Raw genomic sequence first — 144,179 nt, 5'->3', positions numbered from 1 at the left:
AAGTGAGAGTGCCGAGTTTATCTTGCCTGCTTCTGAAAAAAGAACTATGCAAGGTAAAACAAGAAACAACTTCCTTTCCCAACCCCCAACCCCAACACTACAACAAAATTGGAAAGTCAAGGAGATGCCTTGCAAAAAAGGGTGTCATATTACACTGATATAGTATTTTCTCAGACTTAAATTATTCTGTTAAATACTGATTTTCTGTGTTTTATAAAAAGATCTCTATCAATTTATTGAAGCCTTTCGGGGTTATATAAGAATCTTCTACCTTGAAAGATTAAAGCAGAGACCTTCTAAATCAGTGAGCAAGAACAACCTCCTGCCACCTACAGAAAATCTTGCTGCCAAGGTAAGAAATGACAGACCTATAATATTTATGCCAAAGATAGCATTTCTTGGGCCCCAAATGATATATCTGGAGACCCTATATTTACTGACTTTGTTTTTATTGCTAAACTATCTTTTATTACAAATAAAGTTCACTTTAGTTCCCCTTTGGATGGAGAAAAACCATTTAAGAAAGCTCTATGCTATCCCTTTTCCTACAGTTATTTCAGTTGCAGGGTTTGGAAGTTAATTTTTCTGTAGGTTCAGGAGAAATTTATCAAGAGCCTTTCTACATTTTTTTCTGACCACTATATAAAACATCATAGAAATTCAACTGCTTCTGATGTAGTCGTCTTGGGCCTCTGGATTCCAGTTGGCATTTTGGTGGATGAGGTAGAGGCATTTTTGATTTAGGTCACAAAATTTCAAACAACGTGCACTCTATAGGGAGTAACATGTCCTATGATTTGCTTTTATCAACTAATGTTGTTTTCCCCCCCACATGTGGTATCTGTTTGATGTATATTGAAATGATTGTTATAGAATCTTAGGGGAGACTTTGGCTAGGTTTTGGCCTTTGACAACCTTTTGTCAATGAAATAGGGTCTAGGAGACTGGATAAAGGCTTTCCCCTAACAGAATTACCTTGGAAGTAGAAAATAGGGAGAAATGCCCCAGGAAGCTGAGTATTCATGATGGACAGAAAGGAGACCAGACACCCGGAGTAGGTGGGGCCTTGATTAGTGGAATACCCTGTTTGATAGGGAGGGAATCCCTTAGCAGTTCTTAGGATTTCATTATCTCTTTCTCTGCTGAGTTATTTTTGACAATAGAGTCTGTAACCTTGAAATATATTCTCTTTGTTGACTGAAAAGCTTTACTATATTTTTTCCACCTTAGAGTCAAAATAATTTTGCATTAAAAAACCATGAGCTTGATGACATATAGCCAGTCATTTTAAAACCAAAAATGCTGACTGAATTTGGACTTACATTTTTTTTTCCCTTTGAAAGATGTTGCAAAACTAAAATGAAAAAAAAAAAAAGCATGTTTGTTATTTGGTTTCTGTTCATAGACACAAACTTTCAGAGTATAACTTTTTGTTTACATATATATATATATATATATACACACACACACACACACACGTATGTGTAAAGGGATGAATCCAGCTATTCCTTGTAATATTCAGCTTGTGATAGAAACCCTCTTCTTTACTTAAAAAGCCAAAATCATTTCTCACAGAAGTTTTGTTATTAATTTGTGCTGAGGTAATAATCTTTCTTTAAAAAAATAGAGTGAGTCAAAAGAGATAAATTTGACATTTTAGAAAGGTAAGATCTTGATTTAACTGCAGATGAGGACTTTGGTTACTGAGGGACATCGTTTTCTCTTTTAATTAATTCCTTTTCCTGACATTTCTCCCATCATGAGGCAAATTTGTTTGTGGTGCTTAACCTTTAAGTATGATATCAGTTTTCACTGAAGTCATGCAGTGACCAAAAGTAAATGTAAGACAAGAATAGTTGTTTTTTTTTTTTTTTTTAAGGCAAAAATGCCTCAAACTAAGTTTGCAGTGATATTTGTATCTTAAATGAGTCTCTGTATTAGACATAAATTTTGCTAGTCTAGACTGGGAATCAGGTGGCCCATTCCAATAAACCTCAAATAATCTCAAGTGGGTAGTAATCTTCTGTCTTCATATATGTATGATAGAATCATTTTGCTATACAATAGAAATAAACACAATGAGGTAAATCAGCTGTATTTCAGTTTTTAAAAGTGTGTCCAAATGCCTATAGAAAAATAAGGGATATAAAAAATGATAAGATTAAAGAAGATTATTACCTACTGGCCTGTTGGCCATCTGTATGACATACTTACTATACATTTGTTGAAGAAGCATCCAAGTAAACCAGAGTTGTGTGTTATTGAATGTGAAAAAAGTGAAAGTGAAAGTTGCTCAGTCGTGTCTGACTCTTTGTGACCCCATGGACTATGCAGTCTATGGAATTCTCCAGGCGAGAATACTGGCGTGAGTAGCCTATCCCTTTTTCAGCAGATCTTCCTGACCCAGGAACCTAACTAGGGTCTCCTGCATTACCAACTGAGCTATCAAGGAAGCCATCAGGGAATTCAGTTGAGCATATAAGTTGATAGATCCTTCTACCTTCTATTTCTTATATGTTTTCAGACTAACTCAATATATGAAAAGAAAGAAGAAGAAGCCTCCTAAGCTAGTGCCCTGCCTTCTGATGTACTCCTTTTTTAGCTTGAGTGAAAAACAGAGTTAGGCAGAGTCGGCACTAAATCTTATGTCACTAACTAGCTGTGTTACTCTGACTGAAGTCCGTAACTTCTTGGAAAGTAGGGAGGGGAACATAATTTGTTCCTCATCTATGAAAATGGGAAGTACACCTTTATTATGTAGATTTAAAGAGGAAGCTCATTTACAGATTGGATGATTATTCTTATTTTTTGTTGGCCATTAGCCAGAAGTTATATGCACATGCATATATGGCATTCAGAATTGAAATCAAATGATAGCAAAACTCCCCTACAGATGTTCCTAAAAGAAAAGGGCAGATTTTCTCTTTCTAGTGTAGTTTAGAACCAATTCTACTTGAAGGCAGAAGAGTGAGCTGGAACAATCTCTTATCCTTTATAGTCTTATTAATCTGCCTATTTCATTTGCTTCCTTTTGGCACAAATAGTAACTCCCTCAACATGTTGAATTTAAGGGGAAAAGCCCACCACGCTGGTGCCGAATGTTAGTTAAGTGCTGATTAAGTGAGTTCTGAATGTACGTATGGCTTGACAAAAATTATTTATTCAGTCAGGGAAGAAACTAATTCACACAGCAGTGCCCTAATTGGCATCAGAGAGGCATTTCCATAATGCCCTTAGGAAAAGCAGGAAGTTGATTAAATAGAAAAAAATGCACATGGAAATAGGAGAACAAAATGTGCATAGAAGAATAAAAATGCAGTTGTTAAATAATCGCCCTCGTGATATTTTTTGCCAGAGAAGTTACCTTTGATTTAATGCAGGAGAGAGCACCTGGGAAAATTTCAAATTGGAGTCCCTCCCAGTCCTCCCCTCCTTATACTAAGAATCCATGGCCCAGAATTCAAATACTAAATCTAAGAGAGGCAGGTAAAAAGAACAGTGGAAAACAGATGGCAGCAGTTACAACTAGCAAATTCCCAGTTGGTGGCTCTCACATTTAGAAGCGGGCATCTGTTCTTCTTCCCCACTGCAAAGTGGTTTTAACTTAGAGGTGTTAAAAATATCTAAGTTGCTGTTTTATTCATTTTTGCTATTTACTGACTTTAATGACTTACAGTATATCCAATGAAAAGTACAATGTTTACCCAAGCGGCAAGAGACTCAAAACAGAAATATGGGATGCTGTTAAAAAACCTTGTGGTCTACCAAACGGTATGTATGGTTTTATAGGTGTACCTTGCTTTGTGAAATAGGGGGTGCCTTCACCTTTGTGTAAATTGAAATACGCTTTAAAATACACCCGGAGCACTTGCTAGTCAAAGATTCCTAAGCAAGTCTCAACCTCTCTGGGCCTCAGTTTCCTTCTCCACAAATAAGGAAGAACAATGCCCACTTTGTTATTCTGTTGTGCAGGTTTGTTGTGAATAGTAGAGACAGTGTCAGTAAACTGTGTTCAAAGACTTAAATCTTGTAGATAATAAATGATAATGCATTTTATTATTTATGAGAATTCCCATTTTGAGATACATATCCATCCATAAAAAATTGAAAATGTCAGGTGTGCCTATATTCATGAGTAAGAACACCTCAAAAATGAGAGAAAAGAGGTATTCTTTCTAATTATGAATAAAATGTCAATAGCCTCTCATTTTTATGTTATTGTAAAGATGGCTTTCCCATAACTATTTATAATAGTTCCAGGAAGAGAGTCCTATTGAACTGAATATCATTAATATAGTACCTGACATTGAGTAGATGATCAATAGGTATTTATTGACCACTGGCTAACTCATATTTCATTTTCTTTCCTTTCTTGCTTTAAAAATAATTTTATTCATTGTAGAAAATTTAGAAACATAAAAACATAAAGAAGAAATTAAAAAAAGTCAAAATCCTTAGACATAATTTTTAAAACTGTGTGTCTTATGTCACCACATTGACAAAGCACTGTTAATAAGATTAATTTATTAATGTTTTTCCTTTCTCTTAAAACTTATATTGAGTAATGAATCTATGTACAAAGAGAGGGTTTGTAATCACTGATTCTAATCTCACAAATTCTGTTCTAATCTCACACTCTGAACATTCTTTTTTCAGTGAGGTAATATTAATAATAATCACCTACATTTACTGAACTATTGTTATGTACCAGGTGATGTATATTTAAAGCTCAGAACAGCCCTGGATATGTGACACTGGTATGTGTAACTGAGGAAATCACAGCATTCAGTATTAAGGAACATGCCCAAGAGCTCGTGGTAGAGTTAGGGTTAAGGTAAAAATGAGATCAGATTCTATAAGGTGCACTGAATTATTCTGCTTCTCTTTTTTGTCTAGAAAATGAATTTTTTAATGTCATAATTTTATTTTTTAAACTAAGTGTAGTTGATTTTCAATGTTATATTAGTTTCAGGTTTTACGGCATAGTAATTCATTATAGATTATACTCTATTGAAAATTATTATAAAGTATCGGTTATGTTCCCTGTACTAAACATTACGTCTTTGTTTGCTTATTTATTTTATACCTAGTAGTTTTTAATTCCCTGGTGGCTCAGACAGTGTCTGTCTACTATGCGGGAGATCCAGATTCGATCCCTGAGTCGGGAAGATGCCCTGGAGAAGGCAATGGCAACCCACTCCAGTACTCTTGCCTGGAAAATCCCATGGATGGAGGAGTATGGTGGGCTACAGTCCATGGGGTCGCAAAGAGCTGGACACAGCTGAGCGACTCACTTTTTTTACTTTTTATTCTCTTTTGTGTAGTGGTAGGAGCCCAGATTTTGGAATCAGATATGCTGGGGAGGGGTACGCTTATTCCCCATATGCATGTGTCCTCTCACATGGAGAGAGTCTTACTTCTGATCACTTTCTGTCTCATGATTCTCTTTCTCTGCGTGATAAAGAGATTGACATCTGTTTGTAAGGAGGTTTAAGCTGGTCATCATGGCCTTAGACTGTTCTTCTTGATTCTTTGGGATCTACCAAATGGAAAGAACATGCTTTCTCAGCTGTTCCTTGAAAGTGCAGGTTCTATCTCTGTGAGTGAGTACAACCAATAATTTTTTTATAGACAGGGGAAGTAAATTCAATTCAGGGATGATTAAGACAGCCTGTTTCTTTGTATCTGAGTTACCTTCTATTTTAGTTCTTTGTCAGGAATCCATGGTTCTGACTGATGTTTATCTCTGAATTTGCTACACACTTAGGCATAGAAGGAAGGATTAAAAAAAAAAAACACATTTATTTATTTCACTGTGTTGGGTCTTAGTTGCCACACGCTGGATCTTTCATTGCAATGCTGGACTCTCTCGCTGCCGGGGGGTGTGTTCAGTCATTCAGTTGTGTCCGACTCTTTGCAACCCCATGGACTGTAGCACACCAGGCTTCCCTGTCCTTTACCATCTCCTGGAACTTGCTCAAACTCATGTCCATTGAGTTGGTGATGCCATCCAATCATCTTGCCTCTATCATCCCCTTCTCCTACTGCCTTCAATATTTCCCAGCATCAGGGTCTTTTCCAGTGAGTTGGCTCTTTGCATCAGGTGGTCAAAGTATTGGAGCTTCAGCTTCAGCATCAGTCCTTCCAATGAATATTCTGGGTTGATTTCCTTTAGGTGCATGGGGGAGAGAGGTGGGGCTTAATTGCTCCTCAGCATGTGGGATCTCAGGTAGCACTAGTGATAAAGAATCCACCTCCAGTGCAAGACTTGTAAGGGACGTGGGTTTGATCCCTGGGTCAGGAAGATCCCCTGAAGAGGGGCATGGCAGCCCACTCCAGCATTCTTGCCTGGAGAATCCCTGGACAGAGGGCTATAGTCCACAGGACTGCAAAGAGTCGCACATGACTAAAGCAACTTAGCACATGTGTATGCATGTGGGATCTTTGTTCCCCCACCAGGAATTGAACTCATGTCCCCTGCATTTTAAGGTGGATTCTTAATGACTGGACCTCTGGGAAATTCCCAAGGATTATATATTGACCTTGCAAAACTCCTAGACTCAGATACTTTTCTAATCATCAATGTCTTGGTTTATGTGAAACCTTGGGCAGGTGATTTTGGGCTCCAAAATCACTGCAGATGGTGACTGCAACCATGAAATTCAAAGACGCTTGCTCTGTGGAAGAAAAGCTATGACAAACCTAGACAGTATATTAAAAAGCAGAGACATTACTTTGCCAACAAAGGTCCATCTACTCAAAGCTATGGTTTTTCCAGTAGTCATGTATGGGTGTGAGAGTTGAACCATAAAGAAGGCTGAGCACCAAAGAATTGATGCTTTTGAGCTGTGGTGTTGGAGAAGACTTTTGAGAATCCCGTGGACAACAAGGAGATCAAATCAGTCAATCCTAAAGGAAATCAACCCTAAATATTCTGGAAGGACTGGATGGACTTCCAGCTGGAAGTACTGGTGCTGAAGCTCCAATACTTTGGCCACCTGATGCAGAGAACTGACTCATTAGAAAAGGCCTTGATGCTGGGAAAGATTGATGGCAGAGAAGGGGATGACAGAGGATGAGATGGTTGTGTGGCATCACCGACTCAATGGACATGAGTTTGAGCAAGCTCTGGCAGATGGTGAAGGACAGGGCAGCCTGGCGTGCTGCAGTCCACGGGGTCGCAAAGAATTGGACACGACTGAGCGATGGAAGAACAACAATCGGCCAGTTACTTCACCACTCCATGCCTCAGAAACTTCAGTTGTAATTCAGGACATAACTTTTCCTCCCTCATTTTTTTTTTCTAGTCTTAAATGAGTTAACATGTGTAAAAGTGCTGAGAAAAAAGTTTTTTGAAAAGTAAGGAGGGAAAATCAAGATGCAGAAGTTTGGTTTTAGTTCAGTGGGCTAAAATTTAGAAAGGAGAGGTGTTTTGGGATACATGGAGTACTTATCATTCCAATCACCCCATGACCCAGTCCCTGGACCTAGAACTGAACATAGCTTATGTTACTTTATCTCATCCTCACAAAACACTGTAATACAGAAAATGTTTTCGCCATTTTATGATGTGGACACTGAGGCTTAGAGAGGTTATACAACTTATGAAGGGTCACCCAGGTGGCAAGAAGAAAGACTGGCATTCCCTACCAAGTCTGAAGTCCATGTTCCTTCCAGGAAACAGCTCTGATGATTGTAGTGGGACCTGAGGTGGTGAGTATAGAGTCAGATACTGAGATGTCCTGTGAGTATGGGCCATTGTGAAGGAGATCACTGAATGACACAGAAGGATGACTTGAACCAAGAAATAGAGCCCTCATACAGATTGCAGGAGTAAAGGTTTACAAATTGGCATGAGGATGCTATGGTTTCTTAAAGAGAAATGATTTTTTATCTATCACTTTTCCCTGTTTATAGTTCAGGTTTTAAAATACTGGTTTCTTAATACAGAATCATACAGCTTGTGGTCATGTTCTCACCCTTCAGAATTTCAGTACTGGGTTTTTTTTTTTTTTTTCCACTAAAGTTCCTACTTCATCCAACTAGAGGTCATCTCTTTCTGTACCACCATCCCCATTAATCCCCTCTATGTCTGTCCTCTTTCATTCTCAACCTTGAAAGCAACGTGGTTACCACCCAAGGAATAGTAATATGTAGAAAGAAATACACATGACTTAGGGGAAATATTGGTAGTGCATCTGCTCTAAGAGCCACAGAGAGGCTGCATAAAAGGTAAGGGATTTGAAGGGAAAAAAACAAAAATCTGTCCCATTAGGGAATTAGACCAAAAGACATTTTTTAGAACAAAGTGTGTTTGGCTTATGGTTGTCTTTTAAGGAAAAGGGCATTTTCTCGAGGGACAAACTTGACTTTAGTCATCATTTGAAACAGGTACAGATGGTTTTATAAAGTTAATAGAAACTGAAAGCAACATTTGTTGAGTACACTGTGCTGGGTGTTTTGACCCACATTATCTCAGTTCATCTTCACGATTATTCTGAAAGGTGGAAATGATTATCTTTGCATTTACGAAAAGGAAACTGGGGCTCAAAGTGAACGAGTATTTTGCCCAGGCTCACCCCTGCAGTAATTGCAGGTGCTCGTACTCGTGTCCTCTGTTTTTACGGCCCCTGCTCGTTTCACTCTTTCTTGCATAAGCTATTAAATATGAATGAGGGAGTCTTCACTAGAAGACATTTTCCTCAAAGCAAGTCTAGGAATCCCTTCTCTGCTTGTAAGTAGACACATTAGTATGATCTCCATGTCCATCTATAAATTTTCTATAGTGTGATCAATTCTGAAACTGGCAAGGACAAACTGGCAAATAGCTGCTCTTTACAGAAAGTCTGGAATCGGAAAGAGAATGGCTGTGCTGTGCACCATGAATTTTTCAAGAGAAATGTTGCAGGGGATGGAAGTCTTGATAGATATGAATATTTTTTTGGGGGAAAAGATCCATATGAGAAAATCTTCAAACTTGGCAAAGACTAAAGATGCAGAGTTTCTAGGATCAAAGTGTATTCACAATGTGAAGAACTATCCCCTGACCATCAGACTGGAAGAGGAAGGCTTCTTTTAAATCTTTTTTCTTTGTATTATTATTTTTTTTCTGAGGGGAATTTCCTTTTTCATTTTCTTTTGCTGACTAACTCTTCCCTTTAATCATTTTTATCTCTTGACTCATAGCAATTTCCCCCCTTTTCAATAATAATAAAGACAAATCTTTTTTGAGTTTTCATGTCAGGACATTGTTTTTCTCCTGAACTGTGCAGAGGTCAAGCAACAGAAAGTCGAATTGAGACTAGTACCAACACTTGAGCAGAAGCAGAAGTGTTTCATCTCTTTTCTTTCTGTGCATTCTAGAGTCACAGAGAATAAAATGTCTTTGGCAACAGGAAAGCAATGTGAATCCATCAAAGATCATTTATAATCTGTATAAACTAGAGAGAAGAAACAGACTTTGGGAAGTTCCTCAGAATCCAGGGAAGTTGGATAAAGGGAACCAGAGGTAGTTATTTCTAAATGAAGCTTAAGGTTTTTACTAAAGGACTTTAGTGCTAAAAATTTTTACAAGCTTCATTGACATGTCCTAATTTCTAGGATAAATGCCTAAATAAGGGAGTAGGGATCACTGTACAGAGCTCTTTGTCTTGGAGTCTAAGGTGGTTGTGCACAGTTGATGCCAATGTTCACTTCTGAGATGTTCTTTTCAAAAAAGCTTCAATTTATCAAAAATAAAGTCGTCATTATTATCTCATTATAACATGGGCCCTGGATATGAAAAAAATTGATTACCTGATCTTTAGTTCCTTACTCTGTTCTATCTGTCTCTAATTTTGTTGCTTGGGGATTATTGGACTATCAACACTCTTCCTGAATAATCAATCTGGTTAATTTAGCCTATAAACCACTTTCCCCCTTGTGTCTGGTGTAGCATATTGTTTAGTAATGTGCCCAGTAAAGCATAAAAAGTAACTCCCAGAAATGGAAAAAGAAGCAGCACTCAGATTTTGAACTCTAGCATCTTGCACATTTTATCTGTCTTCTGGACTATGTGCTAACCGACTTTTTATTTATTTTGTTTTTATCCATATGACTAACCTTACCTCATTCTGCTCAGCAGCTGAACAGAATGCACAGTGTTATATTCTGAAGCGCCTACTCATTCTTTATTGCTTTTATGACAAAGCTGTCCCTCCACATGTCTGCTCTGCCCTCTGACCCAAGGCACTTGCATCAAGTAAACATGCCAGATGGTGGAGAAAAGTGATGGGTCAAAGAACAACCCTCGAAGGTCAGAAGTCACCAAATCCTTCTTCAGAAAGCAAACTTAAAAGCAACAATTTCACCAAGTGCTGGGAGTGCTTTCTAGTGGAAACAGAGGTGGGGAGGGTAGACCTTAGTTACATATTTTAATTTCAGTGTCTAGTGGTTTTAGGTACAGTGTATATTTGGCTAATTTGAAACTAAGCAATTTATGAGAAATAATAAGACAAGTGGCATAGATGGATCAATCTTACACTCAGCAGAGAGCTGCAAGGTGAATAGTTTGTGTGTGGATGAGCATTCTCAGCTCTGGCCAGAAAATTACAGAAACAGTTTAGATTCCTTTTCCATTTTGGGGGTTATTGTTGAAAGTTGAGGGCAAGGAAATGCCATTATCTAAATACTCTGAACCCCTAAAAAGGCTCTATTAACCCCCTTGAAGTATTCGGATGAGACATTCCTTTTCCTTTCTTTGTTTGGTGTGGTGGTGTGTGAGTGCAGGTGGATGAGTATTTGTGGAGTTACTGTAAATACCTTAAGCACAAGGGATGTGGAGAGCTGTTTTATATTAATGTTTTCAAAAGCAGTTTAACAAAATGCTTATTAGCTATTTGATAGGACTGGCTATTTTAGAAAGAACATTAGAGTAGTAATTACTCTTTGCAAATACGCTATTAATAGCAATAGATAGGCACTCTAAATTCTGTTGTAGATGATGATGGTATAACGTAGAGTGAAATGTATTAGATGTATACATAGAGTCCTAAAATATTTTTAAAAATAATTTAAAGCAAACAATCTCTGTGTTTTTTCTATTAAGAGCACTGAAATACACTCCTGGCCTTAAAATTCTTTCTGGGCTAAGTATTGTCATGTATGACTTTCAGGATGGAGTGTGTCTTTCAGTTGCTAAGACGTAGTGACTTTTTCCTTTGTGATAAAATGAATTCTCTAGCTAGCTTTCAAGTATAAAATAGCGATTTTAATTGGTATTCCAAACATAGAGGTTATTTCTAAGGCTTAATTTGTGTCTAAGCTATAATATATCATCCATGAAAAGAATGATACTAATACTCTTCAATTATTATCAAATTAACACTTATTAATATCAGTGTAATATTAATAACCACCAATTATTGAGTGGCTACTATGGGCTAGAAACTTGATGAGGCACTTTAATCCAGTCTAATTTAATTTTTCTAGCAAAAGCAATAGCAACTAATATTTATTAGTGTCTACAAATTACCAATTGCTGAGTTTACTGCTTTGTGTATGTTTTCTCATTAAATCCTCAAAACAACTCTACAGCGTAGGCATTTTTATAAATAAGAAAATTGAAGTTTAGATATTAAATAACTTGCAAGGTCATACACCTGGTAAGTGGAATACTAGATTGGAACCCAGGGTGTCCTAACGCCAAGGCATGAGTTCTAAATAATGTTCCCAGATATTATTATTCTCCCAGCTATATTAGTAAGACCACTGAAATTCAGAGATATTGCATCTGACCAAAGTCACACTGCTATCAAGAGGCAGACTGTTGTTCAGTCACTAAGTCATGTCCAATTCTGTGTCCCAGTAGACTGTAGCCTGCCAGGCTCCTCTGTCCTCCACTATCTCCTGGTGCTTAGTCGCTCAGTCATGTCCGACTCTTTGTGATCCCATGGACTCTAGCCCACCAGGCTTCTCTGTCCATGGGGTTTCTCCAGGAAAGAATACGGGCATGGGTTGTCATGCCCTCCTCCAGGGGATCTTCCCAACTCAGGAATTGAACCCAGATCTCCTGCATTGCAGGCAGATTCTTTACCATCTGAGCCACCAGGGAAGCCCACTCTCTATCTCCTGGAGTTTGCTCAAATTCATGTCCAAGCAAGAGGCAGAGGGGACATGCAAACTTAGGGTTTTCTGACTTACAGGACCACACTAGATATGGTGGAAGCTCTCTCAGTAGATCTACTTTCAAACACCCTAATGCAGTAATCGATATCCTTCATCACTTCTGTAAACTGTGCAGACTGGTACTGACTTCATTTTCAGGACTCATGACTAGTGGGCTACTTTCTAGTATACTTACATATTTCTGCTCCTGATAGTTTAGTTGTGTGTTTACAGTTGTATAGTTTCTAAACCTGTTTATGCCAGTTGACCATGTTATATAGTTATTTTAATGACTACGTAAATCAATGAAAATGAATGTGGAAATAGAATTATTATTTCTATGAAAACTAAAGTGGATGGAAAGACTTAATAAGGCAAGTTGAAAACAATTTTTTTTTTTACCTAAATTAGGTGTGAATGATTCCATTATAAAGAATTGGGGAAAAATAATAAAGTATTGGATAAAATTTTTACTAACAGTTGCTTTGCAATTGTGCTTAAATTTTCACTTTCACTTTAAATAAATTCTAGGCTTTCAAAGAAAAAGCTTTGTTCTAAATCAAAAGATTGACCATTGAGTGGATATTTATACATGTCAGAGTAAAATAAAATATTTAATATGCACTTATCATTTTATGATTACATAATAATGCCCAATAAGAGCATTTCTTATCTATTATTATCCTTTTTACAGCTGAGAAACTGAGGTGCAGGGTCAATAACCTAGATCCTATCATCTGGTATAACGGCAGAGCTAAGACAAAGTTGCAAAGGCAGACATAGGATATAACTCTATGGTTCTCCATGGCCTATGCTTTGCCCTTTACTGTCTTGCTAAGATGATAAATTTGAGGGTTACGAAACATATGCCAGGAAACCCTATGGAAAGTTATTGGACTAAGGCTGACCTTGAAAGGTCCCCACTATATTCCCTGCTCTCAGAAAGAACTTCCCTTTTCTCAGATAGATATTAACCTGTTTGATTTTTCAAAAACTCCAGGGAAAAATGTTTCATTGTATCACGTAGTGATTATCATTGTTATAAGAATTTTATTTTCCTTAGAGACTCTACCAATATACACTACTTCTAAGATATAGAGCTTTTAAGCAGTAGGAAAGAACGGAAATAACTTATAATGACATGACAGTATTACTGAAGATGTAAGTCCCAGAACTTCTCTACTTCATAATGTCTTCCTCCAACTACTTACTTGACACTTTCTGAATTATTCATAAGTGAAAAAAAAAGATGCTGTTTTAGACTTGATTATTAAAATCATTTGAAAAATAATTCATTAAACTAGTATCTATTTGTTGAATTAGTAGAAATATCAGCTTTCCTGGAAGATTTACTAGAGAGTAATCTATGACCACATTTTCTGGAGAATTGAGGCAGGGTTATGATGAACAGGGGGGTCATTGCTGTATATACTCCCTTGCCTCAGGATTTGCCAGTATAATGGCCAGGTTCTTTGTATTATTTGCTATGACTGCATAAAAAATCACCTCATAACCTAGTGGCTTGCGGTAGTAATATAACACTTATTTACTATTTCCCATGGTTTCTGTTGGTCAAGGTTTCTGTGGCTTACCTGGGAGATTTTAGCTAAGGGATTTTCAATGAGGTTCCAGTCAGATGTTGAATGGGGCTACAAGCATTTGAGGGGTGGACTCAGTTTGGAGGATCCACTTACAAGTTAACTCCCTCACATGATTGGCCATTTGGTGCTGGTTGTGGGTTGGAGGCCCCAGTTCCTCTGTACATGAGCCTCTCTGTGAGACTTCTTGAGTCTGCTCATGGCATTGTGGCTGCTTTCTGTCAGAATGATGATCCAAGAAACCAAAAGGTAGAAGCTGAAATACCTTGGCCTGTCCATACTCTGTTGGGGTCACACAGGGTTGTAAAGGGCAAGGATCATAAGGGGCAATTTTAGAGGCTGATTAACACGTTCTCTAGAAAAAATCCTTCTAGAATGATGGCAGTAATCAAAATCTGCTATTGTTGTAATGAAGGCTTTCTCTCTTTCAGAATGTAAGTTCCTTTGCTGCCTATATTCTGCCATTTCTTTTCTTTTTTTTTAGTGTATAGATTTTAAGAAGTCTTTTCTTTTTGACCCTTGTCTATCCCTTCACCCTTGGTCTGAATTTGGAGGCTGTATTGTTACTGCAGAACAAACCATACCAAACCTAGTGGTTTAAAATAACAAACATTAAAAAAAAACTTTTTATTTTGTTTTGAGGTATAGCTGATTAACAAACAATGTTGTGATAGTTTCAGGTGAATGGCGAAGGAATTCAGCCATACATACACATGTATACATTCTGCCCCAAATTCTTCTCCCCTCCAGGCGCTATATAACATTGAGCAGAGTTCTATGTGCCATATGGTAGGTCCTTGTTAATTATCCATTTTAAATATAGCAGTGTGTTGTACCCATCCATCCTAAACTCCCTAACTATCCTTTCCTCCCAATCTTCCCCCAGACTCTTGGCAACCGGAAGTTTGTTCTCTAAGACTGTGAGTCTCTTTCTGTTTTGCAAGTAAGCTCATTTGTATCATTTTTTTTTTTTTTTAGATTCCACATATAAGGGATATCAGAATATTTCTCCTTCTCTGTCTGACTTACTTTACTCAGTATGACAATCTCTAGGTCTATCTATGTTGCTGCACATGGCATTGTTTCATTCTTTTTAATGGCTGGTTAATATTCCATCATATATATGTATCACAACTTCTTTATTCATTCCTCTGTTGATGGACATTTAGATTGCTTTCATGTCTGAGCTCAGAGAAGGCAATGATACCCCACTCCAGTACTCTTGCCTGGAAAATCTCATGGATGGAGGAGCCTGGTAGACTGCAGTCCATGGGGTCGCTGAGAGTCCAACGACTGAACGACTTCCCTTTCACTTTTCTCTTTCATGCATTGGAGAAGGAAATGGCAACCCACTCCAATGTTCTTGCCTGGAGAATCCCAGGGATGGGGGAGCCCTGTGGGCTTCCATCCATGGGGTTGCACAGAGTCGAACACAACTGAAGTGACTTAGCAGCAGCAGCAGCAGCAGTATGTCTTAACTATTGTAAACAGTGCTGCAATGAACACTGGGGTGCATGTATCCTTTTGGATCGTGTTTTTCTCTAGATATATGCCCAGGAGTGGGATTGTAGGGTCATGTGGTAGCTCTATTTTTAGTTTTTTAAGGAACCTCCATACTGTTCTCCCTCAAGGTGTGGCAGCGGTGGGATGTGGCCTAGCTGGTAAAGAATCTTCCTGCAGTGCAGGAGACCTGGGTTCGATCCCTAGGTTGGGAAGATTCCCTGGAGAAGGGAACAGCTACCCACTTCAGTATTCTGCCTCAGAGAATTCCATGGACTATATAGTCCGTGGGGTCACAAAGAGTCAGACACGACTGAGTGTCTTTAACTTCACTACACTTCATACTGTTCTCCATAATAGCTGTACCAGTTTATATTTCCACCAACAGTGTAGGAGGGTTCTCTTCCTTCCACAGCCTCTCCAGCATTTATTGTTTGTGGATTTTTTGATGATAACCATTCTGGTTGGTGTGAGGTGATATCTCATTGTAGTTTTGATTTGTATTTCTCTAATAATTAGCAATGTTGGACATCTTTACACGTGCCTCTTGACCCTCTTTATGTTTTCTTTGGAGAAAGGTCTGTTGAGATCTTCTGCCCATTCAGGCTGCAGGACTGTGGTTTTCTTGAGTCTAGTGTCTGCTCTCTGAATGATGAGACTGGTCTAGGGGGTAGTGCAAGCTGCCTGGAGGGCCAGGGTTGGTGCCTGCCTATTGGTGGGTGGAACTGAGTCTTGGTCTTCTGATGGGCAGCACCATGTCTAGGAGCATGTCTAGAGGTGTCAGTGGAAGACTCTAGGCAGCCTGTCTGTTGATGGTGGCTGGGCGGGCTATGTTCCCACCTAGTTAGTTATTTGGCTCAAGACTTCCCATCACTGACACTTATAAACTGTTGGATAGGGCCATGTTTTGGCAGTCATGAGTGGAAAGCGGGTCCCAAGATGGCAGCCACCAGCAGGAGAGTTCATGCTGTAGAATGTTCCCCAATATCAGTCTCTATGATCTTAGTTTTCTGAATGTTGAGTTTTAAGATCATGGAAACTGCTAGCAGTCATGTTTGGGAACATTCTACAGCATAAACACTCCTGCTGATAGCTGCCATCTTGAGACTCTCCTTCTACTCATGAGTGCCAAAACCTAGCTCTACCCAATACCTATTAAAACTCTACATTCAGTAAACTAAGATCATGGCATCTGTTCCCATCACTTCAGAGCAAGTAGATGGGAAAAAGATGGAAACAGTAACAGTCTTTACTTTCTTGGAATCCAAAATCACTGTGGATGGTGACTACAGCCATGAAATTCAAAGACCCTTGCTTCTTGGAAGAAAAGCTATGACAAACCTAGACAGTGTATTAAGCAGAGACATCATATTGTCGACAAAGGTCTGTATTGTCAAGGCTATGGTTTTTCCAGTAGTCATGTATAGATGTGAGAGTTGGACCCTAAGCAGGGCTGAACATTGAAGAATTTATACTTTTTAACTGTGGTGCTAGAGAAGACTCTCGAGAATCCCTTGGGCAGCAAGATCAAACCAATCAATCCTAAAGAAATCAACCTTGAATATTCATTGACTGTACTGATGATGAAGTTGAAGCCTCAATACTTTGGCCACATGATGAGAAGAGCCAACTCATTGGAAAAGACCCTGATGCTGGGCAAGATTGAGGGCAGGAGGAGAAGGGGCAACAGAGGATGAGATGGTTGGATGACATCACTGATTCAATGGACATGAACTTGGGCAAACTCTGGGAGATGATGAGGGACAGTGAGGCCTGGCATGCTGCAGTCCATGGGTTGCAAATAGTCAGAGACAACTGAGCTACTGAACAACAACAATCTGTTGTTGGTTACATCATTTGCAAATATTTTCTCCCAGTCTGTGGATTTTCTTTTTGTTTTGTTCATTGTTTCCTTTGCTGTGCAAAAGCTTTTGAGTTTAAATAGGTCTCATTTGTTTTTATTTGCATTATAATAAATGGGAGACTGCTTGAAAAAGATATTGCTGCAATTTATGTCAAAATGTGTTCTGCCTATGTTTTCCTCTAGGAATTTTATAGTGTCCAGTCTCACATTTAGGTCCTTAATACATTTTGAGCTTATTTTTGTGTATGGTGTTAAAGAAGGATCAAATTTCCTTTTTTTTTAATGTGTAGCTATCCAGTTTTCTCAGGACTATTTGTTGAAGAGACTGTCTTTCCAACATTGTGTAGTTTTGCCTCCTTTGTCATAAATTAATTGGCCATAAGTGCATGGGTTATTTCTGGGTTTTCTATCCTGTTCCATTGATTATATTTTTATTTTTGTGCCAGTACCATACTGTTTTAATGACTGTAGCTTTGTAGTAAAGTTTGAAGTCAGGAAACCTGATTCCTAAAGCTTTGTTTTGCTTTCTCAAGACTGCTTGGCTATTCAGGGTCTTTTATGTTTTAATAAGAATTTTTATATTTTTTGTTTGTTCTAAATGACATTGGTAATTTGATAGGGATTGTGTCGAATCTGTAATATACCTTGGGTAATACAGTAATTTTGACAACATTGATTCTTTCAGTCCACGAACATGATATATCTTTCCATCTATTTGTGTCTTCTATTTCTTTCATCAGCATCTTATAGTTTTCAGACTACAGGTCTTTTTCTCCTTAGGTGGGTTTATTCCTCAGTAGCTTATTCTTTTTGATGCAATAGTAAATGGAATTATTTCTTGAATTTCTCTTTCTGATCTTTTGTTTTTAGTGTTTAGAAATGCAACAGGTTTCTGTATATTAATTTTGTAACCTACAACTTTACCAAATTCACTGATGAGTTCTAGTAGTTTTCTGGTAGTAGCATCTTCAGGATCTTCTATATATAGTATCATGTCATTTACAAATAATGACAGTTTAACTTCTTTTTCAATTTGGATTCCCTTTACTTCTTTTTCTTCTCTGACTGCTGTAGCTAAGATCTCCAAAACTATGTTGGATAAAAGTGGTGAGACTGGACTTCCTTGTCTTGTTCCTGATCTTAGAGGAAATGAATTCAGCTTTTCACCATTGAGTATGATGTTAGCTGTAAGTTTGTCATATGTGGCCTTTATAATGTTGAGGTATGTTTGCCCTATGCCCACATTCTGGAGAATTTTTATCACAAATGTGTGCTAAATTTTGTCAAAAGCCTTTTTTGCATCTGAGATGCTCATGTGTAAAATGATAACCATTTGTTTGCTTATTATCTTGTGGATCAGCAGTTTGGGCTGGGCTAGGTTGGGTAGTACTATTTTTTTGTTGTTGTTGCTATTGATTTTATTTTTGTCTTGCCTGGGGTCACTAATCCAAATCATCTGACAGCTCAAATGGGGCTGAATGGTCTAAGGACCTTACCTGTCTAGTGTTTGGCCAGTTGTCACGTCCTTGATTTGTTCCTATGTGGCTTCTCCAGTAGACTAGCTTGGGGTCATTCACACAGAGGTTTCAAAGTTGAAAGAACAGCTAGGAGAGGTATGAGTATGACGTATGAGTATGAAAGTGAAAGTGAAAGCCACTCAGTTATGTCTGACTCTTTGCGACACCATGGACTATACAGTCCATGGAATTCTCTAGGCCAGAATACTAGAGTGGGTACCTTTTCCCTTCTCCAGGGGATCTTCCCAACCTAGGGATTGAACCCAGGTCTCCTGCATTGCAGGTGGATTCTTACAAGCTGAGCCACAAGGGAAGCCCAAAGTGAATGTCACTCAGTCCTGTCCAACTTTTTGTGACCCCATGGACTTCTCCCGGCCAGAATACTGGAGTGGGTAGCTTTTTCTCTTCTCCAGTAGATCTTTGCAACCCAAGAATTGAACCAGGGTCCCCTGCATTGCAGGCAGATTCTTTACCAACTGAGCTATCAGGGAAGCACATTGAATTCTCTGCTTGTAGTATTGTTTGCAAATATTCCAAGGGATAAAGAAAGTCTGGGTAAATCCAGATTAAAGTGGTTGAGAAATTGATGTTACTTCCAATGGGAGAATTGGCAAAGACATATTGTAAAGGGGAGTGATACAGGATGAGAATTATTATGACCATTTGTGCAATCTGCCAAAGTAGCTTTCCTTTGTCCTTTGATATAGTCTTTCCTCATCTGTATCACCCTCTAAGCTATAAGCTCCCTGAGGCAAGGACCTTGACAGGCTTATATTTTTATGTATCTCTAGCACTTTTTTCATTGTTACATAATTATTCATTGAACTGAATTGAATATAAAGCACTTTCAGGGAAAAGAGATCATGGAAAGGGCAAGTAAAGAATCAAATTGAAAGACTCATGCTCTATTGACAGTTTTGACTAGATTAGTTATTTAAACAACTGCTCAATCCAGGCAAATAAAACCATTTGATTTTTAAAAGCTAGGTTATTAATTGTCTGAGCTGACTAGCCGTTCGGTCAATAAGTTGGAAAGAATTGTGGATGTATCAGATCAGATCAGTCGCTCAGTCATGTCCGACTCTTTGTGACCCCATGAATCGCAGCACGCCAGGCCTCCCTGTCCATCACCAACTTCTGGAGTTCACTGAGACTCACGTCCATCAAGTCAGTGATGCCATCCAGCCATCTCATCCTTTGTCGTCCCCTTCTCCTCCTGCCCCCAATCCCTCCCAGCATCAGAGTCTTTTCCAATGAGTCAACTCTTCGTATGAGGTGGCCAAAGTACTGGAGTTTCAGCTTTAGCATCATTCCTTCCAAAGAAATCCCAGGGCTGATCTCCTTCAGAATGGACTGGTTGGATCTCCTTGTGGATGTATAGCTGAAATAAAATTATAGTATGCCAGTCGATGTCAGTTTGACAATACTTTCCTATTGCTGGTTCATATTAGACAACTTTTCAAAGATTACTGTTAATGTGTTCCAAAAGTGGTTAAAAGCTTCATTTTACCAGTGAATTAATAGTTATTAAATTAACAAGTATTGGACAATGGAGATGGGAGCCCCTAGAGAAGTGAATGTTTTCTTCCACAAAACCCTGAAGCTGTGTCTGAGGTCTAAAGAACAAATTCCCACCCAGCAGAGCTATCCAGTGATTGAATGAAAGCATTTGGAAGTTGCATAGTCACTTATTTGGGAGGAATCTGATAAAAAACCAAAGCACAGAGAGGTTAAGTAATTTGCCCAAGATCGTACTAGTAAGTCGCAGACCTGGAATATGAGCCCAGCTCTCTGGATTCCTTAGTCTATGCTCAAGAGACAATATGTGAAAAGTACTAGACTGGATACAACAGCTCAAACCCTGAGTCTTTGGAGTGGGAGCACTGACACCAAGACCCTAGCCTACCAGAGAACTAACCCTAGGGAGTATTAAATAGTGAGAAATCACACAAAGGAAACCACTTGAATACAAGACCCAGCATCACCCAACCACCAGTAGCACCCTGTGCAGGATGCCTCATCTAAACAACAAACAAAACAAACATACAAACCCAATCATCAACAGACAGGACTACCACCTCACTCAGCCTTGCCCATCAGAGGAAAAACAAACAAACAAAAAAACAAAAACTCAGCATAAATATGATCCTATACAAAGCTTACACAAACCACTGGACCAACCTTAGGAGGGCAGAAGCCAAAAAGAAGAAAGATTTCAACCTCCTTCAAGAAAAGAATTCAACTTTCCTTGAAGCCTGGGAAAAGGAGACCTCAAACACAATAACTTAAAAAAAAATAATGAAAAGGCAGAGAAATACTGCACAAATGAAGGAACACACTAGAAACACAGAAGTCCAAATAAATGAAGAGGAAATAGGCAAACTACCTGAAAAAAGAATTCAGAATAATGATAGTAAAGATGATCAAAAATCTTGAAAAAAAATGGAGAAAATGCAAGAATCAATTAACAAAGACCTAGAAGAATTGAAGAATAAATATACAGAGACAAACAACACAATTACAGAAATTAAAAGTACTCTAGAAGGAATCAATAGCAGAATATTTGAAGCAGAAGAATGAATAGTGAGCTGGAAGATAAAATGGTGGAAGTAACTTCTGAAGAGCAGAATAAAGTAAAAAGAATGAAACGAGCTGAGGACAGTCTCAGAGACCTCTGGGACCATATGAGATGCACCAACATTTGAATTATAGGGGTCTCAGAAGAAGAAGAGAAAAAGAAAGGGTCTGAGAAAATTTTTGAAGAGATTATAGTTGAAAATTTCCCTAACATGGAAAAGGAAATAGTCAGTCAAGTCCAAGAGGCACAAAGAGTCCCATACAGGATAAACTCAAGGAGAAACACACCAAGACACATACTAATCAAACTAACAAAGACTAAAACACAAAGAAAGACTATTAAAAGCAGCAAGGGGAAGCAACAAGTTACATACAAGGGAAACCCCATAGGCTTAACAGCTGATAGTTCAGCAGAAACTCTGCAGGCCAGAAGAGAATGGCAGGATATATTTAAAGTACTGAAAGGGAAAAGTCTACAACCTAAGATTATTGTACCCAGCAAGGATCTTATTCAAAATTGATGGAGAAATAAAAAGCTTTTCAGACAAGCAAAAGTTAAGAGAATTCAGTACCTCCAAACCAGCTTTACAACAAATGTTAAAGGGACTTATATAGTCAAGAAATAAAAGAGAAGAAAAAGATCTGCAAAATCAACCCCAAACAATTAAGAAAATGGCAATAGGTACATGCATATCAATAATTACTTTAAATGTAAATGGATTAAATACTCCAACCAAAAGACACATACTGGCTGAATGGATCCAAAAAGAAGATCCATATATATGCTATCTACAAGAAACCCACTTCAGACCTCAAGTGACACATATAGACTGAAAGTGAGAGGATCAAAAAGTATATTTCATGCAAATGGGAAGCAAAAGAAAGCTGGAGTAACAATCCTCATATCAGACAAAATAGACCTTAAAATAAAGATTACAAGAGATAAGGAAGGACATTACATAGTGATTAAGGGATCAATCCAAGGGGAAGACATAACAATTGTAAATATCTATGCACTCAACATAGACATATGTCTCAATACAGGAGACAAACACTAACAGATATAAAAAGAGAAATTGACAGTAACACAATAATAGGAGGAGACTTTAACACCCAACTCACACCAAAGGACAGATCACCAAAACAGAAAATTAAGGAGGCACAAGTCTTAAGTGATACATTAGATGAGATTGATATCTTCAGGATATTCCATTCAAATGCAGAAGAATATACCTCTTTCTCAAGTGCAGATGGAACATTCACCAGGATAGAACACATCTTGGGTCACAAATCAAACCTCAGTAAATTTAAGAAAATTGAAATCATTTCAAGCATCTTCTCCAACCACAATGCTATGAGACCAGATATCAACTACAAGAAGAAAAGTGTAAGAAACACAGACACATGGAGATTAAACAACATGTTTCTAAATAACCAACAGGTTACTGAAGAAATCAAAAGGGAAATAAAAAAATTTCTAGAAACAAATGACAATGAAAACATGACAACTCAAAACCTATGGGATGCAGCCAAAACAGTTCTAAGAGGGAAGTTTATAGCAATACAACCCTACCTCAAGAAACAAGAAAAACATTGAATAGACAACCTAACTTTACACCTGAAACAACTGGAAAAAGAAGAATAACAACAAAAAAGTCCCCAAAATTAGTAGAAGGAAAGAAATCATAAAGATATAAGCAGAAATAAATGAAAAAGAAATGAAAGAAACAATAGTAAAGATTAATAAAACTAAAAGCTGGCTGTTTGAGAAGATAAACAAAATTAACAAATCTTTAGCCAGACTCATCAAGAAAAAAAGAGAGAAGAATCAAGTCAACAAAATTAGAAATGAAAAAGATGAGATTGCAACAGACAATGCAGAAATGCAAAGGATAATAAGAGATTATTATGAACAACTATACGGCAATAACAGAGAAGGCAATGGCACTCCACTCCAGTACTCTTGCCTCGAAAATCCCATGGACGGAGGAGCCTGGTAGGCTGCAGTCCATGCTAAGGGTCAGACACGACTGAGTGACATCACTTTCACTTTTCACTTTCATGCATTGGAGAAGGAAATGGCAACCCACTCCAGTGTTCTTGCCTGGAGAATCCCAGGGACGAGGGAACCTGGTGGGCTGCCATCTATGGGGTCGCACAGAGTCGGACACGACTGAAGTGACTTAGCATATGGCAATAAAATAGATAAATTGGAAGAAAATGGACAGATTCTTAGAAAAGTTCAATCTTCTAAGACTGAACCAGGAAGAAATAGAAATTATGAACAACCCAATTATAAGCACTGAAATTGAGGCTGTGATAAAAAATCTCCCAAAAAACAAAAGCCCAGGACCAGATGGCTTCATAGGAGAATTCTATCAAACATTTAGAGAAGAGCTAATGTCTATCCTAAAATTCTTCCAAAAAATTGCAGAAGAAGAAACACTTCCAAACTCATTGTATGAGGCCACCATCACCCCGATACCAAAACCAGACAAAAACAACACAAAAAAAGAAAAGTACAGGCCAGTATCACTGTTCATCACTGATGAACATAGATGCAAAAATCCTCAGCAAAATTTTAGCAAACAGAATTCAGCAACATATCAAAAAGCTCATATACCATGGTCAAGCTGGGTTCATTCCAGGGATGCAAGAATTCTTCAATATATGCAAAACAATCAATGTGATACACCATATTAACAAATTGAAAGATAAAAACCATATGATCATTTCAATAGATGCAGAAAAAGCCTTTGACAAAATTCAGCACACATTTATGATTAAAACTATTCAAAAAAGGGGCATAGAAGGAACCTACCTCAACATAGTAAAGACCATATAGGAGAAGCCTACAGCAAACATTATTCTCAATGGTGAAAAACTGAAAGCATTCCCCCTAAGATCAGGAACAAGACAAGGGTGTCCACTTTCACCACTGTTATTTAACATAGTTCTGGAAGTCCTAGCTACAGCAGTCGGAAAAGAAAAAGAAATAAAGGAATGCAGATCAGAAAAGAAGAAATAAAGCTCTCACTGTTTGCAGATGACATGATACTGTACATAGAAAGATAGAATCAGAAAATTACTAGAGCTAATCAGTGAATTTAAAAATGTTTCAGGATACAAAATCAATACACAGAAATCACTTGCATTTCTATATACTAACAATGAAAAATCAGAAAGAGAAATTAAGGGATCAATCCCATTCACCATTGCAACAAAAAAATTAAATATCTAGGAATATACTTACCTGAAGAGACAAAAGAACCGTACACAGAAAATTATGACACTAATGAAAGAAATCTAAGATGACATAAACAGATGAAAAGATATTCCATGTTCCTGGGTAGGAAGAATGAATATTGTGAAAATGTCTATACTACCAAATGCAATGTACAGATTTAATGTGATCCCTATCAAATTACCAATAGCATTTTTCACAGAACTAGAACAAAAAAATTCCACAATTCATATGGAAACACAAAAGATCTCGAATAGCCAAAGCAGTCTTAAGAAAGAAGAATGGAACTGGAGGAATCAACCTTCTCGATCTCAGATTATACTACAAAGCTACAGTCATCAAGACAGTATGGTACTGCCACAAAAACAGAATGGAACAAGATAGAAAACCCAGAAATAAACCCATGCACCTATGGGTACCTTATTTTTGACAAAGGAGGCAAGAATATACAATGGGGCAAAGACAGTCTCTTCAATAAATGGTGCTGGGAAAACTGGACAGCTACATGTAAAAGAGTGAAGTTAGAATACTTCCTAACACCATACACAAAGATAAATCCAAAATGGATTAAAGACCTAAATGTAAGACCAGAAACTATAAAACTTTTAGAGGAAAAGATGGGCAGAACACTTGATGACATAAATCAAAGCAAGATCCTCTATGACCTACCTCCTAGAGTAATGGAAATAAAAACAAAAGTAAACAAATGGGACCTGATTAAACTTAAAAGCTTTTGCCTAGCAAAGGAAACTATAAGCAAGGTGAAAAGACAACCCTCAGAATGGGAGAAGATAATAGCAAATGAAACAACTGACAAAGGATTAATTTCCAAAATATACAAGCAGCTGGTACAACTCAATACCAGAATACCAATACCAATCAAAAAGTAGGAAAAAGACCTAAACAGACATTTCTCCAAAGAAGACATACAGATGGCTAACAAACACATGAAAAGATGCTCAACATCACTCATTATTAGAGAAATGCAAATCAAAGCTACAATAAGACATCACCTCACACCGGTCAGAATGGCCCTCATCTAAAAGTCTACAAACAATAAATGCTGGAGTGTCTACAAACAATAAATGTGGTGAAGAGGAAATGCTCTTGCACTGGTGGACAGGTAAACTGATACAGCCACTATGGAAGACGGTATGGAGATTCCTTAAAAAACTAGGAATAAAACCACCATATGACCTAGCAATCCCACTCCTAGGCATATACCCTGAGGAAACCAAAATTGAAAGAGACGCATGCATCCCATTGTTCACTGCAGTGCTATTTACAATAGCTAGAACATGGAAGCAACCTAGATGTCCATTGACAGATGAATGGATAAAGAAGTTGTGGTACATATATACAATGGAATATTACTTAGCCGTAAAAAGGAATGTATTTGAGTCAGTTCTAATGAAGTGGATGAACTTGGAACCTATTATACAGAGTGAAGTGAGTCAGAAAGAGAAAGATAAATGCTGTATTCTAACGCATGTATACGGAATCTAGAAAAATGGCATTGAATAATTTATTTACAGGGCAGCAATGGAGAAAGAGATGTAGAGAATGGACTTATGGACATAGGAAGAGGGGAGGAGAGGGTGAGATGTATGGAAAGAGTAACATGGAAACTTACATTATCATATGTAAAACAGATAGCCTAATGGGAATTTGCTATATGGCTCAGGAAACTGAAATAGGGGCTCTGTATCAACCTAGAGGGGTGGGATGGGGAGGGAGCTGGGAGTTTCAAAAGGAAGGGGATATATGTTTACCTATGGCTGATTCATGTTGAGGTTTGACAGAAAACAGCAAAATTCTGTAAAGCAATTATCCTTCAATAAAAAATAAATAAATAAATAACAAGTATTAATTTATATCTGATTAATGAGAAAAATAAAAGCAAATTGACATGTATATACTGTAGCTTATTAAGTAGATAAACTTTCATAGCATGAGGTCCATGGAAAGAAAGAGTGAAAGGGACCCTATGATGAAAGTTGAAAGACTGAGAACTGGGTTAAGTGCCTTAAAATACAGGGAAGCCAGTATAGTTTTAAAAAGTAGGTCTCATAAAAATCGTGTGAATTAAGAGAGTAATGATAGAAATTAATATATTACTTATCTATTGCTCTGTACAAAAAATTACCCCAAAATATAGTGGCTTGAACCAGCAGTAATTGTTTTCTCTCTTGAATCAGGAATTTAGATAGGGCATAATGGGATGAGTTATCTCTGTTTAGTAATATCTGGGGCCTCAGTTGGAAGAATTGAGAGTAGGGGCTAGAGTAATTTGTCAAAGGGTAATACCTATACAGGTGGCCTGATCTTTCCTCACAAAAGGTAGTTGGATTCCAAGGATAAAGACAAAATAAGAGATCAAAGTAGAATCAGAAACGTGAGAGAGAGAGCGCTATATTGCTGTTGATGACCTAGCTTTGAAGTCATGCATTATCTCTTCTGCTACCTCTATTGTGCTGGTACTCATAAAGTACAGCCCAGTGTCTCTAGGTGGGGAAATAGGATCAGTCTCTTAATAGGGAGTGACAAAGTGCTTGAAGCACATGTGGAACCAGAAATATTGCTGTGGTCAATTTTGGAAAATGTCATCTGCCACCATGGAGTGTAAGAAGACTTGTTAGATTTTTAAAATTATATACTCATATGGAATTTCTTGACTTGTGGCCTGAGTCATGAATATGATTAATAGTGTTAAACAGAACCCAGAATATTGACTCTAGGGGGAATGCATTAATTAGAATATTTTTCAAAGAATTCAGGAAACATGAGCAATAACTTTCTTGTCACTTTGGTGGTATATTTTTATTACAAATGACAAAAACTGAACTCAGATTGTATTCATCAATAATAGGGAATTTATTGATTTATGTAGCTGAAAAATTTGGGGAGATAATGCCTATTATAACTGGATAAAGGTCTCAAATGGTGCTATCAGGAATCAGTGTCTCACCATCTTTCAGCTTTGTTTTTCCATTTTTATTTCTCAGGCAGACTTTCCTCAAGTCTTAGAAAAAGAAGTCAGCAGTAATTCTAGGCTTATATTCTTTCAGCTTAGCAACTCTTTTTGAAATAGAGTGTCTCTTTCTCAGTGGTCTCAGCCATAGTTCAGAGTACTGAGACTCAGTGGGCTGGACTCAGAAAAAAAGACTATGAGTCACCTCTGGGTGGTTATGGTTCATGTTAGGAAGGCGTGGATCACATCCGTAAGGCTAGAGGTTGTGGTTGTGTGTGTGTCTGTGCTAAGTCACTTCCATTGTGTCTGGTTCTTTGCTATCCTATGGACTATAGCCCGCCAGGCTCCTTGTCAATGTGATTCTCCAGGCAAGGGTCCTGGGGTTGGTTACCATTTCCTCCTCCAGGGGATCATCCCAACCCAGGAATTGAACCTGTGTCTCCTGGTGCTTCTGCATTGCAGATGGATTCTTTAACCTCTGAGCCACCAGGGAAGACTCAGAGGTTGTGGTTGGCCACACCCACATTTTATGAATTAAGAGCCATAGTCCACCTTGAACTGACCTTTAACAGGAATAGGAGGAATATGGTACTGATACAGACACTGTGTGCCTGTGGAGAAAATATTTTCCAGCAATGACAAAGTGGATGACTTTGGAGGTCATCAAGAAAAGAATGAAATACCTAAGCACTGAGACTGCAAAGAAGAAATCAAGAGCTGGAGCTGCTAATTGAGTTAATGAGTTAAGTACCAGTCTGACTTTATTCTTATATATTTATTTGACATGTAGTTATTGAATGGGCTTCCCTCATGGCTCAGCTGGTGAAGAATCTACCTGAAATGCAGGAGACCTGGGTTCAATCCCTTTGTTGAAAAGATCCCCTGGAGAAGGGAAAGGCTACCTACTCCAGTATTCTGGCCTGGAGAATTCCATGGACTATACAGTCCATGGGGCCGTAAAGTGTCGGACATGACTGAGTGACTTTCACTTTCTATTGGATATGTAATGTATGCCAGGCATGGAATTTTATATTATTTAGCTAGTAGTGCAGCTTGAGTCTAAGTAAAAATTAGACTTGCCTATGTACGCCTGGCAGATACTTGGGGTGAGGCTGGTAGAAAACTATTGTGTGAAGACCTCAGAGCCTTTAGTAAAGTTTCATGCTGAGAGGAGGTGAGAATGAAGGAAAGTGAAAACCTGTACAGTTGGAGGAGAAAAGAAGGGTAGCATAGTGCCTCCCATTCAGATCAGTTCCCTAAGACCACTGTCCTTGAATTACACATGTGCTTAGTTGCTCAATCATGTCCAACTCTTTGTGACCCCATGGACTGTGGCCCACCAGGCTCCTCTGTCTGTGGAATTTCCTAGGCAAGAATACTTGAGTTGGTTGCCATTTCCTTCTCAAGAAGATCTTCCTGACCCAGGAAGATCGAATCTGAGGCTCTTGCACCTTCTTTACCACTGTGCCACCTGGGAAGACTTGACTTATGTATGAACCCCAAAGAAAGCAGTGGGATTGACTGGAGGTCAATACTGAAGTTGCTGTAAGTAGCATCTGTAGCACTGTGTACAACTTCATCCAGAAGAAAGAAACCCAAGGAAAGAGCAATATTCTCCTACTTTGCAGCTGAATAGCTGATTAGCTTCCGTATCTTGAGTATTACAGTGTCTTGGATGTGGCAGGAAATATTTCCTAACGATAATTCCAGCAGGCATAAATTCAGACTAGTGAGAGTGTATTTATTTATGAGCTTATACTTGATATTCTCTGGCTACTTCTAAGAATATCTGGGAATACTTTTTAGAGAAGGAAAGTGAAGGTCAGAATCATACAAATACACATTTTTCCAACTAAGAAGGCATTTGCATTATATATAGTTTAGTGTAATGAAATACTAGGAGTACAAAGTAAGAATAAATTGTAGTAAGAAGCATTAGTAAGTCAATAGTTTTCAGTACTATTAGGATGTACTATTTGTTTTTCTTTAATACAAGAAGTTGTGAGTAGATTAGAATGAAAAAGATTACACTTTAAAAAGTATAAATTTTAGACCAATGTATGAAAACCTAGAGTAATATTCAGGGGCATGTTGGAAAAAGCCACCATGGTTTCTCAAATGTACTGATTACATAATGTATAATTTTTAAAAAATGACCATAATTATCTAATGGTTCTTCTAGGATGTTATGTCAGAAATGTTTGACCTTGTCTAAGATCCTACACAGAAAATGGTGAAATAACAGATCAGATCAGATCAGTCACTCAGTCGTGTCCGACTCTTTGCGACCCCATGAATCGCAGCACACCAGGCCTCCCTGTCCATCACCAACTCCCAGAGTTCACTCAGACTCACGTCCATCGAGTCAGTGATGCCATCCAGCCATCTCATCCTCTGTCGTCCCCTTCTCCTCCTGTCCCCAATCCCTCCCAGCATCAGAGTCTTTTCCAATGAGTCAACTCTTCACATGAGGTGGCCAAAGTACTGGAGTTTCAGCTTTAGCATCATTCCTTCCAAAGAAATTCCAGGGCTGATGTCCTTTAGAATGGACTGGTTGGATCTCCTTGCAGTCCAAGGGACTCTCAAGAGTCTTCTCCAACACCACAGTTCAAAAGCATCAATTCTTAGGTGCTCAGCCTTCTTCACAGTCCAACTCTCACATCCATACATGACCACAGGAAAAATCATAGCCTTGACTAGACGAACCTTTGTTGGCAAAGTAATGTCTCTGCTTTTCAATATGCTATCTAGGTGGTCATAACTTTCTTTCCAAGGAGTAAGTGTCTTTTAATTTCATGGCTGCAGTCACCATCTGTAGTGATTTTGGAGCCTAGGAAAATAGTCTGACACTGTTTCCACTGTTTCCCCATCTATTTTCCATGAAGTGGTGGGACCAGATGCCATGATCTTCGTTTTCTGAATGTTGAGCTTTAAGCCAACTTTTTCAGTCTCCACTTTCACTTTCATCAAGAGGCTTTTTAGTTTCTCTTCACTTTCTGCCATAAGGGTGGTGTCATCTGCATATCTGAGGTTATTGATATTTCTCCCAGCAATCTTGATTCCAGCTTGTGTTTCTTCCAGTCCAGCGTTTCTCATGCATATAAGTTAAATAAACAGAGTGATAATATACAGCCTTGACGAACTCCTTTTCCTATTTGGAACCAGTCTGTTGTCTCATGTCCAGTTCTAACTGTTGTTTCCTGACCTGCATACAAATTTCTCAAGAGGCAGATCAGGTGGTCTGGTATTCCCATCTCTTTCAGAATTTTCCACAGTTTATTGTGATCCACACAGTCAAAGGCTTTGGCATAGTCAATAAAGCAGAAATAGATGTTTTTCTGGAACTCTCTTGCTTTTTCCATGATCCAGTGGATGTTGGCAATTTGATCTCTGGTTCCTCTGCCTTTTCTAAAACCAGCTTGACATCAGGAAGTTCACGGTTCACATATTGCTGAAGCCTGGCTTGGAGAATTTTGAGCATTACATTACTAGCGTGTGAGATGAGTGCAATTGTGCAGTAGTTTGAACATTCTTTGACATTGCCTTTCTTTGGGATTGGAATGAAAACTGACCTTTTCCAGTCCTGTGACGACTGCTGAGTTTTCCAAATTTGCTGGCATATTGAGTGTAGCACTTTCACAGCATCATCTTTCAGGATTTGGAACAGCTCAACTGGAATTCCATCACCTCCACTAGCTTTGTTCGTAGTGATGCTTTCTAAGGCCCACTTGACTTCATATTCCAGGATGTCTGGCTCTAGGTCAGTGATCACACCATCGTGATTATCTGGGTCGTGAAGATCTTTTTTGTACAGTTCTGTGTATTCTTGCCATCTCTTCTTAATATCTTCTGCTTCTGTTAGGTTCATACCATTTCTGTCCTTTATCGAGCTCATCTTTGCATGAAATGTTCCTTTGGTATCTCTGATTTTCTTGAAGAGATCCCTAGTCTTTCCCATTCTGTTGTTTTCCTCTATTTCTTTGCATTGATCGCTGAGGAAGGCTTTCTTATCTCTTCTTGCTATTCTTTGGAACTCTGCATTCAGATGTTTATATCTTTCCTTTTCTCCTTTGCTTTTTGCTTCTCTTCTTTTCACAGCTATTTGTAAGGCCTCCCCAGATGGCCATTTTGCTCTTTAACATTTCTTTTCTATGGGAATGGTCTTGATCCCTGTCTCTTGTATAATGTCATGAACCTCATTCCATAGTTCATCAGGCACTCTATCTATCAGATCTAGGCCCTTAAATCTATTTCTCACTTCCACTGTATAATCATAAGGGATTTGATTTAGGTCATACCTGAATGGTCTAGTGATTTTCCCTACTTTCTTCAATTTCAGTCTGAATTTGGCAATAAGGAGTTCATGGTCTGAGCCACAGTCTCCTGGTCTTGTTTTTGCCGACTGTATAGAGCTTCTCCATCTTTGGCTGCAAAGAATATAATCAATCTGATTTTGGTGTTGACCATCTGGTGATGTCCATGTATAGAGTCTTCTCTTGTGTTGTTGGAAGAGGGTGTTTGTTATGACCAGTGCATTTTCTTGGCAAAACTCTATTAGTCTTTGCCCTGCTTCATTCCGTATTCCAAGGCCAAATTTGCCTGTTACTCCAGGTGTTTCTTGACTTCCTACTTCTGCATTCCAGTCCCCTATAATGAAAAGGACATCTTTTTTGGGTGTTAGTTCCAAAAGGTCTTGTAGGTCTTCACAGAACCTTGTCTAAGAGCCTACACAGAAAATGGTGAAATATACTTCTCTTTAAACTGCTCTATTCTCAAATACATTAAGGAAACTTAGGGAGCTTAATTAGCCCTGTGATAGACCAGAAGAGAGATGGAGTAAGACATGAGATTTAGAATAGTGGGCTCTAATAAAATTATGTCTAAAGTATGCAGGTTAGAAAAAGAAAACAAGTTCAGAGATGAAAACATTTGAATTTTACTTTGAAAGATGAGTTGAAATTCACTGGATTTCAGGGATAGTGGGAAGAGACCATTCAAGGTAGAGGAAACAGTAGTGCACACACACAAAATAACCCCGTGTTTGGGAAGAATGAGCAGTTTTGTTCTGGAGCACAAGGTATTGGAGGTAGACAGAGATTAGTGGATAGAGAATCTTTCACATTTTGCTTATGAGTTTAACGTTTATCATGTGAGACACTAGGAGCTATGAAAAGATTTAAACAAAAGAGTGATTTACTTTGTCTCAGAAAGATTACTTTGGCATCATTTTGGAGGACTGGAGAGGGTCAAGATGAGGGAGAAGAAGCTAGTTAAATCTTTCATTCATAAGCCATACTAGACATGTCTGATACTCCATGGCAAATTGTCTTGGTAGGTGGTGGCTGAATGTTTACCAGGCAGCAGTCCTTTCTATTTGGGGTTTGCTCTGGGCCTACTTCAGATTTCATGAAGCTAATGAATATGAAAAAGGTATTAATAGTCTACTGTATTTTAATATAGCATGACTTTTATTTGGGTATGCAGAGAAGATACATGGAATAATTGCCTATCTGATTAACTTTTGAAAAGGTTAAATAAAAGGGTTCTGATAGGCTGCCTTTGACAGAATTTATATAAATATCTGGGTTTTTAAGGTTGTTTTATTATATAATTAGGGCTATATTTTTTTTTTTTTTTTTTTTTTTATTTATTTATTTTTTCTTCCAATTTTATTTTATTTTTAAACTTTACATAATTGTATTAGTTTTGCCAAATAAGGGCTATATTTTAAATGTCACAGTGTGATTCAAATGTAAACATTTACTCAACGGATTTTTGGAATATGTGCCTATTATATGGGAAAGCATCTGTCCCTATAGCCTTTCTACATCTGGATCAATTAAGTTTCCCAACTGACAGCTTAGTCTAGCTTCAGGTTCTAGAGGTAATCCTGCTCCTGTTCTGGAAAAATGAAGATGCTTCAGACAGATAACTTGGGAGGACCTGAGGTCTTTGGATAGACCTTTCACTGGTCTGATTTTCTTACTTTATTAATTAGGATCCCAAGACTGTGCTTCCCAGGTGGTGCTAGTGGTAAAGAACCTGCCTGTCCATTCAGGAGACATAAGAGATGCGAGTTCGACCCCTGGTGGGTTATGGTCCACAGGGTCACAAAGAGTCAGACACAACTAAAGAGACTTAGCATGCCCACATGCACAGACTGTAGCCACCAGGCTCCTCTGTCTGTGGGATTTTCCAGGCAAGAATACTGGAGTGAGTTGCCATGTCCTCCTCCAGAGGATCTTCCCTACCCAGGATCAAACCTCCGTCTTTTACCTCTCCTGCATTGCAGGCAGATTCTTTACTGCTGAGCTACCAGAAGCCCAGGCTATAGTCTATAGGGTCACAAAGCGTTGGATATGACTGAAGCAATTTAGCATACACGCACATCCCAAGACTAAGCCATAGCTTGTATCCCAGATTCAGTAACATGTTTAAATCCCTGTCCTTTCTCTTAATCCCTGCTTTGATAATTCATTTAATTCATTAATAATTAATTGATTAATTATTCATTGAATAACTCATTTAATATTCCAATTTCTTGACTGTGACCTTTTACCACCTAGGACTCAACCTCTCTCTGACCATGCTACCTGCTATGGGGCCTCTTGGACAATCAGACTAGCTCTATAACAGCTCTCTCCAGGTGCGACCCTTCTCTGTATTCTCTTCCCTAGGACGTTCACTCCCATTCCATACAGATAACTGGATCTTATAACTGGTTCTCAGATAGCTGGTTCTCAGCTTCTTTTGACTTGTTCTGTCCATTTGCAGACTATTCTCTGGTTCCAAATGTAAACAAACAGCAATATTTTCTATTTACTCTAGGAGAGTGACTTTCAAACAGCTTCTCCCAGAATCTGTGGAGATATTTTAAGAATTCCATGTTTAAATTTGATACAATTTTACTTCAAAATATTTTGATTATTAAATATGCCCACCCCAACTCTTAGTCCTTGGGTCCTCAAAATAAAGTTTAAAACCATGGATACAGGGAAATTTTTAATTGGCTATTTAGCTTAGAAATGAGGCACCCATTCTTAAGATATTTAGCAGTACTGAGGCTTTTTCACACATCTTAAATTGATTGAAGTGTTTACAAGTTACAGAAAAGGCTATCTATCTTTCTGGTTATTTATCTTTGTAATACCAAAAGGTATTTGTAACAGGAGAGTGATGAGTGGTCAACTTATCTTTGCCACTAGCTATCTGAGTGATCTTGGTCGAGTTCTTTAGGTCTCCTAGCGTTGGTCTCATCTGGAAGTTCCTTAGGAGGTAGAGCAAGGATCAGAAGATACTGATATCCTAGTAAATACTTTATTATCTCATTTCATGGTAGGGTTGACACTATCTTATGATGTATAACACATAGAGATTCCTATGATGATTATTATTAGAATGAAGATAGTAGAGTCAGATTGTCCTTGTTGGTATTAGTTTTCAATAACTAACTAAATCAATAAAACCTAAACTGTTGAGCCAATCATGGGAAAAGAACATCATAAAATGAGTAATGATTGGTCAAAAATAGTGTACAGCCCTGTCCTGGATGTCTCTTGTATGGATGGATACAGGACTCTTGATTGCATGTGATGAAAAACAAAAACAAAAAATATTTAAATTTGCTTTAGGGAAAAAAGTCAATGGAAGACAAAATGAAAAGCCTAAGGTATGGATCTGTGAGACCTCTGTGGAATGGCTAGATGAAGGAGTCAGATTATGTTTCTATAATCTCTGGCTATCTCTCTCTCTTCCAGTCCCTCTCTGGACCAGGGCTTTTCATTTTCTGCTTTGCTTTTTGCTCTGGTTGCTTCATTTCTAGCCAGGTTTTCTTCCTATGATGATGTGGTAGGTTCAGTGTAATGTATATGTAACAATTCTGACAAAAGTCCCAGATGTCATCCTTGTTCTCTTATTGCTATAGATACATGGACCTAGGCTACATGTCCGTTCCTCAGGACCACTTGTTAGGTCTGCCCCAACCAAACCTCAAAGGCTGAGGATAGGATGAGGGCTGGTTTCCCAAAAGGAGGAGTTAGCTTCTTTCACCAGAAATTGGAATGCTGGAAGATGTCATTGCTGTCACTTCTAAGTGCATGATCTTGGATAAGTTCTTAAATTTCTGAACCTTAGATTCATCACCCCTTATTGATAGAAATAGTTCCTCCAGAGGTTTAGGTTGATAATTAAATAACTTTAGGTATTAATAAGCTTCTCTGAGTAGTTGGCATAAAGTCCCCTTAGTACATCTAATTCTTTCTCTGTTTTCAGTAGCATGGAAATAAGACTTGTGAGTAAGCCAAGTGTAAAACAAGAATTACTCTGAAATTTCTACCACAATTTCCCTTTCCTTTTGATCTTACACATTTATAAATGGAAAGCATCATCTATGTAACATTTTCTACAGGTCTGCACTGTGTTAGGCAGTAGACATATCCTGTGCCCAAGAGGATAACTTCTTATGTTCTTCTGGGGCCTCGTGACCCTCAGGTAGCTCCAGTTACCTACCCAGTGAAAGCTGTCAGAGCCTAACAGCCCATGTCAAAAACGTCATCAGAGGCAGAAATGCCTGAAAAGCTCAATATGTCACCTCCTAGAGAATACTGGTCACCCTAGGCATAGAAGTTGAGAACTGTGGGACTGTCAATCAATGTGCTGATTGGTAATTAGCTACTCTCCTGTTTTGTCCTGTTAATGTGAGGACAAAAGCTGTGATGATATTGACACAAGCTGAAGAACATGCAGCAATTTGAATGTGTTGTTTGCTAGAATAAAGCTGTGGTTATGTAGCTTTAGAAGTGCTAAAAGTAATTAGTTACAACTGATCTTGACTATCAAAGAAATGCATGGGAGGGAGATTCTGGGGTATCCTTTTAGTTCCCGATTGATTTTTGCCGTAGGTTATTTTTTGTAATTTTTCTAATAACAAATACTGTGTGACAATAGCCTTCCTTCTAGCATGATTGTGATCTTCGGTCTCTTGGTCCTGACAGAATCCATTAGTCGATGCATTACATGCCTGGGTAAAAATACAGAGCTGGTCAAGTCCCATTACCATGAGAACCTCTATTTAACAAAATGGTTCCCAAGTTTTTCTGTGGCATAATTAATTCAGGTAGCATAGAAAATAAAATATTTGGATAGCACAGAGTATTTGGAAATTCTCTTCGGATACCTCTTAAGTAATTGTGAAATTATTTATTGCTTATTCAACAATTAAAAGTTATCTACTGTGTCTGTTGCTTGGCATTGAGCCTTTAGCAGTGGATGAAACAAAATCCCTTCTCTGAGACATCACATTCTAGTGGATGGCAAAGATAATTGTATTAGTTTGCGAAGGCTGTCATAACAAAATACCACAGACTGGAAGCTAAACAAAGGAAATTTATTTTCTCACAGTTCTGGAGACTTGAAATCCAAGATCAAGGTGTCAACAAGTTTGGTTTCTCCTGAATACCCTCTCCTTGACTTGCATAGGGCCACCCTCTAGCTGTGTTCTCATGTGGTATTTCCTTTGTGTGTGCATTCCCCTGGTGTCTCTGTGTCTAAATTTCCTCCTCTGATAAGGACATTATGTCAGATTTGATTAGGGCCCACCCCATGGCCTTCTTGTAACTTAATCACCTCCTTAAAGTCCTTATCTCCCAAAGTGGTCACATTCTGAAGTACTGGTGTTAAGACTTCAACATATGAATGTCGTGGGGACACAGTTCAGCCCAGAACAACAATGAAAAGAAAATCAATGACTATATATTACTTAAGATATTATCCTGGTACTGTAAAGGAAAGTTAAGCAGGGTAAATGATGGGATGAGAAAGGGGTACATTGTAAACAGCATGGTCAGAGAAGTTCTCTCTGTTGAATAGCATTTGAACTGAGAAATGAAGAGAAGGAATGAGGCCCAGAAATATCTGGGGAAGGGGTGAGAGAGTGTTTTAGGCAAAGGAGATGGTCCTTCATGTAGAAGGAGAAGTACCAAGAGGCAATGTGGCTGGAATGGAGAGTGTAAAGGGCCCAGAGATCAGAGGTAACAAGCCCATCATGGAAGGTCTCAGAGGCCTACTCAGAAAGTGTGGCCATCTTCTGGCAACAGTACATTACTAAAACCTACAGTAAAGACTGTGTGATCTGTGTTGGTAGGCTTGTGTAGGGTGTTGTGGACAGCCCTGGCTACGTAATTTGTGGGCCCAATGCAGAATGAAAATGTAGGACACCTTGTTCAGATGGCAAGATGGTAACAACAGCGTATAAAACCAAGGGCAGGGCCCTTGTAGTTGTAGGACTTTGAGCAACTGTTCAGGTTATGTGCCCCAGCTGTGGAAATATACAAGAAGTAGCTGACTCAACACATTCTTTTTCAAAAGTAAAATGCACAGTTGGATGTTGTGTAGTCTTATGGAAAATGTGTTCCTGAAGTTTGGATTTGAAGTCCCTGGTAAAGTCCTGGATTCTTTGTTTTCTCTTAGCCAGGGTTTGCCAGAGAAACAGAACCGGAAGGAGATTATATATATAAATATAAAATATGTGGCTATTATATATATATATATATATATATATATATATATAATATGTGGCTAATGCAATTATGGAGGCTAAGAAGTTCCACAATCTTCTACCTGTAAACTAGAGACCCAGGAAAGCCCATGTTGTAATTTCATCAAGTCTGAAGGCCTGAGAACCAGAGGAGCTGATGGTGTAAACCCCAGACCGAGGGCAAGAGAAGAAGAAGATGATATGTCCCAGTTCAAACAGTGAGGCAGGAAAAATAAAGGGGTGAATTTCTCTTTCCTCTGCCTTTTCTTCTGTCCTCATTAGATTGGATGATTCTCACCACATTGGGTTTACAATCTGCTTTACTGATGTACCCATTCAAATGATAATCTCATTCAGAATACCATCACAGACATGCTCAGAAATAATGTTTAATCTGGGCATCCTATGGTCACTCAACACATGAAATTAACCATCACAACCAGTGATACCTAGAGTAGAATTCTCACCTATAAGAGAAGGATTATCAGTTCAGTTCAGTTCATGTCCGACTCTTTGCGATCCCATGGACTGCAGCATGGCAGGCTTCCCTGTTCATCACCAACTCCCGGAACTTGCTCAAACTCATGTCCATTGAGTCGGTTATGCCATCCAAACATCTATAATAGAAGGATTATAGACCCTGTCTTACAAGGTTTGGTTTTGGTCCAATTTAGCCAAATAATGATGGCAGTTTTTGGTAAACTGTAGGATTCCATGAAAGTATTATGATTTAGTAATATATTTAATTTGCTTCTCCTTTATGTTCTGTTTTGACATGTCCTCCTTCCTATAATTCCTGAACAAAGAAAGCATTTTGTGAACTAATGGTAATAATTTATACAGAAATAAATATTATTCACCTCTTTTTTTTTTTTTTTATGAAGAAAATCAGTCTCATTATGCAATAACGTTTTATTATGGGCAAGAAGCCCAGACGTCAGATTGAATGTTATGCTTTGTCCCATGACATGACTGAGACTGTGTATCAATGGTCTTTATTCCTCTGCAGCAATTATTTGGTAAAATGAACAAATTCTAAGTGAGCCTGTTGTTCTTGCCTCCTCTTTCCTGCTTCACTTTTTCTCCTCTAGACAGTCATTTTTCTTCCTTTCTTGTCCAATTCTCTCCCCAAAGAGCAGCTGTATTCATATGTCTCACCCTGAAAGGGCAGGCAACTGGCTGCCATCAAGGCCACTCTGTGGCCTGGTCAGTGGGGAGCCGTGAAGAGCCATCTGCTTGCCTCTGCTGCAGAAATTGAGTGTCACCTTTGCAGCAGTCCTGTTTACAGAAGGATAATAGAGTTATTCTTAACTAAGTGTATTGTTTGCCAGAGAAAGGGCATGGTTTCAAGCAGTAAATAAGGAGGAAGTGTAACCAATGCCAGTAAGATTACACACTTTGCTGCATGTTTTAGTTTTCCTATAATCAAGTAGGAGATGACAACAGGCACATGGGGAATGTACTTCTGACTGAATACAACTTCAAACAGTATGGCCCTCTACATGCAAAAATAAATGACAAGAATGCCTGATTTATTGGAAGGAAAATTGAGTTATTTTTACAGGCTGTATCAATTGTTTTAAGGCTCAGAATTTTTCTTATTTCTCTCTGTAGCATCACCCCAAGCCTATCTATTGTTCCTAAGGCTACAATTGCAGTGTGATGTGATGCAAAAATATGGGTTTAGCACCAGAGAGGCTTATGTTCAGGTCTTCACTCCTTTATTTACTAGATGAATTATATGGGCTACTCAAAACCTTGGGATGGTCTCCTTATTTATAAAATGGGCATTAAAATATTGCTGGGAAATTTTGAGTAGTCTAATGGTCTAGAAAATACTTGAATATAGTAGATGATCAATAATGTAAGTATTGAGGGCTCCCCAGATGGTAAAGAATCTGCCTGCTAATGCAGGAGATGCAGAAAACATGAATTCAATCCCTGGGTCAGGAAGATCCCCTGGAGTGGAAATGGCAACCCACTCCAGTATTCTTGCCTGGGAAATTCCATGGACAGAGAAGCCTGATGGGCTACAGTCCACAGGGTCGCAATGAGTTGGACATGACTATTTGAGCACATTGACATGCACAATATAATTATTACAATTAGCCAGTGTTAAGATAGCTGTTTTTTTTTTTTTTTTTTGTACCTGTTCATGAATACAAAAAACTCACCCCAAGAACTATATACATCTAAATAACCAGATAGTTTTTATGGTGGTTGAAAACTTGAATTAAGTTAGATATACTTTAATATAACTCAATACACATGTACTAAGTGCTAATTACAGAAAAGTCACTATGCTCAGATTTAGAGGCCCAAAGACAAACCCTGAATTCAAAAGTTGGTAGAATGATCAAGACATGCAATTTCTAATTCCTTTTCTATTGGGTAGTACACCATTTCACTCTAAAATTTTTTGTTATGATTTTCTTTTTGGATTCTAGGTCTCTCTAGTTGAGTACTCATTTTTACATATATATCACATGCTAAGTCACTTCAGTCGTGTCCGACTCTGTGCGACCCCATAGACGGCAGCCCACCAGGCTCCCCCGTCCCTGGGATTGTCCAGGTAAGAACACTGGAGTGGGCTGCCATTTCCTTCTCCAATGCATGAAAGTGAAAAGTGAAAGTGAAGTCACTCAGTTGTGTCTGACTCTTAGCGACCCCATGGAATGCAGCCTAACAGGCTCCTCAGTCCATGGGATTTTCCAAGCAAGAGTACTGGAGTGGGGTGCCATTGCCTGCTCCGAATATATCACATATTCTTACCTAAATTTGAGGTATCTCCTTCTTGATGCTTTATAGTATTTCTAAATAAAAGCAGAAGGGTTTTTAACCTTGTCTGGTGCTATATTAAAGACTCACACCAGGTATGAGTAAAAATGAGGAAAAAAACAGATTATCAGCCAAGATGGTGGAGTAGAAAGACCTCCTCTCACAAACACACCAAAATCAGAACTATCTGTAGAGCAATCATCAAAGAAAAATGCTGGAACATACTAGAAAAGATCTTTCTCACCTAAAGACATAAAGGAGGAGCCACAATGAAATGGGTGAGGGGTGCAGACTTGCAATATAATCAAGTCCCTTACTCTAGTGGCAACCCACAGACAATAATTACATTGCAGAAGTTCTCCCACAGGAGTAACCATTCTGAGCACCCTGTTGGGCTCCACAACTTAGGGGTCCTGAACTGGGAAGATGAGCTTCCAGAGCTTTGGTTTTAAAGGCCAGAGGGGCTTAATTTCAGGAGCCCCACAGGACTGGGGGAAATAGAGACTTACTTCACTCTTAAAGGGTGAACATTAAATTCATACACATCGGAATCCACGGTGAAGGCAATAACTTGATAGGAGTCTAGACCCGATCTACCTGCTGGTCTTAGAGAGTCTCCCAGAGAGGCGGTGGTGAGGGTTTATGGCTCACTCTGGGGACATAGAGTTTGGTAGCAGTCATATTTGAGAATGTTCTATAGCTTGAACACTCCAGCTGGTGGCTGCTATCTTGGGACCCTCATTCTACTCATGAGTGCCAAAAACCAGTCCTACCCAACAGCCTGTAGGTATCATTGATGGGAAGCCCCAAGCCAAACAACTACCAGGGTGGGGACATATCCCCATCCATCAGCAGACAGGCTGCCTAAAGACTTCCTGAGGCCACAGATATCTCTAGACATGCTCCTAGATATGATGCTGCCCACCAGAGGACCAAGACCCAGCTCCACTCACCAATGGGTAAGCACCGGCCCTGCCCTTCAGGAAGGTTGGACTACCCCCCAGACCAGTCTCATCATCCAGAGAGCAAATACCAGACTCAAGAAAACTACAATCCTGCAGCCTGCATACTCAACCCACTTACAGCAGGCCATACCCTACCCTGGAACCAGCTGGGCCCTGGCCCCATTCACTAGCAGGCCAACACAAGTTTCAGAATACCCCAGAGCCCATATCCAACAGTGCCAGGAGCTGATCCCCCTGTAAAAATCTGAAATGAGCTCTGAGATCCTGGGGACCTGCAGTCAGACTCCAGGAACTGGCTCTGCCAGTAGTCTGACATTAACCCCAGGACCTGGCTTCACCCACCAGTGGGCAGGCCCTGGAGTCTTCAGAACACTGACTCCACTCACCAGTGAGCAAATACAACCCTGGGGATCCCTAGGGTTCTGCAGCCAGCTGCCTCATTTCCAGTCTGTACTAAATAGCAGCCAGCAGCATCTGTACAAAGTAAGGCCTGGCAACCACCTGGGTTAGAAGCCTACCAAGCCCACCAGACCATTTATATAATACACAACATCAAAAGGACTCATGCAACTCTCTAAGGGAGAATCCCTAGAGTATATACTTGAGTGATGAGAGGCAAGTGTGTGCTGGAATACATCTTCTATAGAAGGCCACTTCTCCAAGGTAAAGAAATGTGAATAACTACCACATATATAAAAAATGATGCCTTTGAACTGTGGTACTGGAGCAGACTCTTGAGAGTCCCTTGGACTGCAAGGAGATCAAACCAGTCAATCCTAAAGGAAATCAACACTGAATATTTGTCGGAAGGACTGATGCTGAAGCTGAAGCTCCAATACTTTGGCCACCTGATGTGAAGAGTCAACTCATTGGAAAAGACTCTGATGCCAGGAGAGATTGAGGGCAGGAGGAGAGGGGGTGACAGAGCAGAGATGGTTGGATGGCATCACTGACTCAAGGGACATGAGTTTGAGCAAACTCCAGGAGATGGTGAAGGACAGAAAAGTCTGAAATGCGGTAATCCATGGGGTTGCAAAGAGTCAGACACGACTGAGTGACTGAACAACAACAACATACAAATATAAGTAGCAACTTAGACAAAATGAGGTGACAGAGGAACATGTTCCAAACAAAAGAATGAGATAAAACCTCAGAAGAAGAACTAAGTGAAGTGGACATAGGCATTGTACCCAAGAAAGAGTTTCAGAGTAATGATTGTAAAGATGATCAAAGAGCTCAGGAAACGAATGAATGAACAAAGCAAGCAGTTGTAAATTCTTAAGTTAAAAAGAGTGAGAAAACATGAAGAACAACCAAACAGAGATGAATTCAATAACTGAAATGAAAAGTACAGTAGAAGGAATCAATAGTAAACTACATGATACAGAGGAATGGATCAGTGAGCTGGAAAACAGAGTGGTGGACATCATTGCTGCTAAACAGAAAAAGAAAAGAAACGAGAACCATTTAAGAGACCTCTGGGACAATATCATGCATGCTAATGTTCGCGTTATAGTGGTGTCAGAAGAAGAGTGAGAGAAAGGGCCTGAAGAAAATGTTTGAAGATGTAATAGCTGAAAACCTCCCTAACCTGAGAAAGGGAACAGTTACCCAAGTCCAAGAAGAGCAGAGAATTCCATCCAGGATTAACCCAGGGAGGAATACATCAAGACCCAGTAATTAAAATGACAAAAATTTAAGAAAAAGAAAATTAAAACAGCAAGGGAAAAACAACAAATAGCATACAAGCCATAAGGCTATTCGTTGATTTTTCAGCAGAAACTCTGCAGGCCAGAAGGGATTGGCAGGAAATATTTAAAATGATAAAAGGGAAAAACCTACAACTAAGAATACTCTACCTAACAAGGCTCCTATTCAGATTTGATGGCGAAATCAAAAGCTTTACAGCAAAAGCTAAAAGAGTTCAGTATCATGAAACCAGCTTTACTACAAATGTTAAAGAAACTTCTCTAGGTGTAAAAGAAAAGGCCACAACTAGAAACAAGAAAACTACAAAATGGAAAAGCTCACTGGTAAAGGCAAGCATATAGTAACAGTAGAAAACCATCCACACATAAAGCTAGTAGGGAGGTTAAAAAACAAAGTAGTAAAATCATCTGTATCCACAATAAGCAGTTAAGGTATACATAAAACAATTAGATGAAAATATAATATAAAAACAGTAATCTTGATAGGAGGAGAGTACAAATACAGGGTGTTTAAAAATGCATTTGGAATTAAAGAGATCAGCAACTAAAAATAATCACATTTGTATAGACTGCTATACGAAAGCCTCACGGTAACTGCAAACCAAAAATCTATAATAAAAATGAGGATAGGACAAAGAGATGGGACTTTAACATGTGAGGAAATGAGAAGTGAGTAAAAAAAGCAGTTTGATAAAGATAAAATTGTGCAAAAGCTGGAGAAAATATATAAGGGGAAATGAAATAGAAAATAATTTAAGAGAAATGCAAGAGGAAAAGGGAATTTATATATGAATATGTGACTGTATCCTAAGATGTTTTATCTTTCTTATGGCTTGAAAGAGGTTTCTCTTTCTTGGAAATATATTGTTAATCAGTGACATTTGTATCTTACCTATATTTTATAGAACATTCGATAATCTTTGTCACTGGTCTCTACATTTATAGGATCAAACAGAAATTTTACAAGGTTCTTACTACTTTTATACATCTACTGCTTGATCTCAGTTCAGCAGTAGATGCCACTGACTAAACACACCATTCACAGAACAGTTTTCTCTCCACGGGAGCAGGATTAAAATTTTCATTTATTTACATGAGAATATCAGGGATCCCTGCTACAACAGTCAACAAATTGTGAAGTAGTTCTATTGATAAAATAGTTGCTAGTTCTTTCTAGAAACAGTGGATTCTCATTCTTGCAAATCCAAGAGCTTAGTAATGTCTGAATAGTAAACTCACCAGTAGGGCTAGAAATGATTTTTCTAAGCATAGAGGTGTCTCAGCTCCATGTCTCACCTCAATATCTAAGGTGATACTTGAAAGTGTTTACTTTAAGCATACATTCTACCATGAAGGGCAACATATAGTAGTTTTGACCACAGACGAGTTGCGCTTTGGATGTAGTTTGCTTCCTCTTTAGTTTTCTAAAGAACAAGTTAATTGAACATTTTTGGGGGGAAAGTATTCAAGAGAACTGGGCTTCCCTGGTGACTCAGATGGTAAAAAATCTGCCTGTAATGAAGAAGATTCAGGTTTGATCCCTGGGTTGGGAAGATCCCCTAGAGAAGGGAATGGCTACTCACTCCAGTATTCCTGCCTGCAGGATCCCATGAATAGAGGAGCCTGGTAGGCTACAGTCCATGGGGTTGCAAAGAGTTGGACATGTCTGAGCTGCTAAGCACCCTGCTCACAAGGGAATTATCTTACTGTTGTTGGGTGGCACTTAAATCTTTGTAAGCCTCCTATAGTTCATTCCCATTTGGCTCAAGTGATAAAGCATCTGGCTATCAATACACGAGACAGAGGAGACACGTGTTTGATCACTGGGTCAGAAGGATACCCTGGAGGAGGAAATGTATCCCACTCCAGTATTTTTGCCTGGGAAATCTCATGGACAGAGGAGCCAGGTGGGTTACAGTCCACGTGATCACAAAGAGTCAGACATGACTTAGGGACTGAGTAGGCACTTTGATTCTAGAGAGAAACCTGAGCAGTGAGTCAGAGAGGCTTCTCTTGGCAGTATTTTATCAATAAAGTGACTGCAAAATAAGTTTCTTTTCAGAGTTTTGAAATAACAGCAGCACCCCATTTTTCATGAACATATCTGACTGATTTGAAACAAAATTTAAAAATGATTTTTATGTGTCTTCAAGATATTTTTTAGAAATAATTTTTTGCTTTCATTTATTAATTAAAAGTTAGAATACCAGTAATGTTGATTTTCCATCATTATTTATGACTATTTTCCTCTGGAAAGTTCATATGATAAATAGCAAATTTCCCTTTCTTGCTCCTAGTATATGTATTTTCCTTGATATTAACCTGACCATAAACATAGCTCTGAAACTAAGCTAAATACTAAATTTTATTCCTCAGCACCAAAAACTCAACCAAGAAAATAGATCCTCAAATCAAATTTTGCTTTGCAGTACTACAAGGGATATTCAAGTCAATCTTCCAGCCTCTAATAGTTCTTTCAAACATCCTAAAGAATCATTTGACACTTGTGTGTTCATCACAATTGAAAAAAAATGATAGGGAAAAAACTCTTAAGGCAACAGGAAGCTATTGTAGCATTGTGACTAATTTGAGTCATTGTAGTAATAATATTGAAGCTGTTCAGAGAGAGGCATTTAAGGCCAAAATTAATAAAAAGTATTTTTTTAAGGCTGTTAGTCAAGGCTTTTCACCTGGACAATATCTATTGTATAAAATATATTACTAAAAATTGGTATTATCATCTTTGGTAGAACATTATTTTAAAATATCTGTTGCCATATATATTATTAAAGCAATTGGCTCCTAAGAAAAGAATAGATTTTGTTCTGCAGTCTTTTCTTAAATTGGAGTATTAACACCTTGATTAATCCCAAATCTCCATGGCATCCCTGGTTCCTTTAAAATGAGGATTCTAAAGCAATTCTCCAAATTTAAAGACACTCAAGATTCAAACTCTGAGTGGATTGTGCAGAGGTTAAAACTTGGACTTGACCTCCAGTCTTTCCTTTGCCTGTTCTACATTGTTCCACCCACTCCTAAGTCCCCCAAGAACTTAGAGAAGCTGGGGGAAGTAGCATGACTCAAAGATACAGGCAGGTCTCCTGTACAGAATCTATAGAATGGACCCACAAATCAGTGGTAAGTTTCCATTTAAAATCAATTCAGTTCTAAAAAGGAAAAGGCAAAGCTGAGAGGGGAAGAACATGTGTTAAAGTCATTTGTTTGGATTTGCAGGTCAGGTTTCTTCATTTGTCCAGATGCAGTCTTCTTACAGGTTGTTCTGCTGTGGAATTGTTTCGGCCTTCACAGAAATGCTCAGGCTCCTGACTGGGGCAGATGATCGCCTCTCTAGAAGCTCTCTCCACCTGGTAGCAGCCTGTGGCTACCACAGTGATTTTTAAAAAAATCTTGCCATCCTTATCTTTTGATTTTGTAATGCTGCTCTGGGTACTCAATCCCCAGGTTCTTGTCTCCTTGCCTGGATGCTTGCTTCCTTATTATTATCACTGATCTGTTTCCAACCATAACCTTACCTGAAACTCTGATGCAGATGTGTCCTGATTTCTAGGGTGGGTACTTGATACTTTATTTTTCTACCTGCATATAATTTTTCTGAGTACCTGGATTCTACCTTAACCAGTGATTTCCTGGAATTATTCTACTCTGAAATCTGTCCCACCCAAGCTCTAGCTTTCACTGTAGGTTACCTGTTCTTTGTTTCCTATCTTGTCTCTGAAGTCTACTTGCCTTCCAGTTTCAGGGCAAATATTTACCAAAACCTATGGAAAGCTCTTCTGGATTCCATAACAACACTGCTTCCCTCTGTATGGAGAAGCCCTGAATAAATATTTCTTTGCCTTGTAGTTGGTCCAAGGCTGATTGTCAATAAAATGATATTATATGTAAAAAAATGAAAGTACAGAAGAGTGAATGTTTGGGTTTGATGCCAAAGTCTTCTATTCTCTTTCAGCAGAGAAATACAACATTGGTTTAGATATGGTGGGTGTGAATTGCTTTGAAGCTGAAGAAAAATATATAAATCTCTGAAAAAAAATGTTTTGTAATTGAGTAGTAGTAATATTGCTGTGTAAAAACAGGTGCCAACCAAAAAGCCTAGCTTTGAAGGAAAGCTTCTTAGTTGAGTTATGAGACAGCTGGAGAGCAGCAAAATAGATATGGATCCCTAAGCCCCGCAGGAAAAAACAGCTTTAATCAGGGCCTGACACGTTGGGTGATTGTAACGAAGTCCCTCGGTATGTGTAAGCCCTGTATCAAATGGGACCAATTGACTATTGACAAGTGTTACATTAGTGCAAAAGTGGATGAAAAACTGGCTGTTGCCCTGCACAACTCCAGTAATGAGAATGAGGTTCTTGTGAAAGAAAGGGACTTGGTTTGTTTTAAAAATACATAATGTGCACTGGCCCAAGTGTTACCTCCGGTGAACTCAAATTCCTCTAGGCCCAGCCTTTAGATACTGCAGTAGCATTTAGTGCTGTCTTTCCAAGGCTCTCCCTGTGACAGGCCTTTTGGACTCCTTAAATTGATTCCATGGCTCAGAACACCAGTAGCTCATGCTGGCAGCCTGACCCAGGAGCGGGGAGCGTCATCCTGCCCTGAAAGCCCCTCAAATGGATTTTACAAGGGAGTAGTGCATTCCATGCTTCTAAGTGCAGTGAAGCATGTTTTTAGCACTTTTCACAGATCATAAATTAATTTGAAATGAACCTTTCTCCTCCCACAAACTATAATACCAGAGAAGAACAGTCATCATGGTTTTTCTGCAGCATAGGGCTTGAAGGGGGAAAAGTCATTTTCTCCTACATTTGTTGATGGAACATGTGACAGGTGCCAAATGCTAGGCTTTCCACAAATGCATAGCATGTGTGTCCAATTCAAAATAATTTGTAGTTTGGGTAGATTCTCCACACCTTCATCTCTGAACCTGAAACAGTGGAAACAGCCATGGATATTCTCATCCAAAGATGGGAGAGTTATGCAGAGTCGCAACTGATGTCTCAGGAATCCCAAAAGTCCTATCTTGACTGTTTCTGTATCGCATATATGAATGATTATCCTTGGTAATTATTCTGGAAAAGATAAGAAAGAGCAAGTAGCACATGAAGCCCTATTTTACTATTGTGTGTGGGTATTTGGTAAACAATAAAATAAAGCGATATGCTTTTTGGTAATACGTTAAGGAGGAAAACATGAAACTGTCTTTTAGAACTTAATGTTCAGAGTGCTTCGTTAACTTGTGTGGAACACCTGTTCTCTTACATACAACAAAAATTTACTAAATTGATTATACTAAAATTGGTTGATCTCATTAGTTTTCTTACCTTCTTTTGCTTTAGTATGTAGTAGAGGCCACAGGAAGCAATATTTGATTAATTGTACAATGATTGAAAGTGATTGTGGGTTACAGAGTAAACAACACTGAAGTGAAAAAGAAGGGCAAAAGAAAAGCAGAAAGATGTTCTGTTAATAGTGAGTATCTAGGAAACTCAATATCAACTCTGTTGTCAATGTTTTTTTTTTCCCCCCTGCATAGATCCTCTTCTGATTTCCAGAACGACGCATCTAACTGTCTAGAGATAACTCCTCCTATATTTCACGGGTGCCTAAATTCAATGTCCAAATGGAACTGCTCATTTTTCCTCCAAATATGTTCGTCCTTTCACGGTCCCTGTCATAGGAATGACACAATCGTTCTACAAAAGATAGACACTTAAGAGTCATCTGAAATTGTTTTGTCCATTTTCATTCTCACTTAATAGCTATAAATGGCCTATAGAGTCTTAGCTCCCACATTCCCTACTCTTTTATAGCCAAGTCAACTGCTTTAGCAGTTCTTGTTTGGGTTACTAGCTGCTCTGGCTCCCTGGCTCTACCCTCTATCTCACTTAAATTTAGCCTTTAGCCCATGGCCATTGCTTTTTAAATGCAAATGTGATTGCATCACTTCCTTGATTAAAATTCTGTGACAGCCCTTATTGCCCATAGGATAAATTTAGCACCCCAAATTTTTCATGATCTAGCTGTGCTTGCTTCTTTAATCCTATTTCCTACCACTGTTCTCTGAGGTCTTTCACTAGATGAAGAGCAATTTTTCCGTACGTATAATTCTATTTCATACTTCCACGTTGCTGGGAACACCTTTTAACCTTTAGAACCTGGTTTGGAATCTGGGAAGCCCACCCTTACTTCTTGGTTCAAATTATGTTTTTTTCTCCAGCTGTCCTAGTGTCCTGTGCATAATATTGATATTTTATCCATCTGGTTAGTTTAACTGCTGGTTTCTCTGTCTCACTTATTTATTCTGAGCTCTTTAGGGTCAGTAATAGTGCTTTATATATTTTTATATACCATATGCAGCACAGCCCTTGATATATGATAGGTATTCAACATGTATTTGTTGAATCAACATGTGGATGCAATGGTAAAAAGCAGAACTTGATCTGGTTGGTGGTTGAGGAGGTACCACTTTGGAGAGGTGATCTCTATTGTTTTGGGGGATTTGGCCATGTGTAGACATAAAAACTGAAAGAGGATTTGATCCTAATTCAGATTTGATTTGGACTTCTGTTACATATTGATCCTAAGAAAGCCAGCAGCGATTTACAATTGGAGAGTGCTATAGGGCATAGAAGTAGTAACACTTACATGAAAAACTGAAGAAAGATAAATTCCTCTCTCTCTTTCTACCTTTTCTTCCTGCTGCTGCTGTGTCACTTCAGTTGTGTCCGACTCTGTGTGACCCCATAGACGGCAGCCCACCAGGCTCCCCCGTCCCTGGGATTCTCCAGGCAAGAACCCTGGAGTGGGTTGCCATTTCCTTCTCCAATGCATGAAAGTGAAAAGTGAAAGTGAAGTTGCTCAGTCATGTCTGACCCTCAGCGACCCCATGGACTGCAGCCTAACAGGCTCCTCCGTCCATGGGATTTTCCAGGCAAGAGCACTGGAGTGGGGTGCCATTGCCTTCTCCCCCTTTTCTTCCTAGCTTCTTGCAAAAGAGATATAAAATAAATACATTAGAATATATATATTTTATTTTTAAGGTAGCTATGTGACTATAAGTGCATGTATATATATGTCTACATATATAACTAAATTTTTTAAAAAATGTGGTATAATCCTTTTTGTTGAACAGTTCTATGTTGATGTGGGTAGTGATCAGAAAAAGGAAGTTTGGGCAGGGGATGGAGAAGGGAAATCAAGTAATGGTAAAGCTAGAATATATATTTTGAGAGTGGGCCTCTGGGAGAGGAAAAAGCAGGAACAGAGCACATAGGTCTTCAGAATTTCATTCTTCTGCCCGTCAGTGGGGGGAGTGGTGGATACAAAAGTTAACGGTGTCTGGGCTGAGTGTGCCTTGGTCCCACAGGCTCGGTGTGGAGGTACCATGGACAGAGCTAAGGCTGGCTCCCTCTGGGTTAGGGAGAATACTAAGAAACTACTGTGGCTATAGGAGGAACGTTTTTTATTTTTTTAATCATACTGAACTAATTATGAACATGAGAATTACCAAAAACTTTTTTTCTACTTCAAGTAGCCTCTGTTCATACTTTGGAGCTTTAGAATGGCTGAAAATTCGGCAGTCAGCATGTTAGATATCCATTCCACTGTGAGCCCAATCTCGGTTCTTTCTCAGAGAGAATGCATTTAGGGAAGAAAATATAGCCAATGACTTCTGCAGTGGGGAGTTCGTTAAAAGCTGGCTGATACTGCTGGGAATTTGAAAGCATATATGCCTAAGTAAGGGGCTTCCCGGGCGGCTCTAGTGGTAAAGAACCCGCTTGCTAATGCAGGAGACATCAGAGATGTGGGTTCGAACCCTGGGTTGGGAAGATCCCCTGGAGGAGGGCATGATAACCCACTCCAATATTCTTGCCTGGAGAATCCCATGAACAGAAGAGCCTGGCAGACTGCATAGAGTCTATGGGGTCGCAAAGAGTCGGACATGACTGAAGCGACTTACCATGCGTGCATGCCTAAGTAAAGTGATAAGTAGGTTATGCTTTGTGGAACTTCTCACTTTGGTGTGTAAATATAAGTTGTTATATTGATTATTTTCACAATGTGGCAGTTGTGAAATAACCAGTTCCTGTGTTTCAAGCACTAGTCCAGGTACTTTAATTTACTCCTAATCACAATCAGTCATGGATTTATCATCCTGATTTTACCGTAGAAGAAGCTGGGCTTCCCAGCTAGTAAGTGTAGAGCTGGGTTCAGCCCTGAGTCCGGCTGACTAGGATCCTGTTCACATTCTTTTCTCCGCACTGCCTTCCTTGCATCACATCTTGGCTTGCAGCAGGAGAGTCAAACCTGACAGGAACGGTGAAAAGCCTGGAGTTTTCAGCCTGCTAGGCAAGCAGCAGTGCCATAGAGGGAAGTCACTGCGAGCCCTGTCATTTATTTCTGTCTACTTTAAATCTCTTATCTGTAGGGCAAAAAGCATTTACAAAGCTTTCAGAAAAATGCTTTGTGATTACCAGCACTAGGCGAGCAATGGCTTGCCTGTTTTCCACAGATAGCTTCAAAATATGTCTTTTAGGGAGAATTATCAGCTTTCTCCCACTTAGATTCATATATAAACACACAGATGAAAAAAAAATGTTTTGGAAATCCCATAGTCCTGGGTGTGAACAGACTTTCTATTCTAGGTTGCATTGAATCAGATGGAAAAAAAAAATCTTGAAAAACAAAAAATGAAGAGTAACTATTCAGTTGTAAATAGACAAATAAGAATTGTTACATCTTAGTGACAAATTCCCATTCAATGCTAATTCCTGTTAAGTCTAGGAATTCTGAGATGTAATTCTACTGGTATGAAGTATCAGGTGTTCCCTGCCAAAGCACCATATTTTTTTTGAGGGGGAGTTTGAGAAAACAATAAGGACAGGGCTATTAGTTCATTCTTCCTGAAACCATACCCAGCCCTCTTGGTAGAATCTGCTTTGGTAATATTTTTGTCTTAGAAGACAGAAAAAGGATGTTAGAATTACCATCCCCATTGGCCTGATAGTAGCTAAATTTTCATTGTTCTTTGTACTTTTTCCATGTTGACTTCAGCTTTGGGAATAATTCTTAACAAATTGTACTACTGACCTTCTATAAGCAGGCCCCTTCTGCATGATTAAAAGATTTACAATTGCATGCCCATGTGACAATTCATGAAGCCCTACACACCTTAGACCCCTTGCTCTAACATACCTTGTTGAAAGCACAGATCCAGAGATCCTTGCTGCTCTCCAGGGGGACCTTAGGAGCCTTCTGGCTTTGGAGCTCAGGTCCTGCCACCGCTGCTATACTTGTTCTCCTCCTTCTTGAGACGGGAAATTCCCAACAGAGGAAATTCTGAGAGCCCGATAAAGAGCCAGTTTTTGTGTAGTCTCATTGAAAAAAAAGAAACATAACCTTTAAGGGGTCAGAAATCTGTTATTCTGAGTCTTTTTATTTTTTTTTTTACATTCAAAGCCCACCAATTCTATTTGAGATATCTCTTCCTCTGAAGGTACACCGTCCTGGCTGAAAAGGGCTTTAATAAGCCAGACATGATAAGGTGATTGCTTTGCTCCACTTTGCTTTGCTGTTAAAACATTAAGTGTAATCTGATGTGTCAATAGAGCCACCTCAGGTACTCAGAATCATTTTAATTCCTCTTACCGTCAAAACACAGTGTCAATACTGACACGAATTGGCATTAAAAATACGTATGAAATCACCTGGAGAATAGCACTTTCTGCTGATGGGAGGGCTCTTAAGGCAGTCTCTGTCACAGACTCAACATGAACTATTTCTTGGCTCTGAATTTTACAGAGCACCTTTTTTTTCTTTCCAACCTGACCTGCTTTGCATCATCCAAACCTATTGGTGGAGGAAAGAAGGTTTCCCTTTTTATCTGACCCTATGGGAGATGTTGTATTAAATTCCCAGTGTATGCTCTGTAACAGATGTGAGGATGTCACAGAAGGGGATGACATCACTCATGGTTGGTGATTAAATACTTCCCTGGGACTCCCAAAATGCACTCAAAAGACAGTGGAAAGGAGGAGTGGTGATGAGAGAACTTTCCTTATGCTCCACCTGGGTGTATGTTGTTATCACCCTAGACAGATTTTAATTTTGGGGAAAATGAATGTATAAAATGGAAGAATAGACATATGATAACTTAGAAAAATATACACTTATATAAATATTCAGGTATTTTCAGCATGTTACATTTCATGTGCCTTATAATTTATAACATGGGATATATCATGTATGAATATATGTATGTTTATCTAATATATAAAGCACTTGTGATATGTAAGTATATTCACTTTATATCATATATGCAATGTTCTAGATCCCCAAGCAAATAGAAAAACCAGGAAAGAAATATTTTATTTTTTGGCAAGTGCCATATTCTTTGCTAAGCTGCACATATAGATTACCAAAGAGATTTTTATAAACATATTGTAATATGGGAGATGGTGATGGACAGGGAGGCCTGGCATGCTGCGATTCATGGGGTCACAAAGAGTCAGACACGACTGAACGACTGAACTGAACTGAATATATTTGGAGTGTTGAAGTGATCATCAAGCATTATTTATCCAATAATTCACTTATTAATATCTATTGACATTTGGCAAATACACAGTTTGTTTTATTTTCTTGCTTTACAAAGTTTTTGGGGGATAAATGACCTGTTGAACTAAAAAGTGAATATCCTTGAATTTCAAGCTTTGAAAGCAGTAGAATCTATTAACAGGAATGACTGGATTTTCTTTGTTGTTTTACATCTGAAAGCTGGTCATTCCTTTTCTGTTTTCCTAAGGTTAGCAGGTGTGTGTGTGTGTGTTTGGCAGAAAATCACTCAGCTGACCTTTTTCATAATCAGCTACAATAAGTGAAGTGCCTGTGTATGTGTGTGTCCTTGCACTTCTGGTGTGATGGACAGTTTACTAAAATATATGGGAAAAGTTAATCCCTCTGCCCCTGACCTTTGGCACAGGAACCTTGTGCTTTCAGGAGAAAGTGTAGTAAATGCCAAGTCCTTTGGGCAGAGGATGTTTGCATTAATGTTTTCTATGCTAGAGCCTGAGCCATAGATTTTCTGTCAGACATCCTTTCCACTGCGGGTATGGATTAGGTTGAGGTGTATGTAGAATAGAGTGCCTGATGCCATCTGACACCCCAAATATTTTAGCCCCAGCCAGTGTATAAAGGAGAAAGCTTTCCATACCCTATCACACATGTAATTGGAATGTTGTATGGGAGGTAGAACAAGTCACACAGTTTAATATGATTGTCAAAGGGTCAGTTGTCATGTTAATTATCAAGATCTGAATGATTATAATATGACACGAAGAGGAAGGAGGATGCATACCGTTCACACCGACCTTGTAAATGCAGTTAACTCTTGATCTCACCCCACTCCAGTACTCTTGCCTGGGAAATCCCATGGACAGAGGAGCCTGGTGCGCTGCAGTCCATGGGGTCACAGCAGCAGGGCTGTGATACTAGCACAACACAGGCATGCTGCTGCTAAGTCGCTTCAGTCGTGTCCGACTCTATGAGACCCCATAGACGGGAGCCCATCAGGCCCCGCCGTCCCTGGGATTCTCCAGGCAAGAACACTGGAGTGGGTTGCCATTTCCTCCTCCAATGCATGAAAGTGAAAAGTGAAAGTGAAGTCGCTCAGTCGTGTCCGACTCTTAGCGACCCCATGGACTGCAGCCTACCAGGCTCCTCCGTCCATGGAATTTTCCAGGCAAGAGTATTGGAGTGGCATGCCATTGCCTTCTCCCCAACACAGGCATACAACTCTGCATATGCCAGACTCTCTGTCTGAAATATTTTATTTTTTGGTGAGTAGTTTTTGGAGGAGTACAGGTTGCAGAGTGAAGTAGCTTTGGAAAGACTCTGCTTTAGGAGATTAAGTCGTCCAGCACAGCAACTGATTTAACAGTTTAGAAGTAATCCTTTACTCCTCTGTCTTCACGTAGCTTCCTCCAAAGACACACAAGTCCTACTGATTCTAACACTTCAGTATCATCCAAATCTACCCCTTCCTTTTTGCATTTTATTGTCTTAGGTTCCCCTTATTTCTTGCCCAGATTATTCGCTAGATTACTAGAAGCTGTGCAACTTCCAATTTTAGGTTCTGTAAAATTAAAAAGAAAGCAAATCTACCACGCCCCTCTGAACTGAATGTTGTTCTCAGATGCCCTGTGTTCTCCTGTGCCCCTTTCATCATTCTGTGTATCGTTCCCTTCGCATTTCCTGTGTTTGTGCCTCTAAATCATCCTCTAAGCCCAGGATACATATCACCTTCTCACTGTAAGCCTTTAGTAGTATGATTTAAGAGTTCTTCTTTGGGCTTCCTTCATGTCATGTGCTTGTTTTGGTTATAGTTCCTTTCCTGATTTATTTGAATTGTTTCTTGAAAATTGTCTTTATAACTCCTGCCTTCTAGAGCATAAACTCCTTGAGGGCAGGGCCCATTGTATTTTGTTTTGTGTCCCAGAGCCTGGCATAGAATAAGTGCTAAGTGAGAATTTCTTAAATAAGATAATAAAAGGACATGACTTTTAGATAATAGAATAATATATGACAGGTAATAGTCCTGCTAACAGAGAAGGCAATGGCACCCCACTCCAGTACTCTTGCTTGGAAAATCCCATGAACGGAGAGGCTGGTGGCCTGCAGTCCATGGGGTCACTAAGAGTCGGACACAACTGAGCGACTTCACTTTCACCTTTCACTTTCATGTATTGGAGAAGGAAATGGCAACCCACTCTGGTGTTCTTGCCTGGAGAATCCCAGGGATGGCTGAGCCTGGCTGGCTGCCATCTATGGGGTTGCACAGAGTTGGACATGACTGAAGCGACTTAGCAGCAGCAGCAGCAGCAGCAGCAGCAGTCCTGCTAAATGATCAGTAAGAGTATTTATGTAGGAGGCAGTTGGTGACACACATTTGTTCTCACAGATCTCTTCCCTGAACCTCTCTCACTGTTCACCTACACCAGTCTTGACATGATCACCCTCAAGTGACTAGGGATAAATAATCTAAATCCTTGCATGCTATCTCTTAATTTAATTATAATCCTTGGTTCTGAGAAAGGGAGGCCCTTCTGCCTTCCTCCTCTGGTTTCCAATTATTTCTGGGCTCTTGTCTCATCCATTATACTTCCCTTTGTAGCAAGGAAGAGTTGCTGATTGTGAGATTGGGAGTGAAGTTAAGCCAGCATAGTTCATCTCCTTGCCCTCCTTTTCCTTCTGGAGCATACCCATACCAGGGGCATGCATTCTATTCTGCTACTCTATTCCTAAAGCCTGTAGTGGTCTGATGATGCCTATGACTGGGTGGGGAAAAGTGTCTAAATCTGATGTCCAGTAATAGGAATCCCAGTTTACCAAATATGTAAATCACATTCTTCAATAATAGATTTATAAGTATAAAAGATATGTTACTGTAACAACTGTCAAACTTTTTTGTTATATTTTGTATTTGTTCCAGAACCCAGTTAGAGGATTGTTTTGGTTGGGCAAGCTCGTAACTCAACACATAGAATTTGAGAGCTAGAAGGAACCTTGCTGCTAAGTTGCTTCAGTCGTGTCCGACTCTGTGTGACCCCATAGACGGCCTCCTACCAGGCTCCTCTGTCCCTGGGATTCTCCAGGCAAGAACACTGGAGTGGGTTGCCATTTTCTTCTCCAATGCATGAAAGTGAAAAGTGAAAGTGAAGTCATTCAGTCGTGTCCAACTCTTCACGACCCCATGGACTGCAGCCCATCAGGCTCCTCCGTCCATGGGATTTTCCAGGCAAGAGTACTGGAGTGGGTTGCCATTGCCTTCTCTGAAGAAGGAACCTTGGCTCTACTTTAAATATATTAAACTTTGAAAAGTTAATCTCTGTTTCCTAAAGAAAAGTGAGTCACTCAGAGTTATGTAGAATCAGTCATCATTGTAAAAATTAATTAGACTCATGTCTGAACAATTATCATTTTGGGATGTAGGCCATGGTAGGGTAAGGAGGCCACAGCCAGGTAAGAAGAAAGATTAGTACTAGCCATAAATGACTGAATGCAGGAGTGAAGAATGAGAGTGTCTATGTGTGTGGGAAGGGTAAGATAAGAACGAACATGGGGATAAATAAGGTTGTAGAGATCAATAATCCAACCAAGAATACTTGGCAGACAGAGCTCAGAAATCCAGGGAAAGATTTTGGACAAAAGACTGTACCAATATCAAGAAGTGTAGTACTTTAGGATTAGAAGATATCATATATGTCATCGATTCTATCCACACATTCGGTATTTAAATCCTGTTCCCAATATTATCACTTTGCAATATCAGCTCCATGTAGTACCCATTTCCAAAGACAAAATCCCCACTGTGTATTAATTTATTACATCTTCACTAAGTCCATTTCACCTTTGGATATGTATAACTCTTCTGCTTTGAGTGATCTGTTTCTGTTGATCTCTTACTATGCTAACTTACAAACTTTGTTATAACTAAAGTAGGGAATTTTATGGTTGAAAGGAACATAGAATAATTTTTTCTTCCGTTATAATACATCAGTTCAGTTTAGTCACTCAGTTGTGTCCGACTCTGCGATTCCATGGACTGCAGCACGCCAGGCCTCCCTGTCCCTCACCAACTCCTGGAGTTTACCCAAACTCATGTCCATTGAGTCAGTGAGGCCATCCAACCATCTTAAGTTCTGTTGTCCTCTTCTCCTCCTGCTTTCAATCTTTCCCAGTATCAGGGTCTTGGCAAATGAGTCAGTTCTTTGCATCAGGTGGATAAAGTATTGGAGTTTCAGCTTCAGCATCAGTCCTTCCAATGAATATGCAGAACTGATTTCCTTTAGGAAGGGCTGGTTGGATCTCCTTGCAGTCCAAGCGACTCTTCAACAGTCTTCTCCAACACCACAGTTCAAAAACATCAATTCTTTGGCACTCAGCTTTCTTCATGGTCCAACTCTTACATCTATACATGACTACTGGAAAAACCATAGCTTTGACTAGACAGACCTTTGTTGGCAAAGTAATGTCCCTGCTTTTTAATATGCTGTCTAGGTTGGTCATAACTTTTCTTCCAAGGAGCAAGCATGTTTTAATTTCATAGCTGCAGTCACCATCTGCAGTGATTTTGGACCCCTCCAAAATAAAGTCTGTCACTGTTTCCATTGTTACCCCATCTGTTTGCCATGAAATGATGGGACCATATGTCATGATCTTAGTTTTCTCAATATTGAGTTTTATGCCAACTTTTTCACTATCCTCTTTCACTTTCATCAAGGGGCTCTTTAGTTCTTCTTTGCTTTCTGCCATAAGGGTGATATCATCTGCATATCTTTGGTTATTGATATTTCTCCTGGCAATCTTGATTCCAGCTTGTGCTTCTCCCAGCCTAGCGTTTCTCATGATGTACTCTGCATAGAAGTTAAATAAGCAGGGTGACAATATACAACCTTGATGTACTCCTTTCCCAATTTGGAACAAGTCTGTTGTTCCATATCCAGTTCTAACTGTTGCTTCCTTACCTGGATACAGATTTCTCAAAAGACAGGTCAGGTGGTCTGGTATTCCCATCATTTTAAGAATTTTCCATAGTTTGTTGTGATCCACACAGTCAAAGGCTTTGGCATAGTCAATAAAGCAGAAATAGATGTTTTTTCTGGAATTCTCGTGCTTTTTCTATGATCCAATGAGTGTTGGCAATTTGATTGCTGGTTCCTCTGCCTTTTCTAAATCCAGCTTGAACATCTGGCAGTTCATGGTTCATGTACTAGTGAAGCCTGGTTTGGAGGTTTTGAGCATTACTTTACTAGCACGTGAGATGAGTCCAATTATGCAGTAATTTGAGCATTCTTTGACATTGCCTTTCTTTGGGATTGGAATGAAAACTGACCTTTTCCAGTCCTGTGGCTACTGCTGAGTTTTCCAAATTTGCTGGCATATTGAGTGTAGCACTTTCACAGTATCATCTTTTAGGATTTGAAATAGCTCAACTGAAATTCTATCACCTCCACTAGCTTTGTTTGTAGTGATGCTTCCTAAGGCCCACTTGACTTTGCATTCCAGGATGTTGGGCTCTAGGTGAGAGATCACACAGTCCTGATTATCTGGGTCATGATGATCTCTTTTGTATAGTTCTTCTGTGTATTTTTGCCACCTCTTCTTAATATCTTCTGCTTCTGTTAGGTCCATATCATTTCTGTCCTTTAATGTAGCCATCCTTGCATGAAATGTTCCCTTAGTATCTCTCGTTTTCTTGAAGAGATGTCTAGTCTTTCCCATTCTGTTGTTTTCCTCTATTTTTTTGCACTGATCACTGAGGATGGCTTTCTTATCTCTCCTTGCTATTCTTTGGAACTCTGCATTCAAATGGGTATATCTTTTCTTTTCTCCTTTGCCTTTTGCTTCTCTTATTTTCACAGCTATTTGTAAGGCCTCCTCAGACAACCATTTTGCCTTTTTGCATTTCTTTTGCATGGGGATGATCTTGATCCCTGCCCCCTGTACCATGTCACGAACCTCCATCCATAGTTCTTCAGGTACTCTGTCTATCAGATATAATGCCTTGAATCTATTTGTCACTTCCAGTGTATAATCGTAAGGGATTTTTTTAGGTCATATCTAAATGGTCTAGTGATTTTCCCTACTTTCTTCAATTTCAGTCTGAATTTGGCAATAAGGAATTCATGCTCTGAGCCATAATCAGCTCCTGGTCTTGTTTTTGCTGACTGTATAGAGCTTCTCCATCTTTGGCTGCAAAGAATATAATCAGTCTGATTTTGTTATTGACCATCTGGTGATGTCCATGTGTAGAATTTTCTCTTGTGTTGTTGATGAGTGTGTTTGCTAGAGCCGGTACATTCCCTTGGCAAAATTTTGTCCTGCTTCATTCTGTATGCCAAGGCCAAATTTTCCTGTTACTCCAGGTGTTTCTTCACGTCCTACTTTTGTATTCCTGTCTCCTATAATGAAAAGGACATGTTTTTTGGATATATTATAATACATAGAAGGAGAAAAATTATCTTACATGGAGATGGCTTGGTTTTATTGTCTCATAGTAGGGGTGGCCTTAAGAGGGACTAGGTTCCAGTATCTGCCTCTTGATTAAAAAAAAAAAATATGGCTCTGTATTTAGTAGGTTAAGATCTTTGCCTATGGCAGACATTCACCAATTTGCTTGGACAATATCAGTGAACAAGTTAAGTCCTTCAGTTGCCTGGGGGTCATTCTGCAGTTAACTTTACCTGGCAGGTGCCATGATGTGTACTTTGTTTAGAGCCAACTAATCTGTTGGAACATTAAAGAGGCATTCCTGCCACAATAGGTGACTGGTAATACATGTGAGAAAGCATTTCAGACCAAAATAAAAATGTCTATCTATCTCATCACTAAAAACAAAGCTAGTGGAGGTGATAGAATTCCAGTTGAGCTATTCCAAATCCTGAAAGATGATGCTGTGAAAGTGCTGCACTCAATATGCCAGCAAATTTGGAAAACTCAGCAGTGGCCACAGGACTGGAAAAGGTCAGTTTTCATTCCAATCCCAAAGAAAGGCAATGCCAAGGAATGCTCAAACTACCACACAATTGCACTCATCTCACACGCTAGTAATGTAATGCTCAAAATTCTCCAAGCCAGGCTTCAGCAATATGTGAACTGTGAACTTCCTGATGTTCAAGCTGGTTTTAGCAAAGGCAGAGGAACCAGAGATCAAATTGCCAACATCTGCTGGATCATGGAAAAAGCAAGAGAGTTTCAGAAAACATCTATTTCTGCTTTATTGACTATGCGAAAGCCTTTGACTGTGTGAATCACAATCAACTGTGGAAAATTCTGAAAGAGATGGGAATATCAGACCACCTGATCTGCCTCTTGAGAAATCTGTATGCAGGTTAGGAAGCAACAGTTAGAACTGGACATGGAATAACAGACTGGTTCCATATAGGAAAAGGAGTCCGTCAAGGCTGTATATTGTCATCCTGCTTATTTAACTTATATGCAGAGTACATCATGAGAAACGCTGGACTGGAAGAAGCACAAGCTGGAATCAAGATTGCTGGAAGAAATATCAATAACCTCAGATATGCAGATGACACCACCCTTATGGCAGAAAGTGAAGAGAAACTAAAGAGCCTCTTGATGAAAGTGAAAGTGGAGAGTGAAAAAGTTGGCTTAAAGCTCAGAAAACGAAGATCATGGCATCTGGTCCCATCACTTCATGGGAAATAGATGGGGAAACAGATGGGGAAACAGTGTCAGACTTTATTTTTCTGGACTCCAAAATCACTGAAGATGGTGATTGCAGCCATGAAATTAAAAGACGCTTACTCCTTGGAAAGAAAGTTATGACCAACCTAGATAGCATATTGAAAAGCAGAGACATTACTTTGCCAACAAAGGTCCATCTAGTCAAGGCTATGGTTTTTCCTGTGGTCATGTATGTATGTGAGAGTTGGACTGTGAAGAAGGCTGAGCGCCAAAGAATTGATGCTTTTGAACTGTGGTGTTGGAGAAGACTCTTGAGAGTCCCTTGGACTGCAAGGAGATCCAAGCAGTCCATTCTGAAGGAGATCAGCCCTGGGATTTCTTTGGAAGGAATGATGCTGAAGCTGAAACTCCAGTACTTTGGCCACCTCATGTGAAGAGTTGACTCATTGGAAAAGACTCTGATGCTGGGAGGGATTGGGGGCAGGAGGAGAAGGGGATGACAGAGGATGAGATTGCTGGACGGCATCACTGACTCGATGGGCGTGAGTCTGAGTGAACTCTGGGAGTTGGTGATGGACAGGGAGGCCTGGCGTGCTGCGATTCATGGGGTCACAAAGAGTCGGACACCACTGAGTGACTGATCTGATCTGATCTGATCTATCTCATGGTCTTGGTGGATACTCCTGAGACTCTATCAAGCACTTGTTTAAATGCTTGGGTCAAACAGTCCAGAGCTGAGAAAAATTCTTGCAAAAACATCTAACAGATATGCTTTTTCTGTTATAATGGAACACTGGAATGACCTTTCATACCAGAGGGAATAGCTGGTTAAATGACTTGATATTTTTAATAGGAAGGACAGTAGCCATACTCTCTTCTTGTTTTTTAAAAATGTAGATTTTGTTCATCACATCCAATCTCTTTAAATGTATCTACCTCATCTACTCAAACAAATGGTGGTGGCATGCAAAATTGCAGCCATGTTTTAGCTTCTACAGCTCTGATATTCATCTCTGTTATCTCCTTGTCATAATTTATGACAGATTTCTTTTTCTTGTGCTCATCCTTTCTGTGTTACTGATCCATTTGGGGACTGTGCTGGCCTCTTTTGGACAAGTTTCTGCTTTAGCTCTCTGACTGCAAGACCATTCTGGTATTTGACCTCTCCTCTGATTCTCTGGACAAGAATCACCACTTTTAAGGCATATATCTTTTTACTGCCCTTGCTGGAGAGGGGAATTTGACAGATATGACCTGAATCTTTTACAGAATGGCAACATTCCTGGCTTGGGAATTGTTTATTTCCTACCAAATGCCTTCTTGAAAGGAATGACATATAGGGATGTTGTATAAGGATTATACTATTATCTACTTCTGTAATTTACCAGATTACTATATATACATTACTTTCATCTCCCTTAGATTATATTAAAGCATTAGGTGTCTATACACATGGATTAGTTATCTTAGCCTATTACAAAGACACCTTGAAGGAGTTATGCTTTGAGGTTATGCCCTTATTTGTGACTGAGGCCCACTATAAGAAACAGCATATTTTGGACCTCTTTTGTAAAATTGTGGGAGATTTTGTCCATTATATCACTTATTATATCATATATAAAGCTTCAGAAATTCATGCCTTTTATTAATAGAATTTAACAGAGGAAAATGTTATCTTTTTCTATGAATGTTTTCCCCTTTCTATAATGAGAAATTCACATTTCTAATAATGTAACTCAATGTATTCTCACTTATTTGCCCTGGATGCCAGAAAGCTGAGGGAAAAATGCAATAGTTAAATATAGCATTTAATATTTTAGTTAGTACAAATGCATTTTTCTTTTATCTGATTTTTCTGTCTGTATTTTATTGTTTTTTTGGTGTGTATCTGTGTTTGTATGCCAATAATTTTAAATCTATTTTTGAAAGATCAATATTACATAGACTTACAATATCTTCCCTGAACAACTGTCTTTCTTACTTGGTAAAGTTGTGGTAAAGTCTTTAGGGACCTACTTCCATAATGTCTATAGCATCCTTAAGGGATTCAATGTATCAGGCCTATTCTGAATTCTTGGATACTTACAAAACACTTGGCACGCCACTAAATGCCATAAGTTATGTTTAAACTAAACCAAACCAAAAATATCCACCTTCCTCAATTGAGGAAGTGTCTTTTATAATGAGTGGGACTTTAAGGAGAAATAATAAATTTACAGATGCTGTCAGAGGCTAAAATGTACACATTGAGCAGCCAAAGAAGATCTCAATTCTACTTCATCTGAGATCCAAAATGTGGATGGATTTGGGTACATATTTTGGAGATTTGAGGGCTATGGTGTGCTGGTAAACTGGCTTGCTCTCCCCCTTCTGCCGTGTCCTGATTTATAGTGTTTTCCAATTTCCATGGTGTAAATACTGCTTTCAACATAGCCAATTTTAAGCTATTAATGATTTAACAACTGGCTTGAAAAAAAATCCTAAATATTTAAAAATTGACAGTCATGAGCCTATTTGAGTTAAAGGCTTGCATACCACTGGATGAAGGCATTATAGCATGTGATATTATGAGCAAGGGTTCAGATTTGTGAAGTCCCGTTAAGGGACAGGAAATAATCCTGAATGGCTGCACCAGAAGTTTCATGTCTAGTGAAGATGATGACAAGATTCAAGAGATAAATTGAAGTAGAGTTTGTTCTGTGTGGATCACAACAAACTATGGAAAATTCTTTAAAAAATGGGAATACCAGGCCACTTTACCTGCCTCCTGAGAAATCCGAATGCAACAGTTAGAACCGGACATGGAACAAGAGACTGGTTCCATATTGGGGAAGGAGTACAGCAAGGCTGTATATTGTCACCTTGCTTATTTAACTTATATGCAGAGTATATCATGCAAAATTCCAGGCTGGATGAAGCACAAGCTGGAGTCAAGTATGCCAGGAGAAGTCCTAATAACCTCACACATGCAGATGGCACCACAGTTATGGCAGAGAGTGAAGAGGAACGAAAGAGCTTCTTGATGAAAATGAAAGATGAGAGTGAAAAAGCTGACTTAAAACTCAACATTCAAAAAACTAAGATTATGGCATCTGGTCCCATCACTTCATGGCAAATAGATGGGGAAACAATGGAAACAGTGACAGACTTTATTTTCTTGGGCTCCAAAATCACTGCAGATGGTGACTGCAGCCATGAAATTAAAAGATGCTTGCCCCTTGGAAGAAAAGCTATGAACAACCTAGACAGCACATTAAAAAGCAGAGACATTACTTTGCTAACAAAGATCCGTCTAGTCAAAGTTATGATTTTTCCAGTAGTCATGTATGGATGTGAGAGCTGGACCATAAAGAAAGCTGAGAACCAAAGAATTGATGCTTTTAACTGTGGTGTTGGAGGAGGCTCTTGAGAGTCCCTTGGACTATAAGGAGATCCAAACAGCCCATCCTAAAGGAAATCAGTCCTGACTACTCATTGGAAGGACTGATAGTAAAGCTGAAACTCCAATACTTTGGCCACCTCATGTGCAGAACTGACCTATTTGCGAAGATCCTGATGCTGGGAAAGATTGAAGGCGGGAGGAGAAGGGGATGACAGAAGATGAGATGGTTGGATGGCATCACCAACTCAATGAACATGAGTTTGAGCAAACTCCAGGAGTTGGTGATGGACAGGGAGGCCTGGCATACTGCAGTCCATGTGGATGCAAAGAATTGGACACGACTGAGCAACTGAACTGAACTGAAAATCACTGCAGATGGTGACTGCAGGCATAATATTAAAGATGGTTACTCCTTGGAAGAAAAGCCCTGACCAGCCTAGACAACATATTAAGAAGAAGAGACATTACTTTGCTGACAAAGGTCCGTCTAGTCAAAGCTATGGTTTTTCCAGTAGTCATGTATGGATATGAGAGTTAGACCATAAAGAAAGCTGAGTGCCAAAGAATTGATGCTTTTGAACTGTGGTGTTGGGGAAGACTCTTGAGAGTCCCTTGGACTGCGAGGAGATCAAATCATTCAATCCTAAAGGAAATCAATCCTGAATATTCATTGGAAGGACTGTTGCTGAAGCTGAAGCTCCAATGCTTTGGCTACCTGATGCAAAGAACTAGTTGGAAAAGACCTTGATGCTGGGAAAGATTGAAGGCAGGAGAAGGGGATGACAAAGAATGAGATGGTTGGGTGGCATCATTGACAATGGGCATGAGTTTGAGCAAGCTCCAGGAGTTGGTGATGGACAGGGAAGCCTGGCGTGCTGCAGTCCATGGGTTTGCAGAGAGTTGGATACTGCTGCTACTGCTACTGCTAAGTCACTTCAGTTGTGTCTTACTCTGTGTGACCCCATAGACGTTAGCCCACCAGGCTCCCCCATCCCTGGGATTCTCCAGGCAAGAACACTGGAGTGGGTTGCCATTTCCTTCTCCAATGCATAAAAGTGAAAAAGTGAAAATGAAGTCGCTCAGTCGTGTCCGACTCTTAGCTACCCCATGGACTGCAGCCTACTAGGCTCCTCCATCCATGGGATTTTCGAGGCAAGAGTACTGGAGTGGGGTGCCATTGCCTTCTCCGGAGTTGGATACTACTTAGCGAATGAATTGAACTTGGAGTTTTTGCAGTTGTACATACTGTACCCAAATATGCAAAGCTCTTGAGTTCTTTGAAATAGATATGTGATAGGATAAAATTAATATTTCAGGAGGACTGATCTGTTATTAGTTATATGTTGGATTGTTTTAGGGAAGTAGAGGGAAGCAGGGATGGTAGTTATTATCTTTACGAAATGCTGTAGGTGTGGAGTGATGAACTAGATTTAGAGAAAAAATGGCTAGTGTGAAAAAAGAAAGAATAGTGGAAGAGAGGACAGTGGGAGCAGTGGGGACAGTGCACCTCTGTTACACATAGAATCTTTTGGGTTAGTTTGAAAGCTGGGACTGTAACCATCTCAGGGCTCATTTGGTCATTTGTTTGGGGATTGATATCAGCTGTTACTGAAGGCATCACTGGGGCTGTGGTGAGAATACCTGTATATCATCTTTCCATGTGTTTGCTTGGCTTAATTAGAGTAATGGCTGGGTTCCAAAGGCAAGCATCCCCAGAGATGGCCACAGTCAACCCTTAAAAGTCATGTTTCTTTTGCTACATTCTTGTTGACTTAGTCACAATATCACATTCAGTTTCAAAAGGAAGGGAAATAAAGGTCCACTTGTTGATGTGGAAATACTAAATTTCTGAAAGACCATATGGCAGTAGCACAAAAGCATTTCCCAATAGGTGGTTGCCATTATTATTATTAAATAGGTTTAAAAGTCCTCAAGAAGCTAGTTTCCTCCAAAACCTACTTATTATTTTCAGTAAATGCTTGGTAATGGTTAAATAACAACCAGGATATAGTAGATATGTAACTCTTGTTAAGCGAATGGTACGATTAATGTGTGGTACTATTGCACGAGACTGAAGATAATAGCATTCTCTGAGAAGGGAGAACAAGGTCTTACTTGTATGATGAGCTTGTTTTTGGATTAATTAACTGGGGAAGAGTAATGTAATAAATTGCGAACTCTTATTGAAAATTTATCATGCAATAGATTCAGTAAATCATTTTTATCCATTATCTCATTTAATACTGAGATAAAAACTGAGGTTCAGAGAAGTGAGATAATTTGCCTGGGGTCACACTATTAAATAATGAAGGCTGGACTCAATCCCAGGCCTGTATTCTTAATTGTTATATTCTACTTTCTAAAAAGTGGGGATAAAATGGAATAGAAATAGAGTCTTCACTTTGACTGCAAAGAAATGTGTCTAGGAGTGGAATTGTTGATGCTGTACATGAAGTGATACTTTAAATGTGGAGGTGGACTGGGATTTAGAAAGTGATGGAGTTAGGCATGTGTCCTGAAAACTTTGAGGTCCTTTGAATTAAAAATGTAGGTCTCTTGGACTCTGTGGGAGAGGAAGAGGGTGGGATGATTTGGGAGAATGGCATTGAAATACATATAATATCATATATGGAACGAGTTGCCAGTCCAGGTTCAATGCACGATACTGGATGCTTGGGGCTGGTGCACTGGGACGACCCAGAGGGATGGTATGGGGAGGGAGGAGGGTGGAGGGTTCAGGATGGGGAACACATGTATACCTGTGGTGGATTCATTTCGATATTTGGCAAAACCAATACAATATTGTAAAGTTTAAAAATAAAATAAAATTAAAAAAAAATGTAGCTCTCAAGTTAGAATAGGAATGAGGTAAGGCCAGAAAACCTTAAAACGTGCTTGCACAAGAGTGTAACTGTTTCCATACATCTGTTTTAGCACTAACAGTATTAGATATTAACTATACGTTTATAGATCTGCTTCACTCACTAAGTTCTGAGCTCTTGGCTGTCAGTAATGCCTAACGCGGCTAAGTGGCGCCCACAACAGGGGACACTGAAGAGTAAGTAATCTGAGATTGTAACGCGGGACGGTTAGGATTGTACCTGTGAGTGGCCGGCACCCCTCTGCAGTTTAGGCAGGGTGAGGAGGGTACAGGATCAATAAGAATATTCTCTAGAAGAATGGGTTTCTCTGCATCTAAGAATAGACAAATGTTTATTGAAATATTACTTCATATGTTAGCCCATAGAGGCGTTAAAGTAAGCACAGGAAGACTGTCTAAATTTCTACATTTGTTTTATACTTTGCATGGGCCACAAAATGTTCCTGTAGATGCCTTTGCTCTGTGGAATATGATTAGAAATGTCCTGGACCCCCGTCATGAGGCTGTTAGATAGCCTATGGGGGAGGCTATAACGGTGGATGGTGGGTCTCCACCTCCTGCGAAGATCATGTTTTCTGCCATTGACGAAGAAAAGGAGGGAGACTGTGCTCTACCTCCTGAGGAAGGAGAGGGCTTGCAGGATTTTTAAAGGTTTGAGTAGACACGGAGGGGAGTCCTGGGGAGCCCCCTCCCCGTTTACTCAAACCTTTAAAAATTTATCCACCACTTTCTGATTTAAGGCGATCGCCGCCACCTCTGCTTGTGCCTCCCAGGGCCCAGGAGCTCCCCACTTTGCCTCCAAAACCTCCCAGAGCATTGCCTAAGGCTGAGAAAGATAAAGAGTTTTTTGAAACAAAGGAGCTTTTAAAGCAGATGCATGCACAATATACAGAGCCTGCTCCTTGGAGGAAACCCCCTCAGGGGGGGCCTCACCCAGGCTAAAAAAAAAAAAAAAAAAAAAAGATTAATTCTAATGGAAACGATTCTACAAATAAAAAATGTTTCTCTTGTGGCCAAATGGGGCATTTTTGCCGGCAATGTCCTGCCAAGCAGGGACAACAAGCCGTGCCAATACAGACTAATACCAACTCCCCAAAGGCACTTTGCCCCTGATGCCAAAAATGGCATCACTGGGCAAAGGACTACAGATCTAAATTTCATAAGGATGGGACTACGCTCACCCCTCCAAGTACAGGGAGGTAATTTTTCCCAGTTTCAGGGAAACAGGCGGCAGGGGCAGCCCCGGCCCCGGACAACAGTAGGGGCACCCGCGTTGAATCCCTTTATCCCCTTTGTTCCCTCTCAGAACTCCTCAGAGCAACCCCAGGTAGCACAGGACTGGACCTCAGTTCCACCACCGCAACATTAACTTCCGACACTTGGCAATGTGTAGATAGCACTCTAGATAGTCAATGTATGTCTATACAATTAAATAGAAAGGAATTATACTTTATTCTTCCCTCATGCTATAATTTATTTACATTTTGTTTTCTCTAATTTTTGCTTGTAAAGTTTCTTCAAAGTTTTACTGTGTTTTAGTGATTCTCAGTTCAGTTCAGTTCAGTTGCTCAGTCATGTCCGACTCTTTGCGACCCCATGAATTGCGGCACGCCAGGCCTCCCAGTCCATCACCAACTCCTGGAGTTCACTCAGACTCACGTCCATCGAGTCAGTGATGCCATCCAGCCATCTCATCCTCTGTCGTTCCCTTCTCCTCCTGCCCCCAATCCCTCCCAGCATCAGAGTCTTTTCCAATGAGTCAACTCTTTGCATGAGGTGGCCAAAGTACTGGAGTTTCAGCTTTAGCATCATTGCTTTCAAAGAAATCCCAGGGCTGATCTCCTTCAGAATGGACTGGTTGGATCTCCTTGCAGTCCAAGGGACTCTCAAGAGTCTTCTCCAACACCACAGTTCAAAAGCATCAATTCTTCGGCGCTCAGCTTTCTTCACAGTCCAACTCTCATGTCCATATGTGACTACTGGAAAAACCGTAGCCTTGACTAGATGCAAGTTTATTGGCAAAGTAATGTCTCTGCTTTTTTTTTTTTTCTTGTAATATTATTTTCTTTCTTTTCTTTTTAATTTTTTTTTTCTTTACAATATTGTATTGGTTTTGCCATACATCAACATGAATCCACCACGGGTGTACATGTGCTCCCTGTCCTGAACCCCCCTCCCACCTCCCTCTCCGTACCATCCTTCTGGGTCATCCCAGTGCACCAGCCCCAAGCATACTGTATCCTGCATCGAACCTGGACTGGTGATTCGTTTCTTAAATGATATTATACATGTTTCAATGCCATTCTCCCAAATCATCTCTGCCTCTCCCTCTCCCACAGAGTCCAAAAGACTGTTTTATACATCTGTGCCTCTTTTGCTCTCTCTGATCTGATACTGTATTGGTGTTTTTCTTTCTGGCTTACTTCACTCTGTATAATAGGCTCCAGTTTCATCCACCTCATTAGAACTGATTCAAATGTATTCTTTTTAATGGCTGAGTAATACTCCATTGTGTATATGTACCACTGCTTTCTTATCCATTCATCTGCTGATGGACATCTAGGTTGCTTCCATGTCCTGGCTATTATAAACAGTGCTGCGATGAACATTGGGGTACACGTGTCTCTTTCAATTCTGGTTTCCTCGGTGTCTATGCCCAGCAGTGGGATTGCTGGGTCATATGGCAGTTCTATTTCCAGTTTTTTAAGGAATCTCCACACTGTTCTCCATAGTGGCTGTACTAGTTTGCATTCCCACCAACAGTGTAAGAGGGTTCCCTTTCCTCCACACCCTCTCCAGCATTTATTGCTTGTAGACTTTTGGATCACAGCCATTCTGACTGGCGTGAAATGGTACCTCATAGTGGTTTTGATTTGCATTTCTCTGATAATGAGTGATGTTGAGCATCTTTTCATGTGTTTGTTAGCCATCTGTATGTCTTCTTTGGAGAAATGTCTATTTAGTTCTTTGGCCCAGTTTTTGATTGGGTTGTTTATTTTTCTGGAATTGAGCTGCAGGACTTGCTTGTATATTTTTGAGACTGGTTGTTTGTCAGTTTCTGCATTTGCTATTATTCTCTCCCATTCTGAAGGCTGCCTTTTCACCTTGCTTATAGTTCCCTTTGTTGTGCAGAAGCTTTTAATTTTATTTGAATATGCTATCTAGATTGGTCATAACTTTCCTTCCAAGAAGTAAGCGTCTTTTAATTTCATGGCTGCAATCACCATCTGAAGTGATTTTGGAGCCCCAAAAAATAAAGTCTGTCACTGTTTCCACTGTTTCCCCATCTATTTCCCATGAAGTGATGGGACCAGATGCCATGATCTTCGTTTTCTGAATGTTGAGCTTTAAGCCAACTTTTTCACTCTCATCTTTCACTTTCATCAAGAGGCTTTTTAGTTCCTCTTTACTTTCTGCCATAAGGGTGGTGTCATCTACATATCTGTGGTTATAGATATTTCTCCCGGCAATCTTGGTTCCAGCTTGTGCTTCCTCCAGCCCAGCGTTTCTCATGATGTACTCTGCATATAAGTTAAATAAGCAGGGTGACAATATATAGCCTTGACGGACTCCTTTTCCTATTTGGAACCAGTCTGTTGTTCCATGTCCAGTTCTAACTGTTGTTTCCTGACCTGCATACAGGTTTCTCAAGAGGCAGGTCAGGTGGTCTGGAATTCCCATCTCTTTCAGAATTTTCCACAGTTGATTGTGATCCACACAGTCAAAGGCTCTGGTGTAGTCAATAAAGCAGAAATAGATGTTTTTCTGGAAGTCTCCTGCTTTTTCGATGATCCAGCGGATGTTGGCAATTTGATCCCTGGTTCCTCTGTCTTTTCTAAAACCAGCTTGAACATCTGGAATTTCATGGTTCACGTATTGCTGAAGCCTGGCTTGGAGAATTTTGAGGACTGGAGTGATTCCCAGTGAACCCAAATGTGAGATCTTTTAGCAATCTTAGTTCAGTGCATAAAAGAAAGAGAAGCACCTCCTTGAACGCTGCTTTTCTGGTTGTAATAATCTTGGTGGGAGAATCCTAAGAGGAAGATGAATCAGAGAATGGAAGCAATGGTCTCTTACCATTTCTAGAGAGAGGCATAATCCTTGTCCACAATCCTATATGGTATCCTTCTGCAATAAGAATTGGGAAAGGAGGGTTCAATCATACATCTGGACAGTTAGAAAACTGTTAAGAACTTTATGACTTTATGTTCTTTAAAGTAACCAATTTATTGTATTGTTGTGACGTTTTACGTGTTCTGACATTTTGACCTTAATATGATGAGCACCTCTGGTGGTGGTTGAAATTAAACATAGACTAAAAGGCTAAAGGATAAACAAGGATGGGTGTCCTCTAATTTTCCTGGAGAGTAATCTCTCCCTCTCAAATATACAAAAGTAAACTTTTCCTTGGTTTGATCTTTCCTCCCAAAGTCTTTTCAAAGTTATAATTAGAGATGAAAATTAAGATATCAATGAAAAAATACACTCTGATATATCACTTTTGACAGAAGAAGTCTTTTCCCCAGGCTGCTTCCCAGTTCCTTATTTTAGAGAAAACAGCAGGTGAGGGTGACTACTTCTCAGCTAGTGACAGCTTCCAAGAGAAGAATTATATTCAGGAAAATATTTGTGATTAAAGCACATCAGAAAAGAGACATCACATCATATCAAGATATTTTACTCAAATCAGCTCACTGCCCAGCTCAAATACCAATGTTTCAAGGTTGGAATGTTAACACCTTAAGCTCCTTAATAGGCAGATGACGTAAATCTCCCAGCAAGATTTCACTTAAATATAGTTCAGTTCAGTTCAGTTGCTCAGTCGTGTCCAACTCCTCGCAACCCCATGAATCGCAGCATGCCAGGCCTCCCTGTCCATCACCAACTCCCAGAGTTCACCCAGACTCACGTCCATCGAGTCAGTGATGCCATCCAGCCATCTCATCCTCTGTTGTCCCCTTTTCCTATTGCCCCCAATCCCTCCCAGCATCAGAGTCTTTTCCAATGAGTCAACACTTCGCATGAGGTGGCCAAAGTACTGGAGTTTCAGCTTTAGCATCATTCCTTCCAAAGAAATCCCAGGGCTGATCAACACTGGGCACAGCATTTAATGAGCAGTTACAAGTCAAGTGCCTTATAGACTATGTATTTTTGCTACTTTTAATCTTCCCAAGTCTGTAGCGTAGGCATTATTATTTTTTGTTTTGTAGAGGAGGGATTGAGGCTGAGAGAGGTTAGTGCCTTGCCCAGAGACATGTAAAACGTGTGTTAGTTGCTCAGTCATGTCCGATTCTTTGTGACCCCATGGACTACAGCCCTCCAGGCTCCTCTCTCCATGGCATTTCCCAGGCAAGAATACTGGGGTGGGTTGCCATTTCCTCGTCCAGGGGATCTTCTGACCCAGGGATCCAGTCTGTGTCCCCTGCTTGGCAGATGGATTTTTACCACTAAGCCACCTAGGAAGCACCAAAAGAGCAATAGAAGAACCATAAATGTAATGTGGGTATCTTAAACCAATGCTTCTCAAACTTTTTCTTGCTTCCTTCCTAAGGGATTCCAATCCTCCCATGCCCACCTCTTTTTCTCTGCTTAGTTATGAAATATTTCTATTTCTGCCATCCTAAAAGATTGTTTCTGGCCTGCTTTCTTTCTCCCTCCCCTTTCCCCCTCCTTCCTCTTTACTTTCTCCCCTCCCTCTCTCCCTTCCTTGCTCCCTCCTCTTTTTCTTTCTTGTCAAGAAGCCAATAATTTTTTAAAAATTTTCAATATTGAAAAATATATTTTACCCATATTTTAGTAAATCTATGATGCCATTGATTGAAAGATACACAATTGAGCTATGTTCTACTGAGGAAAAAAATGCTATCAACTATGATGTAATGTTTTAAAGACAGTCCGGCATGACACATGAATCATTTACACCAGCCACTCATTGTTTTTCATTAATGCCAAGGCATTTAGCAATTTGTTTTCAGTTCCTCTGCTTGGCATGTCATAGCTAATTCCTTTGTATGCATCTTAATAACAAAACTCAACATATACTTCTGTGTATTTTCTTAGGTCTGTAAACACATGGTTATTATTAGTAAGAAAATATGGGGCTCAAGTCATTCCTGTACATTGAATGTTTGCTTCACAAAATCAAATTTATTCCCACTCTTCTATTTCTGTATATTTTTGTGTATATAATGACTTCTGCTCCGATGCTAAATCATGCAAGCCTATAGAAAACATTTTAAATGGTGAATAAACTAAACACTTGTAGCACCAAAAATACTTAAGACTCAGTGGAAATGAAGGCAATGTGAATAAATTTAATCAAGGCAGTGACCACCATGTCAGAACTGTTACGTGGCTGGCAGTGGCTACAACATGCCACTAAGACTCAATTTCAGGGATATTAAAAGGTGACAAACTATACTTCTTAGAGTCAGTGAAATAAAGAAATGCTGAATATGCTTTCTGATAGCCTCTGTTTTCCGCTTTTCAGATCCTGATCAGGCCCCAGCTGTTTTCTTCTTAAGGCATGGCTTCTCCCGTGCTTCTCATCCTTCAGAGAAAGATTGCTGTGCCCTGTGCCTCTATCCACTGTGATTGTTCCTTCCCTACTCTAGGCAGCTTTTTAGTATTTACCCCAAGGCCTGTTATAAATGTTCAGAAATTTTAATTTTACTTTTTCCTCTTAGGGAGAAAAATCCCAACCACGTTTCCAACTTACAGCAGTATATGTTCCCTTTTTCCATTGTACCGTGATGATATGTAAGCCTTTGCTGATAGGTGCAGTGAGCATAAAAGGATTTAATTCACATTGATTGATTTAACTCTGCATGAAACTTTTAAAAGAACTCTATAATTTGGAATTATTTTCCATTGTTGAATATTTTGGAAACATTTTTATATGTAACTAATGAACAGTTCCTTTGTGCCTTGAAGAAAGTACATATGTAGTAGTTGATTTTTATTACATATTCATTTATTTTTCTTCATTCTTAATAATTTTTTCATTTTTGTGTAATGATAATACCTACTCACTGTACTAATCCAAACAATACATAGTCAAAAGTGACATTGAAAGTCTCTTACTTTCCCTTTCTAATCCCACTGTAAACTACTGTTTCCTTTAATACAAACACACACACTCACACACACACACACACACACATATATAGCAACTCCATGTAGGGACTTTGTGTTTCTACATAGATATATGTATATACATCTATCTATCTATCTATATATAGCTTATTAGCATATTGTAGGCCTGTTTCTAATTTAATTCATAATGATCTACATTGTTTTTAATAACTGCTTAGTATTTCATAGGATTAATATACCATGATTTAGGCAACCATTTCCCTGTATATGGGCATTCTAGTTGTTTACAGAGATGTTCATAAACATTTTAGAGTTATTTTTGACTAAGGTTTTAAGAATATTTAACATTGCTGATTATTTTCCTTTTCTTTCTTTTTCTCTGCCTTGTCAGTTAGAATACCAGAAATGAAAATACTCAGGATATATACATATTAAAAAATTTTAATGTCATTATTTAAATTTTTCACAATATAAAAAGACACTAGTAATCAGTGAATATGTGGGTTCTTCTAGGTTTTCTAATGAATGTTATTAGCATTGAATGTTATAGATTTTTAATTGTCATCCAATAGGCAAGATTTGATATCTTGTTTTAATGTGCATATTCCCTGTTTACCACTATTGCGGTGGTATACTTTATTTATTGATCATTTTGATTTCCATTTTTTGTGATTTGCCTACTCCTATTTTAACCCATTTTAGATTATCTTTTTCTTAATGATTTGAAATACTTCTTTACATTTTAATAGCAGCAAACATCAAATGCTTACTATTTCAACTGACTTTGATTCTGAGTGCTTCATAAGTGATAACACAATAATTTGCACAACATTATGAGGTAGGCACAAATTATAGGTAAGAAAACTAAGGCAGAGAAAGGTTAAGTGTATGTCCTAGATCACACTGCTAGTGAGTGGCAGAGGTGACATTCAAATGAATGCACTGCGGTATGAAGTCATGTTCCAACTTCTGAACTACGGGCTGCTCAGCCAGAAAGGTAGATCACTTTGTGCTGAATGCACAGATATGCTGTTGCCACGTTCATAGGAGCTAGTGGCAGGCATTTTCAGAACTTGTTGGAAAACAAATGTTTCTGTCTAGGGTCTGGTAAGAATGATACTTCTCATGAAGAAAAAATAAAAACTATAATGTTTCAAGGTTGAGTATTGATGGTATATATTTTTGAAAATGAACTATGGAAAATACCAATAAAGCTGATAAGGTAGAAACTGAACAATGAAAGCAAAGGAGTGGAGGGGAAATTTTCTTAGTCAGACCAGGCATGAAAGGTCATAAATTCTTTAATGAAGTGGGATTAAAAAAATATAAGAAGTACTTTGTAATTTGTAGTTTGCCTAAGTAAATCATTTGTATGTAGTTTTCATTACATTAGCTACTCTTAATTAATCCCTTTGTGGTCTTTATAAAGTTCGTGGTTTAAGAAAACTAACAACAGGAAAAGCTTTGAGAAAATTCAGCACCCATTTATGATAAAACCTCTTCAGAAAGTGGGCATAGACGGAACATACCTCAACATAATAAAGGCCATATATGACAAACCTACAGCTACCATTATATTCAATGGTGAAAAACTGAAAGCATTTCCTCTAAGATCATATCTCTCACACCTAGAATTGTCAAAATGGATAGATTATGACTGTTATGATATTTATTTCAGCAAATTTAATAGTGCCTGGATTGTAACACCTTTTATTTTTTTTAATTTAAATTTATTTATTTTAATTGGAGGCTAATTACTTTACAATATTGTATTGGTTTTGCCATACATCAACATGAATCCGCCACGGGTGTACATGTGCTCCCCCATCCTGAACCCCTCTTCCACCTCCCTTCCCGTAACACCTTTTAAAAATACCTCCATTTAGTTTTATTTTTGGAACCCTCATAGTACCTGATTGCAGCAGTGAAAAATAATCTTAATTCAAGATAAACACAGGCATGTTAGGGTTAAAGTCTTTTAAGTAAGGATTTCCTCTTTAACTTCTCCCCTTTTTTTCCCAAGAGTTAGTCTAAGTTCTAGAGGCTCTGGGGCATCGGATTTGGGAAAGATATTTGGTTCAGGGCCATTTGTCTTCTAAGTGGGTATCCGCAAGATGCTACAGTCCTGTAGGGTCCTGGAAAAGTGAAAAAAGTCAAAGTGTTAGTCACTCAAGTCATGTCTGACTCTTTGCAACTCTGTGGATGGTAGCCTGCCAAGCTCTTCTGTTCATGGGATTTCCCAGGCCAGAATATTGAAGTGGGTTGTCATTTCTTTCTCCAGGGGTCTTCCTGACCCAGGGGTGGAACCTGCATCTCCTGCATTGCAGGCAGATTCTTTACTGCCTGAGTCACCAGGGAAGCCCTGTTTGGTCCATGGTCATGGCCAGACCTCCTCACTGGAATTTTCTGGTGGCATCACTTATAGATTGAATTTTTTCCTAAAAGATGAGTCGAAGTCCTAACCCCCACTACCTCAGTATGTGACTTTATTTGGAAATCGGGTCGTTGCAGACGTAATTAATTAAGAAGAGGTCATTCTAGAGTAGGGTGAAACCCTAATCCAGTATGACTAGTACCTTCTTAAAAGTGAAGACAGGAGAGGAGAAGGTCATGTGTCAATGGAGGCAAGAGATTGGGCCTATGCAGCTATAAGGCAAGGGATGCCAAAGATTGCTGATGACATAGAGGCTAAGAGAAAGTTATGGAACAGACTCTCCTCCAGAACCTTTGAGAAAGGATAGCTCTATGACATCTTGATTCTGGACTTCTAGCCTCCAGAACTTTGAAGAAATAAATTTCTGTTGTTTTAAGCTACTAGGGTTGTGGAACTTTATTATGGCAGCCTTAGGAAACTAATACAAAATCCAAACTCATGCTACTTCTGTGTTGTCTTCTTAGCCTGCGGGTCCACTTGCATTCAGAGGTGTATCCACTCAACTCATTTGGGAAAATGTTTGGCTACTTCCCATGCCCTGTCAAACTGCCCATCTGCCATAGAACTTCTTGTAGCTTCTCTGTACTATTGAAGGGACAGGTTGTCATGGACACTTTGTAGTGTTTGACAACTTCCAGGACAACCACAGAGGAAACCAGGCTTACATACTGTCTTATCTGAATCCCATAACCTTTCTGGGGTTGCTATAATTCTCTTATGCCTTGAGCTCACCTAGGAGTGAGGACATGGAGCAGGATTTCATGCACAGTTCCTATACCAGTATGTCCTTCTTTCTAAGCCTTCCCATTTCCTACTTACAATTTCTACCCAATTCATTTTCCTACAGTTTCAAACTCCTGGGATTTCTATCTAGTTTGGGTATGCAGATAATAATTGTCTCTACAACCTGAGTCTATCACTATCTATTCTTGAATTTTCTGTCTGACATCTAGGAGGAGTAAAAATTTAGAATTGACCCTCTTTTTCCCTCTGGTTTCTTTATTACATGCTCTCTTTGGACAATGAAACACTTTAGTCTTTTGGTTTGAATGGAAGTGAGTCACTATTAAAGGAAAAATGCAGATGCATAATGCTGGAAACTGTAAACTCCTAGAAGAAAACATGGCGGGAAGCTTCTTGACAATGTTTTCATAGAAATGACATCAAAAGCACAGGCAAGAAAAACAGAAATAAACAAGTGGGACTACTTCAAACTAAAAAGTTTCTGAACAACATAATAAACAATTAGCAGAATGAAAGGGCAACCCACGGGATGGGAGGAAACATTTTCAGACCATATATCTGATAAAGGTTAACACCAAAAATATATAAGGAACTCCTATAATTCAATAGCAGAAGAACCACACACACACACACACACATACACAATCCAAAACCAAACTGATATTTCAATTATAAAATGGGCTAAGGACTGAATAGATGTTTCTCCAAAGAAGGTATACAAATGGTCAACAGGTATATGAAAGAAGTCTCAATGTTACTAATCATCAGGGAAAAAAGTGCTAATCAACACTACAGTGACATATCACTTCACACCTTGCAGGATGGTTATTATAAAAAAACAAGAGCAAGAGATAACAAGGGTTGGCTAGAATGTGGAGAAATTGGAACCCTTGTGCACTGTTGATGAGAATGTAAATTGATGCAGCCACTTTGGAAAACTGTATAAAGTTTCCTTAAAAAATTAAGATAAAACTACCATATGTCCTAACAATCCCCCTTCTAGGTGTTTATTGCAAAATAAATGAAATCAGGGTTTCAGAAAGATATTAGCACTTTCTTTTTGACTGCACCATTATCCGTAATAGCCAAGATGTGGAAACAACCTAAGTTCATCAATGGATAAATGAATAAAGAAAATGTGATATATAATGGTATATTCAGTTCAGTTCAGTTCAGTCGCTCAGTCGGGTCCGACTCTTTGTGACCCCATGAATCCCAGCACACCAGGCCTCCCTGTCCATCACCAACTCCTAGAGTCCACCCAAACTCATGTCCATCGAGTCAGTGATGCCATCCAGCCATCTCATCCTCTGTCGTCCCCTTCTCCTCCCGCCCCCAATCCCTCCCAGCATCAGGGTCTTTTCCAATCAGTCAACTCTTTGCATGAGGTAGCCAAAGTATTGGAGTTTCAGCTTTAGCATAATTCCTTCCAAAGAACACCCAAGACTGATCTCCCTTAGAATGGACTGGTTGGATCTCTTTGAAGTCCAAGGGACTCTCAAGAGTCTCTCCAACACCACAGTTCAAAAGCATCAATTCTTCAGTGCTCAGCTTTCTTCACAGTCCAATTCTCACATCCATACAGGACCACTGGAAAAACCATAGCCTCGACTAGATGGACCTTTGTTGGCAAAGTAATGTCTCTACTTTTGAATATGCTATCTAGGTTGGTCATAACTTTTCTTCCAAGGAGTAAGCGTCTTTTAATTTCATGGCTGCAATCACCATCTGCAGTGATTTTGGAGCCCCCAAAAATAAAGTCTGACACTGTTCCCACTGTTTCCCCATCTATTTCCCATGAAGTGATGGGACCAGATGCCATGATCTTCGTTTTCTGAATGTTGAGCTTTAAACCAACTTTTTCACTCTCCACTTTCACTTTCGTCAAGAGGCTTTTTAATTCCTCTTCACTTTCTGCCATAAGGGTAGTGTCATCTGTATATCTGAGGTTATTGATATTTCTCCCAGCAATCTTGATTCCAGCTTATGCTTCTTCCAGTCCAGCGTTTCTCATGATGTACTCTGCATATAAGTTAAATAAACAGGGTGACAATATACAGCCTTGACGGACTCCTTTTCCTATTTGGAACCAGTCTGTTGTTCCATGTCCAGTTCTAACTGTTGCTTCCTGACCTGCATATAGGTTTCCAATCAGTCATAAAAAGAAGGACATCATTGTCATTCAGGATAACATGTATGGATCTTGAGGGCAGAAGCACTGGATTCGAGTGGTGATGGGAGGTGGAGAGAAGAGTAGAGAGATAGACAGGTTTCATGTATCTCTAAACAGATAGATGGTGGAGGTCTTTTTAGCTGTGTAAGAAAATTTTAATTTAATTCATAGATAAGGGGAAACTGTTGCAGAATTTTACACAGGCAAATGATTAGATTTTAAAATGTTGGGTCTGTTTTTACTGAGAGAATTGCATTGAAATGATAACAGAAGACGCTGAGAGAAGTTAGTTTCATCATTGAGAGACAATTGTGTTCTAAAGTCATGCAGAAGATGAAGTTAATATCTCTAACAGAGTAGTGAATATCTAGTGGTAGAAATGATTATATTTAAAAATTAATTGGATTGAGGAAAAAGACTGAAAAAAAGTGAAGGATAATCTTGGGTTTCTGGCTAGGGCCACATTGTAGACAGAAATGCCATTCTGAAAATACGCAACGTAAGAGGATAAACAAGTACTTTGGAGATAAGATAAAGTAGTTTTTAGAAATGTAGGGTTTGGGAGTTCTACAGACATTAGAGCATGAAAATTTAGTAGGCAATTTTTTACTTGGACTTGGAATTTGAGGAAAGGTCAAACCAGAGTTTTGGATTTGGAGGCCTTCAGGCAGTGACAGGTACTGAAGCCATGGAAGGGATTGTGATTGCTTATGGAGCTGACTCTTTGGAAAAGACTCTGATGCTGGAAAAGATTGAAGGCAAAAGAAGAGGTGGCAGAGGATGAGATGGTTAGATAGCATCACCGTCTCAACAGACATGAACCTGAGCAAGCTCCCGGAGATTGTGAAGGACAGAGGAGCCTGGCGTGCTGCTGTCCATGGGGTTGCAAAGAGTTGGACATGACTTAGTGACTGAACAAGAACAACAGTGGATGGTGTCGCAGTTAACTGTTGTGGCATAACAAGCCACCTCAAAACTCAGTGGTTTTAAACAAGGATGCCTAATCCTGCTCGTATTTCTATGATCTGGGTAGGGCATGGTTGGGCAGCTTGTCTCTGTTTCTATAATTTCTTTAAAATCCTTATTGATGTACAATGGATTTATAATGTTTTGTTAATTTCTTCTGTATAGCAAAGTGACTCAGATATATGTGTGTATATATATATATGTATATGTGTATGTATATTCTCTGTCTCTGTTTCACATGGTGTTGGCTAGGCTCATTTATGCATTTACAATCAGCTTGTGGTGCATTTGGGACCAAGGATGCAGTGTAGCCTAACTCACGTGTCTGATACCTGTGTTAGGATGGTCGGAATGAATGTGACTGGCTAGACCTTTCTCTTGTCTCATGGTCTTTCATCTTCCAAGGACTTTTTCTTTACGTGGCCTTTTATCTTCAAGGAAGATGGCCCCAAATTCCTTTCATGGCATCTCAGGGTAGCAAAAACGGGAAAGCAGGAGCTGTAAGATTATCACTGCTGCCCTAGAATTTGCAATGTCATTTCCACTCCGTTCTATTGTCCAAGGAAATCGTAAGCCCATCCCATTGTGGGAGGGGTCTGGAATGTGATTTCACCAATTCACTGGGGGCAATTTTCCAATAATCTATCATAGAAGGTATGAGAGTAGGAAGAATCTAGAGCTCTGAAAGGTACAACATTTGAAGATGGGTGTAGACAGAGAAGCCCATGAGTGTGACAGAGGAGTGAAAAGTAAGGGAGAAGAATAGCATTGTGGTAATTAGAAGATTCTACTTCCAGGAGGGAGTGGTCAGTAACTGCTGAAGTTAAGAAAATAATAGCTTAACAACTTCAGATTTAGTAATGAGCAGGTTGTTGGCACCTTTGACGGGAAGAAGTTCAGTGGAACAGAAGAGTTAAAGCCAGGTTGCAGGGTCAAGGGAAGGAAAAACAAGTATCAAGAGGGTGGTCTGTGAAAGGGCAGAGAGAACTAAGGAAATAACCAGGATATGACACATTTCTGTGTTAGTCTGTTTGTTTTTAAATAAGGGAGGGATTTGTGCCTGTCTAAATGCTGCCATCAAGGTGGCAATCAAAAGGAAAAGGTTGAAGATATTTAAGAGACTAATATTAGGGAACTGAGTTCTACTTTCTTGAATTTACTGCTAGAAATTTGAACTCATTTTAGCTGCACAGAACAAAATATGGTTACCTTAAGCTATTACTTTTTAGCTCTTTTGAGTTTTTTGAAAGAATTTATGTTGAGTCAAAAGTCAAATGCATTAAAATGTATAAATATGTGATTCCTGCTTGCTCTTTGAAGTGTCCAATTAAAATAATTTTATCTAAAATGAATCCAATTGCAAATAAAAATGTTTACATTAAAATGAAATATTTTGAAAGTATATTGTCTTATAAAGGTAAACACTACATTTGAAGTATGCATTTTAGCACTGGATATATTTATTTTCTTCAAAATGCAAATGCTGTAACAAACGTTGCAAATGTAGAGAAATAAATTAACTTTACATCAAAGAGAAAACATCTTACAAATGGCAACAAGAGACCAGTTTTATTTAAGATGTCTGATATTGCTTTATGTCTGTATTAATAATAAAATATTTTTATGCACTATTTCTCCTCATGGAAAACCCTGCTGTCCTTATTCATATACAAATAAAGTTGAAAGGGGATCTAGATGCCTGTGTGTCTCCCACAAGCTTTTTCTGGAACTAATTTGATGAGAGTAAAATTTACACTGTCTCACTACCCTTTTATACAGATATGCTCTTCTCTATTTTACTCCTACAGCCCGAGTATTTCTGTAGTTTCTATAGCGTTGATCAGACACACGTTTGCTCCAGAGCATTTAAACATACATTATTGATTCTATTGTTTGAAGGTAAAAATGCTTTTAAAAGAAACTTGGAAAACAAATTCTAAATGCATTGAATTTAAAGACCAAGAGAAGTCCCTCTGGAGGGTTTCCACAGCAGCAGTTTGAATGTTGTATATTTCTTTGCAAGCAACAGGTAGTCAATTAATGGCATCAACAAAAAATTTGGAACCTACTGTGTGCTAGGTAGCTGAGAAGCAAAAAGAATTAGGGCAAACTATATCCTGTTCTCAGCTCCTCCTCTCTTACTGATCAGATCCATCACAGTCTATTCAGGGTGTCAGGTGAGTAAAGAATTTTAAGAATAATGTGATATGTGCTATGCTAAATGTGGGGAAAATGTACTTTGTGAGTACAGAAAGAAGAAACTAAATTTGTATGTTGGAGAAGGATGCAGACAAGAGAGATGTTATCACCTCCTAAAGCAGCAGAGAAAAGGCATTTGATTTTTATCGTAGAGAAGGAGTGTGGTTGGTAGGATGGATTGAGGGCTTGGCAGTTTGGGAGGAAGAATTACACTTTGTTTAGAGGAAATACTTTATAATGGCAAGGAACCATGTTAGGAGTTTTTGGCTTGAAGTGCTCCTTGTGTTTTTCTGGGTAGTATGGCAGAATCTACACAATAGGATGTGCTAAGGGCATGGCAACTTATTATACTGAAAGAATAGGTAGAAATACAAATTAACATTTTCAAGACATCATAAAGTTTTAAACTTTATACCATAAGTGGTGGGGTAGGCTGAATGACCAACAATTTATATATGCCATAAACATTAAAATCAGGAAAATCACAGCAAGAAATCATAGGACTTGTGTAACAAAAAGCAATTATTCTTTCTCCCTCTCTGTTTTCAAGAAAAGCAATAATCAAACACTGTAAGGCATTCCTGGTAACTGTTTCTTTGAAGTAGAAGCCTCTGGGAGATGCCTCCTTGTAACCTGTGCCATTTCATAGTCTTAACCACCATGACATAATTCCACATATTAAATCTCAAAGTTTGTTATTAAAGCTCATCCCTTTTGCTTTATCTTCTTGGTGTCGAAGATCTCTTTTCAGCAGCTTTTGATTCAGTTGAAGGCAATTTTAAAGTTATCTCTTGGACTTTCCACTTTAGACTACATAATTCTATCTCATTTAGTTTTTTTTTCCTCACAACTTCTATGCTACAGCCCTTTAAGCCATTTTAATTGCTATTTTCTGGATCTTTTCCAGTTTCTTGACATCTTCCTTATATGTAATGAATAAAAAGAAACATAGTAATTTTAAAGAGTATAAGTGATGTTACACCTGGTATAAAGGATTATTTTCAGCCATTATACATTATACTGCTATTAGGATATGTCTGGTTTCATGTGAGAATTTTTTAAAGACAGCTCTGTATTGGTGGAAGATACAATTTTCTTTGCTGTTTTGATCATTCTTTTTAGCTTTTCTGTATGTGCAGCTAAAAATATTTTTAAAGCAGTATTATTATATTCTTTTTTGTTGTTTATGATTTATCAGCAGCTTTTAAACTCTATTCTTTTTTTTCAAACTTTATCGAGGCATAATTGACAAACAAAATTGTGAAGTATTTAAAGTATATGACCTGGTGATTTGACATTTGTATACATAGTGAAGGAATCTCTACACCATTTAAACACTATTCTTATATCAAAGCAACAAGATGTAATGGAAAGAAGATAAGTTGAGATCTGGATTCAAGCCATGTCCCTGTACGATGTGTTGGAAAAAACAAGTTAGGCTAAAAATGTTGTCCCAGAATAACTGTGGGGCATCTTCAAAAGTGTTCTAATTTAGATGGTAACTTGAATAGTCACCTCGGGCTCCATCAATTACTAGTGTGTGTCTCTCTGACTTTCAACTTCCTCATTGGTAAAAGGGGAAAACAATATCTAGCCAACACAAATATTAAAAAATTAAAGTTTCTACTATGAAACCTGATACATGGTAAATATTTTAAATAGGTCTTTCCCTTTTTCTTTTCCCCTTTTAATAATGATTCTGTATACTTAAATTATCTAAATAACTGAGATAAAAACAAGTTCCTCTAAATAGCATACTTGTGAAGGTCATCCTTTTAGATGACAGTAGGGAATTTGATGAGCATCCTTATTTATATCTACAGTTCAAGTCATTACTAATGACATCACATAGCACAGACATGCTTATACAATAGCTTGAGTTGTCCTTTAGCTTGACATACAACCAATACGAATGACCCCGTATTCAGTCAAGTTTCCAGTTTTCAGGTTGAATCCCATTAAAATAGGATGTCACCAAATGCCTTCTCAGGAACACTGTTCCCTGTGGGTAATTGATGGATATCATGGATGGAGGGGTAGGGGGAGGGAAATGCTTTAGTCACGTAAATTGGGGAAATGGGAAATGCTGGAGTAAACAGTTAAAGAGGTTTCTACTTTGCAGGATTTTTCAGAGCCTTTAGAATACTCATCTATACTGTGGTTCTGAAAGAGTATGCTATAGTGTACAGCATGTACAAAATAACAAATTGAACTTGAATTTTTTAGAAATAAAGTTCCTCAATGCTCGATGGAAATTACTTTGAAAATACTACAGTACTGATAGCTCAGTTTATCACAGTGTTTTCCAGTCTTGGCAGGATGTTCATCTGTTCATTCATCATTCATTGATTCAGCAAGCATGTATTTGGTCCACATTAGTGATTGAGTGCTTTGTGTCTAAGTAGCATTTCAAACCAAATTATATATCACACGTACGTGCGTGCATGCATGCTAAGTCGCTTCAGTCATGTCCGACTCTTTTCGACCCCATGGACTGTATAGCCTGCCGGGCTCCTCTGTCCATGGAATTCTCCAGGCAAGAATGCTGGAGTGGGTTGCCATGCCCTTCTTCAGGGGATCTTCCCAACCCAGGGATTGAACTCAAATCTCATGCACTGGCAGGCGGGTTCTTTACCACTAGCGCCACATAGGAAGCCCATTTATCACACAATTATAGTTTAATGAAAGCAATCTAAGTAGTATATAAAATATAAATATATTATCAAAAACATATCTTAAATTATGTAAATATTTATTTCATTCTCATTTGGTTGTAAGAATTCAGGGTTCTATGGCCTTCAAAACTTTTTGATTGTGCTCTCAGTTCTTCACACGTCAACTATGCTTAGTTATTTATGAATTATATGCATAGATTAATGGGTTAATGCATCATGTATTATAAATCATGCACAGAATTAGAACATTTTAAAAAGATGAGATGAGAAGGAAGCAAATTTAATCATGTTACAGACTTGAAGGGACTTTTATTTTTCATCCATTATATTTGTCCTCATTTATTAAGAGTAAATTTAGGTTTACACTATGGTGAACAGTTCACCATAAAAAAAGATAAAGAAATATACATATTTCTCTGATCTTCATAAGCTTGCTCTGATTGAAGAGAATGGTTGTTAAATAGAGCAATATCAGTTTAGAAGTTGGGATTCTTGGATCCATTCTATTAAGATTATCAAATATTTGTAGAATATCTCTCATATCTAAGTGCTAAACATTAGGAATAATGGAAATAATTCATGGCCCTCAACTTTGGAGAGTTTTTATCGCCAAAGGAGTGATACTGAGTTTAACAGTATTTTCAGGACAGAAGGGAAGGTTACCCTGGAAAAGCACTTCTTAATATTATGAATATTATATTTTGAGTAGAAGCTCTTTCTATCAAAGGATTGCAGAGAAAATGTCCTAATGTAAAAGAATTGTGAAGTTAGCTTGCTCGGAGGGACCCCAAAACTCTCTTGTGGCTTATGGTTCTTACTTGGTGCTTGTTCTCATGAATTCTAGTTGTTTCTGGGTACTCCTTTCTGCTTTATATCCATTTTAGTGTGTAAGACCTCTGCTATCCTGTAAGATGCTGTAGCTAGTGATTGCTGTTTCTCCTCATCACCTGCCCTTGGTCTCAGTGGATTCACCATTCTCACCTGTTTCCTTGTTAACTTCTACCATATTGTTCAGCCCCCAGTAGCCTGCCATTTCATCCTTTGTGACCATTACCCTAGAATATTATTACTTTAGATTCATTATATTTCATCATGACTCTTAATTCTAGCAGATGTCCACTTACATTTCAATCACATGTAGTCTCCACTAGAATTATTTAAATGCACGCGAGTTTAGAATGTTTCAAAATGTATTTGTTATCTTTGTTTTTTCATACGCTCACATTTTCACCCACATATAAAAGCTTCATTATTTGAGGGATGGATGTAATCCAGAGAAGGATTTCTCAGGTTTCTAGTTTTATTTTTCTGAAACATTTCACTTCAAATAGAGTTTTAATTGTATTGGCTCTAAGTGAATGTAAACCAAGTTAGTATTGAACCAGCAGATGGAAAAATCCTTATCATTGAACAATGAAACAACTTGAATTCTTTTTTCCCCCTTTTGCCATCTGGTATCTGTGCTCATATTTGAAACATTAACCATTCAGAAAAGAGTTGTTTTCTGTATCCAATCGTCAGAAGCTTTCTCTGAAGACTGGTGCTTATCTTTTTAGGAAAAAAAAAAAAAAGATACAATGCTGCAAATACAAATGGAGCCCTGAACTAATATTTGACAGTCACATAAAAGCTTAAGAAAATTCAGAGTACAAAGTGAGTCTAAGGAGATACCATTTTCAATTTATTTTCATAATCTAATTCTGCATTGCTTGTAAAGGTTAATCTAAATCCAGTAGAACAAAGCCTGTCCACTGTTTACTTGTTATAGGTACTCTTACCTTATTCTAAACACAGCAAAGTAAACATAGCCCACCTTTACAACCTATTGCTATTTTTTCCAAATTGTAGCAGATATGATTTTTATCATGTGATCCTCAAATTATCAGTTGTCAAATGGTGTCTGTAATAGTAAAATTTTTCTAAGAAAACATCTAGAAGAGAATTTATAATACTCACTTTGAAAGTAATGACACAATACATTGAACCTCTAGTTATTCAAATAACCTTGCAGATCAACTTTTTCTGAATGTCTAGCCATATTTGCATTTCCTACTTGGTGGGGGATGAAAGCCAAAGGAGCTCGCATAGTTTAAATATTATTTGAAATATTAGCCTAAGGAAATATCTATATAACATTAAAAACTTCAGCCCCTGTGATTCAAGCATTACAGTATCTGGTAGGAATGATTTTAGATTTTTCTGGTGTTTCATTATATGTGAAACTTTATTTCTATCTTTTTCATGAGTTTTCTTAGTATAAACAAAACATGAGTAATTAGTATGGTATTTCTGTTGTACTTGAAGTTAAAGCCTTGGTCTAAGTCTAGATCTTTTAGCTTGTGAGATATTTACCATCACTTTTTGGATTGGTTTGTCTTTGATAGATTTTGAAGACTACTTCTGTGGTTGTGTTTTCCACTTGGGGACTACGATGATGCCTCAGTTTGTGGCTGAGTGGACCAATTCCAGAAGTTTACTTTGTATGGACAGATAATACCATTCTATAAATTATGCTTTAGTTTTAGAAATGATTTTTCACAGACCGATCAGTCTCTGATCAACAATTTTAAGATTACAAATAACGTTCACTAGGTTAGACTTAAGTGTTTTCTTGTATAAACTTGGTCCTTTATCCTTCTGCTTAATCTAACTCTGGCTCACTTGGATTTAAGACAGATAATTTAACTTTTACTCCCAACTGGTCTTTCAGGTGTTGAAGGGCTTTTGGGTACAGAGATGTGCTCAGCCTAATCATGTGATGTATAGAGAACTGAGATTTCTCTCAGTAGCTACAGAAAAGTCCTCGCAAGGAACCTAAGTTCCTTCCCTGCCCCTGGGAAGGCTGTACTCTCTCCAGAGCAACTCTGATCATTGTGAGTCTGAACTTTTCCCTCAGAAGAGGTGCCTGGTGCTCACTGCTTTTGTGCCCTGCCATGTGTTGTGCTTAGGTGCTCAGTCGTGTCCAACACTTTGTGACCCCATGGGCTGTAGCCTGCCAGGCACCTCTGTCCATGGGGATTCTCCAGGCAAGAATACTAGAGTGGGTTGCCATGCCCTCCTCCAGCGGATCTTCCCAACCCAGACCTGGGATCAAACCCAGGTCTCCTGCATTGCAGGCAGATTCTTTACCAACTGAACCACCAGGGAAGCCCGAGAATACTGGAGTGGGTAGCCTATTCCTTCTCCAGGGGTTCTTCCTTACCCAGAAATAGAACCAGGGGTCTCCTGCATTGCAAGCTGATTCTTTATCAGTTGAGCTACTAAGGAAGCCCCTGCCACGCACCAGTGGTAAACAGTCTATCTTCCGATGCAAGAAACTCAAGAGACACAGGTTCGATCCCTGGGTTGGGACAATCTCCTGGAGCAGAAAACAGCAACAGTTAATTAGATTAGAACAATAGCTAAAACCAGAGGCAGTACCAAGGACATTGTTATTGTTCAATGGCTCAGTCATGTCTGACTCTTTGTTACCCCATGGACTGCAGCATGCCAGACTTCCCTGTCCTTCACCATCTCCCAGAGCTTGCTCAAACTCATGTCCATTGAGTCGGTGATGCCATCCAACTATTTCATCCTTTATTGTCCCCTTCTCTTCCTGCCTTCAATATTTCCCATCATCAGGGTCTTTCCCAATGAGTCACTTCTTCACATCAGGTGGCCAAAGTATTGGAGCTTCACTTAGCATCGGTCCTACCAATAAATATTCAGGGTTGATTTCCTTTAGGATTGACTGATTTGATCTCCTTGCTGTCCAAGGGACTCTCAAGAGTCTTCTCCAACACCACAGTTTAAAAGCATCAATTCTTTGGTGCTCAGCCTTCTTTATGGTCCAACTCTCACATCCATACATGACTATTGGAAAAACCATAGCTTTGACTAGACTGAAGTTTGTTGGTAAAGTAATGTTTCTGCTTCCTAATATGCTGTCTAGGTTTGTCATAGCTTTTCTTCCAAGGAGCAAGTGTCTTTTAGTTTCATGGCTGCAGTCACCATCTGCAGTGATTTTGGAACCACTGAAAATAAAGTGTGTCAATGTTTCCATTGTTTCCCCATCTATTTGACATGAAGTGATGGGACCGGATGCCATGATCTTTGTCTTTTGAATGTTGAATTTTAAGCTAGCTTTTTCACTCTCCTCTTTCACTTTCATCAAGAGGCTCTTTAGTTCCTCTTTGCTTTCTTCCATAAGCGTGGTGTCATCTGCATATCTGAGGTTATTGATGTTTCTTCCGGCAATCTTGATTCCAGCTTGTGCTTCATCCATCCTGGCATTTCCTATGATGTACTCTGGATATAAGGTAAATAAGCAGGCTGACAATATATAGCCTTGTTCAATGTCTGATTCTAACTGTTGCTTCTGGACCTGCATATAGGTTTCTCAGGAGGCAGGTGAGGTGGTCTTGTATTTCCATCTCCTGAAGAATTTCCCACAGTTTCTTGTGATCCACATAGTCAAAGGCTTAAGTATAGTCCATGAAGCAGAAGTAGATGTTTTTCTGGAATTCTCTTGCTTTTTCTATGATCTAACAGATGTTGGCAATTTGATCTCTGGCTCCTCTGCCTTTTCTAAACCCAGCTTGAACATCAGGAAGTTCTCAGTTCATGTACTGTTGAAGCCTCACTTGGAGAATTTTGAGCATTACTCTGCTAGAGTGTGAAATGAGTGCAATATTGTGTAGTAGTTTGAACATTCTTTGGTGTTGCCTTTCTTTGCGATTGGAATGAAAAATGATCTTTTCCAGTCCTGTGGCCACTGCTGAGTTTTCCAAATTTGCCGGCATATTGAGTACAGCACTTTCACAGCATCATCTTTTAGGATTTGAAATAGCTAGCTGGAATTCCATCACTTCCACTAGCTTTGTTCATAGTGATGCTTCCAAAGGCCCACTTGACTTTGCATTCCAGGATGTCTGGCTCTAGGTGAGTGATCACACCATCGTGGTTATCTGGGTCATTAAGATCTCTTTTGTATAGTTCTTCCATGTGTTGTTGCCACCTCTTAATATCTTCTGCTTCTCTTAGGTCCATACTCTTTCTGTCCTTTATTGTGTCTGTCTTTGCATGAAATGTTCCCTTGGTACCTTTAATTATCCTGAAGAGATAGATCTCTAGTCTTTCCCATTCTATTGTTTTCCTCTATTTCTTTGCGTTGTTCACTTAAGAAGGCTTTTTTGTCTCTCCTTGCTATTCTTTGGAACTCTGCATTCAGTTGGGTATGCATTTCTGTTTCTCCTTTGCCTTTCTCTTCTCTTCTTTTCTCAGCTATTTGTAAGGTCTCCTCAGACAACCATTTTGCCTTTTTGAATTTCTTTTTCTTGGGGGTGGTTTTGATCACCGCCTCCTGCACAGTGTTACCGACCTCCGTCCATAGTTCTTCAGGCACTCTATCAGATCTAATCCCTTGAATCCATTTGTCACTTCTACTGTATAATTGTAAGGGACTTGATTTTGGTCATACCTGAATGACCTAGTGGTTTTCTCTACTTTCTTCAATTTCAGTCTGAATTTGGCAATAAGGAGTTCATGATCTGAGCCACAGTCAGGTCCTGGTCTTGTTTTTGCTGACTGTGTAGAGCTTCTCCATCTTTGGCTGTAAAGAATATAATCAATATGATTTTGGTATTGACTATCTGGTTGATGTCCATGTGTAGAGTCTTCTCTTGTGTTGTTGGAAGAGGTTGTTTGCTATGACCAGTGTGTTCTCTTGGTAAAACTCTGTTAGCCTTTCCCCTGCTTCATTTTTTACTTGAAGGCCACACTTGCCTGGTACTCCAGGTATCTCTTGACTTCCTACTTTTGCATTCCTGTCCCCTATGATGAAAATGAAATCTTTTTTTGGTGTTAGTGCTAGAAGGTCTTGTAGGTTTTCAGAGAACTGTTCAACTTCAACTTCTTCGGCATTACAAGTTGGGGCATAGGCTTGGATTAGTCTGATACTGATATTGAATAATAAACTAAGGACATCATTTATCTATTATTTAAATTACTCTATGAAAGAAATTTACATTACTGCTCATCTTAGCCCTGGAAGGTAGGCTTATACTTTTCCCTATTTTATAGGTATGGAAATCAGACTCATAGTGACAGAGGTAGGACTCAAACTCAATTCTGTCTAACTTCAAAATAATTCCTTTAACTGCTGCAATATGACAGAGGTTAGGTCTCAGGGTTATATTATTCAAAGCCCAGAGACCTTTTGCAAATAGGCATGCTCAGAATGGCACCTCAGGCATAGTTGCCCTGAGGCTTTTGGCGGGGGGGACATTTTCACCATCATGCACTTTTCCACATGGCATACTTCCCTGGCAGCACAATGGAGACTTTAAACAAGATTTCTTGGTGGCTGGAAGATGTGAGTAAAATCCTATTAATAAACTTCAAAGCAATAACACATAAGGTACAGTTCAGTTCAGTTCAGTTGCTCAGTCATGTCCGACTCTTTGCGACCCTATGAATTGCAGCACACCAGGCCTCCCTGTCCATCACCAACTCCCAGAGTTCACTCAGACTCATGTCCATCGAGTCAGTGATGCCATCCAGCCATCTCATCCTCTGTTGTCCCCTTCTCCTCTTGCCCCCAATCCCTCCCAGCATCAGAGTCTTTTCCAATGAGTCAACTCTTCGCATGAGGTGGCCAAAGTACTGGAGTTTCAGCTTTAGCATCAGTCCTTCCAAAGAACACCCAGGACTGATCTCCTCTAGAATGGACTGGTTGGATCTCCTTTCAGTCCAAGGGACTCTCAAGAGTCTTCTCCAACACCACAGTTCAAAAGCATCAATTCTTCGGCACTCAGCTTTATTCACAGTCCAACTCTCACATCCATACATGACCACTGGAAAAACCATAGCCTTGACTAGATGGACCTTTGTTGGCAAAGTAATGTCTCTGCTTTTCAATATGCCATCTAGGTTGGTCATAACTTTCCTTCCAAGAAGTAAGCATCTTTTAATTTTATGGCTGCAATCACCATCTACAGTGATTTTGGGGCCCCCCAAAACAAAGTCTGACACTGTTTCCATTGTTTCCCCATCTATTTCCCATGAAGTGATGGGACCAGATGCCATGATCTTTGTTTTCTGAATGTTGAGCTTTAAGCCAACTTTTTCACTCTCCTCTTTCACCTTCATCAAGAGGCTTTTTAGTTTCTCTTTGCTTTCTTCCATAAGGGTGGTGTCATCTGCATATCTGAGGTTATTGATATCTCTCCCGGCAATCTTGATTCCAGCTTGTGCTTCTTCCAGCCCAGCGTTTCTCATGATGTATTCTGCATAGAAGTTAAATAAGCAGGGTAACAATATACAGCCTTGACGTACTCCTTTTCCTATTTGGAACCAGTCTGTTGTTCCATGTCCAGTTCTAACTGTTGCTTCCTGACCTGCATATAGATTTCTCAAGAGGCAGACCAGGTGGTCTGGTATTCCCATCTCTTTCAGAATTTTCCACAGTTTATTGGGATCCACACAGTCAAAGGCTTTGGCATAGTCAATAAAGCAGAAACAGATGTTTTTCTGGAACTCTCTTCCTTTTTCCATGATCCAGTGGATGTTAACAATTTGATTTGTGGTTCCTCTGCCTTTTCTAAAACCTGCTTGAACATCTGGAAGTTCATGGTTCATATATTGCTGAAGCCTGGCTTGGAGAATTTTGAGCATTAATTTGCTAGCATGTGAGATGAGTGCAATTGTGCGGTAGTTTGAGCATCCTTTGGCATTGTCTTTCTTTGGGTTTGGAATGAAAACTGATCTTTTCCAGTCCTGTGGCCATTGCTGAGTTTTGCAAATTTTCTGGCATATTGAGTGCAGCTCTTTCACAGCAGGGTATGAATTAGTAGATCCTAGTTTTTGTGCCCAATCCTGGGAACTTACTGACCTTTACATTTTGGACATATGAATCAGTCTATTGCTTTATTCATCTTTAAAATTAGACAATCCAAACTTTAAAAGGACAATTGCCCAGACATTTTAAAAAGAAGATTAGATTATTTTGATAAAGAGTCTGTAGTTTGATAGGGTTTGAGTATGTTAGTGGCTTGTTTCTTATTTTCCAAAGAAAGACTATATGTGGCTACTTGAAAAAATAAAAAAGAACCTCTTAATTGAAGTATAACACATATATAAAAGTGCAGAAATAGTGTGTTTGGCTGAATTAACTATCTCAAAATGAACTCACTTGTGAAACCTCCTCTCCACTCAAGAAATAGAACATTGCCAGGAGCATAGAAGCCCCACTCATGTCCCTTCCCAATAACTGAAACCTCCCTCTCTCCCAGAAGTAAGCACTAATTTGAATTCTAACACCTTAGATTGGATTTTAAAAAACTTTGTGTAAGTGAAGTGTAAAGTGAAAGTCGATCAGTTGTGTTTGTCTCTTTGTCATGGACTTTTCTAAGCCAGAATACTGGACTGGGTAGCCTTTCCCTTCTCCAGGGGATCTTTGCAACCCAGGAATTGAACTGGGGTCTCCTGCATTGCAGGCTGATTCTTTACCCACCAAGGTATCAGGGAAGCCTGTGTGAATGAAGTTATAGATAATGTATTCTTTTGTACTTGGCTTCTTTTGTTAAATTATGTCTTAAGATTCATTATATTAGTGCATGTGAGTATAGTTTCTTCATTTTGATGAGTGCAGTATATTTTATTGTATGACTGTATCATAGTTCATTTATTTATTTTGAAGTTAATGGGCATTTGGGTTGTTTCCAGTTTTCAGCAATTATGAATAATGTTGCAAGTGTTCTTGCCGATGTCTTTTGGTTAATATTTGCACATATTGAGTTACTTGGTCATTCACTATGATATCTTTAACCTGAATAGATAATACCAGCAGATATCCAAAACTATTTTCTATTTCTGTCAGTAGTATGTGACTGCTTGTTGCTCCGAAGAGTAGTTAGCTATTCATGTTTTCATTCAATTGAATTGTGACGAGTTTGTAGAGGTGTGTTTTTAACTTTTCTTCACTGCTAATGTGGTTAAGCCTCCTTGCCTATGTTTGTTGAACATTCAGATATCCTTTCCTGTTAAATTCTTGTTCCTAATCTCTTGCCTACCTTTTCCATTGAGTTTTGACTATTTATTCTCAGTAAGAGTCCTTTGTTCCTGTATGGGTTGCAGATATTTTTTCCCAGCCTGTGGCTGACTTTTCACTTTCCTAATAGTATTTTTTAATGAAAACAAGTTAATTTTAATGTAATCATGTTTATTGATTTTTTTTTTTTCCCTTTGGTTAGTGCCTTTGTCCTCTGTTTGGGAAATATTTCTTAACTTCAGAATCATCTAGAACATATTCACTTGCATTATCTTATGGTAGCCTTATTGTTTTTACTTTCATATTTAAAACTGCAGTCCTCCTGGAATGGATTTTTTGTCTAATGTGAGATAGAAATTTACTATTTTTTAAAATGCTTTTTTGATCTCATGTTTCTCCCCTTTATGGAAAGCAAATGAGACCATGGCCTGAGGAGGATATAACTCTTTCTTCATACATCTGTGTGCTCTGTGACTGTCCTTTGACATATTACTACATTTTCCCCAACTTGCTTGTTGTTTTTCTTCAGCATTTTGATATGTTGGATGAGTTTCACAAATAACTATTTAGTACGCTAGCTTCCTGAGGAGGTTAGGACAAGCACATTCCACGAAATTCTTAAAGAAAACAGGGTAGTTATAGCAGACATATGGAGCGATTTATTCACGGAGATGCAGATCTTTCTTTCTTTTCAATATTCTTCTGACTATTCTCTGCCACTCACTCCTGAGCCCAGAATCACTATCAGTACCTGAATTTAATCAGCACTGATATCTCTTCCATTTGATATAATATGGAAGAAAGAAGGAGGCTTCCCCTATTTTATCGGAGAACTTTTGGCATTGTGAAAACATAGCAATGCTTCTTAGGGAGAACATGGCCACTTAGGTGCTTGTTGGAATTTTTGTTTTGTGGAGAGCTTTTCCATGACTAGCTAAAACATAATGACAATAATGGTTGTATTGTCAGCAGATATTCCATTATGGAATAGGCATCTTTTAGATTTTTTTTTTTTTTGGTGCTGCTACTTTACTTTCCAAATTAAATACTGCTGTGAACACAAACCTTTGGTTCAATGATGGAAACGTAGAAAGAATGCACAAATGGTGGCTTGCCCAGAGGCCTTGCACCCATTTCTCCTAGGCTGTGTTATTTTTGTCATCTTCTGTGCCTGTGCTATGGTAATACGGTGATTTTAATGCTAACATTCTTGTGTATCTCTGAACAGTGGCATCCTACTGTTTTTTAAAAGTTGTAGGTCAAATTACAATTTTTTTTTTCTTTGTTTTCTAGAGTTGAAAATAAAGGAAGAGCTACGCAAGGAGCAAGGTGTGAGTGAATATGCCATCGGCTAGAGCCATCCATGAGTTACATCCGTTTCTAATTCTTTGGGAGAGCACTGTTTTCATGTCTTTGTGTAGTTCGCAGTTTTTGAAGGGCATGTTAATAAGGTGCACTCGAAAGAAGATAAGGAAAGGTCAACTAGTGCTTCTTAACTAGTTTTAAAAAACTTCTGACTTCTACAGTTGCGTGGGTATGTGCACAGACCTAATTGTTAAGGGCTCACCCTGCAACTTAGTCAAAAAATAATGTGCTTTTCCTTTAGCATTGGCCTTTTTAAATGTCAGTAACTTTGTTAATTCCAAACCAATTATTTTCACACTTTTCAGAGCATAAAGTCATACTGGTCATTTGTACCTCTATATTGGGATATAATAAAAAAACATACCTATGCACATACAGGGCTTCCCTGGTGGCTCAGAGGATAAAGCTTCTGCCTGCAATGCAGGAGATCCGGGTTTGATCCCTGGGTTGGGAAGATCCCCTGGAGAAGGAAATGGCAACCTACTCCAGTATTCTTGCCTGGAGAATCCCATGGACAGAGGAGCCTGGTGGGCTACAGTCTACAGGGTCGCAAAGAGTCAGACACGACTGAGTGACTTCACACACTCACACACATGTATATACAGACACATATGTATGCTCACACATACTTAATACCTTTATCTGTAAGGATGATGCCATTTTCCTCACTATTTTGATTTAATGTGTGCAAAATTGGTCAGTGTTAAATACCAGTGGTGAAAAGATAAGCGAGACAAGGATCTTGATCTTAAAGAGATTCTTTTTGTATACTTACTAAGTCATGTCCAAACTTCCCTGGTGGCTCAGACAGTAAAGCGTCTGCCTGCAGTGTGGGAGCCCTGGGTTTGATCCCAGGGTTGGGAAAATCCCCTGGAGAAAGAGATGGCAACCCACTCCAGTACTCTTGCCTGGAAAATTCCATGGACTGAGGAGTCTGGTGGGCTACAGTCCATGGGGTCGCAAAAAGTCAGACACGACTGAGCAACTTCACTTTCAAGTCATGTCCAACTCTTTTGTGACCCCGTGGACTGTAGCCCACCAGGCTCCTGTCCATGGGATTTTCCAGGCGAGAATACTGAGCAGGTTGCCATTTCCTGCTCCAGGGGATCTTCCTCACCCAGGGATTGAACTCATGTCTTCTGTTTGGCAGGTGGATTCTTTACTACTGATCTAACTGGGAAGCCAAAATCTGGTAGTATGTGTGTGCTAATCAAAAGGTAAGCTTTGGTCTACAATTTTTTCACTTCGAATATTTAGAAAATAATATTTAGGATCTAAAAACTATCACCAGGCTATTCAGAAAAATCTCCCAGTTCTGAGTCTATGTGAGCATGTTCTATGTGCAAGTTTGTGGTAGAATAAAGAGAATATCTCTGCTCTCAAGGTACTCACAAGCCAATATGCTACTTTTTTACTTTGCATAGATTCAAAATCATGAGACTAGTGAGATGCAGTGGGTAATTTTAATTCTTATCTGCTTCTGCTTATCCCACTGGTTTAATTTATTCTTTTCCTTCATACCCTCTCAGAGTTAAAACACACCTGTATACAGGATTTTAACTATTTTTTATCCTGGTATTAAGGAACAATACCTCTTTTACTGGGATTGGAAGTAAAGTACTTATGCACAATAACTTTTTCATGAAAAGAATGCTGGGTAGAAAGTTCCTATTTCCATTGAATTCTGTGTAAGTATGACTTCCTCCAGCCAGTGAATTGTATTAAATATTTGATACCAAATTAAATATTTGATATCATAGGGCTTTACCTATAGGGATGTCAAATTAATTTGTATGTTATTTTGACATAGTGTGATATTTTTCCCTTTTCTTTGTTTTTTGGCTAATCAACAACCAAATGGATAGATAGTACATGTGAATATTTTGTAGAATGTGGAGATTTCAATACACTAATAAAAAGCATGGACACTGGTGCAATGTGCCTGATCATTTTTATTAGGCTTCATGGATATTGTGCAAGGTCAAAGATGCCATTTATTCACAAATTAATTTATGGACTTGATGTAGTTATCCTAAAATCTCAATACCATTATCTTAAACTTGATGAAATAATATTAAAATTCACCTAGAAGAGAGAAAAAGCAAGAAGAGCTAAGAAAATATTGACCAAAAAAGTAATGGATAGAAGCTTTGACCTATGAGCTATTAATATTAAAAACTACATTATCTCAATGGTTAAAAACTATGTTGTAAGTCAATCCAATTTATGTATAAGTATGTGAAATTTTAGTAAGCATGTATATGGATATAATATTCAGATGTCTATCCACCTACCTACCTATATTCTACCTAAAACCTAATTCTAATATTCAAATCTGTGTCTACCCACTATACTATACTATATATACTGTACTCAGTGTATATTTGGTACATTTACCAAGAAAATATGCAGGAACCATATAAAAGGATCTAAGAATTTTATTGAGTAGTATAAAACATGATAAAGTTATGTTTCTACATGGGAAAAGGCTTGTAGGACAATATAAATTTCTTTTATGTGCCTTGTTATACACTGCCTAGCACATAAAGTGAATATTCAGTGAATGTTTCTTAAAGGAATGAATATTAAAAAGCTTGTGGTATTTTGTAATCAGTTACTGGAATTCTATCAGCATGAGATACAATCTAAGTAATTATTAATATATTGAAAATAATTGTCAAGATAATTGGGGAAAAGTTTCATCTTAGTTATCTGCTAAGAATACGTTTGGAAGAGGTAGGGGAATATGGATGAGAAAACTTATGAGTTAGCTTCATTACATGTTGGTGAATGAATAGGGAAAAAACCTGTAAGAAAATAGTAGATTTGATCATCTATGTTCAGGTCCTGGATTAGATACTTTTTATGTATTCTAATTGTTTGGTACTTAGGGCAATACCAGACCAGAAAAATCTCATATATCAGGCATTACATTCAAAACAATAGGAAACTGGGAAGAAATGCAGATTTCTAAGGGAGAGAGAAACTTAGTTAAAATGAGATTTAATGTCTGTTCCTACATATCTTCCCTAGTGTCTCAGATGGTAAAGAATCTGCCTGCAATTTGGGAGACCTGAGTTCAATCTCTGGGTCAGGAAGATCCTTTGGGGAAGGAAATGGAAACCCACTCCAATATTCTTGCCTGGAGAATTCCATGGGCACTGCAGTCCATGGGATCACAAAGAGTTGGAAATAACTGAGTGACTAATACTTTCACTTTCAATTCCCATGATATATGATTTATCAAGTACATAGTCATATTTGTGTTTAAGAAAGACCACTTCATCTACATTTTCAAGGAGATTGGAGGTTTTTGCAAATAATTTAGATAGAAGAAGATATAAATTTTTGTAGGGTCCACAGGTTACATATTTTGGGATTCTCTTTAAGAAAGAATACAAAATTTTGAATGTAAAATCAGATACAAGGCTCTAGAAGGGACCTAAAGACTCATGAGTCTTCTTCTAGATCTATCTCTAGATCTAGAGAAGTGATTTTTGGTAGTCTGAACTATGCTGATGATAGAGGGGATGAAGAGAAATGAATGAATAAGGAAATTTGAAAGACTTGTGATTAGATGTGCAAGATGTGAAGAGGGAACCATCAAAGATGATGCTCACTTTTCTGACTTGAGCAATCCATTGGGTAAATAAAGAGTCTATTCACTGAGATAGGAAACAGGATAGGGAGTGGATTTTGGTGGCAGTAGAAGTTAAATTTTATACCTGTGTTAGGTTGAAGTGACTGAAACATTTGGGTGTAAAGCTCAAGTTTAATTTATCCTGATAGTTGAAATTATCCCTGCTCTGATGTGGCTCAGTCAATTTTGGCAACTCACACGTTCAGTATCCTGAGGATGAACATGCTATGCTATGCTAAGTCCCTTCAGTCGTGTCCGACTCTGTGCGACCCCACAGACGGCAGCCCACCAGGCTCCCCCGTCCCTGGGATTCTCCAGGCAAGAACACTGGAGTGGGTTGCCGTTTCCTTCTCCAGTGCATGAAAGTGAAAAGTGAAAGTGAAGTCGCTCAGTCGTGTCTGACTCCTAGCGACCCCATGGACTGCAGCCTACCAGGCTCCTCCGTCCATGGGATTTTCCAGGCAAGAGTACTGGAGTGGGGTGCCATTGCCTTCTCCGGAGGATGAACATAATGCCCTATCAAATGTGAGTCCTAAAGTAGCCATAGATTTCAACCTGCATAATAAATAGTTAAATGATCATTGCCTTGCAGCACTATTAGCTAGGTCTGAAAACTAATGCTGAGTTATGTAGGACTTCTACTGTTTTTCTCACCTTTAATGTGGTTCTTTTCAGGGTGAGTTTTTTCCTGGTCCCTAGCAGTATAATATTGGGGCAGGTGCTGCCTCACCAGCAGGTTACCCAAAAGGTTTCAGTTCTCTGGAGATGATGAATTCATGGTTGTATGTGTAGGGTTTCTCTAATGTAGGTCAGTGTCTGAGCTCTCTTTGATTGTTAATCCATAGTCTTGAACTGATTATGCAACCCACGGAGGACCTGCTAAATATAATGTTTTAAAGTTCAATAGCAAATGTCCTTCCCCATTGTCCTTTAATTTGAAAATGGCTGAACAAATTTTCTTACACTTTTCATGAAAATAAAGAAAAATATAACTTTCAAAGAAAATAAAATCACCCTACTAGAAAAGTTTTAGACAGTTATCAAATGACTTAATACAGAAGATAATAATAGAGACTGCTTTGCAACCTAAAATACAGCAGTTTCTACTCTGAACACTGTAATTACTATTTATGGCTAGATTATAAGGAAATCTGTGGGTGTCACAGAATTCAGTTTCAGAATTATGGAAACTCTGTTTGCATAATTAAAGGGCTAGTTAGTAAATTCCCTCCTATTTTCTAACCTATTTAAGTAGATCATATATGTGCCATTATTTCTTTGCTAACTATGGTGAAGGAGACAGCCAACTTTAAATCTTTTATTGCTGAATAATACCCATAATAACTGTGTAATATATGGTTCATAATTAGTGAATATGCCAAGGTTTTTCCAGAAGTGCACTAGATATGGCATAGATACAAATTTCTGCTTCATTAAATGACTTTATAGACTGTATTTTGCTGCTTTTGCATATGTGATTTTTTTTCTTGTTTGATAGTGAGATTACTTTACAGCTTCTTAATGAGAATATCTAGTTTTTATTGGAACCTTTTCTGAAGTTTTATTGAAGCTTTTGGTGACCTATTTCTAATGATTTTAGAGCTGTAAAATTTTCTCTCCCTTATTTAAGTAGCTTTAACTTATGTTTGATTAGTGGCTTTGGAAGTAGATTCACAATCTAATTTTAGGAAGGAAATCTTTTCTTACAGGAAACAAATTCAAAAATAACCTTGCACATCACAGGATGCCTATGAATTATGGAAATGGCTTACATTCCCACCCCACTTATGAGGTGAAGGGAGGGTGAAAGTCGGAGATGACGCCTCTTAGCTGCCTTTTGTTCTCAGTTGCATTTGTGCAGACAAATTTCTCTTTAATATCCTTTTTAATAAACATTGAGGACTCAAATGAGCAAGTTTATTAGTTGGTCTGAGGAGTGACTGTGAAGCAATGTAAAATGCTCTAATTTCATGGTCCTGTAGAAGCACAGATGAGATGCTGGTTTGGGGTGTTTGTGGAATGGGTGGTGGGTGGAAAGTTGGTAAGCATCCAAGTGTACCATACTCAAGTTAGTTTAGAGTTATTATTTGAAATTTAGAGTAGCTGTGACTTATACTGGCTTCCCTGGTGGCTGAGGGGTGAAGAATCCACCCGCAAGGCATGAGACACAGGAGATGCAGGTATGATCCCTGAGTTGGGAAGATTGCCTGGAGAAGGAAATGGCAACCCTCTCTAGAATTCTTGCCTGAAAAATTTTATGGGCAGAGGAGCCTGGTGGGCTATATACAGTCCATAGGGTTGTATTGAGGCTATTCACATTGAGAGGATTCAGGTGCTAGATGCCTGATATAGGGCTGCTTCAAGACTCAGAAATGATCTTAAACTGGTCAAAGTAGGGGGTAAAGCATTGAAGCCTTTTATCTATCTAGGACATTTCCATCTCTTCCCTAACTCTTTATTATTGGATTATATCTTGTATCCATCTTTAATAGTGTAGCTCAGATTTATACCTCTAACAGAGGTATAAAGACCCTTAACTAATCTCCATTTTGTGTCCTCAATGTTCCCATAGATTCTTGGGATGGTGATGTCACTATGTCATCATCATCACCATAGTTGACATCATTATCTGATGCTAATATTTATTTAAATTACTATGTGCCAGAAATTTTGCTAAATAATTTATTTGGATTACTTCATGTAATTCTTACTATGAAATAGGTGATACAGTTATAAGTATTACAAATTTAGAGATACACATAGCACATTATTTATAACCTTTTTGACTTGCCTTCCTCTCCAAACTGTCAATTTACTGAGAGCTTGGACAATCTCTTTCATCTTGTATCTCTGTATCCCTGATAGTAAGAAGAGTGACAGTAAATATGGAATACCCAAAATATTTGAATGAATTTTGGCTGAGTCTGGGCTTCCCTTGTGGCTCAGCTGGTAAAGAATCTGCCTGCAATGCAGGAGATTTGGGTTTGACCCCTGGGTTGGAAAGCTCCCCTGGAGAAGGGAAAGGCTACCCACTCCAGTATTCTGGCCTAGAGAATTCCATGGACTGTATAGTCCATAGGGTTGCAAAGAGTCAGTTATGACTGAGCGACTTTCACTTGGTTGAATCTGGGTTGATCTAAATTCTAGATGTCGCTTGGATATCATCATTTTTAAATAATTAAAAATTTTAAATAAAATGATACTTTGATCCTTATCATGCAATCAGTACATTTTTAGAACAATAGTTTTTTTATTAAATTCAAAAAAATATTTGTCAAATTAAAATAAAATCCCCCTTGGATTTTAGTTCTCTCTCCTGAATGTGTGTTCAATTCACATTGGATGAAAGACTGGTAATCACAGATTTCTGCTATTGGAGAAAATGGGATAAAAGACTTCTTGGCAAAATAGTCACTGTTTTTCAACTTGAAAATTAAATTATAGTGTAGATTTGCTATCTTGCCCTCATTAACTTCTTGCCCTCTTTGGCTTTCTGAACCCTCTGGGGATCAGATTTCCTATGGCCCTGTATAACAGGCTATTGATCACCCTTTCTGCTTTGCCACCCTTACCTCTCAGTACAAATTGGCCTGTGTCACTTGGAAGGGGAAGGTAATTAATTTACACTCACATTGAAATTAGATGCATTCTAAAAGGAGACAATCACCTAGGCTCTACCATTTGGGGATGTGACTTCCTGAGTTAACATTCTAAAGTAGTAAAAGTGTGGGTAAATCTAATTTTTGTATATCTGTGTGTACTGGGATGGGAAAGATTGGAAGATTTCCTAAAATAAATTCTAGTGCTGACTTTTCTAAAATTTTTACACAGAGAGCATCCCTTCTTTATAATCAAAGCTGTTATTATGAAATAAAGTGCAGGTAATGGAACCATTTATATGTTTATAAACAAGTGTTTTTCTCTACTACTTATAGCTCTACTTTTATGCTAAATAATATACTTGAAGCACTGAATTAGTAATTTTTACAAGCAGAGTGATAGACTCCAAGAAATGGGCAAGGCTGGCCTTCCAGAATGCTTGTCACTTAATGGAATACAGATAAATTAACATATAATAACATTTCCAGGAAAAGTGATATTCATTCCCAACACTGGTACAGAAGAGATGAATAACTGTAATTTTTCCGGTGGGTTTACTTCTTAATTCATTCTGATCATAGCAGTGAAAACATTTTAAGAGGATAATGGATGTACCATTCTCCAGAACCTGGTGGCAATCCTCCTAAACATTATACTTGAAATGAAATCGCTAATGTTTATAGTACTCTCTGAGAGTGATGTGGGGAGGATTTGGGCTCATTATTGAAAAGCAAAAACTTGTGCATCAGGAGTCCTTTGTTGTTTTGATCTTATACTCAAGTTATGTTTATCTCAGCAAATTCTGAGTAAACTCAGTAAACTCACAGTTTGGAGAGGAAGACAAGTCAAATATGTTTATCTCAGCAAATTCTAAATGATACTTTGTTCTTCAACTAATATGAATAGTAAGATTTGTATTCTTGGTCAACTCTTTCAGGAGGGAGGAAAATTAAATGGATAGATGGATTGTCTTAAATAAATGGTTTATTAATTTAGAGAAAAAGATATGTCACAAATAACTCTAGAACGTTTTCATTGCTAACACTCATAGATTACTTAAAGGGTGCTCAAAAAACATATTTTAAACATGAAACAATATATTAAGATCTGAGTCAGTTCAGGTGACTTTCAGGATCAATTACCTTAGGTCAGATATCTTCCTGGATGTGATAAAAAATCTGCATATAAAGGGAAAGTTCAATCACCAATACATATATTTTTAAACTATATAAATCACTTCAACAGTCATTGAGCACTTGCTGTGTGCCAGGTGCATTGAGGGTAATTGAAATAAAGAAAACTTGGCGGTTGACCTTAGGCATTATTAATGTATACAAGCTGGATAAATTTTACTTGAAGGAGAGAATTCTAGGAAGCCATTTGGTATTTTAAAATAGGAGACTCAGAAACAGAATAAAGCTTATAAAGAGACTATTATTAGCTTTATGGCCATTAGAAAGGAGAAAAGTAAGTGGATATTTTGCCCAGTTTTCCTGTGATAGGTGAGCTCGATTTGAATAAGCTAATATTGTTTGAAGTTACTGAGTGGTACATTATAATCAACTTAATAAATAATGGTGTTATAATGAGATCCTTTGGCTTAATGTGATGGTTTCATCTTCTCTGAACCATTGTCATTTCCTTTGGGCCAACATAGACTGGAAGTGACCGGATGCAGCATACTAAATCCTGTCTAGGATTTGTGCCTAAATGTGGAGGTAAAGAAATGCTTCTTTTCAAAACCCAGATAGAACAGGGTTTGCTATCACACCTTCTAGAGGAAGAAGTCAACTGATAATTTGAAGCTACTTAATCTGTTTAGCTATTCTTTGGTTTGGGGGTTCTCGTAATGCTTTAGGTAACCATATCAAACAATTCTTAGTGATCAGCTCATTCAGTGCATATACCCAACTGTATTTCTCAAGGCACATTATAGTGGTTGTACTAGTATCAGCCAAATGCTGCAGAGCCAGCCCTTCCTTACAACATTCCAGAGCCTGAGGTTGGCCTCATTGGCCAGTACAGAGTATCACATTATTTTTCTAGGGGATTTTCTCTTTGGACACCTATACTTTCCCATGATCTTGCCTTTAGGTATATTCCAGTAACATTAAATATCCTAGGGAATAGATTCTTCTTTTAAAAGTCTTATTGGTCCTACATAAAGTTTTAGGGATTCCCAGGTGGTACCAATGGTAAAGAACTTGCCTGCTAATGCAGGAGACAGATGTGGGTTTGATCCCTGAGTTGTGAAGATCCCCTGGAGGAGGGCATGGAAACCTATTCTATTATTCTTGCCTGGAGAATCCCCATGGACAGAGAAACCAGGTGGGGTATAGTCCATAGGGTTATACAGAGTCAGACGCTACTGAAGAGGCTTAGCACGCATGCACATGGCTTTGTGGGAGAGAGGTACTGCCTAATTCCACCAATTACTGGTATTTTAAATCCTAGCAACTCATACGATTTAAAAAACCTTCCAGAGTCTTGTGTGGGATGCTTGCTGTTTTATATTGTATACTGAAGTGTCATTCATTTTACCCGCTCCAAACTAAGGTTCTCTCTAGCATAACTGATGTCTTTACCAAGGAACTGCTATGAAGTTATACAGAAAATGTTTCTCTCTTAAAAATTATAGACTGCCTCGCTGAGCACACTGCTACACTCGCATACAAGGTGGAAATATTCAGAGGTCTCAAAATAGAATAATGACTAAGTAAACTGGTTGGTATACTTATTCAACTGGACATTATTCAGGCATTAAAGTCAGGGCTGTGAAGGCTATATAATTATATTAAATATGCTTGTGTTGCTAAATGACAAAAGCAGAGGCAAATCACAAACTTGTACGTATATTTATATGTTTGATATATATGTATATATTTATTCTTAGTCTCCAAGATAAATTATATAACCACTTTGCCATGCCCTTAATTTTTGGAAGGGCATTCAATCTGTTGCGAAAAAGCCTAAGACTATCAAATGCACACACAAGGGCCAGAGAATGGTGCAATACACTCCTTTGCTTTTTTGCCTCAAGTCACTTTTAGGTTCATTATGAGTCTATTTGGATGTAGAACAAGGAGTGTATTCTGTCCAGGCTGCTCTCTTCTCCCCCTTCCTTAATGTCTCTTTATCTACCCTGTGGCTATTCCCTCAGGTTAGGTTCTTTCCCTTCAGTTCAGTTCAGTCACTCGGTTATGTCTGACTCTCTGCGACCCCATCGACTGCAGCTTGCCAGGCTTCCCTGTCCATCACCAACTCCTGGAGATTGCTCAAACTCATGTCCATTGAGTTGGTGATGCCACCCAATCATCTCATCCTCTGTTTCCCCTTCTCTTCCGGCCTTCAGTCTTTTCTAGCATCAGGGTCTTTTCCAGTGATTCAGTTCTTCACATCCATTGCCCAAAGACTGAAGTTTCAACTTCAGCATCAGTCCTTCCAATGAATATTCAGAACTGATTTCCTTTAGGATTGACTCCTTGCTGTCCAAGGGACTCTAAAGTGTCATCTACAACATCATGGTTCAAAAGCATCAATTCTTTGGTGCTCAGCTTTCTTTATAGTCCAACTCTCACATCCATACATGACTACTGGAAAAACCACAGCTTTGACTAGATAGATGTTTGTTGGCAAAGTAATGTCTCTGCTTTTTAATATGCTGTCTAGGTTGGTCATAACTTTCCCTCCAAGGAATAAACGTCTTTTAATTTCATGGCTGCAGTCACCATCTGCAGTGATTTTGGAGCCCAAGAAAATAAAATCTGTCACTGTTTCCATTGTTTTCCCATCTATTTGCCATGAAGTGATGGGACCAGATGCCATGATCTTAGTTTTTTGAATGTTGAGTTTTAAGCCAACTTTTTCACTCTCCTCTTTCACTTTCATCAAGAGGCTCTTTAGTTCTTCTTCACTTTCTGCCATAAGGGTGGTGTTATCTGCATATCCGAGGTCATTAATATTTCTCCTGGCAATCCTGATTTCAGCTTGTTCTTTCTTCTTGGCCCTTAGAATCAAATCAGTTTGTTTTTTCATAAAGCTGTTTGTGTGTGTGTGTGTGTGTGTGTGTGTGTGTGTTAATGACATAGGTCAGTCCTGCTTCACAGATAGGCAACCACAAGACAAAATGTTAGTGCTCAATCATGTCTGACACTTTGTGACCCCATGGACTGTAGCCTGCTAGGTTCCTCTATCTATGGAATTCTCCAGGGTATAATACTGGAGTGGTTGCCATTCCCTTCTCCAGGGGATCATCCCTACCCAGGGATCGAACGCAGATTTCCTGCATTGAAAGTGAATTCTTCACCATCTGAGCCACCAGGGAAGCCCCAGGCAAAGAAACCTAAATAACTAAGATAAAGAGAACTCTTAGAATGTCATTATTCTCTTTGTCTCTCTTCTTTTATTTTTCTAATCTGGTCTGGGTCCCATAAAGATATGACCACTTATTTTTCTTTAAAATGAAGTGACACAAGAAGGAAACTTTACCTTCCTATGTACCAGAAAGGAATCTTAGCAAAATATTTATGGTGCTTTTATTAGAGTGGCATATTGCATTTCCCCTTCATAGATCACAGACTTGTCATGGGGAAGGGGCTTGTATAACACAATGAAGCTATGAGCCATGCCTTGCAGGGCTACAAAAGAAGGATGGGTCATAGAAAGTGTTCTGACAAAACAGAGAGGAAATTGCAACTCACTATAGTATTCTTGTCTGGAGAACCCAATGAACAGTATGAAAAGGCAAAAAGATATGACAGCAGAAGATGAGCTCCCCAAGTCCAAAGTTGTCTAGTATGCTACTGGGGAAGAGTGAAGGGCAGTTACTAATAGCTCCAGAAAAAACGAAGCAACTGGGCCAAAGCGGAAATGACGTTCAGTTGTGGATGTGTCTGAAAATAAAGTCTGATTCTATAAAAAACAATATTGCCTAGGAACCTGGAATGTTAGGTCTATGAATCAAGGTAAATCAGATGTCGTCAAGTGGGAAATGGAAAGATTGAACACTGATTTATTAATCAGTGAACTAAAATGGATGGGCTTGGGCAAATTTGGTCCAGATGACAATTGTATCTACTATTGTGGGCAAGAAGCTCTTAGAAAAAATGGAACAGCACTCATAGTAAACAAAAGAGTCCAAATGCAGTGCTTAGATGCAACCTCAATAATAAGAGAATGATCTCGGTTCATTTCCAAGGCAAATCATTCAGCATCATACTAATTCAAGTTTATGCCCCAACTACTGATGCAAAGAAGCTGAAGTTGATTGATTCTATGAGACCTACAACACCTTCTAGAACTAACACTGAAAAAGATGTCCTTTTCATCAGAGGGGATTGGAATGCAAAAGTAGGAAGTCAAGAGATGCCAGGAATAAGGCAAGTTTGGCCTTGGAGTACAAAATGAAGCAGGACAAAGGCTAGCAGAATTGTGTCAAGAGAACATGCTGGTCATAACAAGTGCCCTTTTCTAACAACCCAAGAGATGATTCTACATGTGGACACCACCAGATGGTCAATACTGAAATCAGACTGTTTATGCTCTTTGCAGCCAAAAATGGAAGAGCTCAATACTGCTGCTAAGTCACTTCAGTCATGTCCGACTCTGTGTGACGCCATAGATGGCAGCCCACCAGGCTCCCCCATCCCTGGGATTCTCCAGGCAAGAACACTGGAGTGGGTTGCCATTTCCTTCTTCAATGCATGAAAGTGAAAAGTGAAAGTGAAGTTGCTCAGTCGTGTCCGACTCTAGCGACCCCATGGACTGCAGCCTACGAGGCTCCTCTGCCCATGGGATTTTCCAGGCAAGAGTACTGGAGTGGGGTGCCATTGCCTTCTCTATACAGTGAGCAACAAAAAGACCTGGAGCTGACAGTGGCTCAGATCATGAGCTCTTTATTGCCAAATTCAGGCTTAAATTGAAGAAACTAGGGAAAACCACTAGGCCACTCATATATGATCTAAATCAAATCCCTTATGATTATAAAGTGGAAGTGACAAATAAATTCAAGGGATTTGATCTGATAGACAGATTGCCTGAAGAACCAGAGATGGAGATTCATAACAATGTACAAGAGGCAGTGACCAAAATCATCCCAAAGAAAAAGAAATGCAAGAAGGCAAAGTGGTTATCTGAGGAGGTTTTATACATAGCTGAGGAAAGAAGGGAAATGAAAGATAAGGGAGAAAGGGAAAGGTATACACAAATGAATGCAGAATTTCAGAGAATAGCAAGGAGAGATAAGAAGGCCTTTTTAAAGGAACAATGCAAAGGATAGAGAAAAACAATAGAATGGGAAAGACTAGAGATCTATCTCTTCAAGAAAATTGGAAGTATCAAGGGAACATTTTATGCAACGATGGGCATAATAAAGGACAGAAACAGTAAAGATGTAATAGAAGTGGAATAGATTAAGACGAGGAGGCAAGAATATATGGAAGAAGTATATCAAAAAGGTCTTAATGACCCAGATAATCACAATGGTGCGGTCACTCACCTAGAGCCAGACATCCTGGAGTGTGAAGTCAAGTGGGCCTTAGGAAGCAGTACTATGAGTAAAGCTAGTGGAGATGATGGAATTCCAGCTGAGCTATTTAAAATCCTAAAAGATGATACTCTTAAAATGCTGGACTCACTATGTCAGCAAATTGGGAAAACTCAGCAATGGCCACAGGACTGGAAAAGGTCATTTTTCATTCCAATCCCCAAAAAAGGCAATGCCAAAGAATGTTCAAACTACTGTACAATTGTGCTCATTTCACATGCTATTAAGATATACTCAAAATCCTTCAAGCTAGGCTTCAGCAGTAGCTGAAATGAGAACTTCCAGATGTACAAGCTGTGCTTAGAAAAGGCAGAGAAACCAGGGATCAAATTGCCAACATTCATTGGATTATAGAGAAAGCAAGGGATTCCAGAAAAACATCTACTTCTGCTTCATTGATCACACCAAAGCCTTTGTGTGGATCACAACAGACTGTGGAAAACTCTTAAAGAAATGGAAGTACCAGCCCACATTACCTGCCTCCTGAGAAACATGTATGCAGGTCAAGAAGCAACAATTAGAACTGGACATGGGACAATGGACTAGTTCAAAATTGGAAAAGGAGTACAGCAAGGCTGTATATTGTTACCCTTGTTTAACTTCTATGCAGAGTACATCATGTGAAACGCTGGGCTGGATGAATTATAAGATGGAATGAAGATTGCTAGGAGAAATATCAACAACCTCAGATATTCAGATGATACCACTCTAATGGCAGAAAATAAAGAAGAACTAAACAACCTCTTGATGAGAGTGAAACAGAAGAGTGAAAAAGATGGCTCATCTTTTTAAAACTCATCATTCAAAAAACTAATATCAGGGCATCTGGTCTCATCGCTTAATGGTAAATAGAAGGGGAAAATGTGGAGGCAGTGACAGATTTTATTTTTTAGGCTCCAAAATCACCGTGGACAGTGAGTGCAGCCATGAAATTAAAAGACTCCTGCTCCTTGGAAGGAAAGTTATGACAAACATAGTGTATTAAAAAGCAGAGACATAATTTTGCTGACAAAGTTTTGTATAGTCAAAAGTATGATTTTTCCATTAGTCATGTATGGATGTGAGAGTTGAACCATAAAACTGAGCACTGAAGAATTGCTGCTTTCAAACTTGGTCCTGTAGAAGACTCTTGAGAGTCCCTTGAACAGCAAAGAGATCAAACCAGTCAATCCTGAAAGAATTCAATACTGAAGATTCATTGGAAGGACTGATGCTGAAGCTGAAGCTCAAGCTCTAATACTTTGGGTACCTGTTGTGAAGAGACAACTCATTGGGAAAGACTCTGATGCTGGACAAAATTGAAGGCAAAAGGAGAAGAGGGTGGCAGAGGATGAGATGTTTAGCTATTATCACCAACCCAGTGGAACATAAATTTGAGCAAACTCTGGGAGACTGTGGAGGACAGAGAAGCCTGGTGTGCATATTCCATGTGTCCTAAAGAGTGGGACACAACCTAGTGACTGAACAACAACAGCAATATTGCATTTAGTTTTTTCCATTTTGTTTCTAATTTCCAATGTGCATATAACAGGCTATCATACTTTTGTAGTATAATAAATTATGGAAACAGTAGGGGAAGACACCAGTTATTTTATTGATTAGGAAGATGGATTCCATTTGAGGTGAGATGTCCAAGAAAAATTAGTGAGTAGCAGAACCAGGACTAACACCAGGGATGAACTCATACTGGTGGCAAGCAGATAAGCATTGATGATACACCTAAATTCTTAACATGGGCCCACCATCTTCTGACTGCATTACTAGAGAAGTCTTTTCATTTCTTGGAGCCTCAATTTCCTCATTTATAAGATGGGGGTAACTGGTTGGATTGTAATTTCCATGGGCTTTACGCATGCTAGCACATGTGAAATATGTAGCACCAAAAACAGAGGAGGCCCGAAGTGGCAGCTTTCCTCTCCTGGTTGCTCATCAGCATCTGTTCTGTCAGTGATGTCAACATGCAGAAGCTGATTAAGTACATGATGACTTTTATTGACGAAGTCAAGGAGGAAGCAGAATAGACAGGAAAGCAAAAGAAGAGTTCAACATTGAGAAAGATCAGCTTGTGCAAGCGTAAAGAATGAAGATTATGGAATGTTATGAGAAGAAAGAAAAGCAGATTGAGCAGAAGAGGAAAATTCAGATGTCCAGTCTGATGAGTCACATGAGGCTCAAAATCGTCAGACTGAAAGATGGATGATCTTGTCACAAACCTAAAGACACTGACTCAGCAGAATGGTAAAAGATAGAGCCAGGTGCCAACTGCTGCTGAATGGCCTGATCCTCCTTGGCTTGTACCAGTTGTTGGAGCCCTGAATGGTCATTTTTGCAGAAAAACAAGATTTCCTGCTGGTGAAGGCAGCAGTGCAAAAGCAATGTCTGTGTAAAAAATCACCACCAGAAGAGATGTTAATGTCTACAATGATCCGAAGGCCTACTTGCCTGAGGAAATAGCTGGCAAGGTTGCAATCTATAGTAGGGATTGCAAAATCAATGTTCCCAATATCCTCAAAAGCTGGCTGGACCTCATTGTCTAGCAGATGATGCCAGAAGTATAGGGAACCTTGTTTGGTGCAAATGCCAACAGGAAGTGTTTGGACTATGCCTACGGGAGGTAGTGTCCATCTACTGCTGTGACATGGATGCTTCCGACATTTGAAGAAACAAGATGACCTCTGTAATTTCCTCTTTGCTGTTCTCATATTCTGTATTTATTGGTGGATAGAAGGAAATGGCAACCCACTCAAGTATTCTTTCCTGGAGAATTCCATGGATAGAGGACCCTGGCAGGCTACAGTCCATGGGGTTGCAAAAGAGCAGACACAACTGAGTGACTGAACAACAACAACCCTTCTGTAGGTAATACCCCTGGCTGATTGGTAACAATGGGAGAGTTTTACTTAATATGATCAGGAAACTTTCCTCTAGCATATCTGAGATTTCAGCTTCCTGCTGGCTCTGCAGTAAGAAGGCAAGGGGTCAGATGGTGGGTGCATGAATGTCTCTGAGTCTCCTGTTCTCCTCTGGTCCAGTGTCTAGCCTGGAAGCGCCAGTATATGGTGGGCTCTGGTGGAGTCAGGTCTTTGCTCTTTGGGCTTGAATTGCATGTGAGGCCACATTCCTTCCAGCAGTAGCTGCTTCACTGTTACCTGTTTTGGCCTATAAATGTTTGTAGTGTGATTTAAGATCTACACCATGAATATGCTTTATTTATTAAAACAAAATGCATACCTGGAAAAAAGTATGTAGCTGTCACATAATGGGTAACCAATAAATGCCATTTCCCTTCTTTCCAATTGCTCATTGCTTGTTATCAGTTCAGTTCAGTTCAGTCGCTCAGTCGGGTCCGACTCTTTGCGACCCCATGAATCCCAGCAGCCAGGCCTCCCTGTCCATCACCAACTCCCGGAGTTCACCCAGACTCACGTCCATCGAGTCAGTGATGCCATCCAGCCATCTCATCCTCTGTCGTCCCCTTCTCCTCCTGCCCCCAATCCCTCCCAGCATCAGAGTCTTTTCCAATGAGTCAACTCTTCACATGAGGTGGCCAAAGCACTGGAGTTTCAGCTTTAGCATCATTCCTTCCAAAGAAATCCCAGGGCTGATCTCCTTCAGAATGGACTGGATGGATCTCCTTCAGAATGGACTGGTTGGATCTCCTTGAAGTCCAAGGGACTCTCGAGTCTCCTCCAACACCACAGTTCAAAAGCATCAATTCTTCGGCACTCAGCCTTCTTCACAGTCCAACTCTCACATCCATACATGACCACAGGAAAAACCATAGCCTTGACTAGACGGACCTTTGTTGGCAAAATAATGTTTCTGCTTTTGAATATGCTATCTAGGTTGGTCATAACTTTCCTTCCAAGGAGTAAGCATCTTTTAATTTCATGGCTGCAGTAACCATCTGCAGTGACTTTGGAGCCCAAAAAATAAAGTCTGACACTGTTTCCCCATCTGTTTCCCATGAAGTGATGGGACCAGATGCCATGATCTTCGTTTTCTGAATGTTGAGCTTTAAGCCAACTTTTTCACTCTCCTCTTTCACTTTCATCAAAAGGCTTTTTAGTTCCTCTTCACTTTCTGCCATAAGGGTGGTGTCATCTGCATATCTGAGGTTATTGATATTTCTCCCGGAAATCTTGATTCCAGCTTGTGCTTCTTCCAGTCCAGCATTTCTCATGATGTACTCTGCATAGAAGTTAAATAAGCAGGGTGACAATATACAGCCTTGATGTACTCCTTTTCCTTTTGGAACCAGTCTGTTATTCCATGTCCAGTTCTAACTGTTGCTTCCTGACCTGCATACAGATGGTCAGGTGGTCTGGTATTCCCATCTCTTTCAGAATTTTCCACAGTTTATTGTGATCCACACAGTCAAAGGCTTTGGCATAGTCAATAAAGCAGAAATAGATGTTTTTCTGGAACTCTCTTGCTTTTTTGATGATCCAGCAGATGTTGGCAATTTGATCTCTGGTTCCTCTGCCTTTTCTAAAACCAGCTTGAACATCAGGAAGTTCACAGTTCACATATTGCTGAAGCCTGGCTTGGAGAATTTTGAGCATTACTTTACTAGTGTGTGAGATGAGTGCAATTGTGTGGCAGTTTGAGCATTCTTTGACATTGCCTTTCTTTGGGATTGGAATGAAAACTGACCTTTTCCAGTCCTGTGGCCACTGCTGAGTTTTCTAAATTTGCTGGCATATTGAGCACAGCACTTTCACAGCATCATCTTTCAGGATTTGGAATAGCTCCACTGGAATTCCATCACATCCACTAGCTTTGTTCATAGTGATGCTTCCTAAGGCTACTGGACTTCACATTCCAGGATGTCTGGCTCTAGGTCAGTGATCACATCATCATGATTATCTGGGTCATGAAGATCTTTTTTGTACAGTTTTTCTGTGTATTCTTGCCACCTCTTCTTAATATCTTCTGCTTTTATTAGGTCCATACCATTTCTTTCCTTTATCGAGCCCATCTTTGCATGAAATGTTCCCTTGGTATCTCTAATTTTCTTGAAGAGATCTCTAGTCTTTCCCATTCTGTTGTTTTCCTCTATTTCTTTGCATTGATCACTGAAGAAGGCTTTCTTATCTCTTCTTGCTATTCTTTGAAACTCTGCATTCAGATGCTTATATCTTTCCTTTTCTCCTTAGAAATGTACCCGCCAATATCTTCTTTTGAGTTACTCTAATGTCATATGCTTTTTACACTTATATATTAATACAATACCTTGTATTGTTCATATGTTGATGTCTTAACCGCTAGTACCACAGAATGTGACTATATTTGAGATGGGGCCTTTGAAGAAGTAAAGTTAAAATGAGGTCTTTAGGGTGGGTCCTAATCCAGTCTGACTGGTATCCCTATAAGAAGGGGATGTTTGGGTAAATGGAGATACACCAGGGATGCATGTGCAATGAAGAAAGACGCTATGAAGATGCAGAGAGGTTGGCTTGCCACTTGCAAGCTGAGGAGAGGACTTCGAGGCCTCAAGCAAAACCTAACCTGGGGATATCTTGTTCTTAGACTTCTAGCCTCCAGAGCTGTGAGGAAATAAATTTCTATTGTTTAAGCCACATAGTTCATGATATTTTGTTATGGAAGCCCTAGCAAAGTACTACCTCTTCCATCTTTAAATAGAAGCTAAGCTGCTCGAGGGCAAACTGTATTGTACTCCTTTGTAATCAGAGCAGATGATCAACAGTTTCTTGATGAATACTATGATTTTTATGTAGAATAGATTTTTATTAAGGATATTACTTGAATTTGTTTTGTATTTCTTTTATGTCTCCCATGGAGGCCCAGCTATTGAGGTTACAAACAACTGTAATATAATAATGAGGATTATATATAATCTTTTTTTTTCCTGTTGCAAATAGCAACTAGAATTGTCCTTTTTATGAAGTCATAGGAGTAAATGCAATTAAGGCTGAAAAGATTATTCCTTGTTGCCTGTCTAGACATAGGAAGAGAGAATTAAATCTTCAAATGTAATTTCTGAAATTAAGATTAATGACCAGTAGTACATGATTCCCTTATATGTTCATGACCTCATGTTGTTTGAGACTAAATGTGGGGGCTTCCCACCATCTTTGTATTAATGAATATGATTGAATTATTTTAAATATAGCTAGACTATAGCATTAACTTGTCTGTGTTTGAAGTTGCCTTGTATTTTTCAGAGGATCAAAAACAGGCAATCATAAAAGAGAAAGTCAAAGAGCTTTTTACTGAATTTTAAAAATTACATTTAATTCTCATTTTCTGGATTATGAGGAATGTGGGAGAAAATGAATTATCTTAGTTAATTTATGGAAGGGACATCAAGAGATAAAAAAAAATTTGTAGATTTTCAATGTTTGCCAAGTATAAGAGTTTAAAGGGGGATTTAGTGATAAACGAAAAATCTTATGAACAGTATGGTAGCAAGTTTATTACTGGGAAAAATGCAGAAAATAGTTTTTAAGGAAGTGGAGGGGGCTTCCTCCACTTGTTTTTGAACCAACATGATCTTTGTGTTTTCCCTCATGACTCAGACAGTAAAGCGTCTGTCTGCAATGCAGGAGACCTGGGTTCGATCCCTGGGTTGGAAAGATCCCCTGGAGAAGGAAATTGCAGCTCACTCCAGTATACTTGCCTGGAAAATCCCATGGACAGTGGAGCCTGGTAGGCTACCGTCCATGGGGTAGCAAAGAGTCTGACACGACTGAGCGACTTCACTTTCACTTTTCAGCACATATATGTTTACATACACATAGGGAATATTTTTCTAATGTCTTGTCATTGTCATTACCTGCTGAGTAATGTTCGGATGTTAATTAAAGCTTATGGCACTCATTCAGACATCTGTAGATAAAAGGCATTAGAATAGATGATCTAGAAAAATTAACATACTTTTAAATTCTAGGATTCTCTCTGTAGTATATCTGGATATATAGGAAAAAAGGGAGAGGATGAAAGCGATTTGTACTTGTTCTGTGAGTCTCCTAAAGACAGTCTTTGCCACGGGGCATTGACTGGCTTCTGAGTTCAAACACCAAGCCCTGTGCTTTAAGACCATGGGGTACTATTCACTGCTGAATCTCCAGAACTAGAAGAATGCCTGCAACATAAAAGACAGTCAAAATACTTGTTGGAAGAAGGAGTAGATTAATGTTTCTATTGCTGTTTTGAATATAATCTTTCTATTTTAGGGTAACCTGCCTGTATTTTTCAGAGTTATGTTGACATATGTCCACTCAGTTATTAGACATCTAGATTAGAGGACTAGAGAATTAGAGAAAGATAATCACATGTTGCTGCTAAAGTAAAGCAAAAGTAGCAGCAAAATTTTAAATAATGTTTTCTTCTGACATAGAAAAACAATAAAGTTTGCTTTATTTCTACCCCTTCCTTTTTTGTGTTTTGTTCTTTTTTTGTTGTTGTTGTTATTAGGAAAAATATGTATTTTCTGAAACTCCAGAATGAGCATCTTACGTGAGGGCAGGGGACACTGTCTGTTTTTTTTTCATGGACCTAGCAATACTGAGTCACAAAAGTGTTTATTTAATTTTTATTTATATTTAGTATGGGGCTGCAGGAAGCTCCCTGGGCCAACTCTACTACCTGTGAGCATGGAGCTCACGGGCGCTGTCAGCGGGAGCAAGGAGAATGTGAGGAGCAGGGAGGGCGCCGAGGTGGGGGCTGTGATCATGGTCAGGATAGAAGCTGTGGATCAGAGAGACAGAGCTGAGGAGTATCCTCCCATCGAAGGCTTGAATGGAGCTGCAGGGAGAGGTCCTGGAGTGGCATCTCTCCAGGCCTCTACTACCTCCTGGCTCTGTGACCTTGTGCAATTTTCAGGGCTTCAGTTTTCTCACCTTAGCCTCAGCTGAGGATCTTTAAAAGTGCTAGTACTTGAGCCCCACCCCAGAAGGTCTAATGTTACTGGGATGTGCCCGAGTGTTGAGGACCTGAAAGCTCCCCTATTGATGCTTCTGTGCAGCCAGGGCTGGGCACAAAAGTATTGAATGGATGAATGGATGCTTAAAATGGTAAATGGTTGCAAAAGTCATGGTATTTGGCTCAATGTTCATTAGAAGTGGGCAAAGGTAGTCTGGAAAGAAGGGAGTGAAGCATGCTGCTGCTGCTGCTGCTAAGTTGCTTCAGTCGTGTCCGACTCTGTGTGACCCCATAGACAGCAGCCCACTAGGCTCCCCCGTCCCTGGGATTCTCCAGGCAAGAACACTGGAGTGGGTTGCCATTTCCTTCCCCAATGCATGAAAGTGAAAAGTGAAAGTGAAGTCGCTTAGTTGTGTCCAACTCTTCACGACCCCATGGACTGCAGCCTACCAGGCTCCTCTGTGCATGGGATTTTCCAGGCAAGAGTACTGGAGTGGGGTGCCATTGCCTTCTCCGTGAAGCATGCATATATATATATACACATATATATATATATATATATATATATTTATAGAAAAATCAGAGAAATATACTGATACTTCTGTTTTAACAAAACATAAAAGCTCTGTTAAGTCTGTTGATTTTCTCGGTCAAGTTCAAGGGAAGATTCTTGAGTGAAAAAAGACAAAATCAAAAATATTGAAACACCTGGCCATTATTTTGAAAAGGCTTGGTGACTTTATAAGAGAGAATATTCTAAATATTAGCCATATGGCAAGAAAGAATTAGAGAAAACTGAGTTGTCTTGTAGTATGGCTTGTCTCAAATACTAGTCTTCTAGCAGGTAGCTTATCATTATCCTACTCTCCAAGTCATTATGGCAGCATTTCTCTGTACACTTTTTGGTGTACACTTTCTGTGACTTAGGAGTCTAATGTCACCGAAAAACTCTGTAAGGACAATCATCAGCATGGGAATCAGCCCATCATTCTGACTCAATAGAGATAAAGAGGAAATCAGCTGTCTAATGAAGCTCCTTCTCTGCCCCCTGCCATTGTAAAAAATAGCAGCTACAGTATTTCATTATGAAATCCGTGTGCTTCACTTCTCACCCTTCCTTGGTTTGAGAATCAAAGGCCATTTCTGTCAGATCTCACCCTTGGAGTTCTCATTGTCACTCATGACTTCAACTATCACCTCTACGAAGGTATCTCCCCAAATCTGTATTGCAAGTCCCACTCCCTCAGCCCTTGCTACAATCCTGCCTCCTAATGAAACAAGTTTTATTTCTTAATTTAGACAACTTTGACCTTATAGTTGCATGTTTTAATAGAGTCAGAATCACAATATTTTATTCTGCTTTTTCCTCAAAAATTAAATCATTAAACCTTATGGACTGGACTTTTATATTTTTCTTCTTAACAGATATGCTGCAGGGACTGAAACAATTTTTTTTTTTAGGATTAGGGAATGTCAGAGCTATTTGCTGCCTTCCTTTTTTGTTTTCTGAACAAAAGCACTGAGTAAGTGTGACATGTATATCACTTTAAAGTTGAGACTGCAGAATAAAATTTAAGAGATTTATTCTCTCCTCGAATTTGACTCTGAAAATAACTTGTACTAACATCAGGAACCGTGCATCCTCATCTTTGTAATTGCATGGTTCCCACAGTCAAATTAAAGACACAGAAGTGATTGCAATAGAAAAAAATATTTAAAGAATGCAGTAACTCTGTATTAAGACTGTTCAGTAATTAATACATTCAAAGTTTATATTCAAAGAGTATGTTTTTTGATTAAGTATGTCTAGGCACTATTTGTACATCTCAGAAAACCTTGAATATATATGTCTCTGAAATTCTTACATTTTACAAACTACAACTTAGTCATTCTAGTCTTATATCAACACTTACTGAGATATCTCCATGACTTACCCAAGTCCCAGATTTGAAATAAAATTTCATCTATCCATCTACAATATATAAATTAATTTTGTTTTTAAATAATTTATTTATTTTTGGCTGTGCTGGGTCTTTGTTGTTGTCGGGCTTTTTCTGGTTGTGGTGAGCAGCAGCTACTCTCTAAGTGAAGTGCACAGGCTTCTCATTGTGGCGGCTTCTGTTGTTGTGGGCATGGGGCAGGGGCTCTCGGGCACGCGGGCCTTCATAGCTGCGGCACATGGGCTCAGTAGTTGCAGCTCCCAGTCTCTAGAGCACCAGCTCAGTGGCTGTGGCTCATAGTTGCTCTGCGGCATTATGGGATCTTCCTGGATCAGGGATTGAACTGAAGTCTTCTGCATTGTTGACAGGTGAATTCTTTATCACTGAGCCAGCAGGGAAGCCCCCAGATATATACATTTAAAATGATATATGATCCATGGTGCTGAAAGTTTACTCCAGCAGGGAACACCTTTCTTCTGAACAGGACTTTATCATTTACAAGGTGCTTATCTCTACCACACCTATTAATCCTCCATTAGACAGAGGAGCCTGGTAGGCTGCAGTCCATGGGGTTGCTAGGAGTCGGACACGACTGAGGGACTTCACTTTCACTTTTCACTTTCATGCATTGGAGAAGGAAATGGCAACCCACTCCAGTGTTCTTGCCTGGAGAATCCCAGGGACGGGAAGCCTAGTGGGCTGCCATCTCTGGGGTCGCACAAAGTCAGACACGATGGAAGCGACTTAGCAGCAGCAGCAGCAGCAGCAGCAGCAGCAGCAGCCTCATAGTAATACTGATAAAGGAAAGCCATGAATTTGCCTTTCTAGGCTTAAATATTCTAGAAATGGATTTCCTTGTCGATAGCCATATAAAGGAGATCTTCTTCATCACCATCTCTATACCATAAGCATTCAGATTCTGGATTTATTTTTGTCTAATTGCATGGTTCCTCTCTACTTACTATTCTATTTCTTTATGCACTCTGGTGTCTCTTCATGAGGTATCTGCATTACATCTATGTAGAATGAGTACTTCTTGCCTCATGGTTTCTTGCCATGTAGTTTGACACTTATTACCATCAGAAACTTATAAAACTTGCCTATGGTTTAGCTGAAAAACTTACAGACTTCACCCATCAAATATATATTTTTAAAGTATTATATTTTGAAACAAAAATTATTAAAATATATTAAAACTGATTTTAGAATAATTTCATGAAGATGTTTGACAACAATGTTTGGCAATTTACCCAGGGAGAGACCAAAGTGAAGAATTCCTCCACACTGCTTTCTTTGGAACCTTAGATTTTCCCTCTTGTGCTATATTTAGATGTGTAGAATGTCTAATTTTCTGCCGTTGTGCCTCCTTGTGCTTCTAGTGCTTATCATAACCAGCTAGAGTGTCAGGGCAAAGCGTGAAGAAAATCTTACGTTCTTACCTGAGTAAGCCAGCTTACAGCAGTATGTGGACCCTCTGTGCTGGGTCCCTCTCATTCTTTTTTTCATTCATGTGTTTCTGACATAGCAAAAAAAGAAGTCAACAAACTGTCTTCTCAGTAAAGTGGTTCTAAAAACTTAAAAGTTGTTTACTAATTCAGCAAGACTTGAGATGTCAATGATATAACCAGATTAATCAGATGGTAACAAATGCCAATTAAATTTAAATAAATTCAGTACAGTTCCACTCAAGGCAGGCCAATCCAATATAATTCAATTCATTTCAAGCATATCTGAGTGTACAAGCATAAATAAAATGCACTCACTGTGTACATTCTAACAGTGAGAGTAAGCATACAAACAAAATAAATTGCAATGTTCAATAAGTAGAATAATGAAATTATGCACACTATCCTGAAGGACTTTGAAAGATGCCCAAGATGTCAGAGTGGGGTCAACTTTAGACAGAGGGAAGACCATTGGATACCTTGGTCCATTCCCTATGACCTTGGATAGGCTCTTATGCATATAATAATGATCTCAGCTATTTTCACACAAATACTTTTCACTTCAATTATTTTATGAAACATGAATGTTTTACTACAAATATATTAAAAACAAATGCATAAACCAAAAGATAAATGGCTTTTACTTGAGATTCTATACTGTGATATGAACAGTTTTGGATTTGTGAAATGTGGTGAACTTGGTTTTAACCATCATTTAAAAAGATAGCAAGGATATAGTGGGAAATAGGAAAAATACAAAATGCATATGAATTGAGAGGTTGTTTAATTTCCCATTCTAACACCGAGAGACTTCCTTGGTGGCTCAAATGGTAAAGAATCCACCTGCAATGTGGGAGACCTAGGTTTATCCCTGGAGGAGGGCGTGGCAACCCACTTCAGTATTCTGGCCTGGAGAATCCCCATGGACAGAGGAACTGTCCGGGCTACAGTCCATGGGATGGAAAAGAGTCAGACATGGCTGAGTGACTGAGCACAACAGCACCAAGAAGCCTTTGATTTAGATTATATTACAAATCTGCTGAGGGTTTAAAATTTCTTGTGTGTAAACAGGAAAATGTTATCAAGGAAATCTCTGTGGTCTCTGCTGGCTCTTAAAGCATTCTCTGATTCTACAGGATGATCGGGCCAGTGCAAATATCCCAAGGGATGCAGAATGAGGAATGGAATGAGTACAGTCTTTGCAGCCAGCAGAGCTCAGACTGAACCCTGGCTGAACTTCATCCGGTTGAATGATGTAGGGCACGTGGGCATCACTTCATTAGTAATTCTCGTTTGTAGAACACCTATTTTATAACACTGTGAGGATTAATACAATAACATGATCAAAATACTGCAGAGCTCTTGGCACATACTAGGTACTTAAATGTTAATTTCTGTTTACATCTTCTTTTGTTCTGATTAACAGAAACAAGTCAATCTCTTTTACAGGGAGCCTCAAATATTCAGGTGTTAATGTTCCATTATTCTCAGAATCATAGGTTGTCTGAGAATATGTACTATGGCCAAGACATGATAGATCAAGTGAAGCAGAGAAATGGATTAAGGTATCATGTAGCCAAGATATTTGATAGCAGTGTTGTTGTTTTCTTTAAAGAGAAAGTCATTTAACAAACTCATGCCATAGTGGCCTTGCTGCTTTTCTATCTCTCATGATCTTTCAGTTGTGCCTGATTATTCGCTGATACCATGCAGCCTGACTAGTCAGCACATTTGCTGATAAAGGGACACTGCTTACATAATATTTCTCTTGCATTTCACTTCACAGCCAAGATTTATTAACTTTGTTGGTAGGAGTCTTCATATGAAAACTTGGATGCTTTTATGGGGACACACTGTGCTACACTTACAGAAAGATCCTTTCATAAGCATTATTATAAAAGGCAGTATAGCTCTGAAATAAGCTGAATGCAGAGTCTCTAAGATCTAAGGTGGATGTTGCTGTATCTCTGTTCTTCCTGGGGACATTCTGTTCTTGTTTCATTCTCTTTGTCCATCAGTTCAGGCCCAGTTTCACAGAAGCTTAAATCTTCTGTTTTTTTGGTAGAAGATGTGAGGAGAAGCAACTCTGGCTGGAATGGGAAAAATCCTTCCATTTCTTATCAAATGCTATGATAACATGTGATAGCATGTTTCTAACAACCCCTCAGTAAAGAGCATTTACTAAGGGGTTATTAGAAACAATGATGTATATGTCTGCTTGGTATCCTGAGAAGACTGGGATCTTTCAGATCAGACAGGTACAGTTTCAAATATCAGGTCATCACTTAATAACTGGGACTTTCAATGATGAACTTATTTTCTCTGAGACTTAGGCTAATAATAACTTTTGTATGGGATGATGTGAAGATAAACTAAGACAGTAAATTCAAAGTTCTAAGCAGTATCTCTTGCATGAAGGTATGCTGCTGCTAAGTCGCTTCAGTTGTGTCTGATTCTGTGTGACCCCATAGATGGCAGCCCACCAGGCTCCCCTGTCCCTGGGATTCTCCAGGCAAGAACACTAGAGTGGGTTGCCATTTCCTTCTCCAATACATGAAAGTGAAAAGTGAAAGGGAAGTCAGTCGTGTCTGACTCTTAGCGACCCCATGGACTGCAGCCCACCAGGCTCCCCTGTCCCTGGGATTCTCCAGGCAAGAACACTAGTGTGGGTTGCCATTTCCTTCTCCAATGCATGAAAGTGAAAAGTGAAAGTGAAGTCACTCAGTCGTGTCCGACTCTTAGCGACCCCATGGACTGCAGCCCACCAGGCTCCTCCGTCCATGGGATTTTCCAGGCAAGAGTACTGGAGTGGAGTGCCATAGTGGCCATTAAATGGGGGCATCATAAAAACAAAAACTGAGTACAAAGTGACAAATGAAAAGTGTCTTTATAGAAAAGTGTCAGTCACCTCAGTGATGGTTCTATTTCCCAAGCGAATGACTATCACACACGTCCGATAAGAATAAAATCTTTTTTCTGAACAGATGACATTTCAACTTTCACTCTTTTGTTTGTAAAATAAACAGGAAACAAAAAGTAACCCCAAACTAGACTTTTTTTTTTTTTAAGAGAATCTATGACAGCATCTTTTTTCAGAACTTGGCAAAAGTTTTCTGGTTGTTATGTGAAAGGTAACTCCTGAGAGAAGGCAGGAAGATTTATAGGGCATAAGTAACAATCTTTCAGCACAGTAATAGTATGTTGCAAGCAAACATAAGGGAAGCCATTATAAAAATGGAAAAGGATGTTACTTTTCACATCTAGGGTACATTTTCAGGGGAGCATGTTGCTATGAGTGGCCAGCATGAATATCTGTGATTATATGAATATGCTGTGATTACCTGACTGATAGTGAGCCTGCTAATGTGACTGACTGGGATGGAGAGTGCTGGTGCAGAAAGGGAGGGATAACATTGCAGTCACTGACACAATAGGCTTTTATCCTGCTGTACATTTCCCACAGAGTCAAGTGGCTGGTGATGTTGGTCTTTGGAAAAACAGCCAGTGACTTTCTATGCTAATAATCTTAATCCCAAGCTCGTAAAATTGTTATACACACTCCTTAAAGTAGTAGTCAAAGGTATTCCACGAAAAAAAGGGCTTCTGCAGTCAAATAAGTTTTGAAGTGCTGAGTAGTATGTCCTCCTTGCTGTGGATCAACACAGTATAAAATATTATATGAAAAACTGAGAAGTCCTGCACTGAAAGAAAGTTAATTAATTAGGGAATAGTTCAATCATTCCCCCATTTTAAACTGGTATCCTTTATCAAGAAAAGTTTATAAACATCCTGTTGAGCAAGTGATCTGGAAAACATACTTTGGAAAATCCTGTAATTGGCATTCAGGGAAAAAATTATATATGTGATAATGTGAAGGAGTGAGTTGTTTTGGAGAGATGGACTTTCACAATTACACATCTCCTGAAACATACTCCTTGTGCTTTCTCAGTGAAAGTGTTTTAGAGTCATCTGTGAAGAATATATTGCAATCTTTGTTGTGGCTTATGACTAGTTTTCTTGTCCAGGGAATATCTCGAGGATACTGTGGGTTGGGTTCCAGTTCAGTTCAGTCATTCAGTCATGTCCGACTTTTTGAGACTGCATGGGCTGCAGAATGCCAGGCTTCCCAGTCCATCACCAACTGCCAGAGATTGCTCAAACTCAATGTCCATCGAGTCAGCGATGCCATCCAACCATCTTATCCTCTGTCATCCCTTTCTCCTCCTGCCTTCAATCTTTCCCAGCATCAGGGTTTTTTTTTTCCAATGAGTCAGTTCTTCACATCAGGTGGCCAAAGTATTGGAGCTTCAGCTTTAGCACCAGTCCCTCCAGTGAATATTCAAGACTGATTTCCTTTAGGATGGACTTGTTTGATCTCCTTGCAGTCCAAGGGACTCTCAAGAGTCTTCTCCAACACCTCAGTTCAAAAGCATCAATTCTTTGGTGCTCAGCTTTATGTTCCAGCTCTCACATCCATACATGACTATTGGATAAACCATAGCTTTGACAAGATGTACCTTTGTTAGCAAAGTAATGTCTCTGCTTTTTAATATGCTGCCTAGGTTTGTCATAACTTTTCTTCCAAGAAGCTAGTGTCTTTTCATTTCATGGCTGTAGTCACCATCTGCAGTGATTTTTGGAGCCCCTCAGGAATAAAGTCTGTCACTGTTTCCATTGTTTCCCCATCTATTTGCCATGAAATGATGGGACTGGATGACATGATCTTAGTTTTTTGAATGTTAAGTTCCAGAATGTTGGGTTCCAGACTGCCACAAGAAAGCAAATATCACCATAAAGTGAGTCACATGAATCTTTTGGTTTCCCAGGACACATGAAAGTTATGTTCATAGTATACAGTCATCTACTGAATGTGAAATAGCACTACATCTAAAAAATGTACACACTTTCATTAGAAAATACTTTATTGCTAAACAAGGCTAGCCATCATCTGAGGCTTCAGAGAGTCATATTCTTTTTTCTGGGGAGGTTCTGTCTTAATTTTGATGGATATTGACTGATCAGGGTGGTGGTTGCTGCAGGCTGCATGGCTGTGGCAATTTCTTAAAATAAGACTCCAGTGAAATTTACTGCATCGATTGACTCTTCCTTTCACAAATGATTTCTCTGTAGCATACAACCCTGTCTGATAGCATTTACCCACAGTAGAACTTTTTTAAAAATGGAAGTCAATCCTTTCAAACCCCGCTGCTGCTTTATCAACTGAATTTATATAATATTATAAATCTTTCATTGTTATTTCGACAGTCTTTTATAGCACCTTTGCCAGGAGTAAATTCTATCTCAAGAAATCACTTTTTTGTTCATCTGTAAGAAGCAACTCCTCTTGAGATTGCAACAATTCAGTCACATCTTCAGGCTCTACTTCTAATTCTAGTTCTCTTGCTATTTCCACCATAATGGCATTTACTTTCTCCACTGCAGTCTAGAATGCTTCAAAATCATTCATGAAGGTTGGAATCAACCTCTTCTAAATTCCTGTTAATGTTGATATTTTGACCTCTTCTCATAAATCATGAATGTTCTTAATGACATCACCTTCCCAGAAGGTTTTCCATTGACTTTGCCCAGATCCATCAGAGGAATCACTATCTATGACAGTTATAGACTTATGAAATGTATTTCTGAAATAATGATTCAAAGTCTAAATTACTCCTTCTTTCATGGGCTGCAGAATGAATATTGTGTGAGCAGGTATAAAAACAACACTAATCTCATTGTATACCACTATCAGAACTCTTGGGCGACCAGATGCATTGTCAATAAGCAGTAATATTTTGAAGGGATGTCTTTTTCTGAGCATTATGTCTTAACAGTTGGGTGAAAATATTCAGCAAGCCATATTGTAAACAGATGTGCTATCACTAGGGTTTGTTGTGCTATTTAGAGAGCATAGTCAGAGTAGATTTAGTAGACTCATTACTAAGGGGCGTAGGATTTTCAGCATGGTAAAATGAGCATCAACTTGAAGTTGGCTCTAACAAGAGAATCAACTTGTCCTTTGAAGCCTTGAAGCCAGGCATTGATTTCTCCTCTTCAGATATGAGAGCCTCAGATGACATCTTCTTCCAATAGAAGACTGGTTTACACTGAAAATCTGTTGATTAGTGTAGCTGTCTTTATTAATCACCTTAGCAAGATCTTCTGGGTAACTTGCTGCAGCTTTTGCATCAACACTTGCTGCTTCACCTTGCACTTTCATGTTCCGGAGATGGCTTTTTTCCTTAAACCTCGTGACCCAACCTCTGCTCATTTCAAGCTTTTCTTCTGCAGCTTCCTCACCTCTCTCAGCCTTCAGAGAATTGAAGTGAGTTAGGGCCTTGCTCTGGATTAGGCTTTGGCTTAAGGGAATGTCATGCCTGGTTTGACCTATACTGCTGAAACTATCTCCGTATTAGCAGTAATACTGTTTCACTTTCTTATCATTTATGTGTTCCCTGGAATAGCACTTTTAATTTCTTTTAAGAACTTTGCATTCATAACTTGGATAGCTATTTGGGGCAAGAGGCCCAGCTTTTGGCCTATATCGGCTTTTGATTAGCTTGTTGATTTGCTCCCTCCTCTTAATCATTTCTAGCTTTTGATTTAGAATGAGAGACCCGTGGCTCTTCCTTTCGCTTGAACACTTACAAGTCTTTGTAGGGTTATTAGTTGGCCTGATTTCAACATTGTTGTGTCTCAAGGAATAAAAAGGCCCAAAGAGAGGAAGAGAGACAGAGAACAGTACGTCAATGGAGCAGTCAGAACACACCAGAACATTTTTTGATTATGGTTGCGGTCTGTGGCACCTCAAAACAAGTACAATAGGAACATTGAAGATCACTGATCACAGATCATCATGACATACAATAATAATGAAATAACTTGAAATATTGTGAAAATTACCAAAATGTGATGCAGAGACATGAAGTCAGCAAATGCTGCTGGATAAATAGCGTCGATAGATTTGCTGGACACAGGGTTGCCACAGACCTTTAATCTGTAAAAAGGCAGTATCTGTGAAGCTCAGTAAAGCAAAAGCACAATAAAAAGAGGCCTGCCTGTACTGTCGCGTTAAACAGGAATCAGTTATTTCATAGTTTCGTTTTGCAGATTAAGGCACCAGAGCTGGATCTTATTGTCTGATGAAATCCTTTTCAGGTTTTATTCTACAGCTTTCAAGTTCTGCAGCAACTTTCTTTTTAACTAAAAATATTTTCTTAATTTAAGTAATCCGCCACGTTGAAGAAAACTTGTAAGCACTGTTCGTACTTGTCAGGAGTAAATGGGACTCTGGAGAGTTCTATGAAATAGGAAACATTTGAACAGAGTATCATCTTTCTTTCAGCTGTTTGTATAGATGCAATTTCTGCAATTCTATACCCCACAGCTCTAATTCCTCTTCATCTGTGTCTCAGGCTTCCATCAATAATCCTTCTGCTGAAACACATTTGACAAGAGAGGTAGAGTGGATACCCTTGCAATATCTTCTGAATGTCACTCAAGAGCGATTTGTAATCGAGATCATAAATTTTAGGAAGAAAAATGTAAAACTAAGTTGGGGGTTCAATCTGTATGAATCTGGATTGGATAAGGGTATGGTTAGTAGCATTTTCTGAAAATCATCTTTTGATTAGTCGGTGGAGATTTTGTAAAACATTAAAAAAATCAGTGATTATTATGGATATATATCTTAAAAAATAAACCACTCTTGCAATGTACCTTAATAAATGAATGAACTGGATGTTTTCTGGATCCAGTTATATTCACCTTACACACTGTGATTTCTAATACATCTTCCCATCCTAGAAAGTCTATAGTACAGTTGTTATCCCATCTCATAACATTTGTATTGAAAAAAGGATCTAGTCTGTTTGTATGTGTTTGGTAAGAGACTGAATTTCTGCTGCCCTTCTGAAATTCAGGAGAAATATATGCTATTGCCTACAGTAATATATCATTAAAAAACTGAGTAAGAAAAAATGAGATACTCTGTTTGGACAGTTAAAAATGTTAAATTAATTTTATTGATTTGGACCTTTCTGTTTATTAGGTGGAGCTATTAAAATTGTTCTAATTGTTTTTGAACAAAATTTTGAAAATTAAATATTAAAGTCATGTAGTGTATTTTTCTCTTAATTTGTTCAAGAGCGCTATACTCATATAAACTTTTCATTATTTGTTTATATCATAGCATTATATAATAGAACTTTGGGAGGAATGTACTATATTTAGGTATATTTATTCTGTACTATTTTTCTCTCAACTCTATTACATTTATGTGTTCTGCATATGTTTAGTTACAAAATGAAAGAACATTGTGTATTAAGCATTTAGTAAAACGAATGATGAATTTAAAATAACCTTGTCTAAACATATGAATTCATACTGTTCATGGGGTTCTCAAGGCAGGAATACTGAAGTGGTTTGCCATTCCCTTCTCCAGTGGACCACATTTTGTCAGAACTCTCCACCATGATCCGTCTGTCTTGGGTGGCCCTACATGGCATGGCTCATAGTTTCATTGAGTTAGACAAGGCTGTGGTCCATGTGATTAGATTGGTTAGTTTTCTGTTATTGTGGTTTTCAGTCTGTCTGCGCTCTGATGGAGAAGGATAAGAGGCTTATGGAAGCTTCCTGATGGGATAGACTGACTGAGGGTGATACTGGGTCTTGTTCTGATGGGTGGGGCCACACTCAGTAAATCTTTAATCAAATTTTCTGTTGATGGCTGGAGCTGTGTCACCTCCCTGCTGTTTATCTGGGCCCAAGCTATGGTGGAGGTAATGAAGATAATGGTGACCTCATGCAAAAGATCCCATGCATGTACTGCTGCAGTCCAGGCCCCCAACCTTGCAGCAGGCCACCACCAACCCATGCCTTCACTGGGGACTCCTGGACACCCACAGGCAAGTCCAGGACAGTCTCCTGTGGAGTCACTGTTCCTTTCTCCTGGGTGCTGGTGCACAAGGTTCTGTTGTGTCCTCCAAGAGACTATTTCCCAGTCCTGTGTAAGTTCTAGCAGCTCTGTTGTAGGGTCAATGGCAACCTCCTCTAAGAGGACTTATGCCATACCCACACCCAGAGCCCCTGTCCTTGAGGCAGACCACTGATGACCTGTACCCCCACAGAAGACACTCAAGCACAGTTCTGTCTCAGTCTCTGTGAGGTCCCTGGGTCCTGGTACCCACAAGGTTTGTTTGAGCCCTCTGAGCGTCTGTGGCAGGAATGGGATTTGATTCTAAATGTGAATTTGCACCTCCTACCATCTTGCTGGGGCTTCTCCTTTGCCCTTGGGCGTGGTGTATCTCCTCACAGATGCTCCAGTGCCCACCGTCTTACTGGGATTTCTCTTACCTTGGACATGGGGTATCTATTCAGGGCTGCTTCAGTGAAATGCAGGTGCCGCTCCTGACCTTGGATGTCAGGAATCTCCTCTTGGCAGCTCCAGTGCTGCGTAGCTGCCACTCTCTGCTCCAGTGCTGTGCAGCTCCCGTATGAAAAGGCAAAAAGATAGGACACTGAAAGATGAATTCCCCAGGTCAGTAGGTACCCGATATGCTACTGGAGATCAGTGGAGAAATAACTCCAGAAAGAATGAAAAGAAGGAGCCAAAGCAAAAGCAACATCCAGTTGTGGATGTGACTGGTAATGGAAGCAAGGTCCGATGCTGTCAAGAACAATATTGCATAGGAACCTGGAATGTTAGGTCCATGAATCAAGGCAAATTGGAAGTGATCAAACAGGAGATGGAAAGAGTGAATGTCGACATTTTAGGAATCAGCGAACTAAATTGGACTGGAATGGGTCATTTTAACTCAGATGACCATTATATCTACTACTGTGGACAAGAATCCCTTAGAAGAAATGGAGTCGCCATCATGGTCAACAAAAGAGTTTGAAATGCAGTACTTGGATGCAGTCTCAAAAATGACAGAATGATCTCTGTTCATTTCCAAGTCAAACCATTCAATATCACGGTAATCCAAGTCTATGCCCCAACCAGTAATGCTGAAGAAGCTGAAGTTGAATGGTTCTCGGAAGACCTACAAGACCTTCTAGAATTAACACCCAAAAAAGATGTCCTTTTCATTATAGAGGACTTGAATGCAAAAGTAGGAAGTCAAGAAATACCTGGAATAAAAGGCAAATTTGGCTGTGAAGTACAGAATGAAGCAGGGCAAAGAATAATAGAGTTCTGCCAAAAGAACACACTGGTCATAGCAAATACCTTCTTCCAACAACACAAGAGAAGACTCTACACATGGATATCACCAATGGTCAACACCGAAATCAGATTGATTATATTCCTTGCAGTCAAAGATGGAGAAGCTCTATAGTCAGCAAAAACAAGACTGGAAGCTGACTGTAGCTCAGATCATGAACTCCTTTATGCCAAATTCAGACTTAAATTGAAGAAAGTGGGGAAAACCACTAGACCATTCAGATATGACCTAAATCAAATCCCTAATGATAATACAGTGGAAGTGAGAAATAGATTTAAGAGACTAGATCTGATAAACAGAATGCCTGATGAACTATGGACGGAAGTTCTTGACATTGTAAAGTAGACAGGGAGCAAGACCATCCCCAAGAAAAAGAAATGCAAAAAAGCAAAATGGCTGTCTGAGGAGGCCTTACAAATAGCTGACAAAAGAAGGGAAGCAAAAAGCAAAGGAGAAAATGAAAGCTATATACATTTGAATGCAGAGTTCCAAAGAATAGCAAGGAGAGATAAGAAAGCCTTCCTCAGCGATCAGTACAAAGAAATAGAGGAAAACAATAGTATGGGAAAGACTAGAGATCTCTTCTAGAAAATGAGAGATATCAGGGGAACATTTCATGCAAAGAAAGGCTCAATAAAGGACAGAAATGGTATGGACCTAAGAGAAGCAGAAGATACTAAGAAGAGGTGGCAAGAATACACAGAAGAACTGTATTAAAAAGATCTTCAGGATCCAGATAATCACAATGGTGTGATCACTCACTTAGAGCCAGACATCCTGGAGCATGAAGTCAAGTGGGCCTTAGGAAGCATCATTACGAACAAAGCTAGTGGAGCTGATGGGATTCCAGTTAAGCTATTTCAAATCCTAAAAGATGATGCTGTGAAAGTGCTGCACTTAATACACCAGCTCATTTGGAAAACTCAGCAGTGGCCACAGGACTGGATAAGGTCAGTTTTCATTCCCATTCCAAAGAAAGGAAATGCCAAAGAATGCTCAAACTACTGCACAATTGAACTCATCTCACGTGCTAGTAAAGTAATACTCAAAATTCTCCAAGCCAGGCTTCAACAATACATGAACCGTGAACTTCCAGATATTCAAACTGGGTTTAGAAAAGGTAGAGGAACCAGAGACCAGATTGCCAACATACACTGGATCATCAAAAAAGCAAGAGAGTTCCAGAAAAACATCTTCCACTTTACTGGCTATGCCAAAGCCTTTGACTGTGTGGATCACAATAAACTGGAAAATTCTGAAAGAGATGGGAATATCAGATCACCTGACCACCTCTTGAGAAATCTGTATGCAGGTCAGGAAGCAACAGGAAGCAACATGTTCCAGTGGACATGGAACAACGGACTGGTTCCAAATAGGAAAAGGAGTACGTCAAGGCTGTATATTGTCACCCTGCTTATTTAACTTATATGCAGAGTACATCATGAGAAACGCTGGGCTGATGAAGCACAAGCTGGAATCAAGATTGCCGGGAGAAATATCAATAACCTCAGATATACAGATGACACCACCCTTATGGCAGAAAGTGAAAAAGAACTAAAGAGCCTCTTGATGAAAGTGAAAGAGGAGAGTGAAAAAGTTGGCTTAAATCTCAACATTCAGAAAACAAAGATCATGGCATGTGGTCCCATCACTTCATGGCAAATAGATGGATAAACAGTGGAAACAGTGTCAGACTTTATTCTTTTGGGCTCCAAAATCACTGTAGATGGTGATTGAAGCCATGAAATAAAAAGGTGATTACTCCTTGGAAGAAAAGTTATGACTAACCTAGACAGCATATTAAAAAGCAGAGACATTACTTTGCCAACAAAAGTCTGTCTAGCCAAGGCTAATGTTTTTCCAGTAGTCATGTATGGATATGAGATTTGGCCTATAAAGAAACCTGAGCACCGAAGAATTGATGCTTTTGAACTGTGGTATTGGAGAAGACTCTTGAGGTTCTCTTGGACTGCAAAGAGATCCAACCAGTTCATCCTAAAGGAAATCAGTTCTGAACGTTCATTGGAAGGACTGATGTTGAACGTGAAACTCCAGTACATTGGCCACCTGATGCGAAGAGTTGATTCATTTGAAAAGAGCCTGAGCTGGGAAAGATTGAAGGCTAGAGGAGAAGGGGATGACAGAGGATCAGATGGTGGGGTGGCATCACTGAGTCACTGTACATGAGTTTGAGTAAACTCCGGGAGTTGGTGATGGACAGAGAGGCCTGTCATGCTGCAGTGCATGCAGTCGCAAAGAGTCAAACACGACTGAGTGACTGAACTGAAACATATGAATTAGAGAAATTAAAGCATATGCCTTCAGGCTATCACTCTACTTTCTCTATAATAAATTGCACTGTTTGAGGAATTCCTTTATGCTCACAAGTTGCAGCAGATAAACATTATGCAATTCATAAGAAGATCTATATTGAATAATGAAACAGATAATTTTAAAATTGGTGCAAGTGGTGAGGCCTAAATGCCCATTAAACATGAATTCTACATTTCCCTCTGTTTATTTGAAGTCATTCTTCTTTCATTCAACTCTTTGGGGATTACAGAACTCAGCCTGTCCTGGAAGAAGTCTCTGTCGCCGTGAGGAAGGCTTTTGTGCTCTCTGTGTCTGTTTAGCTTTCAGCTGCCCTGAGACCCTGCCAAGTGTCAATCAGGGCTGATTGGACACCAGTGTCCAGGGATCGGGACAGAGCAGCTCACCTCACTCAGGTCATCAGACCATCTCCAGATGCCAAAGAACCCCTGAAGTTATGAACAAATTTGCTTATGATGCAAATTAGTGACCTGCACCTAGATGCTTCATTAATGCTCTGTCTCCCCTGAGCCACCAAGGTGTCAGAAGTTGCACTGTTTGCTCTCACATTTTTTTCTCTCTGTAATATATGTTAATAACCATTTATTCTCATAGAAATGGTTTCATCAATTACTAATGGCTAGTTGACAAACTATCAAGGTGGAGATGAAAATTAGATTCCATTTAGAAAAACAAACAATATTTACCTTTTCCCGTGGAAATGTGTGAAAAAACTTCAGAAAATTCTGTTATCATATGAGGTCTCTGAAAAATCTGTGATTAAAAACAATGAAAGAGGAGAAATATGAGTTTCTATCTAGATCACTATTTTGTTTTTTTATATAAAAGTGATGAGAAAAGTTATGCGAACCCATGCATTTGCCCTGAGTTATAATTGCATTATATTAACCTCAGCTGACAATATTCTGTACAGACTTTTGTTTACTTAAAATTCTGCCTCTTGGGTTTAAACACACATCTAAAATTCACTCAACTCATTTCTTTCTTGCTGAAGTCACTTTATCAGTTACTCTCAACTACTGAACTTATTTTATGTGTTCCCTTTTTCCAATATTACATTCTGAAACTTTTGGCACCTGGGAATTTCTCTCTGTGATGGTTTTATTACTGAATTCAAGATTTGTAGTTATTATTAATTATTTAGCTAATAAGATGAGTTGATAGGGTCTTGCTGCTTCTTTTGCTTAATATTAATGGAATGATACTGACTACTGTGGACAATGCCCAGGCATTTGCCAATTAAGTGGGCCCATGAAGAATGAGTTGTTTTTTTTCATGAATTACCTCAGCAGAGAAAACAATGCTTGACAGTTTCCTGTGGCTGTGATCTTTGATTTTCATACAGTAGAATGGATTTTAGCAATATTTGAGAGAGATACTTTCAGAATTTCACCACTAAAAAGAACAGGCACTAATAATAAATATATGGAAAGAGCAAATATTTGAGAATCTGTTTTATGTCCTTGAGGATCATTTGCTTAGTTGTTTTGCTTTTCAATAAGATATGTTATGTCATTTAGTGCCAGATTATGAAACCGTGGAGTGTATTTTCTATAAAAAATGGGAAGGTTCACTTTCTGCTCAAATTGAATAAGTTACTTCCAGCAGATATTCGAGTCCCGTGGAATTATCCTTTATTGTGTATCAGGTGGACAAAAAGGAAAGTTTCAGAGAAAAGAGGCATGAGTCCTTATGTGAGTTTTGGGGAAATGTGAATACTGGCTAATTCTTTATTCTAGTATGAGCAGTACTTTGAAAGATTAAGACTAATCCTCTTCAAAAGTTCATGAGAGCAGAGGCTTGGGGTTGTAGTTCTATCAATGAAAAATCATTTTTGTGTAGTTCTAAAAATTGCCAGTACAGAATCTGAAAATTATGAAAACAACAGTTTAGGTAGTATCCATGAATGAATTCAGTATGCTGTTAGATACATGCTTATTTTTATTTTCTTGACTCACTAATCATAAGAAGAGTCCTCTAATTGTTATACATGAGCTACTGGATTATGATGCTGGTGCAGTTTCTACAATTAATTTGATAAAATGGATATACTAAGTTAAGTACAACTTCAGGTATATGGAAATATTAATTTTGTTGACAGACATTTGAAAATTAAACTATTTCCTAAATGTCATTTGAATATTTAGTTTTATAAAGTTCCTATTTAGCATGGAAGACTATGAGGGTTAGATTCTCTTGATCCCTGTACAGATCAGTGAAAATTAGATATAATAATGTATTAATTCAGTTGAAGAAAAGCTTTTACTGGAAGCTTAGAAGTCATTTGAGTTTTTAAATTTTGAAATAAACATGTAGATCTTATTCATCTTAAATTATATATACCCTAAGGAATTTCCACAAGTATAAATTTAAGTTAGGAAATATTTAGCTTCACCTAAGTCGGAGAAGGCAATGAATGGCATCCCACTCCAGTACTCTTGCCTGGAAAATCCCATGGATGGAGGAGCCCTGTAGGCTGCAGTCCATGGGGTCGCTAAGAGTCGGACACGACTGAATGACTTCACTTTCACTTTTCACTTTCATGCATTGGAGAAGGAAATGGCAACCCACTCCAGTGTTCTTGCCTGGAGAATCCCAGAGACGGGGGAGCCTGGTGGGCTGCCGTCTATGGGGTCGCACAGAGTCAGACACGACTGAAGCGACTTAGCAGCAGCAGCAAGTCAGAAAAAGTGAAGTTTTAAGAATAAAAATTGATGACATGGAAAATTACTTGAGCTGATGATGTACAGTACATTTCAAAGCAAATGCTTTTGAGGACGACAGAGGATGAGATGGCTGGATGGCATCACTGACTCGATGGACGTGAGTCTGAGTGAACTCCGCGAGTTGGTGATGGACAGGGAGGCCTGGCGTGCTGCGATTCATGGGGTCGCAAAGAGTCGGACAAGACTGAGCGACGGATCTGATCTGATCTGAATCTTGATGCTACTGTATCAGTGTTAAAAACTTTAGCTGCTACCAGGTAAGAGGAGAAAAGGGTGAGGCAATTTAATATACAAAGTATCTGCACAGAATGTCCTCTAAGGTAGCTTGAATTTTTGAAAGATGTGATGGAAGGCAGGACAAATACCTGAGAATGAACTTGGAAGAGCAATGCCATGGCCAAGTGGTAATTAACCATGTAAGAAGATTTTTTAAAAGAACTGAAAATGATTTCTAGATCGCTGACTAAGAAAAATTACTTTCTACGGAAAGTAAACAGGGTTGGGAAGAGGGGAGTTGCCTCTTATTTACAGAGTCTCTATTATGCTTAAGGGCTTTAGTCTGTTTTTTCATTTAATCCTCAGAGCAATACACAAAGGGTGGGTATTTAATAGATAAGAAGGCAGAGGCTCAGAAAGATCAATAATTTGCCTCAGTTAATATAGTGAGGATCCAGGTTTGTTTGGCTCTAAGCTAATGTTCTTATTCATGGCACACAAGAGAGGTACATAACTGAAAACTGTTGCTCCTGAACTTTTAAAAGTTTTAGTTTGCTTGAATTATTTTTACATTGTTTATCTTCTCATTTAAGAATTATTTCTGAATTTTCAGTTGAGTTCACTATGTAATTTTTTGATACATCATTTGTTTAAATAGTAGTATTGCTCACTGTAGGGTCTTATATCCCCAGATTTTTCATGATTCAGCTCTTTCTTTTGATTCTTGGTCAGATGAGTGTGTCCTGGGTAGGTATTTCAAATAAGGGTACTTGGATAATATATTTTGAATCTTTGAATATTTAATAATATATTTTTTGTTGTCTTCTCAAATAAATGACAGCCTGATGAAAATAGATTCTTTGGGAAATAATCTTTCTTCCACTCCCCCAAGTCTGTAATCATTATCCCACCGCCTTCTAGGTTTTAATGTTGCTTAGAAGCCTGAGGAAAACCTGATTTCTGTCCCTTGCAAATAATCTTTCAATGTTCTTACTAATCTTCCTTGATATTTACATAATGTTTACCCCTGTATCCTTTGAATTAGAAAATGTCAGTATATGTTTGACATTTACTGTTTGACCCAACCCCACACCTACTGACCTAGGAGAGATCAAACTGCAGATCCTGTGATTTTAATTTAATTTTTAATCTATTAAGTTTTTGCCAATTGTATATTTAATTATTCCTTTTACCTCATCTTTGCTTTTACTCCTGTATTAAAAAAATCTATATATTGGATTTGTTCTTCGAATTGCCACTAAACTTTGCTAAAACAAAAATATTGGAAGAAGCATCAGAAAAACTGCAAATAATTTTCAAAAAGAAAAACTGACTATAGAAATTATTAATTGATCAATTTAACATTGATAACTTTTTGCCAATATGTTGGAGGGTTTGAAGAAACTGATTATTAAAGGAAAAATTGATTAATGACAAAGAAACTGGTTATTAAACATTTGCATTTAAGAAAGAATAGGTTGATGACTTCTATCTACCAATATGAGCCCATGTTAACATCACACCAAAATTACCTCATTTAAAAAATCAGTTTACTAGAAAAGTTTAGTAGATTTTAAAATGATGATTTTAATATACATTTTAAATGTATATTATATATACATTATAAATGTATATAGAAATGTATATAAATATACATTTATACATTAACATACCTGTAGAAAAGTGCAAAAATTATATATCTTTGAATAACCTGGAGAGAATATATTCTTATCTAGAAACAGAAGGTGGGTGGTGACCCCTCTCTATCACCGTCTTTATCTTCCACTCCCAAGTTAACTGTTCTTCTGACTTACATAGATTAATTTTGCTTGCTTTTGAGTTTCTAAAAGAAATGCTTGCATTTCTTTGTACCAAGTTTCCTTCACTCAACATTGTGTTTATGGGATTCTTCTATGTTCTCATGTATAATAGAAGGCGATGAACTTTCATTTCTGGACACAATATTTTATTGTGTAACCCTATGATTATTTATCTATTGGGTTTAATACTGGGTTTCTTCCATTTTAGGGTTATTATGAATACAATTGAAACAAACTTTGTTAAACAGATCTCTTGGGGTATATATTTATATATACACCTTCTGTTAATGTCCATTTGAGTTACATATGTTCAACTTCAGTAGATAAGGCCAAATGGTCTGGCAGTATATGAGTTCCAGTTGCTCCGCACCTGCTGTGTGCTGAATGTTTGTGTCCTCCGCCACTTCAAATTTATGTATTGAAAACCTAATGTCCAAAGTGAGCGTGTTAGGTGGTAGGTTTTTGAGAAATTATGAGGGTGGAGCCCTCAGGAATGGGACCAGTGCTGTTATAAAGACTACTCACAGCTCTCTCCATTCTTCTATCATGTGAGGATGCAGCTAGAAGACACAAGATATGAACAAGGAAGAGGGCCCCTTCCAAAGGTGACCATGTTGGCTCCTTGATCTTAGAATGCCCAGCCTCCAGAACTTTGAGAAATAAATGTTTGTAGTTAATAAGTAATCTAGTCTGTAGTATTTTATTATAGCATCCTATAAGGACTAAGATGACCTCCTTGCAGACACTGGGATTGTCAATCATTTTAATCTTAACAAATTTAGTGAGTATATAGTAATATCTCATTGTGGTTTTAATTGAAGCACCTTAACAACTAATGAAATTTGCAGCTTTTTATATGATTTTTAGCTATTTGAATATCTTTTCTAAGTACTGTTGAATATTTTAAAAATTGGATTATCTACTATTTTCTTATTGATATTTAAGAAATTTATTTGATAACTGTTGTTCAGTCACTAAGTTGTGTTTGACTTTGTGACCCCATGAACTGTAGCACACCAGGCTTTCCTGTCCTTTGCTATATCCCAGAGTTTGCTCAAACTCATGTCCATTGAGTTGGTGATACCATCCAAACATCTCATCCTCTGCTGATCCCTTCTCTTCCTGCCTTCAATCTTTCCCATCATGAGGGTCTTTTCCAGTGAGTCGGCTCTTCCCGTCAGATGGTCAAAGTATTGGAACTGTATAATTTTCCAGATGTTTCCTCCCACTCTATGGCTTGCATTTTCACCCATAATGGTGTTTTGCTTAAGCAGAAGTAGCTAATTTAATATAATCTAATATATTCATCTTTTTTTTATGACATATTAAGTGTCATAAAAATATTGCTCTGTTTTACATTACCTCCTAAAACATATTTAGATAAATAATCTACTTGGAAGTGATTTCTGTGTTTAGTGTGTAGTTTCTTTCTTTCTTCCTTTTATTTTCTTGGTCTTCACCTAGTGAACTAAACTAGTGCTGTTTATTTGAAGATCTTGTCTCCCTCCCACTACTCTGTAGTGCCACTTGTGCCACAAATCAAGTGTCTGTATATGTCTTTTCCTGTACTTTGTCTTTTGCTCTGCTTTTCTAATTGTGTATCTTATCACTTATACCAAATTTTCTGAACACTGTATCTTTATACTCACTCTTGATATACTGTGGTGCGAATTGCCTCATTCTGTACTTCAAGATGCCTGGTTATTTTGTGTTTTTTTTTCTGTTTACATAGATTTTAGAATTAGCTAGTGAATTTCCATAAGACGTCTGCCTGAGACATTGACTGGGATTGCATTGATATAAATCAATTTGGGAAAATTGATATTTTAAAAACTTTACACTTTCTAATTCATGTACCTGCTATATGCCTCCATCCATTTAGATCATCTTCAATTTATTTATTCATTTTTATTATTTTAAATGATGAACTTTATCTTTTATAGCAGCTTTTGGTTCACAGCAAAATCAAATGGAAAGTACAGAGTTTCATATATCCCCTGTCCTCCCACATATACAACCTCTCCCACTATCAACATCCTGGATCACAGTGGTACTTTTGTGGCAATACATGAACCAACATAGGCACAAAGAATCTAAAATCCATAAATTATGTTGGGGTTCACTCTTGGTGTTTTACATTCTATGAGTTTTGACAAATGTATAAAAACACGTATTCACCATTGTAGTATCATGCAAAATAATTTCTTTCGCTACCTTAAACTTCTTTTGTGTTCCTTCTATTCATCTCTTTCTTTCCTTAGCTCTTGGCAACCAGTGATCTTTTCCTAACTCCACAATTTTGCCTTTTCTGGAATGTCATATTGTTGGAATTACAGTCCATGACCTTTACAGTTTAGCTTCTTTTGGTTAGTAATACGCATTTAAGGTTTCACCATGTCTTTGCTTGGCTTAATAGTTTATTTCTTTCTCTTTTTAAAATTGATGTATAGTTGATATAAAATATTATATGTTTCAGGTGTACAGCATAGTGATTCACAATTTTAAAAGATTTTATTCCACTTATTATAAAATATTGGCTATATTGCCTATGTCATACTATATATCCTTGTAGTTTATTTATTTTATACATAGTAGTTTGTACCTCTTAATCCCCTACCCCTGTCTTGCCTCTTCCTTTTTCCTGCTCCCCACCACTATATATCTGTCTGTCCTCTGTATCTGTGAGTCTGATGCTTTTTTGTTGTATTCACTTTTTGAATTTGCATTTTTGCTTTTTTTTTTTTTTTCAGATAAATGCCCAGGAGTGGACCTGCTGGATAATATGATAGTTCTATTTTCAGTTTTTTTTTGTGAAATCTCTATACTGTTTTCCACAGTGGCTCTACCAGTTTACATTGCCACTAGCAATGTGTGAGGGTCCCTTTTTTCTACATCCTTACCAATATTTGTTATTGGTGGTCTTTTTGATATTAGCCATTCTGAAAGATGTGAGATGATATCTCATTGTGGTTTTAATTTGCATTTCTCTGATGATAAATAGTATCAAACATCTTTTTATGTGCCTATTGGCCATCTGTATGTTTTCTTTGGAAAAGTGTCTATTCATATCTTTTGCCCATTTTTTATTTGGGGTCCATCCTAAAGGAGATTAGTCCTGGATGTTCATTGGATGGACTGATGTTGAAGCTGAAACTCCAATACTTTGGCCACCTGATGTGAAGAGCTGACTCACTTGAAAAGACCTTGATGCTGGGAAAGATTGAGGGCAAGAGGAGAAGGGGACGACAGAGGGTGAGATGGTTGGGTGGTATCACCAGCTCAATGGACATGGGTTTGGGCGGACTCTGGGAGTTGGTGATAGACATGGAGGCCTGGCGTGCTGCCATTTGTGGGGTTGCAAAGAGTTGGACACGACTGAGCGACTGAACTGAACTGAACTAATTGGGGTTTGTTTTTTTGATTTTGAATTGTATGAGCAATTTATATATTTGGATTAGTGTGGTTGTTTAGTCACTAAAGTCATGTCCAACTCTTTGCAACCAAATAGACTGTAGCCCACAGGCTCCTCTCTCCATAGGATCTCCCAGGCAAGAATACTTGAGTGGGTTGCCAGTTTCCTACTTCCGGGTATCTTCTCAACCCAGGGATTGCACCTATGTCTCTTATGTCTCCTGCACTGGCAGGCAGGTTCTTAACTACTCACGTCACTTGGGAAGTCCAATCTTAATTTCAGTTCAGTTCAGTCGCTCAGTCGTGTCCGACTCTTTGCAATCCCGTGAATCGCAGCAAGCCAGGCCTCCCAGTCCATCACCAACTCCCAGAGTTCACTCAGACTCACGTCCATCGAGTCAGTGATGCCATCCAGCCATCTCATCCTCTGTCGTCTCCTTCTCCTCCTGCCCGCAATCCCTCCCAGCATCAGAGTCTTTTCCAATGAGTCAACTCTTCACATGAGGTGGCCAAAGTACTGGAGTTTCAGCTTTAGCATCATTCCTTCCAAAGAAATCCCAGAGCTGATCTCCTTCAGAATGGACTGGTTGGATCTCCTTGCAGTCCAAGGGACTCTCAAGAGTCTTCTCCAACATCACAGTTCGAAAGCATCGATTCTTCAGCACTCAGCCTTCTTCACAGTCCAACTCTCACATCCATACATGATGACTGGAAAAACCATAGCCTTGATTAGACAAACCTTTGTTGGCAAAGTAATGTCTCTGCTTTTGAATATGCTATCTAGGTTGGTCATAACTTTCCTTCCAAGGAGTTAGCATCTTTTAATTTCATGGCTGCAGTAATCATCTGCAGTGATTTTGGTGCCCCCAAAATAAAGTCTGACACTGTTTCCACTGTTTCCCCATCTATTTCCCATGAAGTGATGGGACCAGATGCCATGATCTTCATTTTCTGAATGTTGAGCTTTAAGCCAACTTTTTAACTCTCTACTTTCACTTTCATCAAGAGGCTTTTGAGTTCCTCTTCACTTTCTGCCATAAGGGTGGTGTCATCTGCATATCTGAGGTTATTGATATTTCTCCCGGCAATCTTGATTCCAGCTTGTGTTTCTTCCAGTCCAGTGTTTCTCATGATGTACTCTGCATATAAGTTAAATAAACAGGGTGACAATATACAGCCTTGATGTACTCCTTTTCCTATTTGGAACCAGTCTGTTGTTCCATGTCCAGTTCTAACTGTTGCTTCCTGACCTGCATACAGATTTCTCAAGAGGCAGATCAGGTGGTCTGGTATTCCCATCTCTTTCAGAATTTTCCACAGTTTATTGTGATCCACACAGTCAAAGGCTTTGGCATAGTCAATAAAGCAAAAATAGATGTTTTTCTGAAACTCTTTTGCTTTTTCGATGATCCAGCAGATGTTGGCAATTTGATCTCTGGTTCCTCTGCCTTTTCTAAAACCAGCTTGAACATCAGGAAGTTCACGGTTCACATATTGCTGAAGCCTGGCTTGGAGAATTTTGAGCATTACTTTACTAGCGTGTGAGATGAGTGCATTTGTACGGTAGTTTGAGCATTCTTTGACATTGCCTTTCTTTGGGATTGGAATGAAAACTGACCTTTTCCAGTCCTGTGACAACTGCTGAGTTTCCAAATTTGCTGGCATATTGAGTGTAGCACTTTCACAGCATCATCTTTCAGGATTTGAAATAGCTCACCTGGAATTCCATCACCTCCACTAGCTTTGTTCGTAGGGATGCTTTCTAAGGCCCACTTGGCTTCACATTCCAGGATGTCTGGCTCTATGTCAGTGATCACACCATCGT

At 38.9% G+C, this 144,179-nt stretch overlaps 1 pseudogene; it reads left to right on the top strand.

The window, feature by feature from the left end:
- The first annotated feature begins 47,656 nt into the window (after positions 1 to 47,656).
- On the top strand, positions 47,657 to 112,973 carry LOC133253365 (V-type proton ATPase subunit E 1-like; annotated as a pseudogene).
- Positions 112,974 to 144,179: the final 31,206 nt, after the last annotated feature.

Source organism: Bos javanicus, chromosome 8 (assembly GCF_032452875.1).
Source record: "Bos javanicus breed banteng chromosome 8, ARS-OSU_banteng_1.0, whole genome shotgun sequence".
NCBI lineage: Eukaryota > Metazoa > Chordata > Mammalia > Artiodactyla > Bovidae > Bos > Bos javanicus.
The sequence above is the reverse complement of the archived record's forward strand: the minus strand, read 5'-3'. Positions and strand labels throughout refer to the sequence as shown.